The sequence below is a fragment of the Vigna unguiculata genome, chromosome 3, assembly GCF_037176805.1.
Source record: "Vigna unguiculata cultivar grain cowpea cultivar isolate G323 ecotype 2 chromosome 3, ASM3717680v1, whole genome shotgun sequence".
NCBI classification, from domain to species: Eukaryota; Viridiplantae; Streptophyta; class Magnoliopsida; order Fabales; family Fabaceae; genus Vigna; species Vigna unguiculata.
The window spans coordinates 5,912,790-6,016,446 of record NC_140794.1 but is presented as its reverse complement, the minus strand read 5'-3'; the positions used below and the strand labels follow the sequence as shown (position 1 = coordinate 6,016,446).

Sequence of the window (103,657 nt, the reverse complement as noted above, 5' to 3'; positions counted from 1 at the left end):
AAGGAGAAATGATATGATATACAATGGAAGAAAAGAAACACTCTATTATTACTAAACGGGTGGTTATAAGGTACGAGTAAGTTTAAATTTATATATATTAACATGTCTATGTCAGTCTTATCTCACATGCAAAAGCTTGATATTCTTCATTAATTTATAAATAACAATATAAAGCAAAAATATAGCAATATATATGTATTTTATTTCTTTTTACATAAGAAGAGCATATCAAGTAAAAGTATAAACGGAGTTCATTTTAGTTATTTAATCATCGTGAAAATCATTTTCTTTCACTTCTCATTCTCACTGAGACTTGGTTAGTTATATGAAGAAAAATGGGAAAGTTAGTAAAAGATATATAGGAAACTAAATTATCAATTAATTTTAATTAGTATGAAACATCATGCAAAAATAATTGAGAAAAAAAAAATAGAGCTTCATTTCAAATGAAAAAAATAAATAAACTTCACTAATCAATTACCATCAATTATAATTTTATTTAAGATTATATGTATCATACAACACTAGGATCACTGTGAGTCTCCCGATAAGACAATTGTAAATTTAATTTTTATATACTTTGTTCAAAGTTCTTGCATTCAAATTGCTCATCAAAAGTGAGTTAAATTGAAAGAATTCTTCTGATTGATGAAATAATTTTCTCAAAAATAAAAAATAAAAAATAAAAAATGAAAATAACTTTGATGTTTTGGGACAGAACTATATAGTTAGAATGAGTTTTGTGGTTGACGACTGCAAAAACAGCTTTTTGTTAAGGTGGATTCCTTGTACTCTTATCCTCTTTCTTATATATTTACAAAAATCATGTTATTGGCTGATAAAAAAGTAACAGTGCCCCTTTTTTAAAGAAAAATATTCTGTAACAAAAGTAAAACTCTGAACCTTCCATGGCATTGCCTTTCTTAAGAAAAAGGCTTCTAAAAGAAATAAACTTAACTTCTTTCATTTCATAAAACAAAATAGCATTTATAGTTACTAGTTTAAAATTAAATTTCTGATAATTTGTCATATATAGAAATAAAAGTCTGTGAAATAAAGTTTTTAGAGTCTTGGCATTTGCATTATTGTTGGGTGAATTTTAAGATTTAATTAGTATAATTAACAATGAGAATAAGAGTTATTAATTTTATGATTTGTTTTTTGTTCCAGACAGTGGTGAAATGACAGAAGCCACGAAGGTGTTTGGTTGGGAACATTTCACGCACCACAGCTGTTGGGAGGAGTTGGTGCAATTTTAAACACAAATTCCAAAACCACTGTTATTCTAATACAATAATCTTATCAACTCTATTATGTTGGAAGTTTAATTTACAAAAATTGTATCTATTTTATTTATTTTATTTTATTTGTATATTATAAAATATTTCGTTATGAAGTGATATTGTAGTATGGATTAGAGACCTGAAATTTTTTATGTTTCATCATGTTACGAGGTAGAGTTTTCTTATTTGCACGTACCAAAGCACCATATTTATACGGAGTTTTTTTGTTAGCTTTATTAAAATATAATAACTTATGTTTTATTAAGGCTAATGGTTGGTGAAACTACCTTTGGAAAATGAGCACTGAGCACTGAACTTATATATTATGAAGTAGGTTTTTAAAATAACAGTTTAATTTATATATATATAATCAAGGTAAGAAATTAAATCAAATTTTAGTATCGAAGAAAAAACATTAAAATTCTTAATTATAAGAACTGTTAAAGTTTTTTCCTTTTATCTATTTATTTATAGGATTAAATATGATTTTGGTCTCTCAAATTTTAATAAATTTTAGAATTAGTCTCTCTTCGAAACTTTATACCAATTTAGTTATTCATTCTTAGAAATGCGTACATTTAATCATTTTACTAAATTTTGTTTAGTTTATTTGACATTTTAAACGTATTTTATGATAATATTTGAGTTAACACTGAAGCGAAAATATGTCAAACGGTGTAAACAATTCAAATACTATCATGAAATGCGTTTGAAACGTCATATCAACTTAACAAAATTTAGTTAAAAGAACTAAATTTACGTATTTTTTAAGATGAAAGACTAAATTAATCAACAATTTAAAAAAAAAAATTCCAAATTTCACTGAGATCTGAGGAAAAAAATATATTTAACCTTTATTTATATTCATTCGTGTCGCTGAACTCATTGCAAGTTCTGATGTGTGTCTCTTGAAACTTTGGAATATATAAGATGGATATAATAGATATGTATAATGTGTATGCATGTCGTTTTGTCTGTTTGGTTATTCCTATACAGCTATATGATGGCCTCTATATATAGAATAGATGTCCATTTGAATGAATGCATGTGATTTAACTCTTTTCACCAACCATGACATCATCGTGGCTTGATGGATCAATAAACCTAAAAAATAACCATTTCCTCACAACCATGCACCCATTAATTTGTTGCCTCCACTATGGACAAAACTTATCAATTTCACCTCTTTGGAGTAAACTTAGAGTTAATACTAAATTAAATGCTAATTATAACTAACGGTCAGTTTTAATTCTACTTTCCTTTAAAACAAAAGCATCTAGTCATATCTTCAGTATTGTTTTCCGAAAAAGTCACGTCACTTCTCTTAATTTTCATGCGTTAAATAATCAATTTTATTGTTTTTTTAAAATATATATACAAAAAAACAGTTAAAAATTAATAAATTTACGTAACCTTTTCCGAAAAAAAAAGAGTTACCATTCTTTTTCCGATTTAAATGGTTCATAGTACCTCTTTGAATAAATTTATTCATAAATTTACTACTAGAGAAACAAAAGAAATTAACATTTTTTATAATTTAAAATTAATTCATATACAATTTTAAAAAATCATGTAACTGCAAATTAGCTTATGCATAAATTTATTTTATTCTTATCTCTTCAGAGTATTTTAAAGAAATTTATCCAATTTATGTAATATAACAAGAAAATTTCTTCTTATGTATGACAAATCTTTCATAATATACAGGCTAATTAATCAAGGAGTTTCTTCACGTTGAAAAGCAGAAAAAAAAAATTAATCATTTTATTATTTCATAAAATTTATATTTCTTCTTATTATTCCTCATATTACATAAGATTTTTCTTGTAAATTTGTTAAAAATATTTGCAAGAAAAGATTTTTTCCTGCTACTTTTTTTAAGAATCTTAATTGGCATGTGATTTCTTTGTGGATAATTATTTCCTACAAAATTATAAAATTCGTAAGTATTTTTTATAAAATTTATTGTGAAAAGTGTTTTATACAAAATATTTTGCAAAAAAATTGACAATAATTTTCTATAAACTTTTTTTCATAATAAAATTTATAAGTATTTTCTAAAAAAAATTTAAAACAAAATTAACATAAAATATGAGTTCTTTTAGTAGTGTTCATACACCCATAACTAATGGATGGCAAAGTTTTTTTCTTTTCATAATAGATCACATTTTTTTTTAAATTAAGAACACCGGTCAATTTAATTTTAAAATTATTACAAGGTGTTAGTGTAATCCTTGACATTATTAAGCAATAAACGACTTTATAGTCTATAAAAGTATAACAATACAAAGTAAAAGGACAAATATATAATATGTTAAGAAACCAAAATAGTATATTTTACTAAAATTTCAAAAAATAAATTAACCAACATTTATAAAATCAAGCACTATCTTCCCTTTTCTTTTCTTTCGGTGCGAGAAGTTCAACGAAATATCATAACATTGCTATTTTTTTTTTTTTTAAAGTGCCCGAATGGGGAACAATTAATCAAATCATTAAACCAAACTGCATGAAAACCTTTTTCTCTCGAAAGCATTGTGCACAGAAAGCTTCTCCTTTCGGGAAAAGTGATGAAAAAGAGAAAGGAAAAGAAAGAAATAAAAACTAAAGCAAATGTGCTAAACTTATAGGTATGGTTAGTAGGTGAGAAAAAGAAACATGCATCACAATATACACCAAAACATCACTGCAAGCTTTTAGTGACGGAAACAAAACAATAGCCACGTACTAATAGTGATCATGCATACGTTAAAGCATTTAGAATAAGAAAAATATACTATAACTTTCATTTTTTTACTCTCATTCTTTATTTTTTAATATGATTTAGTGTAAGTCATTGATTAATATATTACTATCGTTTCTTTTAAAAAAATTAATGACTCGTACTAAATCATGTTAAAAAATAAAAATAAAAATAAAAAATTGAGATTCATAATATCATTTTTCGTAGAATACATATATATATATATATATATAAATATATATATATATATATATATATATATATATATATATATATATATATATATATATATTTATGGTTTTAAAATCATGATAACAAAGATTGATATGGTCCCTCATGAGCAACTTTTAGGTGGGGAATGAACTGTTCAATCTAATAACATTAACCAAAATAACAAAATCAAACTAAGGCTTATCTTAAAATTATTCTACTTACATAATTAAAAAGTAGTACTTATCTTAAATATCATGTACTGCTGGTGGCTATCCAGTGCATACAAAAACTTGTCATAACACGATTAACTATAATGATTACTACTTCAGTCAAAGTTAATGAGATCTTTCTTAAGTTAGTTTCAATACTTACAGGATTAGCAATTCCTTCATCATATATATTCTGTTTTAGTTTAAGAAAATTTGTTTGTCCTCTCATGACATACATTTTGATGCTCATGTTTGATGGAAAAGAAGCTTTCTGTGTTTTTTTTTTCCTTTTCGGATTCGGTTCCTATTATGAGAAAAAGAACCACTTTAGGAAATGGGGTTGGAAGGTGCAGCTAAAGGCTGCATCAATCCTTTTGTTTTATCTCTTCCCAGAAACATCAATTGTTCAGAAAAATTACGATTCCAAGTCTTAATATATATATATACTAGTTTTTGTACCCGTTCAATGCACGGGATTTTTTAGATTTTATATATTTGTAATGGTAATAAACAATGAGTGTTATGCAATAATCTATATATAAAAATATGATGTCCTAAAAAAATTGTCAAGTGTAAAAATAGAAAACATAAGATAAATGAATTAAGAACATAATAAAAAAAACATATTGTTGTTGCTTTGAGAAGCATTATTGTTGTATTTTATTTTGTCTTTGGTTGTTTATTTTTTTTTATCTGCAACAACAACACAAAAAAGATTACTGATAGAAATGTTAAGCTATGCTGAAAATATTATTTCTTTAAAAGACAATGATTTTCCTCCAATAGGGAACAGAACATGCAATACTTTGAAAGATAACAATTGAAGAAGAAGCAAAAAGATAAATAAGTTCATGTATGTTTTTACAAACTAATAAGTTAAATTCGAAATCAAAAATAATAAATTACATACCTATAAGAAGATGAAGCATATAATAATATGTTTTTACTATTTAAAGAAGCATATAACATCTCAAAAAACAACATGATGATATAAAAATTTTATATTTTTTATATACTTTAAATTGATAAATAATATTTTTGGTGAATGTCTTAAACTCTAATTATGTGTTTGATTGATACCTCATGATTCATTGAGTTCCACAAATCATGATTGTTATTGTTCATAATAAATAGTCATATTTCAAAATGTAAAATTCTTGGAAGACGAAAAGTTTTTCATTTATTCTTTATATTTTTGACATTTATATTGAAAGACGTAAGTGTTGATTTATAAAGTTTATTCAATAAGCTATGTTGAAATTTAAGAAAATTTTTGAAAACTGTATAAAGCTCTCTTAAAAAGGTAGGTAGATTTTAAAATATTTTCCATTTAAAATTTTAATACAATAAATTCATATGTAACATTGCAATGAGAAACACAAAAAGTTGTTGGTTTCTAATATTTAATGTTATTTAATGGCAAAGACATTCATATGTGAAAAGCCGTCAAAATATATCTTGAAAGTAGGTTGGAAGAAACTGAAAAGTTCTTTGAGATGTTGAAAAAATATAGCTTGGAAGTGGTGTTAGAAAAAACTGGAAAATTGTTTTAATTCTTCTTAACATCTTTATATTTTTTGAAGATGAAAAGTAGATTTTGAAAAATATAAATATATTTTTCAGTAAGCTAGATAAAAAAAAACAAAGTCTTAATTTTTAATTTGGTAATTAAATATATTTAAGGTAAGTAAATTTATTTGCATTTATTAATATTGTTATTAATTATTAAGAAACTATTAACCGATCTGATTTTAAGAAAAGTGTAATATGTAATGACTATTTTTAAAATAAATTAATAAAATACATAATTTTTCTGTAGAAGAGGAGAAAATATTAATACTTATATAAAAAATATTTGTTAGTTATAAATCTTTCTTCTACTTTGAACTTTTTAAAAGTCTATGTTATCATTAATGAGACAAATTCATGGAGTCAGAACTTTATTTTAATTTTGTTTGTTCAAAAATTTAAAAACTTGGATTATACCTTTATAATTTGTATTTATTATAAAAATAAAATGTAGTTTATGATTTGCATTTACTTCACTATAAAAATTCTGAAATAGTAAATATTATCTTATCAAATAAGATTTAATATTATATTTTAAAGTATTCACTCTTTGATGCTACAAAACATTTCAGTCGTGTAATATCCGTAAATTCCACACAAAATCCTAATTAATTTATTATATTATAATTTTTAATTAGATTTATTTTATAAAAATTAGCTACCCTCTCCAAGAAACTTTGTAAAAGTTACTAAAGTTGTTATTTTGTCATTCTTACTTCAAAATATTAATTATGAAGATCACCAATTATTTATATTTTGGGACAATGCACATTAGAATTCAAAAGAGTATTGTTAGCTTTGCAATTGTATATAATTATATATTAGATTAGATACTATTAGAGATTTTGGTCATTCAAAATGACTTTAATTTGAGAAGATTTTTGGACCCGTATAAAACTTTTTCAAGAAGGTATGTAGATTTTTTAAAATATTTTTCATTTAAAATTATAATACAATAAATTCAAATATAACATTGTATTGAGACACTAAAAAAGTTGTTGGTTTCTTCATAATTAATGCTAATAAATTATAAAGATGTGTTGGAAGAGACAAATTTTTATCTTGAAAGTAGTGTTGAAAGAAACTGAAAAGTTGTTTTTATTCTCCTCAACAATTTTTAATTTTTGGAAGATGAAAAATATTTTTTGAAAAATATAAAAAGCATATCTAGCAAGTCAAGTAAAAAAAAGTTTTAATTTTTAATTTCGTAAATAAATGTATTTAAAGTAAATAAATTTATTTGCATTTTTTATTAATAACAAATTATTAATTAATCAGATTCACAAAGAGTGTAATATGTAATATTATTTTTAAAAAAATAAAAAATAACTAACTTTGTCTATAAAAAAGGAGAAACTATTAATATTTATATAGAAATATTTGTTAGTTATCATTATGAATTTTTTTAATTTTAAATTATAAATCTTTTTTATACTCTAAAATTTTTAAGACGTGGGACAAAGTCCTGGAATGAGGAAGCAAACGAATATATTTCATTCATGGATTTAACTTATTAAACTTTAATAAATATTGATTGAAGCATGAGCTTTATTTCAATTTTGTTTGTTGAAAAATTTAGAAAATTTAGATTTTACCTCGAACAGCCTCTTTTGGTTTTTACTCTGGAAATAGCAACATATAGGTGGCAGTTGAGAAATCTTGACATTGCAATTATGATTTTTTTGAGGAGTTGACATGATGATGAAAGAAAGCTTTAAAAACTTGCACAGTGATCAAGAATCAGAATTATTATTCATTAGTGGATTATTTTAATGTTGTAATCTGAATCAGTTTAATAATGAAAATGTGTGGGAGATGAAAGAGCAGTTTACATACTTACAACAATGCTTTAATCATCATTATCTCGAGTAGTGCGAATATTAATGAGTTTGAATATTGATTGACACGTTTCAAATTGACACGGTTTAATGCATTGGAATATACAACGTTTCGTAAGACGAAGAGATTTTAAGTGATTCGTGAAATGCGTTACAATTTTTCATATTTATGTAATATTTATATAAAATTATTAAAATATTAAATATTTAAACTTCACGTTAAATAATTTTGGAATGTGAATGTTATAAAATATAATATTTAATGTTTACGTTAATTTTTTTTTAAATAATAAGTAATATTTAATGTTTACATTTAAATTTTGAATTTAGATGGAATGATAATTAATTTTGATTAATTCCAAATATAATTAAAATTTATTTAGATTACAAATGTGCTATAATTCTGATTTTCATTTTTTTATCAAAGAACTTCATAATTAAAATAATTATAATTACATTGAGAGATAACTATATAACATCAAGAGTGGGTACAAATATAACTACTTAGAAGAAGATGAAGATGAACTGTTTCCTTAGGAAAGCTGAAAAAAAAAACAGATCTGGATAAAAAAATTGTGGATGTTACCCAACTTCAACTAAGCTCATTCATCTCACAAAAAAAATTCCAAAACAGAACTAAAACAAAAAATATTACAAAAGAAGCAAAAATACAAAGAGATCTGAAGATGAAGATTATCTGGAGCCATGGTTTTGTCTGAAAAAAAATCAAAATCTGGGTAAAAAGATGAACTCTTCATTTCAAGCTTGTAAACAAAAAAAATAGCATCAACAAAAAGTGGGTACAAATATAAGAAGAAGAAGATGCAGTTGATCTGTTTCCTTCAAAAAACTGAAAAAAAAAATCTGGATAAAAAAAAAAGAAATGTGGACGTTACCCAACTTCTACTGAGCTCATTCATCTGAAAAAAAAAATTCCAAAACAGAACTAAAACAAAAAAATATTACAAAAGAAGCAAAAGTACAAAGAGATCTAAGATCTGAAGATGAAGATTAGCTGAAGCCATGGTGTTGTCTGAAAAAATTAAAATCTGGGTAAAAATATGAACTCTTCATTTAAGCCTGTAAACAAAAAAAAAATAGCATCAACAGAAAGTAGGTACAAATATAAGAATGAAGATGAAGATGAACTCTTTCCTTCAGAAACTCGAAAAAAAAACAGATTTGGATAAAAAAAAAGAGATGTGGACGTTACCCAACTTCTACTGAGTTCATTCATCTGAAAAAAATACCAAAAAAGAACTAAAACAAAAAAATATTACAAAAGAAGCAAATATACAAAGAGATTTGAAGATGAAGATTATCTGAAGTCATGGTGTTGTCTAAAAAAAATCAAAATTTGGGTGAAAAGATGAACTCTTCATTTCAAGCCTGTAAACAAAAAAAAAATAGCATCAACAAAAAGTGGGTACAAATATAAAAAGAAGATGATGAAGATGAACTGTTTCCTACAGAAACTCGAAAAAAAAATACAGATCTGGATAAAAAAAAGAAGAAATGTGGACGTTACCCAACTTCTACTGAGCTGATTCATTTGAAAAAAAATTCCAAAACAGAACTAAAACAATAAAATATTACAAAAGAAGCAAAAATACAAAGAGATATGAAGATGAAGATTATCTGGAGCCATGGTGTTGTCTGAAAAAATTAAAATTTGGGTAATAAAAAGATGAACTCTTCATTTCAAGCCTGTAAACAAAAAAAAAATAGCATCAACAGAAAGTGGTTAGAAATATAAGAAGAAGATGATGAAGATGAACTCTTTCCTTCAGAAACTCGAAAAAAAAAAATAGATTTGGATAAAAAAGAGAGTTGTGGACTTTACCCAACTTCTACTGAGCTCATTCATCTGAAAAAAAAATTCCAAAAGAGAACTAAAACAAAAAAATATTACAAAAGAAGCAAAAATACAAAGAGATCTGAAGATGAAAATTATCTGAAACCATGGTGTTGTCTGAAGAAAATAAAAATCTGGGTGAAAAGATGAACTCTTAATTTCAAGTCTGTAAGCAAAAAAAAAATAGAATCAATAAAAAGTGGATACAAATATAAGAAGAAGAAGATGAAGATGAACTATTTCCTTCAGAAGCTCGAACAAAAAAAACAGATCTAGATAAAAAAAAAGAAATGTGGACGTTACCCAACTTCTACTGAGATCATTCATCTGAAAAAAATTCCAAAACACAACTAAAACAAAAAAAAATATTACAAAAGAAGCAAAAATACAAAGAGATCTGAAGATGAAGATTATCTGGAACCATGCTGTTGTCTGAAAAAAATCAAAATCTGGGTAAAAAGATGAACTCTTCATTCCAAGCCTGTAAACAAAAAAAAAATAGCATCAACAGAAGGTGGGTATAAATATAAGATGATGAAGATGTAGATGAACTCTTTCCTTCAAAAACTCGAAAAAAAAAAACAGATCTGGATACAAAAAAGAAGAAATGTGGACGTTACCCAACTTCTACTGAGCTCATTCATATGAAAAAAATTCCAAAACAGAACTAAAACAAAAAAATATTACAAAAGAAGCAAAAATACAAAGAGATCTGAAGATGAAGATTATCTGGAGCCATGGTGTTGTCTGAAAAAATCAAAATCTGGGTAAAAAAGATGAACTCTTCATTTCAAGCCTGTAAAAAAAAAAATAGCATCAACAGAAAGTGGGTACAAATATAAGAAGAAGATGAAGATGAACTCTTTCCTTCAGAAACTCGAAAAAAAAAACAGATCTAGATAAAAAAAAGAAATGTGGACGTTACCCAATTTCTATTGAGCTCATTCATCTGACAAAAATTCTAAAAAAGAACTAAAACAAAAAAATATTACAAAAGAAGCAAAAATACAAAGAGATCTGAAGATGAACATTAGGTGGAGTCCATGCTATTTCGATGGACTGAGAAAGAGCGGAGAAAATCAGAAGAAAGTCCTGCAACAAAGAATGAGAAAGTGAGAATGAGAAGAAGATGAAGCGAGAATGAGAAACAAAAAGTTAGAAAGAGAGAGAGAAGAGGTTTAAGAGAGAGAATTGAATCTGAAATTTGAAAGTGGAGAGAGAGGAAAAAGAAGCTGTGGGATACGTGGAGAGAAATAATTGATTTTGTTTTTTAATTTTTTTATGAAGTGCCAAAATCATGAGAACATGACACGTAAGTGGTTTTACTTTTTGTAGATAAATTTTTTTGAATTGAAGTGTGTGATATATAGTATTTAATTGAAGAAGTTGCTATTTGTTAGTTCCCATTTGTATATAGTATTAGATATTGAAATCAAGTATATTATAATAGGAAAAAAGTATTGAAGTGTATGTGTTTTTCTTTTTCAATATATTGCATTTATTTTTCTCAGTCATACATTATTAAAAGAATTCATATTTTATACCAATTTTGCTTTGATTCATTTTTAGAAAATATTTATAAATTTTGTTATAAAAAATTTGTAGAAAATTGCTATCAATTTTTTTGCAAAATATTTTGTATAAAACACTTTTCACAACAAATTTTGTAGAAAATATTTATAAATTTTATAATTTTGTAGGAAATAATTATCTACAAAGAAATTACCTGTCAATTAAGATTCTTAGAAAAAATAACAAGAAAAAAAAATTCCTTGCAAAATTTTTAGCAAATTTGTAAAAAAATAAATTTAATGTAATATAGAATTTTTAGTAGTCGTAAAAAATTTTCTTTATTGTCTGATCTAAAGTGTCATGTTTAATATTTAATATCTCCTCGTTTCGTAATTATTTGAGTTTTTTTTTATATCATTCAATTTTTTAAATGTTCTTTAAACATATTTAGTCGTGAGATGAATTTTTACATTTATTTTTATACTATAATTTGATTTTATTTTTAGTAAATATGAGATCAATCGGTAGAATGAAATAGACTTATAACTAACTTGAAAAAAAAATGGAATAACAGAAGTCAACATCAGAATGTGTAAGTGTGACCTCGATGAATCTCAAGTCATCATCATATTGCGCAAGGAATTGAAGTTGGTTCAATGGATTTCTTTTCTCCTAAGTCTTGTGAACCAGTTGTCGAATGAATCATTTTGTTATTTGTTATTGAAGAAACAACATAATAAAATAGACGTAAACTTCAGCTGGCACGCAATATTAAACAGAATTAGGTGAGAGTACAACAATGCAATGTTCATGGATTTGCCATTGCTCCACATCACATATAAATATAGCCTCACCCAAATAGGGTTTTCCTTGCCATGCGACCACCATAATGCTACCTACCGGGAACAATATGTCATATTTTCAAACTATAATAATGTTGGAACTTCTTGTTAACGAGTCCATCATAGAAATTGTCAAAATTTAAATGCAAATCTCATCTTTTTTAAAATACTATATGCAGGGTTTGTACATGTGGCTTAGCATAGCAGGAAGGTATTGTTGGACCAAATATCAAAGGTGCACAAACGGTCTTGGTCGTTTGTTGTGACAATATAGTAGTAGCACGGTTTAATAGACTACAATATTTTTAGGAATTCAAGTATGAGTCTAAGTCCCATATGAGAAAGTAGAGTACTATACAAGGATAAAGACCCATAAACCCATTGTCTTAAGATTTTGGGTTAAGAGTGGTATCAATGCCTTATGTGGTTAGACTCAGGTCTCATTGATATTGTATTTCTTCAGTGAAATTCTCTCTGTAAACTTAAATAAGTGGTATCAGAACCGATGGTTAAAACTAACTCAGACGAATACAGTATGATCCTACCGGCTCAGACTATTTTAATTTGCATGGCAGTTCGATACTAGATTAACTTGAGCCGTCAATGTATCTTTAGTAAGTATCACCGGTTTGGACAAATAATATATCTTAGTTTGGAAAATTATATTAGGAAGTGGAAAAACACAAATTGTGTAGGAGAACACTCAGTTCCTGTTACCGGAAACACTATACAAATACATGTTAAGAAAAATAAATTTTGAGCGCACCATCAAAAATAAAATCATCCACGAATAATTGTATACTCAAAATTAACTATTTTTTACCTCACTGAATACTGAACATGCTTACATGTACATGTATAAAACAAAACGTAAAACTGAAACATGAAGCAGTCTCAAATGTGAAGGTAAGCACAAGCTCCAATACGTAGTTCCACTTCAGTGGTAGAGTCTCCATTACTAGTGGGGTTCAGTCGGTAAGAGAAACACTGATGAGGTATATGTGACACCCAAATGTGTATGAGGATTCCACACACACCATAAGTTTTTGTCTCTTCTACTAGATCCCACCAGAGATTGAAGAGACTCCTTACGGATGAGTAAGAAGCAGATCCACACTCCAAGTACAACAGTTTTTCTCATTCATATTTTACATTCAATTTACTGTCAAATAACTATACTAAGTCGACTTATTACAATACAAGCGCCAATACAAAAAATGATGATAAAACAGACTCGCTATTTAACTTTAAATTGACAACACTCAAAGAATCATACAAGAAAAGCGAAGCTGGCCAGATCTTCTTGCCCCTAGTGTTTTGTACTAGGAATGAAAGACCAAGTTACAAAAGAATATTATATGACAGAAGAGTCTGTTTTAACTATGCAATTTGAAAGCTGGATGGCATCACTTGTTAGACCACTGAAATTCTATTTCTAGATTCCGTGGCGGTCCACTTTTACTCTGAGGCAACAAAGCGTACTCTCCAGCCACTGATCCAAGCATTACCACTCGATCAATCTGGATCGTTACTTTCCCGAATTTACTCTGTTATCGAATCACATTAGAGGGGTTAAACAAAGACTAACCAAACAACTCTTACACTGGTTAAGGAAACCAAGATAAAAGGTATTTAATTAAAAATGTTTATGTTAAAAATGTTAAATCCATTTAATAAGGAGACCTGAAAAAAAAAAACAATATTTGAAGATGAATACAGTAGAATAAACATGATTTTGCACATTTACCTTTCCCACTTTGCTCTTATTTTTGCAAGAAATATGAAGCTTCTGGCCTTTGGGAGGACTCTCAAAGGTCCATGAAAAGCTCTCATCCCACTCCGGATTAGGGCCAGTTGAAACCACCTGATCAACCCATTATCAAGGATATTAGTAATACAGTATATTGACTTTGCAGGAAAAAGAGTATACAGAACACACTATGACATCATAATAAAAAGTGAACAGTTTCTATATACATTCAGCCAAAAAACCATTCCTTTATGATTCTGAACAATCTTAAGCACTTGCATGTACATTTTGAAACTCAAGAAGGTCAAAATAGTTTACAACTTGGAAGTGGCATTAGATAGGATGCCCAAGATCAAGGGACAAGTAAAATTGCAAAACCAACAATTAAGAAAAACCTATACTAACAGGGCAGATTTTATCTTTTCTTTTTTTGACAAAAAGGGGCATGCAAAAAGTGCCATAAAAATTTTATTTTGGTTACGTGAATCAATTATTCAGCCAATACAATACGTAGCAAAACCTCAGCAGAATAGGTAGATGATCAAGAGGTGTTCTTCCAGGAAACAGCTCTAAAAATGTAAATCCTAATTGAGTATTTCTGGTATAGGCATGATTTGCAGTGAGAAAAGGCGGGTAATATTAAGAGATTCAATTCAGGGGTTAAATTTGTAGATAACTGGCATGGAGGACAAAACCCGAATTTACTTTTACACCCAATCTGACTCGATCCTGGTGCATACTCAGACAAAGCAAAATAGCCCTCTCTTCCCCCGTAACAACACACAAAAGATCCAAGTTAATAAGAAAATAAGAAATCATAAATATTAAAAAAAATGACCTGGGTTTGCCTTGGGGGAGTGTTGCCAAGTGTAAGCTTGCAGTAAACACTTGGGTTTCCAACGGATTGTTTCATATTGTTACCACGTTTGATGATCACTACCAATGTCCCCGGCAAACACTGCAACAAAAATTCTGCTTTCTCCTGAAACCGAGGTGGCCCAGACTGGATTAAGTACTGCAGCAGTGGAATGGCATCTGCAGCTGCAATTGACTGAGCTCTAGAAACTTCAGCTGGGCATGCTGACCAAGCTTGTCTGAGCAGGAAAAGTGCATCCAATGCTGCTTCCTGACACGCTTCTGAACCTGTCTTTAAGGCTGTAACCAGATGGGGAATGCTAAGTGTAGCTGGTTCAGTTGCTCTAAGTCTTGGGAAGTTGCTAAATAGAGAATTTAAGGCTTTCAGATACTCGTCATTCACAGTTCCAGAAGCCCATAAATCTTTTTCAATAGCAGCTATAAGAACGAAAGAGACCTTAGTTAGAAATAAAAAGTGAGGAGGGGGAGATGTATTTCTGCTTAAATGAATCACCATTGTTCATCAATCAATTCTGCAGAAAAACTGCAATCTATAATTGTTAAAGTTACATTAACTGAATACTTAATAAAGCAAAAAGTACCTAGTTTTGCTACAAGACTACATAAGCACAGCTACCGTCATGTTTTCAAATTTAATGATAGGTTAAAGTTCAAAGGACACATGTTTCCTTTGGTGTACTTTTAGCTTTACCAAAATATTTAATATTATGTTTTAAATATAACTCAACCAACATAAAATTATCACCAGAATTGCACAGACAGACTCATCACCTACATCCACTCCTACTGTTAAAGAACTTACTATTTTTGTTTAAAAAAATAAAAACTTTTTTCAGTTTCTAAAGCATTCATTAATCAAATTTACTCCAGCACCAAGGCTACCTCTTCCAAAATTAAAATGAGGGCATGCTATCGTGCAGCTTTTTTCAGGAATTTTGAAAGAAAAAAATAATGTCTCAAACAGGCAGGCAGTAAAAACTGCAAGATAAGCAAAGAAAATCGTACCAGTTATCGCTCTGACTGTTTCACTGGAAGCATACTCTTGAATAGTATTATTTGAGAAGAGAAGTTTAACAAACATTGCAGCCTGAACTGATGTTTCTGGATTACTTGAACCTATGAGATCCAGTACAACCTGAACTCCACCAGCCTCTGCAACTGCTCTTCTATTTGATCGACTACACATCACAAGATTCTGCAAAGCACATATGGCTACAACTTTCATTTCTTCTGTTGGTTGGTCTTCAAGCACGTTTACTAAAGCACGACAAGCTGAAACTGCATCACTTGTTCGAGCAAGGCCCTCATTCTGAAACAGATCCCCGAGAGCCAAAGTTGCCAATAACCTTGCCTGCTGTGCTTGAGTTTGTGGGTCCAAAAGGTACTGCGATAATGGTACGATAGCTGATTTTGTTACTTTTGTTTCTCGAATCTTTACATTGTTCAGCAATACTTCTAAAAGTCTTGCGGCAGTTTCCTCACACTGATGGGATCGCAGGAGCTCCAAGAGAGCCTCTATAGCTCCACTTTCCGACATAGCTTCTGCACTAGTTCCATCATCATTTTCTAGCACCAGAAGGGCATTTAAAGCACCAACAACCGTGCTTTCTGAGCCAGATCGAAGCAACCTTACCAATACAGCAATAGGCACTTCTAAGTAGAATTCAGAGCTAAACTGCAGAATACTTGACAAAACGGAGGCAGCAGACTCCCATAAAGCGTGAGGAAGGGAAGGATCAGCTTGCAATATCACTTTGGAAATTTCAATAACACCACCCTCTTTAGCAATTTCGTTTGGCCATGTTAGTGCAATACTAACAAGGGCTTTTACAGCTCTCTGCTGCAGTATGTGTATACCAGAACCAAGAACTCGAATGAGAGGGCCAATTGCTTGCTGTGTCACGGGATCCTTCTGAAGGCGTTCTTCAAGAAGTAGATGTGAAAGAAGCTCAGCAGCCAACTGTTGCACTGCTGAAATTGAAGAATCGAGTAAAGGGATAAGTGGTTCAATAACTTGGCGAGAAGTTAATGAATGGTCAGCACGACACTTTGGATGTTCTAAGATATTAACCAAAACCTGCAAAGCACTGTGCTGTCCATCAGGCCCAAATTCCTGCCTTGTCAGTAACAAAAACAATGGTTCAACCACTTTAGCAGCAGACGGTCCTTTAGCTATACTAGCATTATTAGTCAATATACGCAACAATTCTGCAAAAGCTGCACATAGATAATCGGGTGCTTCATGTAAGACGTCCAGTACGCTTTCAATAACTCCAGCTTTAACCATCTCCATTTTACAAGCAGGCCTGTCTTTTCCCAACTTGACTAGAGCTCTGGAAATGGCCTCATGTAGAATATAATTTGTACCCGACAGTAGGCCAACTAGAGGAACAACTGCACCATGTGCAGCAACTAATTCAGCCAGTTGCTCATCATCAACAAGCCTGTCCAGTGCCCTGACAACTGAAAGCTGAGCTGGACTGAACTGAGATAAAAGGAGAGAGACAAGAGGTTCGACACAACTTGCAGCAGCTGCTGTGGAGCGAATCCTTGTATTTCCAAAAAGAGCACAACATAATTCAGCAGCATCCCCTTTCAGGTCCATTGAACAACTTGATGAAAGGATCCTACAAAGAACTTCCACTGCATTCTTCTCAACATCTGCAACAGCAAGAGCTCTTGATGGATTTTCACTCAGTAACCCTACCAATGCAGCAATGGCAGCGTGCTGCTCCTTTTCTGAACCAGTACTGAGAATCTCCACCAATGGTTGAACAGCCTGCCGAGCAATCTCTGCATTTCTGATGTGGTCAGCAGAAAACAAACTTTCCAAGGCTTTTGCAGCACTATACCTTGCACCTCTTCCTCCTAACCGTAGCACAGCTATGAGTTGAGCAACAGCACCAAATGTTGATTCGTGTCTTCTTATTTCAGGACTGCTAAACAGAATTCCTAGCAGATCTGTAGCAGCTTCTTCAGTTGCATCTTGTGGACTGAGTGAAAGATACTTCGTAAGGGCCTCTAAGGCTCCAGACTCCACCATTACACTCATATTTGACGGACAATCTTTACCGAGCTGAGTCAAAAGTACAAGTGCCAAAAATGGTGCCCCTGGACGATCTGGAATTGGTTTGAGCAGATCAACTAAGGCTGGTATAGCCTTCCGAGAAGTGGCTCCAACTCTTATATCTTCAACTCGAAACAACCTCTCAAGAGCCACTTGATCAGGATAACGCACCAAAGAAAATTCCTCTGACAATTCCAGAAGATCCTGTATATCAGTATCAGCACAGCCAAGCAAAGAGATAAGTCCACCTGCTGCCCCAGAATTTGCCACAGACAGGAGTGTTCCCCTGCTACCATTACAGACAAGGCTAGCTATTGATTGTGCAGCAAAATATTTGTTTGCTGATGGCTCTGATTTCATTAAACTGGTAAGTGCTGGTACAGATTTCATAGTTGGATGTGCCCGTATGATATCTCTATTTTGAAATAATATCGCCAACAACAAAGCATGAATCCACATGACGCTATCTTCTTTGTAGTCAATCTGCATATTCACCATATTGAGCCAACCGGGTTTATATACAGAAATAGTCTTATTGTTTAAGTTTTACAGCAAAGGACGCCTTGAAGTACAAGGTAAACATTTAATACGGAAAATTACAGTTTATCTACATGAAATTTTGGTCTAATTCAAGTTTAAAAACATTAACCTCCTTATCTCACCTTCCCCCCATCTCCCCAGCCGTGAAATACTAGAAGAAACATAACACTGTAGTATAATGATTTAGTTCAAACTGGAAGCAGATAAGCCATTGGCCAAACATGTGATAATTTATTTTTTTTTACACGGATTTGCCAAATAAAGTACATACCCTATCCTAACACTTTGTTTTCTACTTTTTACTCAAAATTCATTTTGTCTTGAACAATTTTTCATTCTATAAAGATCTCAGTGTCTCTCCAACCACTATGTCCAATTTCATACAACAGAGATACTAGAAAATTATCACAGGTAATGTTTCTATCAAGGGGATAATATGGGAGATTTTGAAACTTTGCATGAACTATAGGATTTTAATTTGCTTCTGGAAAAAACTTTGGGGTGGGCGCAGCAGAGAGTTAAAGCATGATTTTCTATTTCAAGTACTGCCTACCTATGATCAGAATCACATGAACTATCCATTTATTTGGATTGACAGAAAAGTTACTTAAATACCTGAGAATATTGCGAGAAACAATTTGAGATTCTGTCAATGAGAACATCAATTGCTCCAGCCTCCATTATTGCAATTTTATTTTTTTCATCATTACAAGCAAGAATAGACAGTAGCCATAGCGCCAAGTCAACACCACATATAATGCCAGTGCTAGTGTTGGATTCAGAACTGTTGGCCTCTTCTGTTGCGTGCCTGCATATGCTAATGAGCTCCTGGTTGTCATCATCCAGGTAACCCGAAGAAGGCACTGCAGAAACAAGAATATCAACAAGAGATTGAATCAGATTGACACACAAATTCGATGAACTCAGATCCTCCACCAGTCTCTGATGATTTGCTTTAGAAGTACAGATAAGGAGCGCTGCTCCCCCAATTTTGACCTTTACATTTGTGGAACTAATTATCCTCTTAGCTATTGAAGATATACATCCAGGTGCTGACACAATTGTCTCTCCTAAAACAACAGGCTGATCCTTACATAATCGAGATAAAATCTCAATAGTTTTATCCTGCAACATTGGCTCCGAATCAACAATACACAAGACTATTGGGCTTATGCTTTTAGGGAATTCAGCCAAAACAGCACAAGCAGATTTAATATTTTCTCCGGTCTCTACCGACCTGGACAGTATGGCAAGTGCTTCTAGAGCCTCCGATGTAGCAACAGATCCATTAACAGCAGAATCTAAGAAAGAAACTAATGCAAGAACAGTTCCGGCGCGATTCACACAATCAGTTACAGCACAATCAACAGCACGAGAATGTAGGAGGCGAGCAATTGCTGCTGCAGCATGAGTTTTTCCAGAAATTGTGCCTTCACATAATATTCTAGTGGCAGGTAAGATAACTTCTTCGGCAATAGCTTTCTCTGCAATTTCACCATCCAAAATAAGGTTTGCCAGAGCACATGTGGCCATCTCTGCAACTTCCAAAACTGAAGAGTTTGCTAGTGAAACCAGAGGAGATAAAGTGTCTCTGGCGATAACAGCTACATCCCTGTTCTCTTTGATGGAAAGAAATATTGCAGCCAGGCAGTGGGAGGACTCAATCAGGATACTTTCAGATTCAGCATTGAGCAATTTCTTGGCTGACAAAAGAGTTTTGACAGCAATGCTACTTTCACGCACATCTTTCCTTGTTTCAAAAACTCCTGCCAGAGCCGATGCAGATTTTGCCTGAGTTTCTTCTTTCACAGATCCCAATAATATTATCATAGTATCAAATGCATCGCTGGCAGCACTACCTTCACGTAAAATGTCACTAAGGGGAGCAACAGAAAGCATACTTCTCAAAGCGTCCAAAACATAAACCTTAGAATCAGGAAGATCACTAGTCAATAAAGCTGTAAGCTGACTAATGGTTGTAGTATCAGATTTATGAATTAAATGATTTAAAGTCTTTGCAGCAATATCCTTCCCATTTGGGCTTCCATTTTTCAATAGCCACAACAATGCAGGAACAGCATCGGCACTTTCAACACAAGCGCGTATATCTTCACTATGATTGCACAAGTTCTTAAGGATTGTTGCTGAATCTTCCTTAGCTTTTGCTGATCCTGTCTCCAAAATTTGAACAAGTGGAGGTATGCCACCAGCTGCAGTAATCGCCCATTTACTTTCATCATTTTCAAATGATAGAAGGCAAAGCAGGGCAACTGCACACTCTTGCTGCTGTTCTGATGAAAGCCCCAAAAGAGATATCAATAGCTGAACTCCTTCACGACCCTGAAGTGCACGCCATAGACTGCCTTCACTTTCGCACACTGTCAACAGAGCTTTTATAAGTTCATCTTGCACTTCATTTGCAGCCATTGTTATCAAACCAACTAGCAGATGTTTCGCATCCGCATTTGCAAGTTTATTTGAAAGTACGGAATTTCCATACAAACTAGCAAGCGCTTCGATGGTTCGTTCCTTCACAAGGAAGGGCAAGCGAGGTTCAAATTGTTTGAGTAATGTCTGCTCGACAACCAAAGGATCTGATGCTCTGGTTGATTCTGCCTTGGTATCATAAATCATGAGAGCTGATGCCAAAGCTCCTAATGTGTCAGCAATTTGGGTAGGTGAGGTGCATGATTCAAGACTTTGACCAAGACTAGATATGACATAAGACAAACCACCAGAGATGTTTGCTAGAGCACTCATAGCATTCTCTTGTAATGCTTGAGCACACTCACCCTGCATGAATTCTTTGGAAGGAGCTATGGTAGCATTGATCAGAGAAGGAATACCATTAGCATTGGCTATCTCTCGCCTTGCCTCTTTGCACTGGGCAGAAAGAGATTTAAGAGCACCAGCTGCTTCGGCTCTAACAGAGTCATCATTACCAGGGCCTAATAGTTTCAGAAGTTGTTTTGTCACCTCCGCTGTCAACACCTTTGAACAAACAGATGCATCCTCCATCATTACAGAAGCAAGTAAATTGCACACATTTGCTAAACTGTTCGGCTGTCCTTTTGCCAGTAACTTCACTAATACGTCCACTCCTCCAGCTCGTATAGTTGCATTCCAGAATCCCTCAGTGTTGCTAGAGAGATTTTTCAATGCACCAGTTAATAAACCTTCAACTACATTTCCTGCCTTCAGACCAGTTTTCAGCTGCTCCCAGAGCACTGGTACAACTCCTTCAGTTGAAAATATTTTTGAACCAACATGATCCTTTACACCACCCTGAGAAACAGCGTAAATAGTCTTTGCAGCAGCAATTTGTCCTTCGGTAGAACTGGACTTTAATAGACTAAGCAATGGAGGAATGCATCCTCCAAGCAAGACCTTCACCCTTAGCTCATTTTCTTTACAAAGGGAGCCCAAGACAGTTGCTGCCTGTATCTTTACATTCAGTGAACCAGACCTGAGAAGGGAAACAAGTACTGGAACTGCCTGAGAGTGAGATCCAACAGCACTAAAAGCATTTTCCCGCATATCTATGAGCTCCAATAGCTGCCTTAAGGAATACTCTTTCTCCTGCACAGAATAAGAGCTCTGACGCAGCTGCTCAATGCATTGGGCAACACTAGCTAATGTTCCATCTGGATCCTCCATGCTGCTGTTACGCTCTCTGCAATAGCAACCAGTTAAACATGTTAAGAAGCCAAAATTTAGTGAGCACCTATTTGAATGTCCCCATCACATAGTTCATAAACAAAGTGACCAATGCACACGGTTGTTAGTTCAGTCCCACAGGTTAGACTGTTAGCTTACTTGGCTGCAAGCATAACAGAGACTAACAAACAAATGTATTAAAAAAAGGTGTTACAATCATTGATTGTAGCAGCTTTGTAAACAATTAATCAATAATTTTAATAGGTTGTTAAGTATTCCTGTGTGACAAACCGACCTAAATCCCATCTTCAGAACAGAATGTGGGGTTGCGGGCTCTGAATCTTGAGTATTCCTATCACCATTTCTTTCCTGCAATCAAAAGAGTAATAATAAAGAATGTTATATGCTAAGGTATGTTCCATATCTCTGAAAACATCAAATAAAAGATGGGTTGTAACAAAAATAAACACAGAAAAAGGAATCGCATAAACGAATCAGCCTATAAGCATTTGTTGTTTCTTTTTCTTTTCTCACTCATAAAGCCAGTAATGGATGGATAACTAAGTAATTCAATATAAAAGAAAGAGATGTAATGGGAAATCAAGCTCTAATGGAAGAGATATGAACCAATACAGTTTGATTACATTCCTCACAAAGAAAATGAAATTTTCAGAGCACTAAACAAACAAAAATTGTTGTCTTGTTTTGACTACAGGTGATTGATTTATTATCCTTTAGGATTGCATCTTAACCCGAGGGAAACCTGAGGAAGTGAAAATCCTTCTTCAGCAATATAAGACATATCAGCAAAGGACCACGCATCTTACAAACCCATGAACAGACAAGTAAAATATGCAAACAGACACGAACAATTTTACAACCGCCATTCACTTCCTTCCATTTTCTACTTTTGCCCTGCATCCCAGAAGATCTACTGCCTTTGCAAAGTTAATCGTGTACAAAAACCATGACTCACCAAATTCATAATATCCATGAAAACGGACACACTATGAAGAACCGTCAGAGACTGTATTGTAGTGTATCAATTAACATACGCATCACACATCAAAAAAAAGAAAAGTAAACCCCCCACATCTGCACAATTAAATCACACAGTTCCTTTAAACATCCATGAATGAATGATCCCCAATGACACTTCCTAGAATCAACGTCTAGCACAAAACTGCAAAACACTGACTTAGCATCCAGATGCACCCAAACGGGAACGAACAAACGAAGAAGATCCATAAATAAACTTCCCCCTATGCAAAGACTGACCATGGCACAACACTTCTCACTCATTCTGTCACAAGAGAAGAAAAAGATCAAATTGTTGTGTAGAAGAAGGTACCAGATCATTTGCATTGTTGCCAGCGTGTCTCCAAGCGAGTGTAGTGGCCATGGTGGCTGGTGGTTCAGTCGAAGGAGTTCAGATCTGGAAGAGTGAAAGCATCAGTGAACTGAGTGGTTGAGATCCAAAATAGGAAGTAGTAAAGACATGAGAGGAAGTGAAGAATGGTTGAAGAAGTGAAGAATGGTAATGGAAATCGGAAGGAATGAGAAGGAGTGTGTACAAAAGAAGAAGAAGAAGAAGAAGATGAAGATGGTGTGGGTTGGTTAGAGGATAAGAAGAAGACGAGAGAAGGAAGAGGAGGAACAAATGTAGTTGGTTGCACCTTTTTCTTTTATTTTATTAATTTTCACTTTCTGCCTCTGTTGTTTGATTGTGTCTTACGTTTTCAACTTTTCGTTAGGAAGTGTCTGTAAGGTGTTTTTCACGATCTCACCGTCGTCACCGGAGCACCGACAGTGGCAACTTCAGCTCCACCTCAAAGCTGACTCACCTAGACGTCGCAGTCAAAATTTTTAGACCAGAGGTTTCATCACATATAATTTTATCCTATTTTTACGAATAATTAATAATAAATTTAAAAAAAAAAACACACACACACACACATTTAACGACAAGTTCTTATTCACCGTTTTGAACAAATTTAGTATACTGATTTTAGTTAGATTTACCAGTTCTTACTGGTTCAGACAAAATTCTGATTTATTTTAACGACCAGACTAATTATCATATTGACTTCTAATTTGATCGACTTAAAGATTGATCTAATTATTTTGTTTTTTTTAATAAAAACTCTTCGTAATTATAATTTTTTATATACATTTACTTTTATTATAGTATTGGAATCTAACTCATCGTGATAAAAGTGTGAGATTGAGTTCAACTAAACTTCTCATTAGTATGACTTATAAAACCAGCCTAAAAGACAAGACTATTAAAACATCAAATACTAGTCTCGATTTTCAAGTCTTTTCTTCCTTGCTTCTCTCTGTTGGTTCTATCGGTTATATCGGTTATATAAAATTTTTGCAATTTCGATTATGTGTGAGTCTAAATTTCATATTGAGTTAGAATGAAAAAGTTGAGCATTATATAAAAGTGAAGACTTATATGTGTGAATTATCGTCTTTAAGATTTTAGATTTAAGATATTGCTGTCAATCTCTTATATGTGAATTAAACTCATATTTTATTGATGTTGTATCTTTTTAGTGATCCTCTTTCAAAATATTTAACATAATATTATTATCTTTAACACAAAAAAACATTTAATTAATCCTTAAAATTCATTATATAGTTGATAACACTCGCCTCTTAATTTATCTGAAGTTATATGAAACTTTTCGATAGTCAATCAAACAATCAAGCAGCTCAAGGTTGTACCGATCCTTCTTATGTTCTAATTCTTTTTGTCACTCACACTAACTTTTTTTTATGCAATTGTTTGGTACTAGGTCGAGGTGTCATGGTGATGTATGCATTAACATGATGTCGTTTTGGGTTAACGATAACATATTTGCAAAGTTTGATTTTGGTGCTAACAGTGACAGCATTGTAGGAGAACATAAAACAGTGTCATTATTAGCCACAAAATACAGACACTGAAATAGATTAAGTTACAAAAGATTGAAAACTTTAGTATCATCACTGTTTGTAGAAGTTGGAAAATCAAGTAACAAACAATCATGTTATTATATCATGTTAATACGATTTGAGACTCACTCTTAAGCATTTGCTATTAACATTCCCTGAATTAAATAATAGTATATTATTAATCTCAGAAGTTGAAATGTCACCACTGAATACCAGTGATTGAGATAGTGGACTCATTACTCTATCTGCATTTGGAGATGACAAAATAATAAGAAATTAAGTATTTGAGGGTTGTTCAGTGACAAAATGATTGAAAATACAACCACAGTTTCCATTTTATATTGAAAACATGTTCCTTAGCTGGATGGTAAGTTTAGGCCATGTGCAGTGTCTTTCTAGATTAAAAAAATAGCAATGAATTAATATGCAGTTGTTCTTATTCCTCTTTGTCATCTTCTTCTTAATTATAACTTTCAATGTTTACCATTCTGAAGAATTAACTTGAATAACATAATTTAGATTTGTCTATAAACTATCAAAAATTGAAAAGTAATTTAAATAATGATATGGAAAATGAGAGGATCCTTATAATCATCTTCACTATGACTTGTACCATTTTTTTTTAATTAAAAATAAATAAATAAGGTATTTTTCTTACTGACGGAATCGGGCAATAACTTGGTACATATAAATGATAATTAAAAAAAATAATGATTGTTGAGGATCTCGTTAAGAAATGAATTAACAATACAAATATTTGTTATGTCTGGTTATTATATGGTGAGGAGAGAGTACCATAATTTTCTTTTATTTCTTAACAAGTGTTTTTATCTAATTCTAAATTAGTTTATAACATTTTATTAATTTGCCTACAAGGAAAATACTGTTAACTAGGAGATAATTTCTTCTTCTTCTTTTTTGTCTATTTTCTGTGTTGAAATTCATAGGGCAAAAGATGTAGAAATACACAATTTTTTTATCTTATCCTGTAAACTTATTCCAACAATAACCATCACAATATCACAATCAAAATTTGTTTTGACTCAATTTCTATTTTGTACGTAACAATTCATACGATAAAAGATAGTATTTTTCATTGACATGTACTTTAACCAAATACACAACTTTTTCTATCTTGCAATCGTGAAAATTCATTAAGACAACAACAATCAGAATACCACAAGCAAAATTAGTTTTCAACTCAATGACTTTGGAAAAAAGTGTAATGAAAAAAACTATCAACAAATTAATTCAATAATCTTGAAAAGCATCCATGAGTTGTTCAATTATGTTGACATGGATTAAATCAAATGCATACACGTCACGTCAAGGCCAAGGTTAGTTTAGTAGGTTTAAAGTCTTTTTCTTACCCTCATTTTTTAGGATCAAACTAGAAAATTAGAAACAATCAAAAAATGTTGGTAAAAATCCAATAACTTTCTAACGACGTATTTAAAAATCATTAGTTTAGTGGTAAGAAGTTTAGAAAATTAGCATTATATCTCAAATTAAATGTTAGTCTTTTTTTATAAAAAATAAATAAATAAAGCATTAAAACGATATATGATTAGGGTAATGTTTAAAAGAGGCAAAAATAGTGACTACATGCTTGCTTGAAACATTACACCATTAAACTTGTAAATTTGATCTAGTCTACAAGGTTTCATCTTGACTTACATAGGTTAGGGCTAAACTGACCCATAGAATGAGAAAGTTTGCATAAGAAAAAGTTTACAAAATAAAAATGACAACAAAAACCTCATGACCCAAGACTAACCTAGTATTATGAGTCAATTTCAAGTCAAGATAGATAGAATTGGATCAGGCTCAAGTCAAGTAGGTCATTCTAGTTAGGCTCAAATTAGGCATCGTCCAAGTCAAGACAAAATTGATAGGATATATGTCATGATTAGTTGAATCAAGCTCACATTGGACAAAGTCAAGTCAAGCCCATGTTGGGCCAAGTTGAGTCGAGCCCACCTTAGAACCAGTTAAGTCAGGTTTACCTTGTCTTAAGTTAGGTTAGTTCCAACTTGGATTGAGTTGATTCGGGCACACCTTGAACCAAGTCAGGTCAAACCCACATTGGGTCTAGATAGGTTGGACCCAGCTATAACTAAGTCGTATTAGGGCCCTTTTAAGCATAGTCGATGAAGCCAGGCCTACCTTTCACTGAGTCAAGTTGGGTCCTCTTCAAATTGAGTTGAATTAAGTCCACCTCGAACCAAGTCAAGTCAGTCCACCTCATGCTAAGTAGAAGCAAGCTCACCTCTACTTGAATCAAGTTGAGCCCACCTATAGCCAAGTAAAGTTAGGCTTGGCTCAAGCCTAGTTAAGTCCCACATTGGATTGAGTCAAATTTTGTCCATGTCAAGCTGACTAAAGTAGGATTAGGTCGAATCGAATGAAGTCAATGTTGGGCCCACATTAAATTGATTCAATTTGGTCCACTTCAAATTGAGTTGAATCGAGTCCACCTTTGGTTGAGCTAGTCAAACTCATCTTTGATCAAATCAAGTGAATCCCACATCGAACCAAGTTGAGTTAGGTTAACATCAGATCGAGTCAAACTTGACCCATGTCAAGTTGATGTCGGGCTAAGTTTAGATCATATCATGTTAATTCAGGCTAAGACAATGTTGACTAAGTTTGAACCCATATTAAAGAATGTTATATCGATTCAAATCCAAGTTAAGTTGAATTGATTCAATCGAACAAGTTAGATTAGACCTTAAATAATAAAAATAAGTAAGGACCAACTTAAAATTAACATAAAATATTTAGTTATCAATTCATAATTTAAAATATTCAGAGTTAAAGTCTTGTAGTGAAGTAAAACTTACTTTAATTCTAATCTTAACATTTTATGTGGAAACTCTCGGGATCAAAGCCTTTTCAACCCACTCATATCAATAATATGGAAACTTATATAGGAGTTAGTATTGACTCATGGATCACGTTGACATCTCTAACCACCATGTTTAGCATCCATAATCATAAAAGCATGTTTGTATACTAACTTTTGTTAGCATCGTGAAGTTATCAACTGGATTGAACAAAACATGTGTATATTGCTAAAAAATATTATAGTATGATACTTTCATTACTATATTAATTACAATAACTAAATAATAACCAGAAAGGTTCGTGTGTAAAAACCTATTGATCGAACGAGAAATAAGAGTATCAGAAGCGACATTTGTCTCCGAACTGGTAAAACTCATGACAGGACCAAGAAAATATGATCAGTCAACACAAAAAAGAAAAACTATTCTTTGAATTGAACTGAAAGCCCCTGGTATATTATTGAGATCTCAAAAGGTTGCAATGCAACGTTTTTGTTGTTTTGAGGAAAATAAAAGGCAAAATTATACAGAGCCTGATATCAGTTGAGTCAAAACTCCAAAGCCATTGGAGTTGCATAGAAATCACAGAATCAACGAATTTCAGCTGCTTTGAAAGAAAAACGTTAATTGTTATCCTTGTTGGTCACTAATTCCGTTGGCATAATCCGCCAAAGATAATCTGTGCAACCTTAGGTGTTGAATCAAAATGGTTTTGTAAATATTCAAAATTGAGAATCATGTATGGCTAAGGGAACTGGCATAGGACTGAAGAAGTAGCACAGCTTGCTCAGAAATGGCCCTGTTTCTTGCTTGCCTCGCCCAACCTGCAACAATTTCTGCAGCTTCTGTGCCTCGCACACTTTCTTCTAGACAATCTGCTGCTTCAGCAAGTTTTCCTTCGGCCAAATAACTCTCTACTTTATTGATGACAGATTCAATTCCGTCACCCGATTGGTCGTCTTCCCTAACCTGAGGATCGTCCAAAGTCAGACATAGGATGAGGTCAATAGAAGAGAGAATGGGAGGAGTTAGGGCAAGGGGAAGAAATAAACAAAGTTAATATAAATACGTGTATTGTGCCTAAATAGAGACCTATTTTCAAATCAATAAGAGCATATTGGTCAGTTATTCACATACCTTCAACCAGGATGCTACATGTGCCAAAGAATGTGCCAGTATACCTCCCCCTCCCGGTGGGAAAAAGCTGAAGTGTCGCACACTATCTTTTAAGGCCTCAAACTGCAATAGAATATGCACAAATGCAAAATCTTTATGATGGAAATCCAGAAGTAAATTATTCATTCTAGAATTGATGCAGTTACATAATATCAGAAATTGCTTCATTAGATTAATACTAATTGTTTTGTATAAATTCGTCACTGTGGAAGGTTAATATGATAGGAGCATTACAGAATGTCAAAAACATAACCAATGCGATTGATCAGTAATGGAAATTAAGGAAATCAAATGAAAGTTTTACGGGGTCAAAGTAACAACATTTTGCAGAAGAAACTTGCCAATTTTATCTTATATAGAACAAACAAATAATCCAAAACTCCATGCAAAGTTAACAACAGACGGCGTACCTTCTGCTTTAACTGCAGTTGCGTGTCTGTGCCATTATTTCGTGTTTCTTCAGGAAGGGATGTTAGCACCAAATCCAAAACTGAATCTTTATCTATGCCTCCAAGATTAGCCTGCAAAGATGCTATTTCTCTTTCAATTGGCAATCCTTTAGATAGTGCATCTTCCAATGCAAGTGCTCTCTGCAGGATCCAAGCACAAAAAAAGAAACTGGTAAGCAGGGCTGGAAAAATCAATAAAATAATATAAACCCATATTTTGTCACTAAGCCCTTTGAACGAAAGATGGATAAAAACAGCATAAAGAAACAGGTAAATAGAAACATTACCAAAGCAAAATTTTGTGTAGCATGACTTTGACGGGCTTCTTCAGATCTAGCATAAAATGCCATGCATAGGGCATTTATCTACAGAAATGGAAGGAATTTTTTTTGTAATCAAGTTAAATTGTAACTCCGACTGAAATAAAGTCAACAAGTTTGTCAATTAATAAATATTTCAAGTCAAGCCTTGCTAGCTAAAACATGGAGTCAATTAATAATAGTTTACCCAGTGTGTTGTCCTTATCAACATGAATGTTCCTTGATCAATTCTTAGAAGGTTAAGGTTGCATAACCAAACGATTTTCCCCATAATTTCAAGAAAACCATGCTGTACTTGTCTAACAACACATAGATGAAAAGAAAATAATGGTGTCAACTGACAAAACAAATATCCACCACAATCACATCTACTTACTATAGCTGTATGGCTCATCCTTTGATGGAGCAACAGAGGTCCGTAGACAAAAAGTATTTGAAATGAAATTCACTTATATACATTTCACATTTCTGTTCAAGGTCATGTGCAGCTGTACTGAAAGCTCTCCGCAAATAATTTGAAAACATTTTGCTTTGGATGTACAGAAAGGTCTCGCGGAATCATAAAAGACTCAAACAAATAGTTATAATTGAGTTAATTTGTCTCTATTCAGAAACTTGCTGATGACTAGAATGCAGTTGCTACTAAGAAGAGTTATAATTGATTATAATCTGATAAAAATTGCTGGAGACAGCTAAAAAAATAATTAGATTAGACATTGTTTTTGCATGCCATGAGTTAATTTCCAAAACCTTTGTTAAAAGGTCTTAGTATAATAGCTATAGAAATTTTCTATACTCGTATAAAACTATTCTGGCTATTTTATTCTTCTAGATGACACCTATCCAAATTATACCCTTTTCTATAAATTAAATGAAATCAAGATATGAAAATTTAAAAGTGATCTACACATGCTTGATTTTAGCAGAAATCTCACATTAACTTCTGCTTCAGCCATTTTTTCAATTTGGGCTGCCTTCTCATTTGCTATGGCTGCATTTAACTCTGTCTTTGCTAATTCCTGAACTTGTTTCAACTTCAATTCAGCTTCAATATCCTGCCATCAAAGATATACATTATTTTAACAAATACTCCTTCCTTCCCATAATAGTATCATGTAAGAAGAAAAAAAGAAGTCCCAAAATACACGTCACTTTAGTTTTGTATGTGATATTTTCACTTATACTCCTAGTATCTATTTATTACTTTTTCATTAATGTCCAAAAAACTGGGGTGACACTTATTATGGATAGAGGAGTATTATATAATAACGGATAAGAGTAACAGCAGCCATGCAGAGAAAATGAGAAAACAGTATTTTAAAACCAACAAAAAACTAAATATGTACCTTTTGTTTAAGTTCTGTCTTCAATTTCTCTTCCATCTTTTCTTGAAGTGACTTGATGGCAAGGGCTGCTTTTGCTCTCTCTCTTTTTAGCTCCTGAAAAGTATTAAAAGGAAAAGAAAAAAAGGAGGAAAGATAGACTTAATAACTTAATGGAATTGGATTCTGTTAGTCTGGAGAGGAATTGTCAAGGAAAGGTAAACAACACATAAAAGAAATTATTCAACTTGATCAGACTTCAAATTGAATTCTGATTACAAAACAAGCTTCACAATTATATAGTAGTATAGCTTCAATTTTAGTATGAACTATTTTGCTGAATCAAGAGTAAGTAATTATGATTGAGTTAAATTTATAAACTGAACAACAAAACCATCAGCCAGCCATCGCCGCTTATACAGGAATTATTCTCTATTTTAATAACAGAATCAATCTCTCTACAAGTCTTTCTTACTCATGTTATTCCAACCCAATTATTCAAGACAAAAGTCAACCTGGCTCAAGGTCTTTATACCAAGACAATTATTTGACACAAAAACCAACAACAAAAAATATGTTAAATTGAATACAAATTAAAAAGAGAATGCCAAAAGGCTTTTTACCTTGTCCAACATTGCAGCCTCCTCAGCGAGCATAAGTTCCATGGCAGCTGCATCTTTCAACTGCTTTTCATATTTTTCCTAATTAAACAAAGATTCCAAAGCTGATCAATAAAACAAAATGCTACAAATAGTAAACACACTTGTAAGAATTTAGAGAATGAGTTACAAAGAATAGTATGTCATAGGCCAAACCTTCAACAATTTCCTCTCTTCATTACAAACATGTGCATCTAAGTCCGCCTGTCTTTTCTCAGCAGCATGAATGGCTTGCAAGAAATCAAAAACCAGTTTCCCATCCTTAGACACATAACCACCTCTCAACTCATCCATTGCACCACTAAGTGCCTAGTGTTTCAACATGTTAGACTTCAAGTATGTTTAAGATCATAAATAAATGGACCACAAAAAAATAAATAATAATAAGACTCTGAAATACCTCTTCTCCTTCAGGGAAATGGTTATTTTCACTAAAGCCATGACTATATATATAGGCTGCAGGGTTTCTTTCTGACTTATTCCTCAAGTGATACTCCTCAAGGAGGGTGGGTTGTTGCTCTATATATTTGCCTCGTGCTTTCTGTAATGGATAAAAAGAAATAAATGTTAAAATCTATTTTAGAAATAAAAAATTAACAGGCAAAAAAATCCTTGGTTAATGGTAGGGAACCATGATATTAAACTATTATATCAAGCTTATACCAACTCATAAGTACCTCTTTTTTCTCCTCTGATTGTTGTATTTCTGGTTGCACTGATGGAATATTTTCTGTCCCATTTTTATTTGGAACTGAACTGATCTGCGCAGATGTGAATGTATTTTGAACTCCCTTTTCTGGTATTGTGGTATTGTCTGCCTCAATGCTTTTTATTCCAATAATCCCATCAGATTGCACAACAGATTCTTTACTTGGATCATCAGATGTTATACTGCTTTGAGGATGTTCAGGCAATTTTTTTTCTTTTGGAGCAGCAATACCATCTTCGGCAATATTAAATTTGTCTTGCACAGGACTCAGCTTATCCACTTGATCTTCTATTACAGCTTCTGGCTGTGAAAAATGGGTATCAATTTTCTCCTCTGCAAGCTGTACAGTGGGATTTTCATTGTTTAATTTCTCATCAGGTGAAATTAACTGGTCCGTTGAATGTTGTACAGTCTTCAATTCTTCAATGGTTGCATTGACATGAGCTTCCTGTGGAACACTATGATGGTCTCTCTTAAGATAGTCATCCAAATAACCAGTTTGATACGCTGCCAGAAAAGCAGCACCTAAAGCTACACTTCCAATGAAAAACTTTGACAGAGACCCACTAGACTCAGGTGGCTTGCCCGGAGACCCAGAGGCTGAGGCACCACCTGCTTTTGATGTACTTGAGAAATTCCTTTGTGAAGATAGATGTAAAGGTATCTGCTGAATTATGTAATAAAGAAAACAAGGTAATCGTTAAACTCTAGGAAAGAGAGAAACATTGAACTAAAACCATTCTATTGTTGATATATTAACAATCAATATTCAGTGGCATAGATTGTTGTTTGTTATAGAATCAATTTGAATGTAATCCAAATTGGAAATAAGGACTACTAAATCAACAACCTAAGCAGTTTTTAGTACATATATAATACAATAAATTGTTCCTTTATAGCAAGAAGAATGTATTTACTTCCACTACACCTTCTTGTCATACATATCTATAATTAAATTAACACAATAGCAATAGCAACCGGTAAAAATAGCACCAATTTTACAATACATTGGTATATGAATTCATAGATAATTGTGCTATAAAAATGTCAACAAAGCTTCATCCCAGTAAGTGGGGTTGGCTAAATGGATTAAATGGTGGAATAATAAGGTCAAGAGACAAACCACTGGTCTCTAAATATTTCTTAACTGTTTCGCCTACAATTATTCTCGATCCTCCCTTGCCTTTAGTAGATTAAGCAGTCCCCATACAATCTACTACTCTAATTGGGGATTCTACTGATCTTTTCACACAAATCCTAATTACCTAAAGCGAGATTCTACTATTCTTTCAACAAAACGTGCCCTATCTTTCTTTCATGCATTTGTTCCAAAGTTTACTTTGTCTACTTATGTAATATGTCCACTCAACCATTGTAACGTTCTCGTCTGTACTAATTAAGTTCATTCTCTTGTTGATATTTCATCAACCAACATTCAGTGCTGCAGATTGTAGTTACGGAATTATTACTACAAGTTAGTTCAAATCAAACTGAACGTATGATATAAAAATAAAGATACTAAATATCCAGACAGCTCAGATTTTTCATTTGAGGGCATAATGCTTCTACTCGTGATTCAACATAGCAACAGGGGGCATACATGCAGGCAAAAGTGACAATCCCATTAAAATGCCAAAAAGTACTCTTCCTGCTTAAAATATCCTAAGATCCTCAAGGTTATTTTGCTATTTGAACTAAACAATTCTTTCTATGGTAACTACAAAAGTACTACATTTTCCAGGTAATATACTCTTCCTACTTTGCACGTAGCACAACTATTAACTATCTACATTTGAGCATACAACCTCTGAAATCCAACCACCTATTGAGTACTTTACCCCAAGCAAAACAATCCTATATCCATCCTATGCATCAGTTAGTAGCCAGAGGTCCCATCACCATTATAGTTTTGTTTTTAATTTGTAAACACTTCCAATAGATTGTTGGATATACATATATCTGTATCTTTTTTTATGTAGAGAGAAATATCCATAAAAATGATCATGAGTGAATATGGAGCAAAATCTAATAGAAAACAAACCAATTGTGTGTGCACTATATGGAAAATGTAGAAGAAAAGAATAAAAAAATTTGTAGCCAGGAGAATATGAAGTGCAATGCATGATTGAAACCTATTGTAGTAAGTATCGTACGATTCACGATACGATACGGGTGCTTGGTGACACGAATCGCATGTTGTATCGTTTATGTTCATGAATCATGTTCGATACGATACGATACAAGCCTGAATCGTACGAATCGCGATTCGAAACACGATATGGGTTAAAATTGGTTTCTGAATTGGGTCAGGTCGACCCACCCATTTGAAACCCTAATTTTTTTCCCTTTTGTATTTTCGCACGCTAATTCAGGTCATCTCCTTCACGTTGCCTATTCCCTTCGTCTCTTCTCTTCTCTCCTTTCTCATTCCTTCCTTCATTTCTATCTGCGTTTGAGCGTCGCGGTCATGTGGTAGTCGTGTCGTGGTCGCGCAGTAGTCGCACGGTGGTGGCGCGGTAGTTGAGCAGTGGTGACGCAGTGGTGTTCGCGCTTTTGGTGGTGCCTGTGTCGTGGTGCGGTGTCCTCTGTTTTGTGTATGTTCTGTGTAGGGAGGTTTCTCATGTTTCGGGGTCTGTTTTTGGGCTTCAAACATGAGTAAATCAAACACAAAACGAGAAGTTAATATTACATGGAATTATTGTGATAGTGTTCCACCAAACAAATTACAAGTGAAGTGTAAGTTTTGTTCTCATACTTGTTGGGGTGGCATAGCAAGGATGAAACAACATCTTGCTGGGACAAAGAAAGATGTCATTCCTTGCTGGGACATCTTGATGAAGCAACTTATTTTTTGGATTGCTATAATGTAGATTTTTTGTAGAAGCATATAGCCATAGTTAAAGGAAACTTATCCAGCAACCACATTGTTTTTTGAAGGCTATGTTGCTGAAATTGTGAAATAATGTGGTATATACACATGTATACAATCACTCTATTTCACTGTGAGGTTATTTTGTTCTTAATTGTCTCTTTGCACATTTATATATCTTATATATTTAAGTATATGTTACATTTTTATAATGTTTAAAAATGTTTATGAATCGTACGATTCACGATTCAAAATTTAGGCTCTCCGATACACGATACGATTCATGATTCAATTATAGAATATAATGAACACTCTGTCAATGCTTTGTCACTCTTGAAAAGTCTAACCTAGTGAGTAACAAAAACATTGGTCTCTATATAGCTCGAAAAAAGCCATATTCAGCGGCAAATAGCTTCAAACATCAGTTTTCTCCAACCAAGGAGGGTCGTCCATGCAGCAGCAAAAATTAGGATTAACCTTGAGACTTGTAAACTTATTTATTTAATACTATGTTTTCCATCATATATACATTTTGGTCATCTTGGTAATTTTTGGGGCTTCAGTTTCTTAATTTGTTTCTGTTACTTGAGGCCTCTATGATCTTTGCCCACTAATGGTAGGCTATTTAGTTTGGGTTTCAACTTTAGGACTACGTAATTCCCAAGTCTTACCTAGCTCTTAAAGTTTATTTTGGCCTTCAGCTTTGTGTTTGTTCATGTGACACAACCACAAGTGAGGTCGCTAGATTAATCTTCTTCTTACTTTCAACCTTACTATCCTTTTTCTAATTTCCCATTATACACATAAAGATCTGAATCCAAAGTTAGATAGCCCCCAATGTACGCCTTTCTGTATACCAGATGCATTTGGAATGAATGGCAGATAACAAAATGGTCGAAAAGTAAGAAGCAAAAAAATATGCTTTTGAAAATAATAAAACATATGGGTAACCATAAAGACCATATTCCATCAACTGCATTGAAAATAAAATGTAGAAGAACCTGATAAACAAAACGTCTGGGGTTCGTTCTTAGAGCTGGGCGAGAATATATTTGCAAAATGGACCTAAGAATTGAAGTCACAGAAAAACAAAAAGAGCGGTCAGAAAAATCAAATCATTGGAATGAAAAAAACACGATTTAGCAGGAACCCAGAGATGGAAAATAAAAGAGGAAAAAATCGCGTTGGTTCATATAGGATAGTCGTAAGGTACCCACCTGCGCAACATGGCAGTAGGAAAAAGGTGAAATTGAGAGTGAAGAAGTTGAATGGATCCAGTGAGTGAGAGTGTGGAGGGAACGTTTCCGCAAGAGAGTGGTGCAACTCACGCTTAATTTGGCTACACAGATGAACGCATCAATTTTTCAGGTATGTTCTGTTCTGTGATTTTGATAATTTTCTGCGTTCAGAAACGATGATACGACATATGACCCGTTTGTTTTAACTCCGACCCCAAAATTTGACCCGAAACCAAATTAACTCAATTTATTAATGGAAAATGGTTGTTGATTATTAATAATAGTTAATAATACTAGCAGAATACAGACATTGTCATAGTGTTTATCTTTTTTGCATTTTTAACTTTAAAGGTAGAATTGAAATAAAATGAGGACATAGCATGAAAATAAAAATGCCATGAGGACGTTAAAGGTTTTAATTAAACAATAAGAGGTACAATAACATGTTTTTATACATTTCAGCTATTTAATCTTAATATTTAAGCGAATACCTTAACGATATCACTAATCTATGCAAATATGTAGAGTTTTTGTTTATGTTATGATAAATATCACATGGGGTACTCACATCTTGTACATTAATTGTTACAAGTGGTATTTAATAGTATTGAAACAGTAACTATATGATATTCTTTACTAGTGGTATTTAATAATAGTATTAAAACATACAAACTCTTTGAGTCTAAATTGTACCTTAAAAAACAATAAAATTTATTATGTTTGAAAAATAAACTTTAAATATGTTTGAAGTTTCGAAAATTTTTAGTTGAGTCACTGGTAAATTTCTTTTGTGGTCTATTGAATACTCAACAAAATTATTTTTGAAATTTTCTGTTAATTAATTAATGTAAATGTTGAGTGGTTAACGTGATTATTATTTTGTCATGTCATAATATTACATGTTATTTTTTTATTTGATTGTTTTAAAAAATTATAATTTATATTTTTATGATTTTATAATTATATAAATTAATAAGGTGAATTGATAACCACCTGACAATCACATCACCTAATTACTTAAAAAAGTTAACAATAATACTCAATTAAAAATAAATTAAATATATTAAGTACTCAATATAGTACAAAATGTTAGTACAGACTCTATTGAAAATCTCACATCTATCAAGGATTTAACATGTAATTAAAAAAAATGTATTTATTGTTCTTTACAAATAATTAAACTTTTATTTATTTTAATAGGAAAATCTTATCAATATTTAAAATAAGTGATTATTTTAAAACATGCTTTTTAAAATATTTGCATTATACACTTACTTGGTCCATGAGTCTTTGGTATTAGCGACCAAGTGTACTATATGTTTTACATGACTTATTAATTTCTCAACACGAGTTTCCAAATATACCACATGTTTTTGTGTTTCTATATGTCTTTTGGCATGAGTGATCATCCTTGAGTGCTTTCTTGATCTTTCAACCTCACCCTCTCTACATTAGCCCATGTTTGATTCTATACTAGGTAATTGGGAGAGAAGACATATGACCAAGCAAAGAATAAAGATAAACACAATATAAATTATGATTAATTCATACTTAGATTTCCCTTAGTTGCATAAACAGTACCAAACTCAATAAGAAATAATATAAATAAGCAAGTCCTTCAAGATAAATTGACTTTTTAAATACTATAATTATTCGTCTAAATATGAGCATAACTAAACATCGACTTGAAAGTTTAGATATTTTTGTAAATACATTGTTTAAGAGTGACTATAAAAAATGACATATCAATGAGGTGAAAGATCTTGAACACTAACGATCTTACATGGTTTGTCTAGTCTTGTAAAAACAATATTTATTTTATATTTAAACAAACCCTTTATATGAAATTTTTACATAAGATTGATTTATAACAATTAGACATTCTTTTATAAACAAATAATGTTAGTAATATATTTTATAAAGAAAATTACCTTAATTTATTATCATTAATTGAGTTTTTCTCTTAATATTATATATATATATATATATATATATATATATATTTCTAAAACTCATTTCTCTATGGTATTTAACTAATAACAAATTGATATTGCATAATTACTCTGTGTTTCTCGTCCCTGGATATTAATCCAAATGTATTATTATCAATGTTTTAGAGATAATTATTCATCATCTAGTAGAATTATGTGATCAAGTACGTCATACACAAATGCACTGGATGTCATGTAACATTGAACTTAGTTTGCAAGGATAATTCATGTTTGTATTTGAAAAAAACAAGCAAATAAGAATAGACTTCTATACAAAAGTTAAGTGAAAGCAATACTTGTAACAATGTACAAAGTAGAGATGACAATATGGGTCACTCCGACTTGTTTAAGTCGACTTGCACTTGACTTGTTCCGCGGGTTGAAAATTCTTACCCGTTCCGCATAAATGCAGATTTGTGGGCTCGCGGGCCTGCCTGCCTTTTTTTAATAAAAAAATCTTATGATAAATCTTTCAATGATCACTAAATTGGGAAACTTTAACAAGTTCACAAAATTAAACAAAAACTTTGGGAGGTTGAATGATAAATTGATATTTAAACATTTTCATCATATTCATATTTGTAATTTGACATACACCATGTATTATTCAAATTTTAACACATTCAAAATACATAATACTTGTCATTTTCAATCATACAAGAATTTGAAACGTTGTTCATGCAGAAGTTTAGAAGGGAAGTACCTGATATACACAAGTACAATTTTTTGTTTTTTTTTTTGTGTAGGTTGCGGGCTTCTATAAGTCAGACTCATGCATATTGGACTCCTGCAGACTAACGGACTCAATGTCGTGGTCTATCCCACATTTTTTTGGTAGACATGTGAATCGACCTGCCAGACTAGACCATATTTCTACTCTTATAGGTTTCATATTAGTAACTATTAAAAACTTAACAAAGTTTAAAGTTATAAGAGAAATTACACATGTAGTAGTATTTTTTTTTTATCGTGCTCCCGTTACTATTAACATTAACCAAGTTAAAGTAAATATATGACACAAATGATTTAATGTTCAATTAATATTTTTCTCAACCTTGTTTTTATATAATTTTATTATTATCAAGTTTAAATATATTCAATAATTATGTATAGTTTAAGAATTAATATTAAAAATAATTTAAATATATACTTTTTCTTTTTTCTTTTTAAAATGTCTTTTAAATAAAAATAAACCGTTGATAAGATTTTTGGAAACTTAAAAACGACTTCGGTGACTAAGAATTAACCTTTTAAAACTTTTAAGAAACTATTTAAAATTTTAATAAAGGTTTAATTATTTTTTTCTCAATTATTTCGTCTAAAAATATCAAATATCAAATTGGTGATTTAATTTCTTTAAACATTAATTTGATTATAGTATTTGAAAAATTAATATAATTTGGTTAATTTAGTTAAATTTCTTAAAGAAAATTAAAATTTTTTCATCAAAATTAATTTTAATATTTTAATTGGTATAATTTTAATGAAAAATTCTCGATCTATTTAAATAAATTTATTGAAAATAATCAAATTGTATCAATTTTTTAAAAATTATAATTAAATTAAGATTAACAAAAAGTAAATAAATAATTTGATATTTTAAAAAAAAGTAATCAAAATTTTAAAAAATGCAAATTAGTTCTAGATCTTATATTTCTCTCAATATGCATTATTTGCCTGGTATCAATAAGTTTGAAAAGAGGCTCACACATGTCTTCATTTTCTTCAACATTTTTTCTTTGCAATTATGTAAACACCTTTAATATAAACCACAAAACTAACATTAACACAACTAAAAGATAAAAAATAAAGAAAATAATAATATAATACAAAAATAATATTTTTTCTTAAAGAAAACTTTGTCACTAAGAAAGAACATTTTAATCCTAAAAGTTACATTTTCATACCAATCCTTACCATAAAAAAATAATAATAAATAAATATCTTAAATTAAATTATACTTCTTAATATGATGACATAACTTGTTTATATTTAATGAACAACTAACTATGTGAATAATATGAAGCAATTTGATTGGTATAATTTCATTTAATAGATTTGTTTATCTATTTTATAATCACAAAAATAGCTATTATCGTAATGTCCCATAATTTTAGAAAACAAAAACCATAGTTTACGCATATATTCAAATAAATAACAGTGCTTTTACATTACAAATACTAACGTAACACGCGCTATCGCGCATGTATATGTATTTTATATATATATATATATATATATATATATATAAATTATATTTATTAAAAATAAAATGAAATATATCAGAATAAATAAAAGAATAACCATTGATAAATAAAAAAAAAAGGAAAAAAGTAGAAATATCTGATTTTATAAAAAGTTTGTAAAAATAAAGGTCAATTTTTAAAAATTTAATAAATTATTATATTTAAAGGATAAAATCGGTATTTTGAAAAGTGAACACAAAAAGGAGAATCCCCTTTATATATTGTTATAAATATTTTAAATATTAAACTATTTTCAAATGAATTATTTATTTACAGAAATAATAAAAAATTTCAACCCTAAATAAAAATATCAATATTTAATATCACACCACGCGATCCCTTAAATCATGAATTAACATATTTTACCCTTCGTTATACATTCATCAACATTGATAATTTTCACCCTAAAGTGAATAATTTGTTTGAGAGCACCACCCCAAAACAAGAACATATATTAACCTAAACACCAAAACAAGAGCAGCGATCAGTGTCACGAGCAAAATACGCTGCGTGTGACAAATTTCCGGTTCGCGTTCTTCAGCAGAAATGGGGAATAACAGACAAAGGAGATTCAGAACTCCTCGCGGTCAATCAAGTCGACACCAACAACTCTTAGTGTAAGTTCTTTCCCATTGCATGTGATTCCTTCTTTTTTTTTTTATTCCGATTTACGCGCTTTTTGCTTATTCATTCACTTAACTCTGCTTCAGAGAGGACGATTGTCAAAGCTCTTTGCCAGGTACTTCCCGATTCCATCTTTTTTTTTAAACATAGCATGGTTTGTGTTCGCCGCTTGATATTTTCTGTAACAGTTGAAAATGCTGAGGGTGAGGAAGAGGAGGAGGAGGAGCTCAAGGAACCCAAAATAAAGCTTGCAATGTGGGTATGCATATAACCGTTTTAGTAATTTTAATTTAGCTGAGATTATTAGCTTTTCATTATTAGTTTATTTTTCTAGGTAAGAACAGGACAATGGCTACTGCATGGTTTTTATTGTGCTAAATATTTTATTTTTATTTTTTTTGTAAACACAAATGTAAATTAATGATTGTTTGAAGGATGGCATTGCCTTGGTGCACATTCCAGGGCGATACTGTTACACTGATGGTTTTATGCTTACATTTTATGATAACTAATAAGTTGACATTTTGAAATAAGTTTAGAAATATTTTTATTGATTTCTGTGCTGCCTCATAGTTCTGAACGCTAGAAATTATTTTGGTAATGTTCCTTCAATTTTGTTTAGTATTGCTATACTACTATATATGTCGTCACTGCGTTCTAATCTTATATTCATACGCCATGTAATGTATCTTTGAATTTTGAATGTAATTGGTTTTTTGTTATGTTGACTCAGGATTTTGGGCAATGCGATGCCAAAAGGTGCACTGGTCGCAAGCTTTCAAGACTGGGCATGCTAAAGGCAAGTATCTGTTATCTTTTTTTCTTCGTTATCTGATTAGCATTTATCACATGATTAAGTGTACTCTGTTTGCATGATCTAAATATGCTCAATATGTTAGCAGTACTGATTTTAGTTGACTTTGTACAGGAGTTACGAGTGAGTAATGGTTTTGGAGGCGTTGTCTTAAGGTATCTTGTTGGAACTTTTCTTTTTTCTCACTATATCATGAAGAATGATACTTTTTGCTAGAATGTGGTTTATCATTATGTAACATGTCAACAAGTTCATGATTTTTGAATTCCTAATTCTTGAAAAAGCAAAAATTTCTCAACAAGATCAAATTGGCCTTATGGTGTCCAACTTCTAAACCAATGCATTCTCTTTTGACTGTTTAGTAGTGATATATATTGCTAGTTCCTTTGTTCTCTGATTTGTGATTACTGATTTACTGTGATTCTGTTTTTGACAGTCCTGCTGGAAATCAATGTGTCTCAAGAGAAGATTATGCTATAATCCAGAAGAAGGGTTTGGCTGTTGTGGATTGTTCATGGGCCCGCTTAGATGATGTGCCTTTTGTGAGACTACGCTGTGCTGCTCCTCGTCTCTGTAAGGACTTAACTGCTGAAAAGAATATATTCAAAATTTGTTTTCTATACTTCATATTACATGTTTACTTGTGTATACACCTTCTGAATGAAAATATCCATGCTGGAGTCGGGTACTGTTGTAGTTACCTGTGATGCTTAAAAAATCCTTCTGGTGGCATTGTATTTAGGTTTTTTTTTTTTTTCATGTTTAAGGTTGCCTATATTGACATGGAATGTAATAATACTTTCTCATATTTTAATTCGATTGCAGTGCCATGGCTTGTAGCAGCAAATCCAGTAAATTATGGTCGTCCGTGTCAACTATCCTGTGTGGAGGCCTTATCTGCTGCTTTGACAATATGGTACCACGATGGCTTTGTCTCTGGCTTCTGACTAGATGATATCTTTTTTCTTTTTGCTGATGTGCTCTATAATTTTTTCACTCCACTGCCCCAAACCAAAAAAGTTAACTTAATAGTTTGGTCTTTGGAAGGGCTAATTTGCTACCATACTAGACTATCATTGCTAGAAATGTGCGGGATCATTCTATCCCAAGTGTTCATTACTTGTAAAATTATGAACTTTCCAGATAAAAGACTTAGGTTAGGTGTGAACTTACTTTGCAGTTTGCAGATAAAAGATGTAACGTGCGTTATAGTTTTTTTTTTTTTTAATTTGAATTAATATTTATTATTAAAGATTATCCATTTCTCTATTCTATATGGTTGAAGTTCTTTACTGTGGTCTTGCAGTGGGGAGGAAAAAACAGCAAATTTATTGCTCGGGAAGTTCAAATGGGGTCATGCATTTATGTCTCTAAATGGGTATGAATATGATCTAATTCGTTGATGTAACTTTGTTATTTATATTTTTCTCACTTCTGATACATTTGGGGTATTTATTTATCCCTGCCTGTTAAATGAACAAAGCAACAGGGCACTCTAGGCCCCTCTTGGAATTTATGATTATAAAAAAGAACTTAATTTACAATGTTATCTCTTTGTCCTTTCTGATGTTTATTGGATCCTTTCAGTTGAGTGTATCACTTAAGTAAGCATGACTTGCGAATGAATACTGCTGTAAAACCTCTCTTTGTATGTAACCTTGGACAGACTGTTTTTGTAAAAATTAAGTTGGGATATCTGAGTTGTCAATTCTTTCAACAATGTAAAATGCTAGAATTGATTAGGCGTGTGTAAATAACTAGGTACTTGTTAAGAGTTTGGAGAGGAGGAAATTTAGCTCACAACTCTTACAGCTGTTAGTTAGAGGGGTTAATTTGGAATAAATAGGAGGATATGAAAAAGGGGGTTTTCTGTTTTGCATCAATTGTGAATTGTAAGGGTGATCATGAATTGGATTTTTCAAAATCCAGATCAGAACCAATAAAATAAATTGGATCTATAATTGAGATCCATTTTAGTTAGATCATCTTGATTTGGATTTTTTCAATTCAATTTAAATTGGATTAAATATAGATTAAATCCACTTTGTCAGTTAGATTAAATCATGTGCGAGATCGATCTAATAGACCTGATGTGGGATAAACCGTACTAAAGTTGATATGGTGCCTACCTAATTTAATGTTGATGTATTGGCCAAATACATACCCAACTTGACTTGGCCTGACCACACTCAACTTGATTTGAACCTGACCCAACTTTATTTTGATAAGACCCAGCTTGACTTGGGTCTGGGCCGACTTGGCTGAACCTTAGCCCAAGGCGACTTGGCTCAACCTATTCATAGGACAACTCAACTTGACATGGTTCCGAGTTGACTCAACTTGACATGGGTCTGGGGCCTCAACCTAGGTTTGGGCCAACTTGCCTCAACTTGATCTAAGCTGACTCGACTCAACATGAGTTTGAGCAAGTTCAACTTAACCTTTTGCTTGACCTTGGCTCAAACCGACTCAGCTCGACTCAAGCCCAACCAACTAGTCTCAAACTCAATTTTGGCCTCGGCCCATGCCAACTTTTCTATTCATGGGCTCGAGCGACCTGACTTGACTTAGGCACAAGCCTACTTGGCTCGACTTAGGTCCAGGCTGACTTGGCTTGACTTGGGCCCAGGTTGGCTTAACTCAACTTGGGCCTAGACCGGCTTGGCTTGACTTTGGTCCGGACCACTTGTGAAGGGATTATCTCTTGGATGGAACTATGTTCTGTGTTCTGTTCTTTTGCAATTGCAATCAAGAAATATTTTGTCTTTTTTCTATTTTCTAATCTAGGTTCCTGATGATATACTAATTTGCTGTGATTATTAGGCTGCAATCCAGCATGCCATTAGCTTCTAAATTGCCTCTAATTAGTCCTTTAATTTTCTTATGATTGATTGATTGTATTCAGGCTATAATTAGGAGATCAAGTGTGTACTAACACAATTCAATTTATCTAATTGTATATAATGCTACGGTGAATTCAAGGATTTGTATGGAAATACAAATTCATTCTTATTGTTGTAAGGAAATACAATTACAAATTTTGTTTTATTTCCACATACATTACTAACACAATCGACTAATTTCTCAATTGCACGTTATTTCATAGACTATTCTGCATTAACGCAGGGAATTACTGAGGGCCTACTCCAAATGCCAAAATAGTGCTGAAATTATTTCTTTTCAAAATGCTTGGCTATCACAGGAGAGACAAGTTCCAAGAGCTCCTACTGATGGGGAAGGTATGTATTGCTTGTAAATGTAATATCTTTTTTTCAAAATGGTGGCCATAACCAAGTAATCTACAAGTGAGAGTAAACCTTGATGCATGGTATTCTTGCTGCCTGACGACCTTGTCAAGGTCATGGTGCAAGTGAAAACATTTTCTCCACCGAACTCCATAAGGCTGTATACATGTAATTCTCCATACCATATCATAGCAGGAGCCTTGTGCAGCAATTGGGTGTCTCTCATTGGGGTTCAATATTAATATATATATTTTTTCTGGGTATTCTATCTTTCCACATTGTTTGCTGCTTTAGTGCCATAGTAAGCTTGCTGGCTTGTGACCTGGTCTGCCCTTTTCGGAAACACCTTCCCTAATTCTGGGGATAACCCTGGATTCCATCACGAAGCCTTGTGCATTGGGCTATTCTTTTCCCCCTTCCTTTTGGTTGTTCTATTTAGCCTTTTACACCTATCTGTTTGAACATACTCTCTATCTAGTTTATGTATGTTCTGCAGAGAAGGTATTTCTTGATTCTGGCTCTGTTGATCCAAATGCAATAAATATAATTTTCTGAATTTGTTCTGCATGTGCATTGCATTACATCAACTTTTTAAAGGCAGATTGAGCAGAAAGCTCTTCGTCATTTGTGAACGTGTTTTTTATACTGGTTCTTGGAAAGTGATACATGAACCCTTGAATGTGCTTTTAATGCTCTTAAGAAATTTTTAGGAGCTGTTGTTTTACTGTCACGAAAGAAAAATTATGTGTGGATACATTTAATATGTTATTTGGGAATTTCATCCTAATTTGTTTTGTATTTGTGCTGTTACGTGAACAGTTGCGACACTAGAAGGTGAGGATATAAGTCAGAACTCTTCTGATTCTGAAGATGGGCTTCCACCTCTTGAAAAGAACATGAATCATTTGAGTATAGGCAACAGCGATGAAGAGAGCGAGTAGATGCATACATCTTATATCTCCTATGCTATATACTTTTCAGAAGCATGTTGCAATACTGGAAGTAATTTGAAGATATGTTCGATGCAGAAGCAGAATCTGGTAGTTGCAAAACTCTGGTTACAAAAAGAGATGTGTATTATTGTCGATGTTGTGGCGCATAGCTCCCCTAGTTCTTTATTTCTATTTTATAAGATTTAAATAAGAAAATGTGATTGAGTATCATCAGGGAATTTTATACACCCTTCTGGTTACTGTACGGATTTTTACTAATAATTTTGGATAGTTAAAATAATATCATATTATTTTTGCTAATAGAACAAAAATAATTAATAAATTAATATAATTGTAACTGAAAAAGCAAATTACAAAAGTAAATGATTGTCTTTTGTTCCTTCAATCTAATTCTTAGGCTCATTAGATCAGTTATCAAGAGAAAAATTTACAATAAATTAATGGCTATTTCTTTCTGCACCCTCATAATTTCTTCTTGCACCCTATACTTATTACTATCCCAAAAATACCCCTCCTTCAAGGTATATAATATGAGAGAGTGTGATGTACAGGTAGGGTTTTGGCACGGCTTCCTTGGAGAGGTGTGTGGTGATGCTTCCTTGTGGTTGCTTAGTAACATTAGCTTGAACTTCTTCACGGGTCCTTCTACAAATAAATGTTGTAGGTCTGGGCATGCCCGACTATCCTGACTCGACAGGCTAAGTCGGTCCGACAACTCGGACGGATCGAGTTAGACGACTTATATAGATCAGGCAAGCCCGACCAGATCGTGTGAGGTCAGGCCAGCACAACGACTAAATTGTGTCAGGTCAGCACGATGAGTCAGACCAGACCGAGCCGGTCTGATGACTTAAACGGGTCGGCTTGGCCTGGTCTAACAACCTGAACGGGGCTTTTTTGCCCTATGGGCTTTTTGGCCCTAGCCCACGTGAGCTAGGACCTAGACCTGTGGGTTGGACATTAAGGACATAAGTTTAAAAAATTTAATTTAATTTTTTTTTAAATGGATTATAGATTTTGAATTTGATGCAAATATTTAAACTGAATTTAAATCTTGATCCAAATATTTAGATATAAATTTTAAAAAAATCCAAACTAGTTTTATTGAAAAAATAGATTTGGATCGAAAATCTGATCCAATTATTTGGATCTAAAATGGATGTGTATTGGATCATTAAAAATTCAATCCATGACCACCCCTACAAGTGGTATGAAGTTGGAGAGAGATTGAATTGAACAAAATTAACGAAAAATAAGACTGAATTGAATATAAGATACGACACATGACATTAATACTAACTTGACAGGTGACAATGACACTGTCATAATGTGGTACGATGTTGACTTCACATGTGGACACTTTTTTTTTTAAATTAAAAATTAAAAAAAAAAGTAACCATTTAACACGTGACATATATTGTTCACATTTTGTTAACGATTTAAACATTATTACTAAAAAGAACCAAATTGACAAAAAATAATAAAAATTACGATCTTTTTGAACACACACAAAAGAAATGATCACATTACACAAATTGAACGGACAAAAATAAGGATCAAAACAATGTTTAAGCCAATACAACAAGAGTTTAAATTGTAACTTTCTTCTTGGAGATGATTTAATTTAATTTATTAGTCTAATTTGTTAAAGTTATTTTTCTTATTTTCTTGATAGATTAAAATAAGTTGGTTTAGAATTATTTTGTATATATATATATATATATATATATATATATATATATATATATATATTTTTAGGTTTCAATATTCTTCAAATTTTTTTGTGATAGTTCATTTAAAAAAGTCAAATCTTTTAGCATTAATAGAAGACTATATATTCAAATCTATGATAAGATATTAACATAGAGTTTCTTCAACTAAATTTATTAATTTTGTGTAATAAGATTTTTTTTTTCATTTATTTTGGTCAACTTATAAAGTCAATTAGAATGGAGGACTGACCACGACTTTAAGTCCATCATTAATGTGTAAATCAACTCATTCTCACTAATTTTTTATAAGTTAACAGTAAAGTATTAAGTCAATTGATGTGATATTTATCTATTATTTCTTTCCTCATTATAAATTGCATTGAGGCACATTTCTATCATGTATAAAGATACATAAAAGATAAGAAATAAAAACAGATTAAATATTTTTTTAGTGTTTGAACTTTAGTGAACATATTTGATTTTAAACTTAAAAATTTAATTGATATAATTTTTTAACCTACGTTAAATTTTTACTTACGTTTCAAACATATTTTTTAAGAAATTTTTGGAATAAACTTAATTAAGTTTTTATAAATAGAATTAAATAAATAAATTTTTATTTTTTAACTAAAATAAAATAATAAATTTATAATTTTTACCTAAATAGACAATTTGTTTTTATTATATTTTTTTTCTTAAACTGTCATCAAGCAAAATATTTACTTCTTTTAGTTTGAAAACCGGATAAAAGGAATATTAGCAAACCTAGAAAACAAATGTTGATGACATGTGTGTGGGGATTGTAGACAAAGTGACAGAGTTTGCGGCAATTGGACAAACCAAATCCCAAACCTTAAACTTTAACTACTAGTGCTGTCCTTCATCCTCTTCTCTCCTTTTCTTCTTCTATAACATTCACAAACATCTTTCTTTCTCTTTCTTTTCTTCATACACATACCTTCTCCCCCAGAACGCAGTCGTTTTTCGCTCTTCTTCAACATCTGGTATTGCCGCTGCTTCTTCAATTTCCTATTCCCTCCTTCATTCTATGCTTTTGGTTAATTATCCTCATTTACTCCTTACTTCTCAAGTACCTTAGGTCTTTCTTCCTTTATGTTTTCATTAGGTTCTAGGGTTTTAGTTTTCTAACAAGTTCTTGCATTTTTCTTTAATCAATTGGGGCTATTGGCTCTTAGGGTTTCACTCATGGAATTTCTCGTGCAGGTTTGCTGGTATGAGTAAAGTCTTCTCCGAGATACTCGCGGACAAGCTGTCCAAGCTCAATAAAACCCAGAAGTGCATTGAAAGTATCCTTCTTTTATAGAAAAAAATGTTTATTACTTTATTTTATCGAATAAATGTGCTTATTTTGTATAATTACTTCGCCAAATTGGGGCATATACTGGTGGTTACGGGTTAGAAGTGTTTCTCTCTTTTTGTATACATATATGTTGCAAGTCAGTGAAACTGATTAGTATACGAGAAATGATCTGTGGTAGAGTTTCTGCTGAGAGGAAGAATGACATTCTTGAATAGACAGCGTGATGTAGTTGAGATGCTTTGGGCTTGTTAAATTGGAAATTGGTTCCTGCATAAATAGCTTTTGGTGTAATTGAATTACCATGTTAGTTCGTAAAGGTGTCTTTAGGTTTCATGGTAATTGTGACCTGGTCAATATTTTCAGTTTATGTGGGAAGAATAAGAAAGCTATTGAATTATTACTTTTGATTAATGATTCTGTGAAGGGCATATGAATTGTTGCCCTAGATTTGTATGTTGTTGACTCTTTTTGGTGTTTGAATGGCTTGAATATCTTTCCAATGTTGTCTTTGTGAAAGTTTAAGAAAGTTATTATTGTTTTTTGGATAAGCAATGTACAAAGATAAAGTTGTCATGTGTGTAGGTAGAACTAGACTTGCTACGCAACTACAGGGAGTTTATCTGTGAAGTCACATGTTGTACTGAAAAGGAACTTTGTGGGCTATCTGTTTGAATCATGCTAAAGGTATCAGAGTAGTATGTGAACGCAGATGTGTTTGTTTCATGTGATCCATATACCAAGGAGATGAATAAATTAATGTCCATGTAAAATTGACTTTATGCTAAGGTTCTAATTCTACAAGTTTATCCGTTGTTTCTTTGGTTTATAGTAATAATAAAGTTCACTATTTTGCTTTATACATAAGTCTATTGCTTTTAGGCCCACGAAGAATTGGATCTTGAACTTTTTACTGCCATCCTTCTGTCATCTATTTTAATTTTTTGTATATTTTGAGACCCTAAACCCATTATTGACCATAGCAATGTCCACCTTTAAAAGGATTTGCCTAGTGCTCTGACAGCCTAGTTTTGGAGAACTTATTTACCTCTGACATATCCATAGTTTAACTAAGCCATATGTTTTATGGATAAAAATATTGTTGTTATGGTATGTTTAAAGCTGTATTTGTAAGGGCTTCGTCAATATAAATTGAAGTGAGTTTCTGTTCTGAAATAGTATTTTTGCATTGATTTTTCTTACTTTAAAAGTGGTTTAATTTTAAAGAAAAAGGGTTCTGTTCATATGGTATAAAATATTTACATTGTTATCTAATCACAAATCACCGTATAGGTAATTTTGTTGACTTTTACAATAATTACCTTAAAAGTTAGATTAATGGTGATTTGTGATTGGATAAAGATGTAAAGTTGTTTTGCGCTCTCAGTGCAAAGCATTATACACTAAATATTACTGCCTAGTACTAAGTTGATCTTTTGAAGTGCATGGATTGATTGTTTGTGCCATATATACTCTGCTATCTTTAACTTTTTTAATAGCGTTATCACATTGGTGTATATTTCACTCGAGCGAGGCAAAGCTGGTAGTGGAAACATGGAATAAGCAATTTCAAAATTCAGAAAAGGTTCATCGAGTCCCCCTTCTGTATCTTGCAAATGATATCGTTCAGAACAGCAAATCTAAAGGAGAAGATTTTATGACTGAGTTTTTGAGCGTTCTTCCCGCAGCACTTAAGGATGTTTTTGAGAATGGTGATGATGAAGAAAAGCTTGCATCTTCTAGACTGGTAAGCTCTTTTCCAGGGTCTAAAGCAATTACAAGTGAATACAACTATTCAAATCATTCCTTAGAAATGTGGTAAAAGGGGCTTTTGGATGGTTTGAGATTTGGATATGAAGTTGTTGCAGACTTATTTCTTCATGCAAAAACTGATACCTATGGCATATAAATGTTGAGAAATGATTTGCATTCCATGATATTTGATTTCAATGTAGGCAGTTTGATCTAACTCGGTGGTTATCTTACTTTAGGTTAGTATATGGAAAGAGAGGAAAGTGTTTGAATCTCACACCAAGAACCTTTTAAATTCTATATTTGGAGAAGAAGCACCTCCACAGTTGGAATTCAACAAAAAGCGATCACGATCTGTCAGAATTGTGAAAAAGGATTCTCGTTCCATTAAAACGGTGAGATGGGAGCCTTTGTGCCTCTCCCCTCCCCAATGTTGTTGTCCGACATTTCTATTCTTTTTAAATTCTTACACCCTTCAAAACAGTTTGCAAATCTTCTTGCACAGCTAACCATATTAATTTTATGTAATCCAGAAATTGTCCATTGGAGGTACAGCAGAAAAAATAGTCTCAGCCTTCCATACAGTGCTTAATGAACATTCCAATGAAGATTTAGAGATGAGTAAATGCAAGTCAGCTGTTCAACGTGTGAGGAAGATGGAAAAAAATGTTGATATTGCATGTTCTATTGGTAAGCTATCATTATAACGAAATTAACGCATGATTTTTGGAAATACGATTCTTATACTTCCTTTTTTTTTTCAGTAAAGGACCCTAAGCGAAAAACTTTGTCTAAGGAATTAGTGGAGGAAGAAAATATTTTGAAAAAATGCATAGAAAATCTCAAAGTAGTTGAAGCAAGTAGAGCAGAACTTGTAACGCAGTTAAAGCAAGCTTTGCATGAGCAGGCAAGTATTTGTTTCTATGTGCTCCATAAGATTTTATATTTCAAGTTCAGCAGTTATTAGGTTTCTATGTGCTCCATAAGATTTTATATTTCAAGTTCAGCAGTTATTAGGTTTCATATTTGTTTGATATTTGAGCCCCAATGCTATCTTCTAATTAGTTGTGTTTTATGTATCAGGAATCCGAGCTGGAGAATGTTCGGACGCAGATTCAGGTATTTATTATTGTGATTCTTTTTATCAGAAGATTGTTCTATTTTGAGTAGTATCTTATGAGATGAAAATGTGATATACATTTTTCGTGTATCTAGGTTTTCCATTATTTAATTACCTTTCTTATGTGTCTCTTATTAGTATATATCTATAAAAGATAATTGGACCATATTTTGGTATAGTTTGTAAAATGTTCATAAATAGTGTTTTCAGTCGTAAAACATTTTAGAGAGTAAATTAGACCCTCCTTCCCCGAGGTGTACATGGTGTACGCAAACTCTACTGTTCTTTTTTAGAGCTTAAACTGTGAAGGAGAATGGGGAATTCGGTGTTATTTCTGAAAGGAATCATGTTTTTGTTCCTTATGAAGGTTTAGATTTCTGATTTTAATTTTGTTTTAGTACCTCCCTGAGACTGAAATTGATTGAAGGATCAAATATGGACAAATTTTTATAGAAGCTAAAATGAGAAATATGAAATCTTCTAAGGACAAAAAAATATTTAACCCTTTCTGAACGTAGTGAGTGTATGACATGCCTTTTAGGAATGCCTTTTAGGAACCGCAAAGGCGTTTGATGTAATAAACTGAGTTTTGAAATAGCAACAACTTAGTGCACTATCTCACAAATACGAAGTAACCTAAGTTCGTGCTGAGCATTAATATTATATGTATGCGTTTTATTATGCTTTCTTTCAGGAACTTTGATACGCTTTTGCTGCTTATGTTGCTAACTAATTTGAGTTTGATGGTATGGAGGTAGCACAAGCACAAGTAGAAGAGGCTAGCAACATGCGGAAGCGACTTGATGAAGATTCTTCATATCAAGCTTCAACTGCAACGTCTTCTGTTACTGATGTGAAAATAAAATCTGAACCGGCGACTAAAAAGTCAGCCGCAGCAATCGCAGCTGAGGTTGCAGATAAGCTAGCTGCTTCTTCATCATCTCAGTTGATCATGACTTCTGTTCTTTCTTCATTTGCAGCAGAAGAGGCAAAAAATGTTTGTCTAACTTCTGAGTCCATGTCAAAACCTGAGCAGTCAATACCTATATCAGATCCAAATGTTTTTATGTCTTCACAACAGTTAATTGCCACATCAAATCATTCATATCCACCGGTTATGGTACCTCAACCCACCTTGCAGAATCCAACCGCAACTTCACAGAGTCAATATCAATTGCTTGGTAATTCATCCTCGCACCATTATTTGCAATCGACTGGAGGGGTCATTTCTCCATATGGTTATGGTAGCGTCCCTCCTCTACCACTGGGACCACCCCCACCTCATATGGTGGGTCCAATGGTGCCTCTCACCCATCAGACAATGCAAATAAGTCAGCAGCAGCCAGCACCGATACCCCCACATCAACCAATAAAATTGACCCAGCAAGCCCCAGCACCTCCGAGTTTTCGACCTCTTCAACCGCCGGGAATGGTGTACTATGGCAATCATCAGTATTCTATATGATACCCCTGCATGCAGTAGTTGATTTTAGTCAAAATGACCTGTTTAAAACAACCAAAATCCAGAGATTATTTAATTTTTCGCCCTATGGTATGGTCGCTGGGGTTGAGATGGCAAAATACATGGAAGCCAGGGTAGCACCCTGGTCCCTGGGATGTAAAAGGAAAGTGTCACTTGTCAAGATACTAAATGCTTTAAACAAATTCGTTTTAGACTGACTGTGCAGTAAGTTCTCTTGAGCAAAGTTAGTGGTTTTTGCTCATCATATTTTGACAGAAATTTTTTGACGATATTGTATCTGTACTATATATACTCAGTTGATTGAATAATTATTGGATTATATTAGATAAAGGAAACTGAGGCAGTCTGCCACCTATAATTTTGTGTTTGGTTGATTGGAGCAACTGTCACAATTTTACATCCGTTAGCAATATTTCTTATGCCTCTCTCCTGTGCTGTGCTGTTCACCATGGAAGCTCAGCCAAGCATTTCATAAGGGACAGATTATCATGCACGGTAAGGTTCAATAGTATGAATCTTCATTGTGTTTGATTGTTCACTTAACAATTACAAGAATTACTGAATCAACGCACACACTAATTTACGGTTTACTTTGAAATTTTGAATTATGAATATAATTGATGATAGCGTCTATGGGGGTACACGTATGCTTACAAGTAGTGCTTTTCGTTGTTTATTGTGATTAATTTTTTTTAAAAAGGTGAATTTCTTTCCGATCTTTCAGAGAAAGGAAATTGATTAGTAGATCTTTTTACATATTTGTCTGTTACAGTAATAAGAGGTGAGCATGCTGTGATGTAAATTTTTATGAATTAATGATTATGGTGTTTGATGATGCTTCATCGTGGTCTACACAATTGTATTATGAAATTCGGATATAATGGAAGAATAAATATAAGAACAAACGAAGGTATGAATTTAGAATTAAATTGTAAAGACCAGAAGGAATTGACATAATGGAAATAAATAACTTATTTAGAAAAATATTTGAATTTTTTTTCTTTAAATTGAGTTCATGATCCAATTTAAACTAAAAATGCAAAACAATATTCTTCAAATTTTTATTCTAGTATTCACACGTAAGTCCTATTCTAGTATTTACATTTTAGGTAACAAGTTCTAATGTTTTAGCGACAAGTCTAAACTTTAATAAAAATCCTAATATTTTAGACTTTTTCTTGTTAGGAGTTCGCATTAATAATCAAAATTTTGATTTATGAATGCAATGATGTACTATATCTACATGCACAATCAATTAATTATCTATTCTAATATTGTGTCCAAGATATTCATAAATATGCAATCAATAATTATCATGAAATGTCCTCCTACCTTCAAGCTTCAAGTGTAAATATATTAAGTTTCTTTCTCTCCATGTGTGTTTTTTAACCTATGTGAGACCTTCATAATTAAATTTAGACTTGATTTGATACTTGAATAAATTGTAAGAATATATATATATATATATATATATATATATATATATATATATTTTAATCTTTAGAGATTTTATATCTTTGAATTATTTTTTAATTGTTCTGACTTGTAATTTCAATAACTAACTTTGTGATATCTAATATTATTGATAATGTTTAGCTATTCAATATTTCACTCATTCGATTGATAATTTTTTCAAATATCTGATATTTTCACTTATTTGATAAATATAATTCACATTTTTATTTTTTATTTTTTTATTAAATAAGACATAAAAACAAATAAAATAAAAATATGATAATGCTAAATATCAAGATATAAAATTCGAATAAAATAACTACAGGCACAAAAGAAGGTATGAATCGAAAGATATTAAGTCAAAAATACAGATTGGAAGGTGATATTCCTCATCACAATTAAGGGATCTACCAAAATTGAAATGCCAAATCCAGAATGTGTCAGTACAACATTGGTTGAAGGTACTACTGTAGAACGTACACACAAGTTAGCAGCAATTCAGTGAGAAAAGATGGATAAATGAAATGGAATCAAGCCACTACAATAGAAAGAATCTACACTCGAGGAAAAATAGTAACATATCTTTTAATATATATATTTCTAATATTTTTAGTTACAGTTTATTAGAAACTATAAAATAACAAGTGAAGATTCAATAAGAAAATATATCTATATACAAAAGTGTTTTTTCAATAAATAATAATAATGATAACAACACTAATATTTATCAATAAATGTTAGTAATTAATATATTAGCGTCACATATATTTAGGTCCTCTCGTGAGTAGATCAAAACGTTATAAATTATAAGTCCAAAATGTCGATGAACAATAAATCGTAATAAATAAAATAGAAGTTGTAACTAATTTTATTTATTGCTTTATTTCTATGAACGTGCGAACAAATTTACATTTTTAATAATAAAATAAATCTTTTTTGGTGATATTTTAAAGAAAATTATTACAAATATATATATATATATATATATATATATATATGACAATTTTTATACCATTTCACAACATAAAAATCTTTTACATCATTAAATAAAAAGTGATGACATACAAACCAAGTCAAGTTTGAGAATTTATGTATAAGGAAAATAAGTACTTTATTTTCATAAAATGTTTGAAAATAAAAACCAAATATTATAAAAGTTTATAGTTTGACTTGATGAGATAAATTCCATTTGGGTATAATGTATTTTTAACCTTAAATTCGTTTTTAATTCACTTTAGTTCTTACATAAAAGTTATGTATATTTGTTCTGTTGATATATTAAATTTTGATGTCAATATGTTAAATAAAGATCTAATAATACGTGATCTAATAATGATTATAGTTTTTTGTTTTTTCATAAAATTCATTTCCAACTCTTTAATTTTTTAATCACTCTCACTCTTTTATCCTTCAAAAAATTTACATTCAATACATTTATGACAAGTCTTATTCCTCGTTACTCTTCATCTCTTGTTCCTCCTGTTAAATACTGTTATTTAGTAAATATATAATAACCATTAGGCCTGTTTATCAGTTTACTTTAATTTTTATTTAAGTTTACCTAAATTAAATATACAGTTTAATATAGTTTGATTCAATTTAGTTTTAATTTAATATAAAATTCAAAATAAACTAAATCAATGATTTACAATTTGGTTTGGATTCATTTTGAATTTTATTATGTAAAATCATTTCTTTATAATAGTTACCATGAAATTGTTAAACATTTTATTATGAAAAATTGTCAAATAAAATATTATACGTCTGTACAATTATTGTTATTTAAATTTCTATCATATTTATAAATAAGTAAAAGGTTACAATTTATCAATTTTTATAAATATATTAAGAGCAGTACAATTAAGTCATAAAAGAATACTCAAAAGTTTTACTCATATATCATTATTGATTGTGATTTAACTCGAAATATATAATATTACATTTACATGCAAGAGATAATATAGTTTTCTTCTTGTCTTAAAAGAATAATTTTAACCAAATTATTATTGTTGTTTTATTGAGTTTTGAATGATATCATATGGTTACCCAACTTTTCATGTGAGTTGAGTTACATGCAGCAAAAACAATGCTAATTCATTTTCTTTTTATATATTAAGACATTACAATCTTTTAATAGCGTAGAATTTTCATATTTTCCATTGTTTATTAGGCGTTATATCTTTTTCCCTGGATATAGTCCTCTATCATTAAAGATAAATATAAATAGAGATTAGAGTAGGAATGGCTATTTCATACTCATCTTTATAAAAAAAATTTATTCTTTTATTTTTTTTATTTAAATTCAACAAGTATTAAACTTTTCTTCTATCTTTATCCTCATCTCCACCGGATAATGGGCCAAGTTTTCTTATTATTTCAATATTAATTTTAATAAAATTTTATAAAATAATAAAAATTACAGTAAAAGAAATATAATATTATCAAATATTTAATATTAGGAGGATAGTTGTTTCTTCAATATCAAATACTTTAAAATAAATTATAATTGTTTACATTTTACATTAAAATACCAAATAAAACTTCATGAGAATCAAAACATTTATTAAATTTGCAAACATTAATGAAACTGAGTTGATAAAATTTAAAATTATTTTTAAAATAATATAAAAGAAAAATAAATATTCAAATTAAAATATATTTTAAATGTTTGTTTACTTCAATTTTTTAAATTCTAATGAACCTCTTTTTAATATATTAATAAAAGTTATAATACATCCCTTGATCAAAAATAATAAATATAATAATAAAATTTTGACATAGATCTTGTATCTTTTGAACTCCAATATATGTTGGATGATGATAAAAAAATATATTTATGACAATTACATTAAATTTTTATATTGTAGTAAATAAAAGTTATTTATACAATTATAGTGAAAAAATTACAATAAATAAATAAATATATATATATATATATATATATATATATATATATATATATATATATATATAGCGGGGACATGTATTATGGCAGAGATATGTACATCCTCATACTCATTCTCATATCCAATTGAAAAAATCAAAAATTTTCTATATTCACACCCATTCCTATTCAATGTAGAGATTTCTTGTCAAAACGAAATAGATTCAAACAATATCTACAGGATGAATTTATTTGCCATCTCTAAATATAAATACACTTTTTTTCCGATTCTCTAAGATGTTTTCTAAAAACAAACAAAAGTTCTAGATTCAAGCTGAATAATAATATCTCAAATTTATCTCATCAAATTTAAGGTGTGTAAAATTGTGATGAACAAAGCAACAAAAAGCAATAAAAGATATGTAAATAAAAATCAGCGGTTCAGAAATCAACATCACACTTTAAAACTCTTACGGATATTATTGGAAGCCGTCATCATCATCTTACCTTTTTTGCAATCCTAATCACCAAATTTGTCCTACGTGTTACCATGATAGGTTTGCAAATGCATTCATTATGATTGACTTTGCATTTATTTTTCACACCTTTGTCTCCTCAAACCTTTTATCCGTTTTTGTATGATTTTGGATACTAATAAATAATCCTAAAATGTTGAAAATTATATATCAACCGAACATAAAACAAATTTATAATATATAATTATTATTAATCTCACTTTTCAATTCAGTTTTATAACGTTGAATAATTAACTATAAAATCTATATTTTAAAATGAAATTTAAGATGAAACTCAGAACAAATCCATGTCTTAAATTTGTGCTGATCATAGGCACGGGAGAAAGCTCTACCAATGCTTGATAACAAGTTTACACATATCGTGAAATCCAAAGACCTTGTTTTTTATAATTGTCTCATTTGTTTTACGTTAAGTTTGGTTTGAAGTATTAGATAAATGGATAATGATATTTTGATAACTAAATTTTCACAATTTTCTCTTACAACATGAAATACAATCTCATGAAATACAATCTCTTAAATGGTTTTGGAATATTGAGAAAGAAAATAAAAAATAAAAAATAATTAGAAAATAATATCTAAAATTATAAGAAAAAGTTGTTAAAATTTAATAATAAAAAATCAGTGTATACGTCTAGAAAATATATTCTAAAAAATAGAAGAAAGACAGGTTCCATGGCAACTTGACATTTCAATTTATATCATGAAATGTTAGCATATGTTGGAATTTATTGAATCAGTGTGTGCGCGCGTCCCACAACACGTTATTGGTAATAAAGTCACGTATTGGACTCAAATATTTTCAATTAATCCATGAAGTTTCATTACGACAAACTTTGTATTATATTCTATCTTTTTATTACAAAGTAATTCATAAAATAATAATATACTCCTTAATCCTTGAAAGTTTTGTTTTTTTTTAATTGTTATTTTTTATTTCTATACAATTTGAAATTACACTTATAGTATATATAAATTATTTTTAAATAGTCAAATTTTAATGTTCAAACTAGGGATGATAAATAAATTTGTTGTTGTAGGTATTGTCTAAACTTATCTCCGTTGACTGGATATGAATATGAGGAATATCCAATTTTTTCAATTGGGTATTAAGATGAGATGAAAAAGTATATATTCCTCTCCTCCTTGTTTTTGTACCCGCCATAATACTCATCTCCATTTAAATTATTAAAACATTACATACTCTCTATTTTTTATTGCTTTTAATTGTTTGACTTGTCTTGAAACTTATTTGTATCTCCAAGATATTTTTCTTCTTATCATAGTATTTATGTAATTTTGTTCAAATGATGTATGTCAATTAAATATTTTTAATATCTCACATTTGAATATTTCTACTTTTTTAAATACTTTTATTTATTATATTTTCTTTTCGCATTAGAATGTTTAATACTCTAAATTTAAAGGTTCAATAGCACCAACCTTTCATTTACTATGTTATATTATCTTCTTTATTTTATTACTATTAATTTTTGTTTCATTATTTGAAGAACTATTTATTTTCACTAAAATAATTTCGTTCTCTTAACATTGACTTGGTTGATATTTGACAAGTTTTCTTTGATCTCTAAGGTGTTTTTCATCTTATCATACCTTTAATTATACATTTGTTTTCCTTTGTGTGATTTCATTCAATAGTCTCTCAAATTGTTTCTAAAACACATTTGATTATTTTCTTAATATTTTCATTTGTTGTTTATTTTTATCATGTAAAATACTACTTTTATATTTTTTATATAATTATTTTATTTTCTAACTCATTATCATACATGTAATTTTTTCACTATAATTATATAAATAATTCTTGACAACACTTTTCCAAGAAACTTGTGCAACACTAGATAATTCTTGCAATTCATAACTCAATTAGACAACAAATTTCACAAAAACAATAATAAAACTCTTTTTTTTCTTTTTTATCAAAGTGCAACAATATATGATAAAGACTTCACTGGAATTGAGTTTCATGATTCAATTCAAAGTAAAAGCACTAAACAATGTACTTCTAATATATTCTCTAGTATTAGCACATTTTATAACAAGTTATAATATCTTAGCAACAAGTCTAAACTCTAATAAAAATTTATGTTTAGCAACTTTTATTATAAGATCGCATTAATGATAAAGATTTTGATGTTATGAATAACTAAATGTTCCACATCTTTGTCTAGCATGTGAAAAGTATTATAGACTATTGATCTAGTTACTAAATTCCTTTGTATACGACCTTGTTACAGTACAACAAACCCGATATAGATCCGATATAAACCCGATATAGATCCGATATAGACCCGATATAATTGCTGAAAAAGTTGGACCCTGGTTTGGGCCACAAACACCTGTATATTGAAGCATTATTCCTACGTGGGCCTCCGGAGCTTATTTCATATTCTTGTCCACAGAGATACGGAAATGAAGAGATTAGATGTTCTACTTCACTAATAACTCTACCAAAGACGGTTTAATTTCTTGTAATATTGATTATCTAAGTTTGGGATGAGTAGACACGAGTTTATTCTAATACGAGTAGTGATGTGGAGAAGTAGTTGCCAGCATTAACTACACTAAATCTTTCACTAAAAGAGTTTTACCCTGCACGATAATATTCAATTTAGTTTAAAAGCGTGTTTGGATAAAAAAGTTATAGTTTGGGTATGTAGGAAAAAAAAAAATGGAAGGCATGTTATAATGGATAAGTGAAATTATTGCGCGGGTGGGTGCATTGATTGCTGTTTTATTTCCCAGAGAGACAGAAAATTTGTGTGGTGGAACTTAGGAAGAAGTAGAAGAAGCCATGACAAGGTCTGTGTGTGAGTTCTTGTATGAGCTTTATGCCAAGACCATAGTCCTTGTAACATACATGCTAATACAACTTATCCTTATCATTCGCTACCTTAAGTCAAACACACCTGCAATATCGACCACCCAATACCTCAGTTTCATCGAAGAGAAGAACCCCGCAATTCGTTGCACCACCAGACTCAAAGCAGAGCACATAGACTGCAGAGTGTGTCTCTCTGAGTTCCAGGAAGGGGAGAAGGTGAGGAACCTCAACTGCAGACACACTTTTCACAAGGATTGCTTGGACCAGTGGTTGCAGCAATACTGTGCTACTTGCCCACTCTGCAGACACAAGGTTTTGCCAGATCATGTTGTCGCCAACTACAACCTCCTTCAAAATCAGGTACAAGAAGAAGAAGAGTACGATGGCAATGATCACCAACTCATCTTTTTGTTATCTGCATTAAGGGGTGGTAGCACTTTGCACACGTATCTCTGATCCCCTTTTCCGGATTATTCATTCCTTCACAACAATATTCATTCATGCATCCTTAGAGTTTTGTACCTTTTCCTCTTTCCGATATCCAAGGTTATATATCTATATATATATATAGTAAAAGATAGACTCTAGCTACTTTCACTGCTATTCTGCGTAGCTTAACTCTTTGAATTTCGGTTTGGTGCATTTTGGAAACGGTTTTAGTTGGATGCTGCAGAGTCCACATCGGACATACACCAAAAAGGAGATGTATTTGAAAAGCCTTCACTTTTTTCTTTCTCAACAGATGATAGTGTCTGAATTCAAAACAGAGTCTGCACTTCAAAAGTTCTCAGCGAAAGGGTCGATGGTTGTTGTTCTTGTTGCTGTTGTAGTGATTAGTGATTAGACACTTCACATTATAGGAAAATCTTGTAACAGAACTTGTGTGAGAAAACTTGTTGAACTCTGCTAACAAGTTTAGTTCATAGTATAGTGTAATAGTAATAAAGTGAAAATAAATACAAAATGGAGACTGTGTTTGTTCCAGTGATGTATGTGAAAGATGTTGATGGAGTAAAAAACCTTACATGTTTCTCAAAGAGGTAAATTGTTGAACTGTAGGAGTAGATAGACATTGAAATGGTGCAATAATAAATGGTAGGTGAAAAGGTTAAATGATTTGTTGATGCATGATGTAGAAGAGAATTCTCAGAAGTGAGACAGAGCTAGCTTTATCTTTATGGGATGAGTCCCCACAAGGCAGTGGTAGTCACATGCAAGAGCACAGGAATTAGCTGTCACCACTCATTCTATCTTTTAACCGTGGACAAGTTAATTATTTCAAGGTTTATGCAGTACAATTTTACAACATTTGAAGGTCCTACAAATTACAGAATTTACGTTTGTATATGTATATGTGTATAGCTTCCCCATCTGAGACAAAAGTAGATGCAGAATTAGAATGGTAGTGTTTATATTTTTGACCTGACTTAGCAGTGTTGCTTTTAATGCATAATAGCTTATTATTATGTCCTAATTTTGAATCCAGGACCACTCACTACACAGTCCTTTTCCCTTTCCCTGTGCTTGCTTTGAGCTGCATAGAAAATGTGGCTATGGCCACACTAGGTCTATGTTCAAAGATAGGTTCAATGGACCACAAGAGTGGTGTAGAGTGCAGCCTTTTCAATTTCAAATGGTCACTGATTGTAGCATGGGCATGCTCCATGTGCAATTCTACAACTGCAGATTTAAACCTTCCATCAACCAGCTACCTCTTTCTTCCACTTTACATCATTTTTCTCTTTCTGCTTTTTCATTAAATATGTGTTTATATTCTGATATGTGTTAGAATAAGCTCAAATGACTGAGTTCGTCAAACAATCATTTGAAGTAACTTAACTTTCTTTCACAAGATATCATAAACTAATGAACGAGTTATGAAAGAAGAAATCATAAATTAAAAACTAGTTTATTTGTCATATGAAAACACTTTCATTCTCTGTTGGCAGGAACAGACGTACTTGTTATTTTCTCTCTGTCTCTATTTATATTTCAGTGTATTACTTTTATATTGTATTATGTTTATTATTATTATTATTATTGATGTTGTTTTTACTTGTAAGTGAGGCGTTTCTAAAAAAGAAAATGTAGAGATTAATAGAAAATAAGAATGAGTACTTTGTTATAAGATTATAAATGCTCGCGTGATATGTAGGTACACTAGTTTATAGACTCTGGCACTTTTGGTCGTGTTTGAATAAATAAAGGGTTTCGTTTTAAGTTCTCTGAATTATTTTTTTGTCTTAACCTTTTAATGTATCGAAATAATATAAATTATTACTATGTTAAAATGATTTTAATTCTTAAATTTTAATATAAAATTAAATTTATTTTTTATTAAAATTTTGATGTATTTTTGTGTTAAACTTTAAAAATGAATAAATATAATTTTTTTTAACTCAATTACGTTAAATTTTATTGATGTATTAAATATGTGATATTAGGGTGAGAAAGTGTTAGATAATATAAACAACTTAAATTATAATATAGAACGAATTTGATACATAAAAAAATCTAACCTAAATGGATTAAAGAATTATATTTATATACTTTTAAAATTTGTTCATCAAAATATATTGAGATTTTGGATAAAAACAAATTTTAATTTGACGAAAAAGTTTATATTAAAAAATATATTTAATTATTATTATTATTATTATTATTATTATTATAATTTATGTTTATCAACAATATTAATAACTGTATAACAACTTCGTGGGCTTGTTTAATTATGTTAAAATTGTGTAGGATTTGAATACTTAATTTTATTATGGAGATCTAATTTTCTGATGCGAAGGAGAGGTAGGTGATGAAATTGAATGGAGTAGGGCAAAGGGCAAGTATATATAATTATAAACTCATAACTTCAAATTGGACACTTGTCATGCGTTCAAATTGCATGGACCGCTAGTGCTAATTTTGCTACAGAAAATAATTTTGTCATTTTTATACAACCTTACAGAGACAGAAAATAACATATAAGAAAACAACGTTACCAAATTACAAACAAAAATATAATTGTTTTCTTGGACTGAATAACTTGAAATTCATTTTCATTGGGAATAGTAAACTACTTTTGAAATGGGAAAGTTTTACCACTTTCATGTAATTTTTATTTGAAAATTACTAAATGGGTAAAAACACTATAGTTGTTATGGGTTGAAGATAAAGAGTAAATTTGTGAATTTATTTTTATATATTATTCTTATTTATTTGTACATTATAAAACTCTCACTATTAATACCAACAATTTGATGCAATTATAAGGATTTGACAAACAGTTTAAAAAGTACAAAGATGTTGATTTAGATCTCTCTTTAAATTATTAAGTATGGTTATTTAAAATGATATCTTGAAGCAAGTCAATAAAATTGTTAATCAAACATTTATTATTATACTAAAATCTATAATAGATAGTTGTAATAACTCTTCAGAAAATATGACAGCATCATGATTTAATTATGACATCTACGTCTATATTTGAGGATAATTAATATGATTATAACCATCTTCTCATTTGGTAATCGAACTTCTTTTATTACATATATCTTAATTTTTAATATCTATATACAAGAGGAGATCTTCTTGAACTTGTTGTCTTCTTTTCAAACTTTTAGAGTTTTGTATATGTATAATGAGAATTTATGGAAAGTAAATTGAGTAATAAAATATAAATTAAATATAAAAAAGAATAAAAAATTTATTAAGATTTTTTTTTTATATTTTTTATTTGTCTCTTGATTTATTTATCGCTTTCTTTTCATTTTTTACTCCTTCACATATTGTTTTACAGAAAAAAGATGTTAAACATAAACTTATTTTTCTGCTCTCATTTCTTACATATTTTGTTTCATTATAAAGAAAACAAAAACTTTTCATTGTTCTGAGAACGTTAATTATACCTTTTATGATTGTCTAATTTCGTGAATAAAATCAATTCTCTTAAGTTTATTTTATTTTTGCATTTTGTTATGTTTAGTTACTTTGTGCTAGTTTTATATCTAATTTCCATTTAAGTTTATAAAATAAGTGAATATAAAACAATTATGGTGGAGGAAAACAAACTCGAATTTAAGGAAGTTTGATTGGACAACTCAATAATAAATCTGAGGAAAATAACCATGTTGGGTGCCACCTTTCTTGATGGGCGGAGGAGCTTATCGCTAGTCGAGACATGAAGAAGGGGGTTGGCGACATCAGGCAGTGGCTGTTAGCGTCAGGGTGGTGGATAAACAACAACAAGCGATGGTCCTGGCAAATGTCGATGTTTAAGGTGGTGTCAGGCGGTAATCTAATGATGTTGAGCGGTGCTCTGGCATAAGCTATCCCTTCTCCATTTAATTTACTGTGCCCAACAATATTGGGATTGTGCCAGGTGGTGTCAACGCTAATATGATAAATTTAGGTACTTATTCATGTTTTCTACGAGAGTTTCAGGCATTCCTGATCTAATTGTTTATTTTTGTTATATTATTGTCAATAATTAAATATATAAATTTTGAGTGTATTATTTTGAGTCCTCCAAAATTATTCATCAATATTTGTCATTCTATGTGTGTGATATTATTGAATCAAACATTTATATGTAAACCAAACACCTTTTATATAAATTAAAAAAAAAAATTAAAACGCAATTAGTGATAATAAATTGGTTGTTGTTTCTTAAAATCAGTATGTACTTTATAGAATAATTATACCAAAAGATCGAAAAGAATATGCTATATATTATTAATAGTAACATACGGTTTTTATTATATTTTAAGTTATCATTAATTTTTATAATGACAAAAATCTAAGAAAACATCATAATGCTCTTGTTTATTAAAGATAATAGATAGGTTATGAAATTGGATAGTACAATATTATAAATAAGCAACTATTGTTAACAGGTTTTGCGGCAAGTCATTCAATGCACCATACCCTTCTCCTTACCATCGTCCCCCTTTCCAAAATAAACTAAAAATATGTTGGTAACACTTCTTAAGTTTTTTTTTTTTTTTACTTAAAAAAAATTGGATTCGGTCATAATTATTTTGTCGGATCAATTTAATTGAACTGATTAGGTACAAAACTAAAATATTTAATTACCATTTTGGTTTTTATATTTTGGACTTTGATTCGTTTTGGTTCTGATATTTATTTTTGATTCAATCAAGTTTCATTATATGTTAAATCGATTCAATATGATCTCTTATGTTAAATTGTTGTTCATGTTATTTGAAAGATGATTACGTGTCAATTTAATAAGAGGTTTAATTATTAATTTGGTTTATATATTCCTTTGCGAACTCAATTGAGTCCTTATATTGTTTAAATAGACCTAATGTGGTCATTTTTGTGAAATCAATGTTAATATTCTTACGAGATCCCATGTATAAGTGCAAACCCTCTTCTCCTTCTCTAACCTCTTCTTTTTCGGCAATACAATCTCACTAATTACCTCTTCCAGATCCAAGATCGACTACTTTAGATCCAAAATCAGATATCCAAGATCTTCGTTTTTTGTCTACTACATTGTCGAAGATGGATACATGAACCCAATTATGAATTTTAGATTTGTAAGGTACATAGAGAATGACGCTGACAAAAAAATGGATCACATTGTCTCTATGTAAAAAATGTAAGAACTCAATTGAGTAAAAAAAAAATATGAGGACAAAATTACTAATTAAGCATTTTTATTCGAGTGACATATGATCACCTTTTAAAGGGCGTTAACGCTAATTTAACATAATGAACCACATCTAATTAATTTAACATATAACCAGACTTAATTGAATAAAAACCAAATACTATGATCAAATGACTAAAAACCCAAAATAGAGGACCAACATTGTAGTTAAGTCAAATTAAGAAGATATTTCATAGTTCCTTTGATGAATGAAGCGATTGTTAATAATAACTCTTAGAAGTAATTTTGTATTAAAACAAGACTTAATTAAGTTGTAAGTTTCTTAAGTATTTTTAATTGTTCTTTTAGTGTTATTTTTTTTATATTTTATAATTAAGTTGCTATCTTTAATTTTTTTGTTAATGGTTGTAACATGACTTTTATCGTGTTCCATTATTTTTATTTTCTTTAGTTGTCTCTACATGCTAAAAAATATAATATTTTTGTGATTGTACTATATAAAATCGAGGTCATCTTAATCATGACCAAAATAGTTTCGCAAGATCGGGTCAAAATTATAGACATCATACTAGCTGGACAAATTAGAAATGTGTTCATCTGACATTACGATACGCCATTTATTATAGAATTTGGACCTTCCTAAACTAGAATTACATTCCTAATAAAGAAACAGTGAGTCGAACCAGGTAAGGGTCCAACTAATAAGGTATATATATATATATATATATGTATATATATATATATATATATAAAGAAAATAACAATCCACCGTCATAACTCTAAGAGTTCATTATCGTAGATGTCTTTTGTCGAGTTGACTGACTTTAGTTCAAACATAACTACCTATATCACATTAACTAATGTCAGACTGTTTACAGGTATCAAACTCTTTTAGTTCATTGAGGAATTACGTTAAAACATCTCAAACAATGAAGTAGAGATATATCAGGTCTTGCAAGACAACTCAAATTCATACAAAAATAATGATTAATATAAAATGATATTGTAACTAATATAAAAATAGCAAATATTTTTTACTAATCTTATTGAAAGTATGTTGATAATAGGGTTGTGATATTTTCTTTTAACTTTCACATCATCACCTAGAACAACTAAGAAATGGTCATTGTTAGTACCATTAATTTAAGCAATGGTTACGATTACTTATCATCAAACACGTTTTTAATTAAAGTGATAAAAATCATTTATCATTTTAAACTGATCACAATATCATCTTATATTAATCACAAAATTTTAACATTTTTTAAAAATAAATAATAAAAACTTAAGTGAAAAATGTATAACCGAATTAAATATTCAAATACGTAAACTTAGCTTAACATTGAATAAATTCAAATTGAATTAAAATTATGAGACATAACAATAAATCGGCAAAATTTGGAACTCGTTTTAAATATTTGGGTTAATCTAAAAGAAGTTAACGGGGTGGACAAATTTTAAAAGATGGGATTTGAGGGGTATTTTTGTAACATAAAGCTCAAATTTGATTCCCTCTATCTCTTGATCATAGTTCAAAATTCATAACTGTTAGGCAACCAGTTATTATGACAAGTGCTCATTAATTTGCGCTATAATCCAAGTATTGTTAACAATAAACTATATATCGAATAAATAATAATATTTTAGGAATTTTTGGGAAAACTTTTAGTTACTTCGTTTTTATTTTTATTTTTTTTATAGTTCGAAACTTTGTAATATTGGTAAATGAGTTATTTTTTGCTAGTTTGTAATTTTTAGAGTTATTTAAGCATTACTTTTAATTTATTTATATTTATTTTTGTCTTAAATTATTCATTAATTTTTTATTCTAATATTTTTAAAATGTATATTTATATTATATTTTTCTTCTTCTTTCACTTGTAAAAGAATGATTATGTTTTACAAAATATAATTTTTAATTCTTACTTTTACATAAGATATAATGATAAATAATAATAATTTTTATATTATATCATTTAGTTTAAATATTATAATATTTATTTTATTATTTGGACATTAAACATCAAAATATTGGTAGATGATAGTTTTTATAATGCCTTTCTAATCGTTATATTAATTGACCTGATGAAAGTATATTATCTACTTAACGGTATGATATTTTACTTTCTTCTAAATTTAACTGAAAATAATTTTAATATAGTTTTAATATGAATAGTAAAATACATAATATAATATGTTTATATATAATAATTGAAGTAAAATGTGTAAATAAAACGATTGGTTTATAAATAACAAATTACAAACAAAAATTATAATTTACATATCTATTTCAACCATTTTATGTTTTTTAGTTACTTAAATAAGTAATTTTATCAAGCATTTATAATATAATAAGTTAACTTAATAACTTTTAGCTGATAAAAAAAAAAAACTTTCACTCAAAAAACTTTACCAAACATTATAACAAACTGACTTAATATTTTAAGCTACCTGCAACTTATTACTAGTTTTGTTAAAGACATTGATAGCCTTCAAAATTATACCATAGAATCAATTTCTTCTCCAAAATTATCACATATAAAATGAACACTAATTGATTAAAAAGACTAAAAATCCTTAAGTGACGCGTTAAGTATCATAATTACTTTAATGTTTCAAAAATTAAAATAACAATTCATAGCCATAACTTTCACAAGGAGAAAGATTAAGATAAAAGACAAAAAAATAAAATAAAATAAAGTTCAAAATTTTGAGCATGTTAGATTTCTTCCTTTTTTTTTCTTCAAATGTTTATCCATCTCCTTCACAGCAATAAAAGAAAGGAATAGGAAAAATAGTGGAAGCAATTGAATTAACATTTATGATTAGAATATGACGAGGTGGGTTTATCTGTGTTCTTTTCCATATCTTAGTTTCTGAATGATAGAATAAATAAGAAAAATACACAAATGAGATGAAAATTGGGTTTTCTGATTAAGTTAAGAGAGCAAAAGTATATAATACAAAGAAGATTCTCATTTATTTTTGCTTATAAAAATAGGTTAACGAACGAGAAACTCTAAATAAATAAATACATAAATCACTAAAGAATCATATTGCATCAACTACATTTACTAAAAAGAAAAGAAGAAAAGTTGTCTTTTACTTCGTGCACCCTTACAATTTCTTCAAGCACCTCCTCGCATCTTTTTAAAATGATAATTTTATCTTCCTTAAAAGTGATTTCCAGATTATATATTTTGAAAATTTTCAGAAATATATTTTCTGAGACATGATTTGCACAACGAAATTTTCAAATAGAATTTTTGGAACACAGGAAATACATTTTGAAACGAGATTTTTCAAATAAACTTTTCAGAATGTATATAATATCTTCCAAAATGATTTTTTTTTTTGGAAATACTTCTGCATGAAATATGAAATGTTTTTCGAAAATAACTTTTCACAACACAAAATATATGAAAACCGTGGCGGTGACAATCGTCATGTGATACACTGGTATTTTCATGTTATTATGGAAGAGCAATTATTAATTATGGACGTGCAGTTCAAAAAGTTTATATACAAATTATGAGTAACCAGAAGAAAGAGACACCGAAGTTGGGCCCAAGATTGGGGAGCAAATTTGATTTATAAATCTTTCTCTTTCTGCACACCATAGTTACTACTACACCCCCAAAATTTGTAAAATGGTCATTCTACTATTATGGTGACTTTTGACTTACCTATTCCGCAAAGAAGTTTTCTTATATAACATTTTGTAGAACAAATTTTACGATTATATTATATGCTTTTCAGATTATCCAAGTTTCCAGAATAATGTTTTTGTAACTTCTTAACATCCATCTCCCCTTTTTAGATTATGCAATCCAAAAAATATCGTGAATCGATTAACCGTGAAGTTTTCAATCCCCCTCCATCCTGCCATTTCAGTTTCACAAATCGATTCTGGACTAACGATTTAACAGATTTACGCAGCTTCATCTGCAATTAATGACGTCAAATGCAGATAATTGATTAATCGATGATAATAAAAGGAATAGGGAGCGATTACAAGTTCATCACTGTCGGTATTAATTTCAGAAGGAATCTATAGTTTATCGTGATTCTTATCCATTACGCGGTGGAAACTGCATCCATCATCGTTATAAAGAATTTGTGGATAAGAGTAGGACAAATCGATAACAACAAAAAGAAAAAGGTTAAAACTTTGGTCGGTCCATTATTCAGGAAAAGAATATCTTTTTACGTCACTAACAGAGATATTTTAGCATACGATCGACATCATAGTTTTTACCAGAATTGCATAGGAAAAACAAAGTATGAAGGAACAAAATTAAACAACTTGTCTAAACTTGAAGCATGTACAAGAGTGGAGAAGAAAGAAAAAGATGGGAAGTGCAAGAATGAGATGAAGATGAAGATGAATTTAAGCAGAGAAGAAGCTGTCGGAAGCAGCCATAGCAAGTTGGGTCTTGGGCTCCAAAACCCTCTGGAGAAGCTGCTTCTTTTCCTTGATTGCCGATACCATCACCGAAACGGAAGAAAGCAGGTCGATTTCTCCAGCAGCACCACCAGCGCCGCCACTTTTTTTCAAAATCTTCACCCTCCTCTCGTACTCCTCCGCCACCAGAATAGCAATGTCAGACATCCTAGTAGTATGTGTGTTGCTGAGATGAAAAAGGTTTTGTTTTGTAGTGTGTTTTTTGTTTTGCGTCTTCACATCCCATTTATAAAGGGGAATTTGGATAAGAATGGAGGTGAAACCAAGTTGTGAAGTTGTTGTTGCTTGGTTGAGGGTGGTGGGTTTGGTTTGTCTGTTTTCACAATACACTTTTTGTGGGTGGGGCACCTTGTTTTCATTGTTTTCAGCGTTTTATTTGGTAAGTGTGGGCGCCCACTGAATGTGGAATGTCATCAAAAGTTTAAAAGTGGGTTAGGGGCCATGTAGCCATTGCTCTCATCCTCATCACGCTAACCTACGTTATTAACCAACGAGATAATAATATTTTAATCCATTTTTCTATAATTTTATAAGTTCTTTATAAAATTTTAAGAAAATTATATTTAGAAACACAATTTATTTTTATTTCTAATTTTTTAAATTTAGTTATATTAATAAAATTGAAGTTAAATTGTAGCATTTTGATATTATGTTTCTATGATAAGAATATGTCTGTATGGGCTAAAAGAATATGTTTCTATGAGAATTTAAAATATCTTTTTGTTCCGCTTCCCTCTTCCCTTCATAAATACCCATTATTTTCCTCTTGGCCTGTGTCGCATCATGGCCTGACTTTACCTATCCATTTCTTTTTCTATGTATTTTTCTCTGTGCTGTCTTTCTCCATCACCATAATCATGTCCAATAAATTTTATTGTTTCTTAAAAAAAAAATGTCAATATTCTAAAACTTTCAGAATACACTTTAAAATTTTCACTACTTTTTTTCATTGTTCCGGAATAACATTCCATAAACCAATTTTTGGTAATGATACTTTTATGAAATATGTAAAAAAAGTAGATTTAGGGGGAAACAGTGGAAAGACATGTAAAAAATAGAATGCCCCTTAAATAACCGAGGAGGAGGATTCATATCCTGAATAAAATTCAACCAGTAAGAAAATATTTTATTTACGTTTTACAGAAGCTCGTGACCTTATATTTTAGGCTAAAATTTTATTTCAAAATCATTTGTTTAAATAATTTTAGAAACTCATATAAATAGATAAGTTGTGTTTGAATGGATAATCTCTAAACACTCATAAATATTTCCAAAAACAACTATTATTTTTACATCATGTACAATTTTAAGCATGAGTTGTTTTCTTTCACTATAGTAACCTTCTTTGAAGGATTTTACGTATAATACTATAAAAAGTGGTTACAACTATAAAATCTTTAAATCAAATTAGAGATTTAGAGATTAATATAACATTCTAAAAAGACTTAGATATTAGTATATTTTGATCAAAACTCAGAATATTTAGTGTAATTCATTTTAAATGTATGTAATTATTTCTATTAGGATAGGCAGAAACAATTTAAATTTATATTTTTGGATTTTAAATTCAATTTACTTAATTAAATTTAGATAGAATTTATTGGATAATTTGGTAGATTTTGAAAATTCAAGATTATGAATTAATTAGCTATAAAACATTGGTAAGGTCCATGTAAGATAAAAATGGGTTTTAGATGGATTCAATTCACGTAAGATTGAGTTTGGTTGGCTTAATGAAAAATATTGAGTTGTGTTGGCCGAAGTGACTCAAGTTGCGTCGAGTTAAATTAAACCATGTTGAAGTCAAGTTAGGATATACCCATGTTATCCTAAGCCAAATCTAAGTTAAGTTGGATCTTAATTCCAAGTCATTTCAGGCCTTACTCGAGTTAGATTGTGTCAGAACCATGTCAAATTAGTTGGGTTACACTCTAAACTTGAATCAAATCAAGCCTAGGTCAGACCAAGTTGGTTGAGACTTGTGGGTTAGGAATAACTAAATTCAGGCTAAGTCAATGATGAACCAGTGAAACTTAATGTGTGTTTGGTTGCACGTCCTTTTGACATATAATTGATTTATCAACATAAAATGTATGTTTGTTGGTTTTAAAATCAATTTAAAACTAAAAGATTCACGCCCACATAGAAACAAATAATATTAGTTTTCGCGTCCATGAGATCGATTCAACAAAATCAATTTTTTCAACGCATATCCAAACACACTCAATAAAAAACAAGCTACATCAGGCATAATAGAACTAAACTCAAATCAACCTAAGTTAGATAGAGATAAGATATATTAGGTTTCGTCGAACCTAATAAGTCAATATCAAGACCAATTGAATCAAGTCCAACTCAAATTAGACTTAATTAGGTCAGAAAAGTCTAACTAGATCAAATCAACATCAATTTGACATACATAGATTAGGTCTACTCAAATTCAAATCAAAATCAAGTCAATTCAAAACTAAATATAAAACTAATTTAAAAAGAAAAAAAAAAACTATGGAAACTGAATTTAGTCTAGCATAAAAGGTATTGGAAAAATGCAATCCGATTTGATCTATTCAAAATAAATCTGAATTTTGAATTCAATCTATTTTATTATATATATGTCTATATGAATTAAATCTGTACATGAAAAATTCACAAATTTCCAAACACTAGAACAATTATACAAGTGAAACCTAAGTGAGAGTGGCTCGGGAATTTTATGAGCGAAGTGCATATCTTCCTAACAAGGGCCAAACTGCCAACCAAGGTCTTTATGATCCCTTCAAATTCATAGGAGGCCCAATGTTTTGAGGTGCTGTACATGCTCCGCAGGGATGGATGGAGGACACCAATCAGGTCCTGTTATCTCTCCATCAATGTCTTCAACCACGTACTCCTATCATAACCAAAACATCACAACATCATTTACACTACCCACAATGGAAGGAAAAACATGTAGTATAAGCTTCACATAGACTTAAAAAATAGTTGTTTATAACCATCATAACCATCTTCTATCCTCCATTGCTTCCAAGTTCCACTAAATTCATCTAAATGAACCAAACATAAAAGAAGAAATAGAGTGTAGACTCTTCCTCTCTTAAAAACAAAATAGCTTTGAAGATGTATATTATCTTGGATTTAAAGGCCAAACAGACAAAAATCGTTTTCTTTACCTCCTGCAGTAATTTCTAGATAAGTTCCTCAGTAAACAAAGCAAATAACTAAATGGACCTGTTGCTCATACAGCAAGGTATTTAAGTTGACTCAGCAGCTGTAGTGAATCAATAATTGAACCAAATGCACAAAAGACAAAAAGAAAGTAAGCCAGAGGCACCTTTGTTAGCATCCTTTTTGCAAGTATGTGATGATGACGCTGCCATATCCGTTGTCCTACCATTGTAGCCACTAATACACTGTAAAATATCCCAATTACAGTAAAGAGTACTACAAAAATCAAAGCCATTATGAGTAGTACTGGTAGCTCTGTATCCTCGGAACCTCTCATGCAACCACAACATTCCGTTTCCATGTTTCCGCAACTCTCCAAGCATGAATTACATTCAAGCCACGTGAAAGAAGTACCTCCATAATTATAGTTGGCACGAACTCTGCCAAGACAACAAACAAAACAAAACCAACCTTAATCACTACCATTGAGGATCACACACTTTCTGACATATACTTCAAATATAACATGAAACGGAATACTTTCTGAATTGAGCATGTCCAAAGATGTATAAAATATAAGAGCTACATACTTAAGTATTTTAACAGTGTCAAGAAAGGAAAATATACTGTGCTTCAAGTAATTATTATTATGACTCACGAGTATATGCATTTCAACAGTGTCAAAGGTTTGTTGTTGTGAGTATTTAAAAGCAGTTATTACCCGGGTTGACAGCAACAAAGACATATTTCTCGACAAGGCTGATCCAAATCATTGAGAACTGCTCGATCAGAACAAGTGATAAAGCATCCAGAGAGGCCAATAAACACAAAAAACAACACTGCTCCTGCATTTGGCAAGACCAAAATGAAATCAATGAAGAACCAGAATAATCCTATGTATGGAAAAAGCAAACTACAAATACAAGAAATTAATCAATATCAGAATTTACCACCATCGTCCAGCATAATAAATTAGTAACAGTAATACATGTAATAAGCATTTTGATGACCACTGCTCAAGTCCATAGTAATTTACCACATATATAGTAAAAGCTCAACACATTATCAAAACCGAAAACAAGACGAAGCTGATACTGCTGGGAACCATCTATCAGATAAACCAAATAGGCCAGTGCAGCAATCACCTGCAGACAAAAAGAAATAAGGTTTGTGATGCAGAATTAGAACATTTACATGCAAACAATTATTATATATGGATATGTCTTTATATGGATAGGAAAATCGAAAAAAATCACCTACAAGCTGTACAGCCAAAAATATAAACAAAATGTCTCTGGTTACAAAAAACCGAAATTTGAAAGTACGCCATTTTCTGTAAGCATCATGAACACTCAAATGGTATTGAGCCTTGCAGGTAGTGCAGTGAGCAAACGCAAACCCTTCCTGCAAGAAAATTCAGTAATTTACACCTATTAGATCAAGCACTGGAGCAGCAACATTATTACACAGAAAAATTATCTTTTACAATTGTTCACCCCTGACATTTTAGTCTCTAAGCTGCACCTGAACTTTATGGGATCATTTTCCAAGGGAAAATTGGACCATATAGTATGTATCTGTTTTCATCACTATGTGAAGTAAATTATCCTTTAAAGATGAGTATGTGGATAAGTATATATTAAAGAGATCTCAGTATAGCCTTCAAATTCAAATGAACTCATACCTTACTAAAAGTACTACAATTCACACATAAAAGATACGTAACAAGACAAATGTGGACTCAGAAACGATAACTCAACATGCACAGTGTTTAATTTATCAGCCGAGCAAAAAGTGCAGACACATGAAAGTTGTCGCATTCTAGCAATAAAATTCATCACCTAATGCATTGAAAATCTCTTCTTGATATGGTTATAGCACAACAAACTTCACATCGTACACAGTGTTGAAATTTGAAATGCTTTAAATGGGGACAGCATCTTTTACCTTAACCGCTCGCCAATGATCCAAACACTCTCGATGTACATACTTTGACGTCCCTTTGCATTTGCAAGGGGCAATGAAATCTCTACCTGAGAAGAGTAAACAGATACATAAACAAAACAGCGTAATAATAGATCCAAATATTTAGCTCCATAACGAAACTTCCACATATTTGAAGCTAGCCAATACATAACTGCCAGAAAAACCACTCTGCTTACAAATAAAATGAAATAAGAACTACGTAGTAAGAGCAACAACATAATAATAAAAGGGCTAGATTGAAATGATTAAATCTAGAATCCCAGTAATTAAAACGAGGATATATAAGTAACATGAAGTGGAATGAACCGAAATACCGTCAGTTTCAAGACAAATCCGGCATTGAATTTGTTGGGAGGGAGCGGCTTCAAGGTCGATCTCAGTAACCGGTGATGGAGGGAGAAGAGGAGAAGAATCGGTCATTTTGAAAACGCAGAGAAAGTAAGACGAAAATTAGCGGTGTTGTTGAAGAAAGTGTGACATAACATGAAACCTAAGGTTAAGGTGACTATTGACTTTGCAGATCAGTATATATACCTCGCAAAACAAGGAAGAAGATGAGTCTACCCCTAAACTGACGTGGCAAACGCAGCCAATTAAATTAAATTATGAATAAAGAATCTAAAGTATGGGGGAAGTTTTTGCTTGTGTGGACATACTTTTACCATGTATGTTTTTGTAACGATATAATTTCGTATTTAAATTAAAAGAAATTATAGATTTAGTCTCTATTTATACAATATATTATGCATCATATTATGAAAATTACATGTTTTAATATATTATTAAATATTTTGAAGATATTTATAAATGATATTTTATGATATAGTGATTTATTATTAGATCATGATATATGTATAAGATGTTATAAAATATTTCTAAAATATTTATAATTAATATTTTATGATATAATATATTTTTTGTATCACATTTTATGATACGTTTTTAAGATATTACAATTCGGTGCATTAAACATTCGTTTAAATTTGCATTTTGATATGGAGAGTTTGATGTTGACTTATAAAATTTTAAGAGTCAAATTACAATATAGAATATTAAGAATCATGTAATTACAATATGAAATATTATCATTTGTAGAGATTGTAAAAATACGAGAGATATAAGATATATGATAGATATAAAAGACATGTTACAGGAGAAATTTGTTAAATAGTTTATATATATATATATATATATATATATATATATATATAAAACAAAATATAAAATCAAATGTCTTAATGTAATTTTTTTGTGAAAATAAAGTCATAAAATTAAATTGATTCGAAAATTTATCTTTTTCAAATGCGAATTCAAACAGGATACAAATTTAAATAAATACAAACTTAAGTGTATGTTGAGTGTAATCGATTGTCCAATATCTTTAATATATAATAATTTATATTCATATAATAGAATTTGTTTTACGTGTGTCAATTTTGTAAATCCTTCATTGGATAATATTAAAAAAATATTTATTTTTATTATTTTTTGATTCTTAACTTTTGTTATATTAGAAAAAAAATTCAAAGAATTGTTATTATATATCTTATGGTTCAAATAGTTAAGTATTTATAATTTTTTTTAAATTAATATAATTTTTATTTTATTACATCCTTAATTTTTAATTTTTTTTGCAATTTTTCGATGGTTAATCAATCGACATACAATTAGTCATTTTTGCTTTTTAATATATTTAATTGTTTTTTTTATGATGTAGAATATTACTCTAATAATTTTTACTTTCTAACTTACTATCACATATCACAGTATAATTTTACGATACAATTTATAAACACATTCATTTTCTATAATATAATTATTTCATTTATTTTCATGAAGATTTACTTTCTAACTTACTATCACATATCACAGTATAATTTTACGATACAATTTATAAACACATTCATTTTCTATAATATAATTATTTCATTTATTTTCATGAAGATCAAAAGATGAAATACATATCTAATTTTAAATTATTATTAGTTTATATTTTTTTTCTATGTTATTTCATTTAACCGGTATATTATAATATTTAGTAATGTATAAAAGAAATCATTATAATTTAGATAAAGAAAGTAAAGTACCATTTGAAATATTTTTAAATTTATATATCGGTTTTCTTTATATACATTTTTTTAAAATGTTTTTTTAAATTTATCAACTTTGTTTGATTAACGTTTTTCTAAATTAATATATATTTTAATTATTATGAAATTTAATTTATATGTAACTGCATAATATTTTATATAATTCTTTTATTTTTATTTAATTGTTATTTAGTTCTTTAATTTAAAATTTATATAATTATAATCTTTTATAAATATTTTACATTGAATACTATATTTTTATATTCAATATTAATAACATTATGTTTCATTTTTTGTGTTTTTTTATAAAAGTAAGTTAATCAACATTGAAACTGTACAAACTAACATGAAGGGTGAAATTGAGATAATAACGTCTATGTCTACTTCTTGCCATAGGGTAATCCATCCAAATAGTTTGAATTAAATGAAGGATGTCAAAGTGTTTTTTGTGATTGTAATAATTATAATGAATTTAACATTAGGTTAATTAGGTTAATTTAGAGTTCATATATCAATAAATTCATTTAAAAGTAGTTATTACCCTTAACTTTATAATTCATGGAAAATTTTACGAGGGTAATTAATTTATATAAAAAAACTTGAAACATTTTACATTAACACATATTTTCTTTGGTAAGAAATTAAAAAAAAAAATTGAAATCCTCAAATTTTCTAAAATTAAATGTGTAAGACCCACTTTAAGTTTGTCCTAAAATTTAAGGACCTCTCTTAGTCAGTTGGGCCTAAGACTGGCCCATAAGGCATCCCAAAACCCCTAAACCAGCCTAACCCTCTCATGTTCTGCCCATTTTGCAAAAATCAGTCATCTTACTCTTCTTTTCCCCTCAAACAGTGCTCTGCTAGGGCTCGAAGCTCATTCAGATTCAAGTAAGCTCAACCTCATTCTCTGCTCCACCTCTTGAGTATGCTCCTAAAGCTGTTGGGTTCGTTGTCGTAGGTGCCTGTGCTTTCCACTAGCATCTATCCAGGTGAGGGAAGCTAGGATTTTTCATGCTTTTATAAATAATGTGTCTTTTTGTTTCTGTTGGGTGCTCTTGATAATTTGATGTGCTTTTGATGGTGTGAAAATAATCGGTGTATTGTTTCTGGATGGATTTTTGGCTTTGCATGCGTGAGTGAGATCTGTTATGCTCGCCTAAGCGAGTTGTTTCTCGCCCAAACGGGAAGCTCTCGCCTAAGCGAGGAGCTCTTGCCTAAGCGAGAATGACAGTAACTCGCACCCTTTTATTTTCGAGTGCTCGCCTGAGCGAAGGCCTCTCGCTTGAGCGAGATGAGCTAGCTTGAGCGAGAACTCGAAGTACTCTCTGTTTTCAATCTCGCTTAAGCGAAAGTTTTTCGCTTGAGCGAGAGACCTTGTTGCCTGAGCGAGAGCTCCTTAGCTTGAGCGAGATTGACAATTGTTAAATGCTTGTATGCTCCCATAATTGATTTGTTTACTCTTTTAAAGCATGAAATATGATGCCAACGTTTTATACAACGTGCTTGTGTTTTCTTAAATTTTTTATGTTTGGGATTTTGTGTTTTTACATGTTGAAATCATTAAAAAGCTGTCAGTTTAGCTTAAGCGAGGGATTTTAGCTTAAGCGAGATCAGTCTTGCTTAAGCGAGAATTTCTAGCTTAAGCGAGATCAGTCTAGCTTAAGCGAGAATTTCTAGCTTAAGCGAGACCAGTCTAGCTTAAGCGAGATCAGTCTAGCTTAAGCGAGAATTGCTGCAGAATTTTAATTCCTTACTTTAACTTGAACTTGTGGATTGATTCAATTACTTTTAAAAGCATGAATTGGGCGAATGGGTATGAGTAGAATGGTTTAAGGTCTGTGATTGATACGTTTAACATGACCTTGGCATGTGACTTGTATGAGATGGTTGGTAATCAAAGTGGCATGGTGTCGGTATGAATTACATTTCTATATTCATGAATTGGGAAGGATGATTTGGAATGGATTCAACATGGAGCATGTATGAGGATGGATTATAAAGTTTGGCATGAGATTTATAAGCATGATAAATATTACTGTTTGTTTGAATATGTATAGTATGTGGTCAGTACGTAATTCCTTGAAATTTCTAGGTGAGATTTCAGGGTTGTGCTTCAGTGGTCGGGACGTAATTCCATGGCCCCTGTTAGTGGGTGTCCATGGTGGTGCCTCATCTATATAATTTGGTAAGGATTCAAGGTAAGGATTGCATCCTGAGACTCTAAAGAGTCAGTTAGTCTCACTTAGAGCGGACTGACTCTTGTGGTGAGAGTAGCAGGAGGCCTGAAACTCATTAAGGGCTAACCTTGTGTGTAGGGGATTGATTCATTGTAACACTTGTAACACATAGCTCGGGGGTGAGCAGCTCGGGGGTGAGCAGAGGTATCCACCATAAGTGCAAGCATCCGCTGAATCCGACCAGGTTATATGTATTCGGATGAGTCGAGTCGAGTCTTAGTGTATTGATTGGAAGGTCATAACATGCTTGGATGATGTATGCATATTGGACTGTGAAAGTATATCTGATTGCATGATAAAATCTTTTTGGCTCTAGCTTACCCTTGCTTGTTTGATTGCCTTGTATGTTGTTCTTCTACCTTTGCGATGATCATCAATTTATTGATGGGAGCAGATGCGAGAGGTAGTCGAGGTCAACCGGGAAGAGATGATTCTGCTACACAGTCTACCTGGGCTGGACTTCATGTTTTATTTGGGCTTTTCTTTAGGGCTAAGGCCCGTGTATTGTATTACCACCAAGGCTTTATTTCGAATATCGGCTATTTCTTACTCCTTTTGGGTTGTAGGCTTTGTAATGAGCTTTAGTATTTCCTTTTAAGTACCTTGGATAACTGTAAGGAGTGACTTTATACTCCGCAACTTGGTTTTTTTATATTATCCGGTGTAAGATTTCATTTAATTATGTTATTATTTAAATGGGATGTTACATTAATGGTATCAGAGCAGTTCGTCCTTAGGATGACCTGAGGTTGTGGGTTTGTCATGTCTCGCAGGCGTGAGTAGTCATGTCTTGTCAAGTGTGTCAGTAAAACCAAAAGCTTTAAGAACAGAAAAACGCCTTGATAAAGTAGTGAGGGTGCACACTCACGACTAGATTAAGGGTTAATTTTCCTTTCTGAATTCTGCTGGCTACGGAAAGAAGGGTGACATACAAAAGGGTTTGGTTGTTTGTAGATGATGGAGTGTTGCTTCGTATGTTCTAGTTTGTCTTGTTATGCCTCTGTACTATATGTCTGGTGTATATAGAAATGAGGGAATGCAGATCCAATGTCAACTTGGCCTGCTTTCCTTTATAAGTGTTGGATGAGGTCTCTAAGACAACTTCTTGCCTCAGAGATAGGAAGTTGATGTGTGATGTATACCGTTGAGCAAGGGAAGCTAAGTTTGGGTTAATAGTTTGAGAACAGATGTTGGAGTTTAGCAACGATTGGACTAAGGGAGCTTCAAGGACAAGTTTGGGATCAAATGCCGCAAGTTTTCCAAAATGAGTTGAATCTAAAGGTTAAAACATATGGGAGATATCAGTGCATGCAAGTGTAACAACGTTTGAGGAACATCAACCTGGTTCTACATTCCGGCAATACCATAATTCAGAGTTCTACAGATACCTGTGATATTAAGAGAAGTGTCATTAGATATGGTCGTATGGCCATATCTAGTGTTTTCTTGGATTGGTGGAAGAGAAGCAATTGGCAATATCCTGGGTTGTAGAAAATAATGAAATTGCTTGGCATCGAGCAAACTGAGAAAGATAAAGACCATGGGGGTGTAAAAAGACAACAAATCTCTAGTTGGAGGCTAAGATGGAGTAGAGCTTATGGATCAATCAAGTGAGATGATGTTTCCTAAGTAAAGGAAAAAATAATATGTGGATAAAAATGAAGTGGCATAAAGGTTTCGTACTAGGTTGGATAGTCAGAAGGAGATGATTTGGTCTTTGGAGTTGATAGAAGGATGTTTCAAGGAAAAGTAATTCACATGAGCAGAATAATTGACCTTAGGCTGAGACCAAGAAACCTAAGTGTTGGATCTTGTAGGAATGGCAAGAACTAGTGGGGGCAAATTACACTAAAGAATGAAAGGAGAAGAAAAGTCTGAAGAAATTGAAATGGTATATACGATAGTTGGTGCTAGAGTGATTAGCGCGAATGATCAAATTCGAGGATACAAGGTATAAAAGTGGTGCTTGGGATATGGATTTGGTTTTGTTCGGGATCGTATACCTCTTGGTGTCGCCCATATGGTAGAGGAGTCATGGGTGCCTGCAAGAGGGAGTTGGGGTTGAGATGGTGGTTTGCTACAATTGCGGTCAAGTGAAGTTTACTCGGGTGTGTTTCATGTTTCATGGTGACCAAAGGATTTAAATTCAAAGCCAATTTGAATTGTTTCCTTTGCAAGGTTGGGACACAATCTCAAGGGTGAATTGATTGTTTTCTTAATCTCATTCTTAGGAGATATGATCCCCAACGAAGTAGTATCCTTTGATTTGAAGAGATAAGTCAGTAGTAGTGTAACAAGTGTGGATCAAGCTGAAAGATGAGGGCTGGGTGTCATGTGAATCAGAGTTATATGGCAAAGGCAAGCGAAAAATAGACGCAAGGAATCTCAATGGTAGAAGAGTTATAGATTTATTCTGAAGGAAATATTAGAATTTTCGCTTTGGAGTGATGAAGTTCACTTTTGCATTTGGGTTTGAAGTCGAACTTGTGCTAATAGCTTCTAATTGGAGGATTTATGCTGGGATTGTGAAGTAAGAGAAACAAGTGAAAGAGTTGTTGGAGACATAATGGTATAAACTCAGTATAATCACCAAGATGACTACAAGTTTGGTGAATCTTCAAAAAGAAGTTGTGGTGTGTCAAGCCGTTCAAGAAGAGTATTGACTAAGGTTGGAGTGACTAATAAGGAATATGGTTTTAAAAGGATAGATACCTTGTTGAGAAAATGGAACGCTAAGGCTATCAAAAGAGGAGTTTAAAGGGGTTCTACAAGTTTTATAGGGGTCTCGAGGAAGGTTTCTCAACGGCAATTGGTTCCTTGTCATGGCGGACACGAAAGGATCATTATTTTGAGTAAACAAACAAGTGATCTTGTGTATGAATCAGAGTAGCGCAACGGGATGGTGGCAGATGATGCTTAGAAATGGTAAGAGGTGCGTGAGAAGAACTATCTTACTCATGACCTAGTGAAGTGATTTCCTTGGTCTAGTTATTCGACTAGGACGAGTGAGTTTCTCAAAGAGGTTGGAAAAAAAAAATAAAGCCAAATCGGGCAATCTTAGTTTGAGGTGTATCGTAGAGTTGCTTGGTGCAAAAACATACTAGAGATTTGGAGTCAATGGAAGTTATGGTTTTGTGGTTTAGTGGAATGATGGTTACGAGTTAAGGGATAAAAAAAAATGAGGACAGGATGCCAAAATGATATGGCAATGGAATAAGTTGATAGTTTTAAATTGGAACTGGAATAACTCGGTAGGGAACTTTGTTGCCTTGGTTGAAGCCAACAAAGGAAGTAAGATGTTATGAGTGTCGTTATACGTAAAAGTGGTCAAGAGTGTTGATGGTGGGGCAGTAGGCCAGAACTCAAGAGTGATCAAGTCAGTGGAGTGATGCTTAAAGGAGAGAACAAAGTGATGTGAAGTGATAAATACATGCTTTAGTTTGAGACTTGAAGTCATCTGAGACTTTGATAAAAACCTACAAGAGGTAGTGGAGAGCATATGGTAGACGAGTCGGTATATCAAATGCAAGTTGGTTGGGCAGGTAAGAAGGAGCATCCCAGTTTTAAGGTTGTAGGTTGGAAGTTACTTTGAGAGTAGTGACTAAATCAATCTACACAGTTGAACACATATTGCTTAGCACAGAGGCGAAGTTTCCAGTTACTATAGGTGTTGGAGTCGTTTTATTAGTCATGTCTAAGTGGCGGTTGTCGGATGAAATAAGGAAAACGTAGTTTTCTTCCCATCTCGTCGGTGAATTTTCGAGGTCGAAAATTTTTGTTGTTGGGGAGAATGTAAGACCCACTTTAAGTTTGTCCTAAAATTTAAGGGCCTCTCTTAGTCAGTTGGGCCTAAGGCTGGCCCATAAGGCATCCCAAAACCCCTAAACCAGCCTAACCCTCTCATGTTCTGCCCATTTTGCAAAAATCAGTCATCTTACTCCTCTTTTCCCCTCAAACAGTGCTCTGCTAGGGCTCGAAGCTCATTCAGATTCAAGTAAGCTCAACCTCATTCTCTGCTCCACCTCTTGAGTATGCTCCTAAAGCTGTTGGGTTCGTTGTCGTAGGTGCCTGTGCTTTCCACTAGCATCTATCCAGGTGAGGGAAGCTAGGATTTTTCATGCTTTTATAAATAATGTGTCTTTTTGTTTCTGTTGGGTGCTCTTGATAATTTGATGTGCTTTTGATGGTGTGAAAATAATCGGTGTATTGTTTCTGGATGGATTTTTGGCTTTGCATGCGTGAGTGAGATCTGTTATGCTCGCCTAAGCGAGTTGTTTCTCGCCCAAACGGGAAGCTCTCGCCTAAGCGAGGAGCTCTTGCCTAAGCGAGAATGACAGTAACTCGCACCCTTTTATTTTCGAGTGCTCGCCTGAGCGAAGGCCTCTCGCTTGAGCGAGATGAGCTAGCTTGAGCGAGAACTCGAAGTACTCTCTGTTTTCAATCTCGCTTAAGCGAAAGTTTTTCGCTTGAGCGAGAGACCTTGTTGCCTGAGCGAGAGCTCCTTAGCTTGAGCGAGATTGACAATTGTTAAATGCTTGTATGCTCCCATAATTGATTTGTTTACTCTTTTAAAGCATGAAATATGATGCCAACGTTTTATACAACGTGCTTGTGTTTTCTTAAATTTTTTATGTTTGGGATTTTGTGTTTTTACATGTTGAAATCATTAAAAAGCTGTCAGTTTAGCTTAAGCGAGGGATTTTAGCTTAAGCGAGATCAGTCTTGCTTAAGCGAGAATTTCTAGCTTAAGCGAGATCAGTCTAGCTTAAGCGAGAATTTCTAGCTTAAGCGAGACCAGTCTAGCTTAAGCGAGATCAGTCTAGCTTAAGCGAGAATTGCTGCAGAATTTTAATTCCTTACTTTAACTTGAACTTGTGGATTGATTCAATTACTTTTAAAAGCATGAATTGGGCGAATGGGTATGAGTAGAATGGTTTAAGGTCTGTGATTGATACGTTTAACATGACCTTGGCATGTGACTTGTATGAGATGGTTGGTAATCAAAGTGGCATGGTGTCAGTATGAATTACATTTCTATATTCATGAATTGGGAAGGATGATTTGGAATGGATTCAACATGGAGCATGTATGAGGATGGATTATAAAGTTTGGCATGAGATTTATAAGCATGATAAATATTACTGTTTGTTTGAATATGTATAGTATGTGGTCAGTACGTAATTCCTTGAAATTTCTAGGTGAGATTTCAGGGTTGTGCTTCAGTGGTCGGGACGTAATTCCATGGCCCCTGTTAGTGGGTGTCCATGGTGGTGCCCCATCTATATAATTTGGTAAGGATTCAAGGTAAGGATTGCATCCTGAGACTCTAAAGAGTCAGTTAGTCTCACTTAGAGCGGACTGACTCTTGTGGTGAGAGTAACAGGAGGCCTGAAACTCATTAAGGGCTAACCTTGTGTGTAGGGGATTGATTCATTGTAACACTTGTAACACATAGCTCGGGGGTGAGCAGCTCGGGGGTGAGCAGAGGTATCCACCATAAGTGCAAGCATCCGCTGAATCCGACCAGGTTATATGTATTCGGATGAGTCGAGTCGAGTCTTAGTGTATTGATTGGAAGGTCATAACATGCTTGGATGATGTATGCATATTGGACTGTGAAAGTATATCTGATTGCATAATAAAATCTTTTTGGCTCTAGCTTACCCTTGCTTGTTTGATTGCCTTGTATGTTGTTCTTCTACCTTTGCGATGATCATCAATTTATTGATGGGAGCAGATGCGAGAGGTAGTCGAGGTCAACCGGGAAGAGATGATTCTGCTACACAGTCTACCTGGGCTGGACTTCATGTTTTATTTGGGCTTTTCTTTAGGGCTAAGGCCCGTGTATTGTATTACCCCCAAGGCTTTATTTCGAATATCGGCTATTTCTTACTCCTTTTGGGTTGTAGGCTTTGTAATGAGCTTTAGTATTTCCTTTTAAGTAACTGTAAGGAGTGACTTTATACTCCGCAACTTGGTTTTTTTATATTATCCGGTGTAAGATTTCATTTAATTATGTTATTATTTAAATTGGATGTTACAAAATGGATTACTTAAAAATGAAGAACTTAAAATTCTTAAAAAGTAATATTAAAAACTTTTTCATTCTAAGGAAAAAAGAATTTGAATTTTTTTATATTTTCAAATTTATTTGTTTTCGTTTTACAAGTCAATTAATCAGATAATCATTGATTTGATTAAAATTAATATATTTTCATATAATCATTTTTCAAGTTTATCTATTTTATTTTTATAAGTCGATTTTGGATAGAGAATAATCAATTTGATTAAAATTAGGTTAATTTAGAATGAAAAATTATTTTTTGACAAAACATTATTTTATGAATTTGATAAAATTTTCATAATAGATTAATTTTTTATTTTTTAACTAAAATAAAATAATAAAGTAGTACTATTTTTTATCTAAAAAAGTAATTTGTCAAAGTTTGTGAACTTTTCTTTTTTTTTTTAAACTATCATTTTCGAATTTATAATTGGGATTTCAGCTGTCAGAACATGGATTTTTTTTTTCTCTTAAAAATCTGTATCAGAGAAAAAGATGATCGAAACACTTCGTGTAAGGTTAAAGATCGGAAAAGCTGCTATTTGAGAATGTACGTGTCTACATCATAACAGGTATAAAGAAGCAGTAAAAACAACTCAAAATGATTACATCAATAGAAACAGTAACCCACTGTGTTTGCTACTATTCAGAGCTCAACTTAAGTTCATAAAAAGGATCTTTCATGCACCCAGAACCACGTCTTACTAAGCAAGAAATTTGAAGAACAAAAATCATTGCCAACAGCATCAAGAGAGCGTGAGAAGGCTTAAGTCAAAACTAAGATCATAATTTTCTCTCATAAATTTAGCATTGCCTGCTCAATAATGTAGCATTCTAATTACGCAATGGTAAAGATAGATATCAATTAAAACATGTCCTACATAAGCCTCCTTATAAACTAAACAAGAACGTGGAAGTTTAGTACCCAAAAAAGTAAAAACATGCAAGTTAGAAGCCAAATTCGTACACAACAATACAAACAGGAGGCTTGACTACGCTAAATTCACTTCTTTCTTTTCTTTGGGGGCTGCAATGCTTCCTCGTCTTCTTCTTCCTCGTCCTCTTCATTTTCATCGTCCTCAGCACCCTCCTCCTCCTCTTCTTCGCCACCCTCGTCTTCATCATCCTCGTCATCATCGTCATCCTCATCGTCATCCTCTTGCTCATCACCATCTTCATCTTCATCATCTTCTCCGTTCTCTTCCACCCCACCTGCGCCACCTTCGGGTGCTTTCTTAGAGTTGCTCCTGTTGTTGGAATTGTTGCCGTATCCACCTCCATCTTCAGATGACAACTCGTCTTCACCCTCCCCCTCTTCACCCTCCCCAGATACACCATCTCCTTCGTCATCGTCGTTGCCTTCGTCATCGTTACCGTCTTCCCCCTCCGCATCATGTTGCTTGTCTTCACTCTGGGATGTGTTATCTCCACTCGTTATAGGCGTGTTGATCAGTAAGAGCCGGTAGAGATCCTGCATCCATTTTTCCAGACAAATGAACCAAGGAAATGATACTATACTAACCGATGTACACAAATTGAGTCTCAGAAAGGAAAAAACACAAGTTTAATTTGAATGAGTAATTAAACAAAATAGTGAGGTGTGTTTTTTGAGTTGCAAATTTTGTCTCAAAACATGTATTACTGTAAATGGAGATTCAGGATTCTTAGGCTAAGTGATGAGAGTTTAATAACATCTCTCTAACGAAAGTCTGAATTAGAATTTTGTAAATAATGAAATGAACATTTGTAAGAACTTTAACCCTTTTATGAGTCCACCTTGCTTCAATCAACTTATGTAGATATTGATTTGAAAGGGTTTGAGACTGATATTATTATATATCTCATTTTAGATTTGAAATTAATTTTATGTTTGTAGAAAACAAGAGAATAATTTTTTAACATAGCGTTAGTCATATTAGACAAAAAAAAAATAATAACAAGTTAAAAAAAAATCAATTAACTACCGAAGAAACAGCCAAACTTACTATTTCTTAAAACAATGCGTTAGTCATATTAGACATAAAATATTTCAAAAGTGATTCGCCATTAAACGATGTTATAAAGCAGGACCACAAAACTCTTACTATATTACATGTTACTTTTACCCCCCTCTCTTTTTACTCTACAATGCCTTGAACACTGTTCTTTTATTTCGTTTGATAAAATCCAAATCAAAGAAACTAACACAACAATGGTAAGAAATGAAAACTTAAACTCCACCACAAATACATCAAACAATTACTTTATTTAAGAGCAAAATCAATTTCACGTGTTCCCTAAAAAGATGAAAAACCTGTGGGATGGAACTGACTATTTAAGTTATGAATTGTTTTTAGGCACTATCCGTACAGATATCTATTAATAATTAGACACGTCATTCATCACATCTTAACTTTCTTTAATCCAAAATATAAAATAATAAAAACCCACGAGTTAAATGTCCTATTTTATTTACACTACTATTACTAAGTTTTCTAGAATATAACGAATTAGACGGCTAAGTCGGCTCACTATTTTCATACTTCTATGTTTATTGTAATTAAAGAAAACGCATAATATAACATTCTTAAATGGAATAGTTAAATACCAGTATTAAATTATATATAGTTGGAAAATTAAAATTAAATAGGAGAATAGTAACTATTGGTCGTAATGATTGTTTAGATAATATTGTAGTGGGCAACTACAGAGATAACAAAAGTGACTGACACTGTTTACAGTTAAGAGTTGAGACATGAGACAGTGGATACTACAATTATGTCCCATCGTATAAGATTCCACCTTTTTTCCCACCCAAGATGCCAGGAAGCATAACCACAAAAACGACACGCGTTCGTGATGCGTGCTTTACGCTCAAACGGCATATCCAAGCGAATAACTCATACGAATCCGCTTCCCCTCCCTTTCCTTCACTTTTGACTTTCACACGCTCACACGCGACAAAAAGATATTTTTATAATTCATATTCGAAACCGGGTCCCACAGAGTAAAACCTCGGAACTAAACTAATCCTCAACCGCAATTTATATTTTCTACCCAGTTCCGCAACGGGAAACAAACAAACCAAGCACCAAAAACAAATCCTATTATTTTTTTTTATTTCCGGCTTATTTTATTTTCCTCCCTCTCTGCCTCGTCAAGATAAAATAAAATAAGTGCGTACGTTAGCAAACGCCAAACCTAAAAGGTTAAAAATCACCGGCGCACGGAAGGATAAGGTTACATCGCATCGGTTACCCAAAAAAAAATCCCAAAGCTCGGTGATTCATCAGTCCTACATGCGCATAATAGCGTGTAGAATAGGCACATACTGACAAAGACCAAAAAAATTTCCCATAATTGCTTAGACCATAAAAACATGAACTCGAGAGAGATAACACAAATTGCTTTCACAAAAGATATAGATAACGTTAGATCTTGTCCAAGTTAAGGCTAGTAAAAGCTTCAGACCATAGTTTAGTTCTTTTAACGCTTTAGCTTTTTAGACTTTCTTTTTTACAAAACAAATAAGCGGTTTAGAGTGAGAAAGACAGAGAGAACTGACTCACCGGAGCCAAAAGGGTGGCTTTGACGACAGCAGAAGCTAGCAAAGTGGCCAGAACTTCCGCAGCGCACGTCAACGCGCCGTAACTGAGCGTAACCGTCACCAAATTCTGTTTAGTCTCCATTTCGTACAACAAACAAACAAGCTCCTTCTCCCACCACAACACCTTATCCTGTAAATAATAAATATTACAATAAATAATAATTGAAATAATAATAATAATTATGATATCACCGTATTTAGATCTTCTGCAAAAATATTGACAGTGGCTCTTGTTTCCCAAAGTACCAAAAACTATGACACTGATTTTTGTAAAATAATAATAATAATTAAATAAATTGAACTGCTCCTTGGAAGGATAAGATGCAGAGGAAGCATAATTGACATATAACTAGGAAAGCGCGAGAGAAAGCAGAATTTAGGTTTGAAAGCGAAGGCGTGGTAGGAGGAGGAATTTGAAGGTGAGACGGCGAAAGAAGAGAGAAGAAAGGTGAAAAGAGTGTAAAGAGAGAAGAGAAAACGTGGAATTAGCGAGAATTGAAGAAGGAGAAGGTTGAAAGCGCTTACCAGGAAGGAAGATCTGGAGAGGAATGAGGTGGATCTGAAGGTTTGGAGCTCTAAAACCGGAGAAAACAAGCAGCACAAGCCCCGAACATTGTGGACCGTTGGATCCTGATCGTAGAGACACAGAGCACCAAAATATAGAAATATCAGAGGTGAGTGAGAAAGAGAGAGAAGGAAACACACAGAGGTACTGGAGACCGAATGCTCGTAATTTCTCACCCGAGAATCGGGCAGTTCGGGCAGCCTCACCACACGGGAAACACCCCCTTACGGGCTGCCCCACGGGGCAGGTAAGGACAACTGTGAGTTTACTTAATTTTAAAATGCTTCCTTTTTTTTTGCCTTAGATACAATGATTTTTCATTAAATTACCCGGTCTTCACCGGAAAGTCAAGTTTTAAATCTTAAAGCATTAATGCCGTTTCTCGTTCAAAAAAAATAAAAGATGATTCCGCACACGTGCCACACGCGTAACGTACTATCACTGTTCCTGTGATTATCTTCTCCAACCATGGTTACTTACATGCTTCACTCTGGTTTAACCACGATTTACTAACCAAGGCTATGAGAGTAGGAGGGGTTGTTGAAATATCAAATATATATTAAATTCATAATTTAGAACGGACTCACGCTCGGCACCAAGCATCTTTTAGTATTAAATAACAAATAACAAAGATAACAGAATATTTAACGCTGTGCGTGGACGGAATATCTTCCCCTTTTTTTATAAAATTAAAATAAATTCAAGTTTAATTATGATGAATTTATTGTTCAAAAATAGTAACGTAACGTTCTTTCACATCATAAATTAGAGAACTCAACTTATATTCTTTATATCAGTTTCGCATCTTAATTATGAAAGGCTCATTAAGAATAGTATTTTGTAGGTGAAACATTGCTCATCAAACTAATTCATCCATGCCACGTAGGATTTATTTGATTAAGTGTGTGTGACCAATGAGACTTGCGTGATCCATATAAAAACATGTTTAAAAACTAATACATGTGAAAAACATAAACTAATGACGAGCGTATGTGAAAATTCTGCTTGTGATGAAAAAAAAAAAGAAGGAAATAAAATTAAGATTTTAAATCCAAATCTATATTAAAAATTTCTAGATTCACATATTTAGGGTGAATAAAATAAAAAATATATGTATGCGTATATTAAACGAACAAAAGTTATATTTTTTTTATTGTGTACATTTTATTTTCCGTTTGGAAGCATCATTGTATCTAATTAGCACAAAAAGCGGTAAGAGATAGTTAAAAGTATAAGTATCTAAAGAACATAACTTTAAATTTCATGAATGATAATCGGTTGTCTTATATTTTAAGAGACAATGATGAGTCACACAGGTAATAATAACGATTTAAAGTGGGATATATATATATATATATATATATATATATATATATATATATATATATATATATATATATTATGTGTTAAAAAAATAAAAGTTACGAAGAGGAAAAACAGATTTACATTTCTCTTTTAAGTTGAATGTCTCTAATTTCTTCAACTGACTGTTTGGTGACTGCTATAAACTTACTAGAAGAGGAAGTATTATCATTAGAATTACTATTTATCATTAGGTTGAGGATTTTTTTATTAATATTGATAGAAATTAGTTTATTTAAATTATTATTATTATTATTTATTAGTGAGATTATTATTTATTAGTTAGAGTTTCTCTATCAATATTAAGAATATAATTTTCTAAATAGATGTAAATTAAATCAAATTCTTCACTTGATGCTTGTTGTGAATTAATTTTATTTTGTTAATATTTGTAATAATTATTTTTTATCATTGACATTAATGTTATTCTTTTTCATATTTTTTTAATTTATTCTGTTGATTGAGAGAAACTTTTGAATAACATTAACTATGATTTATTTTTATGTAAATTAGAGGAATAGTTAAGTGGACAAATAAAACTGAATAATTAACTAAAAAATTGTAAAACAACAATCCTATGTACGATAATATACGTGTATAGTATTTGATACCTTGATACGTTTTATTTTCAAAATAATAGAATATAATATGTGATATATAAATATTGAAAACCGTAGAATAATCATTAAAAATATAATAAATATATGATTGTTATTATATGAATCTAAATTAAAAATATATATAATAAAGCTATCCACATTATAAAAAATATAAATTATTATCATTATAAAAGTTATTGTCATTATTGACGTGGAATATGAGAATTTAGAAATTACCTCCATTAAAAGTTAAACATAAATCTAACTAAAAGTTAATGTAATTAAAATTTAAAATTAATACAATTATTATTGTAACACCCCATTTCAATAATAACTTTAATTTAAATGAAATGTCACACGGATAGAAATTTAGTGACAAGTCCTGGAGTATAAACGCTACTTCTGACAATATCCAGAGGATGCTAGGAGAAACCAATGCACACCACAACAACTTCACCATAGTTAAAAGAGTACTAAAGAATAAAGTAGTACATGGGCCATAGCCCTGAAGAAAAGCCCAACGAAACCTGAAGTCCATCCCAGGTAGACTATGCAGCGGAACTAATCTCTTCCATGTTGAGCTCGAGTACCTCTCGCATCTGCTTCTATCAATAAATTGATGATCATCGCAAAAGTAAAAGAACGACATACAACACAATCAAACAAGCAAGGGTAAGCTAGAGGCAAAACCATTTCACCAAAGTAATCGGATACATATTCACAGTCCATTATACATACATCACACAGGCATGTTAAGACCTTCCAAACAATACACTAAGACTCGACTCATCCGAATATATATATATATATATATATATATATATATATATATATATATATATAATCAGGTCGGATTCAGCGGATGCTTGCACTTGTGGTAGATACCTCTGCTCACCCCCGAGCTATGTATTACAAGTGTTACAATGAATCAATTTCCCTCACACACAAGGTTAGCCCTTAGTGAGTTTCAGGCCTCCTGCTACTCTCACCACAAGAGTCAGTCCGCTCTAAGTGAGACTAACTGACTCCTCAGAGTGTCAGGATGCAACCTTACCTTGAATCCTTACCAAATTATACAGATGGGGCACCACCATGGACACCCACTAACAGGGACCATGGAATTATCATCATTGTTTTCAGAATGAGTATTATATACAGGATATTATGTAGATATAGGGTCTCTCTGGGCCTCCTACTAGAGCTGTTAAAATGGGTTAGAACTTACGAGTCAACCCGGCTCACCACGGATTCGGGTCGGATTGGGTTAAAATATTTTTACAAATTTCAGTATGGGTTAATTTTTGACTTGGCTCACCTAAAACTTGGCTCATCCGGGTTGAACTCGTGGTGAGCCGGATTGGTTCTCACACCTACAGATAAAAAGTCACACAAGTATTTTTTTTTTTATCATTTTGGACTTTGTATTTGGGTTGAGTTAGGCTGTTTTTTTAGCTAACACATTGACATTTTGTATTCTTGTGATTTTGGTTTATATTTTGAGTTTAACTTTATTTTGGATTGTATTGAAGTTTATTTATATTTTAATAAGAATTATAATTTAGTTTTCTTTTAGACCGAAGAAAAAAAATGCATTTTTTTAATTAAATGAACCAGTGAGCAACCTTTTAACCCACCAACCCGTGGTGGCTGAGCCGGGTTCAATTTCTTTTGATTCATTAATAAGTGAACTGTGTTGGGTTGACTCAGTAAGTGGCTAACCTGTGATAAGTCAATTCGGGCCAGATTACCCGTTTTGACAACTTTGCCTCCTATGTAATAATAGGAAATATTAACACTATAGCAATTTATGTCAAATAAGTATAATAACAATAATAATGCAATATATTACATGAAATAAGTATAATAATAATATGATATAGAATATTTAGTATAAGAAAATATTAGGATGTAATATATTAATATTTAGTATTAGGACGTGATCAAATTATCAAGATTATCATGACTGTTATTACTATATGGATATCTTCTCTAATAGATGAATCTATACATATTTTGTGATCATGAGACTCATTACGCTTATTGGATGTATAACTATTAGACCGGGTAGGTATACAATTGTTCAACAATTAAATAATTATAAAATTTTAAAAAATCATCAAGTGTTTAAATTCAACTACCAATAATTTTAGAATTATATATATACTAAACAAATGAAAAAAAATAAAGGTTTAAATTCGAAAATTTCTTATAAAAAAATAATTATACATTCTATTCCTCACTTTTTCTTTTAAAATAATTTGGGTCTATTTCTAAATATCATGTTATTATTAATAGAAAATTGTACATTTTTTAGTGATAACAATGTCAATTATGTTTTTACCTTACGATACTAATATTAAAAATCAGGCTTAAAAAGAAAAGACTGAATTACCCAAAAAAATTGTCTATAAATTTTTGTCACCTACAAACTTACCCACTGATTTTATTAATATTAATAAAAAATTTAAAAATAAGCAAAACTAGACACATAATAAACTTATTTACCAAAGAGGAGGTCATAGGAAAAGAAACTTCAAGGATAAAACTAATTAATCCGTGGATAAATTGAAACTAAGTCAAATTAAATGAAAAGCAAAAATAAAAAACTAATATTGCCTCCAAAATTTTCACACATTCTCCCAAAATCCTCCAAACATTCCAAAAACTCACAAAACCTCAAAATCTAAAAAAAACAAAAAAAAAAACTCTAATTTCCCAAAACTTCGAAAACTCATATGTGATTCATGAGGCCCTAACAAAACTTTGGGTGTTACGGGTCACTACAGAATGCTAGATGTTATGAGTCGTGCATATTGTTGGGTTGGAAACTATGACATTTTGGGACTATTGCAGAACATTGAAAAACCCTATATGTGAAACTTCGCGAGGTATGCAGTGGTTGGGGTACTGGGATTAATGGGTTGAATTCTTCTGGGATTAGTGGGTATTCTGATTAGTAGGTTCGTGAGTGAATGTGAATGTGGATGGTGTTGATGTCGACCTTGGCTTCATGGTCTGCAATCAGGTAAGCATACACATTTCAATGGATTTCTCGTGTTTTTCTGTGTTTGATTCAATTGTTTAAAAGAGAAGATTTTGGCCAAACCACGGTTTAGGCTTTTTTATCGTCAATCCCAACATGCGCTTTGACATTTCTTTTGCATTTTGATCGCCATATAGACAAGGACATGCAACGAGATCGAGTTTTGTTGCCTTTTTTGTTGTCAATTATTGGAGAAGAGGTGGTGAAGCTCTTGGTAAAGCTAATGAAGTCGTTGATCTAGTTGTGTTTGGAAGTAGTTTTTGTAGTATTGTAGTTTTGGAAGTTCAGTGGAGTGTGCGAGATCGTGACTGTATGGATAAGTTATAGAAGATTGCCCTCCTCGGTGTTATCTGATGAGTTTGAGTTTGGTAGTCTTGGGACAAATACGGACTGGGGTTCGTATTGGGGAACTCCACTTGATGTTGTGGATTGTGGTTATGACAAGGTCATTCCCACGTGTGTATTATAGGTGGTGGTTTGTAGTCGGAGGGGCGAGTAGACACTTGTGGCAGCAAAGATCGATTAATGTAATAATTAAAGGGTGTTGAATCAAATAGGCGTCCAGAGGAAGAGATGAAGACTGGGGTGTGAGACTTGAGGCTTGTTAGAAGTGTTTGGAATATTGAATGATTATTTAGTATTTTCTGTATTGCACTTTTATTCTGTTAAGCTCACCCTATTTGTGTGTGTTTGGCGATGATCATGTAACTCGTTACATGGAGCAAATGATGTTGCAAGAAGTGCTGATGAGACTTAGCGTCAGAGTGCCGCAACTTGAGGATATTTTTATTTCTATAGTTTTATATTGTTTTTCTGTAATCTGGATTTTTAAATTTGGATTTGGAGATGTAAAGATTTGAATTAAATTTTATGCTCTCAACATTTTAGCGCTTATAACATATTTTTATTTTTCCGCGTTTTGAGAAGTATGTAGAATATATGTTATCTTTATATTTATTTATTATTAATTTTAGTTAAATAAATAATATCCGATTAGAATGTTACATATCTTAGTTGATATGACAAAGTCCAAATATGTAAAATTTAGTACTTATTTGTCCGTAGATATTTTATTCGACCATATTTGTTAGCATTTATATTTTTTGTGAAGTCCTTTTATGATCATGCGAACTTATAAGGAAAAGTATTTGTATTATATACTATATCACATCATTTCTTTTGTCAAGACCAAATGCATCACCAAAAATACAATATATGCCTAATTAAGTATGATAATTATTATATATAGCAATGCGAATGGTTCCAAGTTTTCAAAATAAGTTATTTAAATAAAATACAAAAATGATTTTCTTCTGAAATACAAAAGAAGAAGAAGAATTGTTAAAGAATTTACTTGGTTAAATTGAGCTTTAGGTTCATCCATACTTATTAAGCATGAAGAATATATATGATATTTTGGATGACATTGTTACTAGATAGAAGTATTTTATAAAATGACACTTTCTTGTCAAAAGTTTTTACAACTTTAAAGACCAAATTATCTCGTCATTCATGGTGGTGGAACCATTAGATTCATTATTGTGACCATATGTATTATCTACGAAATTTGAGTGGAAAGTACTTACCTACAAATGTCGGTTCATATATATTACTGACGGATTAACATTTTTTGCCGACAAAAATCCATAAAAATTTACCTACGTTACTATTATACATATACTTGAGTCATCGTTAATCCGTGAATAATTTTTGATTATCCACAATTTTATTACTCACAGATTTTTGGGGTCTGTAATTTCTGTTTTTCAGTGTTAACAACACATTTTCACGTTATATTATATTTTTGCACGTCTCGCCACCAAGTTTTAATTTGGCGAATTTTGCCACTGTGTTCGAAAATTAAACCTATTTTATATTTTTTGTATTAGGTTTATCAAATGTTTGATATTCAATAATACAACCAATTGCTAATAGTAGCCTTTACTTTAAAAGGGATGCATTAATTTGTGAAATAAATTTATTCTTCCATTTATTAACGTTTTAATCCAGTTGGACAAACCACTTCACAGTCTTTTAATATTTCTCTAATAAAAGTAACTATATTTAGTTTATGTTTAAAAATATAGTCGATAACTGAACAAAAAATATAAATAATTAAGAAACTAGTTGATTAGTTTAACCTTTTTTGTCTTGATCTGTAGACTAAGCATAAAGATACTTTGCAGTAGTGAAGAAGAAGCAAGCAAAGAATGTAAGAAAAAAAGATAAATAGATGATTAGAGCAAAAAAGGAAAATGCTTCTCTTGCAGAATCCATTTTTGTGCGTGGACCATACTCTTCTTTTCATCAATTGCTTCAGCTCTTCAACTATTTCTTTTAACTATTTTTGTTCCTTCTATCATTACTTTTTCTGTCGAGCCTTTGTGAAATAAGGGGGGTACACTGTAGTATTACTATTCACAACAAACAATTTCTAATAACAAAACTTGCGATGTGGTTTTCCACTTATTGGGCCGTCAAAGTTCAATGGACTTTCATGAAGCGGATCTGGCTAACTTTGAAAAGCCCAAATAAATAACCGTTCATTAGTTGAGATTTTTTCGAGGGCGTGGGTGCCCAAATATATATATAATATTGAATTTCATTCCATCAATTTTTTTTAAGGATATAATATTTAAAGCCACAATGTATACATTTGTTCTACAATTATATTTTACTATAGCTCATTTAGTAATAAAAAATGTTAATAATATAAATAAATTGTTTAATATTATACACAATATTAAAGAAAACAAATTTATAAATAGCAAAATAAACACTAAAATTATTAATCGTGATATAACATTAAACTCTCATGTATGAATAAAATAAGAGATAGAATTAAATGAGAGTTTTCAGAAAATTTGATTCAGTTTAATTTAAAAGTTTTATATTCAAATCAAATCACGTATCATTTTTATATTTAATTTAAATTACTTTTAATCAAAAAACTACATCAACCTCCTTAGAAATAACCCATCTTTATTACCAACTTTTAACCTTTATGGTGAACTTTTGATACAAATAATTGGAAATTCAGAGTACAATTTTTCCAAACAATTGTTCACGTCACCACTAATGATTTCCATAAATATTTATTCAATGTGTATTAGTTTCCACTAAATAACACTTAATTTCATTTAAAATTTATATAGTAATCATGTACGTGTTGACAAATTAATTCTATGTACACATTTAACAGTACGGTTAACAAAGACGAAAAAAAATAACGAAATTCAAGTTAAGATATTTTTGTTATTTTATTAAAATAAATTGTCACTGTACTTATTCTACTGAAATTATTCTTTTACCCGAAAGAAAGAACCATTGGTGACGTCACCGATCATGAGTACAGTATTTTTTAGTGATAGTAGTTCAAATGACGTCAGAAGAAAACATTATAAACGCAAAGCTCTCTCGCGCACGCTATACCTCTATATTCATTTTATATTAGGATTAACAATTTTGTATTAAAGAAAAGTTAATAATGATTATCTACTAATTTCTTACCTTATTAAAAGTATCCACTTTTAATAATAATTCATTCTATATTTTTTATTTTAAAACAAACCAAGAAAATTAACATGTAACATAAAATTTCAACTTTTTAAATTATTTTTTTTTCCCTTTTATCAAGATTAAATAGAGAGATATCTGGATCGGAGAATAGTGTTCTCTTAGACAATGATATTTTAACTCTCACAATTTGATTCTCATCTTGTATGTTTTGACATTGTTTAGTGTTGAATATCGATTCTTTTAAAGAAAAAAATAGTTATATATTAATCAATGTTCCACACTAAATCACGTCAGAAAATACAAAATAAAAGTCAAATTATGGGAATCTAAATATGATTTTACTTTATTTATTAGATTTTGTGCCTCTTGCCATGTTTGATTTTTTTTCATCGATAAATGTTAATTGATAATTTTTTAGTTGAAAGAGATAAATTCACAATTTCTCATACCTTAAATTATTAATTAAAGAAATCAAATTCACGACTTTTTTTTTTCTTTCATCTAACCATTCATCTACTCACTAAGTCACTTTACGATCCCACACTATGTTTGACATTTGATGTTTGTGAGAAAAAAAAAATGTATGAGAATGGAAAAAGAATCTAAAATATTTGATAATTGAGAGAGGCAAAAGCCATTGTTAGTGGCAACCCAGTTGGGATTGCACTTGAATAGGTAAAAGAGGCAGGAAGTGTTTGCGTGACGTAACAATTATGAAATAGATAGTAATAAAAGAAAGGAAAATGAATATGAAAGGGAAAATCACTAATAGCTTGGCCAACCATTCGAAAATGCAACCACCAACAATTATTGTAGCTTTACTTTACACTTGTAAGACTCATTCAAACACCTAATAGTCTACTCTATAATAATGTAAACTTATCCTCACTCCTCACACTATTTTTTATTGCACATAATCCATTTCATATCACAAATTTATCCAAGATTCTTTTATTTCTCCTTTTTGGTGTAATCTTGTTTATTCGATTAATTAGACTTTAGCAGTTCGTGACGCAATGAGTTTGGTTGTGCTCCTGCAAATGTAATCCCAAACAAAACTTTTTAGTTTTTTTATTTTTAAAGTCAAATTAATCAAATATTTTTTACTTTATTTTTCTTAATATACTCGAATTTAAAATAGGTTTTGCACCAGCTCATATAACATGGAATCAAGTACAAGTAGGGAGATTTTTTGTGTGGGTGATAGCACTAGAAAATCATAATAGGGACGATGGATTTTTGGTAACCCAAACCGAAGTCGGATCCATCATTTCTAATTTTTTTTTTTTAATGTAAAAAGAGAAATTAATGTTGTTGGTGCTCAAGAAAGTGCAATTGTTCCATATTTTTTGTTCATTTGTAATGTGAGAATAATCTAATGTGCGTGTAAGAGGGAGAGGAGTTGACCTAAACTATTTTGTAGTGTGCAGAGAACTTTAATTATGTTAGATTTATATTAAATATTAACACTACATTTAGTTTAAGAAGTATATTATCTTAATTATTTAAAATTGTTGGTCAATATTTATCACCAAATAATGAAAAAAAAATGTTTTACCATTAATTTGACAAGAAACACTTAATGTTATGAAATTCAAATAGTTCAAATTGTGAGTAAAAAAAGTAAGTGAATAATGGAATTAATTTTCGGTATGGCATGAAAATGAGAAAGGATGTGAATAAAATAAAAAATAGTTAAATATGTTTTCAATGTTTACTTGTCAACCTTTTTTTTATATGTGTACTTGCAGTGAGTCGGATTTTTTGTCAGATCAACAATCATGTTTTTGAGATATTGTTCGTCTTAAAATGTGAAATTCTGTCACGATTCTATTATTAAAAAGTGCTTCAGAGATGAAAGGATGAAAAAATATTTAATTTGGACTTGACTTCAACTTCTACGTAATGTAAAATTTATTGGGTGTACCAAAACAAGAGTACACATCTCTCACCAACAATGTGTATTTGCATTCATTAATTTAAATTTTAAAAAAAGAGTATAATTCTGAATGATTGGTTTTCAAAGTTAAAAAGTGTATGTTTATGGCATTTTAAGAAGTAAAATTAGAGAATTACGTTGTCCAGAAAAGCTAAACAATTATAATTGAAACAATAGAAGTAGTTAAAAAAAATATTATGATAAAATTGTCAAATAAAAGAATCTATATAAGAATTTTCACTTTTGTGTATGTTAACCGATTTTTATCAGTAAATGGTATATTATTTTTTTTTAAGAAAAACTATTATAGATTTTATTTTATTTTCCTTTTTTGTTTCCTAATCATATTTGTAGTTTTTATCTTAATATTCATTACTTTAAATCTCTTTCTCTTAAAACATAAAAAATACATACAGGTGCATGTGTTTCTCCTAGTAACACTCAAGATGATTAAAACAATGATTTTATTTTTTTTTATATTCTACAGATAAATAACTTTTATAAATGAAAAATTAATAAAATAAATTGTATTAAAAAAGAGTAAAATCGGTAAGAAGAGTTAATCGATTAAAATGAAAATGTACTAATGTACATAATTGGTTAGGTAATTTGATATTTAAAGTGGAAAGACCCCTTGATATTTTTGTAAGTGAAGAAAGTCTAAAAAAAGAAAAGTTAAGAATAAAAGGAGTAAACCATTGAAGATGCTGAGAGGAATTTATCCAAAGATGATTTTTTGTGTACACAAAGTTGTTCTCCCAAATGATGTCAGCAAGAGAACCCCACCAATCTGCAGGATCTACCTGGTGCGCACATTACTGGTAGTGGAAATGTGACCACTATCCATCACTACTACGATCATGCTTTCGTATTCCTCTCTCTGTGTCTCTGTGAAACCCTTCACTCTCTACCACAACACAACATCATCAGACACGCACAAAAATACAACCCTCTCTCATTTTCAACACACCACGTCTTCATCCATGCCATTTTTTTTCCAATTAAAATAACCTAAAGTTCAATTAAAAAAATAGTGGCCTTTATTATTCATCTAAAGAAGTGGCCCCTATTTCATTACATGTATTAATAATTATAATTCCATGAATTTATGATGGGAGATTAGGGTATTGAATAATGTCTTGGGTTGTGTTTTTTTGGGGGTGAGTCACACAGCAAGAAAAAAAAGGCTGCCAAACACAGTATTTCTGAAAGTAGCTTTCAAAGGTTTGGCTCATTAAAATAAAGAATTTTCCTTTTCTTTCCTTGTAATTTTAAAATCTAGAGATTTAACTGCTGAGGAAAACGAGGAAGGACCAGATACTACATAAATACATGACAGCTCTTTTATGTTTTTGTTTTTTTGAAGTAGTTGCTTGTGTTGTGCGCTTTCTATGATCACCTTCACAGGTACTTTCTTTCTTCTCTCTTGCTTCTATAATCATTTTTGTTTTTGTTTTTCTCTTTGAAAAAGTGTGCATACCGGTTTTGGCTTTGCTTTCACGTACGTACCCAAAACTTATGATTTTGGTTGTTGCCCTTTTTTGGACGAGGACTAGTAAGTATCCTAGAATCTATTGTGCGGTTTTTTTGCTGTCTATCTTCGAAGAAATTAAGAAACTAAAAACGTGGATCAGTCAAAAGAATTGATGCGTACTTGGTGCTGCTTTCTGTATTTGTGATAATCTGTACTTTCTTCGCACCCAAAGTTTGTATTTGTTTACCATACTTTTATCCTTCGTTTGCAATAAAATTAAGAAATTTGTCTCCTCTGTCCTTCACCACCTGTTCAAAAAGTTGAAAAAATTGTACCCCACTGCTTCATTCTGGCTACCCTTTCTGTCTTTTGTCACCTAAGCAAGAAAATTAATACCATGTTTGGTTCCATGGTTCAAACACAATCTTAAAATACTCTGATAATTTCTACGTTTATGATTCTTCTTTT

The 103,657-nt window shown here is 31.4% G+C and overlaps 9 protein-coding genes across 15 annotated transcripts in view; 4 read left to right on the top strand and 5 right to left on the bottom strand.

Moving 5' to 3' along the window:
* Positions 1 to 12,834: 12,834 nt before the first annotated feature.
* Positions 12,835 to 23,686, bottom strand: LOC114177885 (protein CELLULOSE SYNTHASE INTERACTIVE 1-like). Its single transcript, XM_085670579.1, has 8 exons — positions 23,631 to 23,686; positions 23,306 to 23,389; positions 22,250 to 22,323; positions 18,913 to 21,970; positions 15,696 to 18,240; positions 14,653 to 15,107; positions 13,812 to 13,928; positions 12,835 to 13,611 (listed from the first exon to the last, which is right to left on the bottom strand). Exons 2-8 carry the CDS (start codon positions 23,354 to 23,356, stop codon positions 13,471 to 13,473), a joined length of 6,441 nt encoding a protein of 2,146 aa, XP_085526705.1. The 5' UTR covers positions 23,357 to 23,389; positions 23,631 to 23,686; the 3' UTR covers positions 12,835 to 13,470.
* A 4,482-nt stretch (positions 23,687 to 28,168) lies between these two features.
* Positions 28,169 to 36,708, bottom strand: LOC114178603 (MICOS complex subunit). Of its 2 annotated transcripts, none has more exons than XM_028064608.2 (12): positions 36,465 to 36,708; positions 36,249 to 36,312; positions 32,347 to 33,045; positions 32,070 to 32,210; positions 31,826 to 31,978; positions 31,634 to 31,711; positions 31,035 to 31,127; positions 30,624 to 30,743; positions 29,656 to 29,733; positions 29,330 to 29,509; positions 28,881 to 28,982; positions 28,169 to 28,712 (listed from the first exon to the last, which is right to left on the bottom strand). In XM_028064608.2, exons 1-12 carry the CDS (start codon positions 36,473 to 36,475, stop codon positions 28,479 to 28,481), a joined length of 1,953 nt encoding a protein of 650 aa, XP_027920409.2. In that variant the 5' UTR covers positions 36,476 to 36,708; the 3' UTR covers positions 28,169 to 28,478. The 2 variants fall into 2 exon arrangements, with proteins under 2 accessions (XP_027920409.2, XP_027920410.2); XM_028064609.2 differs by having other exon boundaries at positions 32,347 to 33,042.
* A 4,385-nt stretch (positions 36,709 to 41,093) lies between these two features.
* Positions 41,094 to 46,638, top strand: LOC114176476 (RNase L inhibitor protein-like protein). Its single transcript, XM_028061524.2, has 10 exons — positions 41,094 to 41,339; positions 41,433 to 41,461; positions 41,535 to 41,605; positions 42,080 to 42,145; positions 42,275 to 42,315; positions 42,597 to 42,733; positions 42,986 to 43,076; positions 43,467 to 43,538; positions 45,287 to 45,399; positions 46,225 to 46,638. Exons 1-10 carry the CDS (start codon positions 41,269 to 41,271, stop codon positions 46,344 to 46,346), a joined length of 813 nt encoding a protein of 270 aa, XP_027917325.2. The 5' UTR covers positions 41,094 to 41,268; the 3' UTR covers positions 46,347 to 46,638.
* Positions 46,639 to 48,864: 2,226 nt separating this feature from the next.
* LOC114178496 (ENTH/VHS family protein) lies at positions 48,865 to 54,101 on the top strand. The gene is made up of 8 exons (XM_028064433.2): positions 48,865 to 49,074; positions 49,295 to 49,377; positions 50,888 to 51,135; positions 51,380 to 51,535; positions 51,674 to 51,830; positions 51,905 to 52,047; positions 52,224 to 52,259; positions 53,015 to 54,101. The coding sequence occupies exons 2-8, from the start codon at positions 49,305 to 49,307 to the stop codon at positions 53,723 to 53,725; spliced, it is 1,524 nt and encodes a 507-aa protein (XP_027920234.1). The 5' UTR covers positions 48,865 to 49,074; positions 49,295 to 49,304; the 3' UTR covers positions 53,726 to 54,101.
* A 7,212-nt stretch (positions 54,102 to 61,313) lies between these two features.
* Positions 61,314 to 62,447, top strand: LOC114177219 (E3 ubiquitin-protein ligase RHA2B-like). The gene has a single exon (XM_028062486.2). It carries the CDS (start codon positions 61,434 to 61,436, stop codon positions 61,917 to 61,919), a length of 486 nt encoding a protein of 161 aa, XP_027918287.1. The 5' UTR covers positions 61,314 to 61,433; the 3' UTR covers positions 61,920 to 62,447.
* Positions 62,448 to 71,379: 8,932 nt separating this feature from the next.
* On the bottom strand, positions 71,380 to 71,855 carry LOC146887442 (uncharacterized). The gene has a single exon (XM_085670862.1). The coding sequence runs from the start codon at positions 71,705 to 71,707 to the stop codon at positions 71,486 to 71,488; it is 222 nt and encodes a 73-aa protein (XP_085526988.1). The 5' UTR covers positions 71,708 to 71,855; the 3' UTR covers positions 71,380 to 71,485.
* Positions 71,856 to 74,098: 2,243 nt separating this feature from the next.
* LOC114176421 (uncharacterized) lies at positions 74,099 to 77,232 on the bottom strand. The gene is made up of 7 exons (XM_028061463.2): positions 77,026 to 77,232; positions 76,673 to 76,758; positions 75,986 to 76,129; positions 75,762 to 75,870; positions 75,447 to 75,570; positions 74,892 to 75,165; positions 74,099 to 74,450 (listed from the first exon to the last, which is right to left on the bottom strand). Exons 1-7 carry the CDS (start codon positions 77,129 to 77,131, stop codon positions 74,343 to 74,345), a joined length of 951 nt encoding a protein of 316 aa, XP_027917264.1. The 5' UTR covers positions 77,132 to 77,232; the 3' UTR covers positions 74,099 to 74,342.
* Positions 77,233 to 87,868: 10,636 nt separating this feature from the next.
* Positions 87,869 to 91,433, bottom strand: LOC146887441 (uncharacterized). Its single transcript, XM_085671136.1, has 3 exons — positions 91,214 to 91,433; positions 90,651 to 90,818; positions 87,869 to 88,573 (listed from the first exon to the last, which is right to left on the bottom strand). The coding sequence occupies exons 2-3, from the start codon at positions 90,768 to 90,770 to the stop codon at positions 88,106 to 88,108; spliced, it is 588 nt and encodes a 195-aa protein (XP_085527262.1). The 5' UTR covers positions 90,771 to 90,818; positions 91,214 to 91,433; the 3' UTR covers positions 87,869 to 88,105.
* An 11,422-nt stretch (positions 91,434 to 102,855) lies between these two features.
* Positions 102,856 to 103,657, top strand: part of LOC114175262 (transcription factor TGA4-like) — a 5,687-nt gene continuing 4,885 nt past the window's right edge. Inside the window, exons 1-2 of one of the 6 annotated variants that reach the window (XM_085670514.1) lie at positions 102,856 to 102,939; positions 103,085 to 103,122. The gene's annotated coding sequence lies outside the window, so the exon portion shown is untranslated. The other 5 variants (XM_085670515.1, XM_085670516.1, XM_028060042.2 and 2 more) reach the window with 5 other exon arrangements.

Excerpts from the sequence above, each read along its gene's own strand:
- LOC114176421 (XM_028061463.2), bottom strand. The coding sequence starts at position 77,131 with ATGACCGATTCTTCTCCTCTTCTCCCTCCATCACCGGTTACTGAGATC. Across the intron at positions 75,571-75,761 it reads GAGCTTTTACTATATATGTG|GAGCAGTGTTGTTTTTTGTG; the intron begins GTAAATTACTAT and ends TGCCAAATGCAG. Across the intron at positions 74,451-74,891 it reads CAAAAAGGATGCTAACAAAG|GAGTACGTGGTTGAAGACAT; the intron begins GTGCCTCTGGCT and ends TGGTTATGATAG.
- LOC146887441 (XM_085671136.1), bottom strand. The coding sequence starts at position 90,770 with ATGGAGACTAAACAGAATTTGGTGACGGTTACGCTCAGTTACGGCGCG. Across the intron at positions 88,574-90,650 it reads AAGCCACCCTTTTGGCTCCG|GATCTCTACCGGCTCTTACT; the intron begins GTGAGTCAGTTC and ends AAATGGATGCAG.
- LOC146887442 (XM_085670862.1), bottom strand. The coding sequence starts at position 71,707 with ATGTCTGACATTGCTATTCTGGTGGCGGAGGAGTACGAGAGGAGGGTG.
- LOC114178603 (XM_028064608.2), bottom strand. Across the intron at positions 31,979-32,069 it reads ATTTCCCTGAAGGAGAAGAG|GCACTTAGTGGTGCAATGGA; the intron begins GTATTTCAGAGT and ends TTGAAACACTAG. Across the intron at positions 29,510-29,655 it reads CTACACAAAATTTTGCTTTG|AGAGCACTTGCATTGGAAGA; the intron begins GTAATGTTTCTA and ends TGGATCCTGCAG.
- LOC114176476 (XM_028061524.2), top strand. The coding sequence starts at position 41,269 with ATGGGGAATAACAGACAAAGGAGATTCAGAACTCCTCGCGGTCAATCA. Across the intron at positions 41,340-41,432 it reads CGACACCAACAACTCTTAGT|AGAGGACGATTGTCAAAGCT; the intron begins GTAAGTTCTTTC and ends ACTCTGCTTCAG. Across the intron at positions 42,316-42,596 it reads TTTGGAGGCGTTGTCTTAAG|TCCTGCTGGAAATCAATGTG; the intron begins GTATCTTGTTGG and ends TGTTTTTGACAG.
- LOC114177219 (XM_028062486.2), top strand. The coding sequence starts at position 61,434 with ATGACAAGGTCTGTGTGTGAGTTCTTGTATGAGCTTTATGCCAAGACC.
- LOC114178496 (XM_028064433.2), top strand. The coding sequence starts at position 49,305 with ATGAGTAAAGTCTTCTCCGAGATACTCGCGGACAAGCTGTCCAAGCTC. Across the intron at positions 49,378-50,887 it reads AACCCAGAAGTGCATTGAAA|CGTTATCACATTGGTGTATA; the intron begins GTATCCTTCTTT and ends CTTTTTTAATAG. Across the intron at positions 52,048-52,223 it reads AGCAAGCTTTGCATGAGCAG|GAATCCGAGCTGGAGAATGT; the intron begins GCAAGTATTTGT and ends TTTATGTATCAG.
- LOC114177885 (XM_085670579.1), bottom strand. The coding sequence starts at position 23,356 with ATGGCCACTACACTCGCTTGGAGACACGCTGGCAACAATGCAAATGAT. Across the intron at positions 21,971-22,249 it reads GTTCTGAAGATGGGATTTAG|AGAGCGTAACAGCAGCATGG; the intron begins GTCGGTTTGTCA and ends TTGCTATTGCAG. Across the intron at positions 13,929-14,652 it reads CTCCCCCAAGGCAAACCCAG|GTGGTTTCAACTGGCCCTAA; the intron begins GTCATTTTTTTT and ends TGGGTTGATCAG.